Here is a 127,785-nt window from a genome sequence, read left to right on the forward strand (position 1 = left end):
AGCTGGATGGGACGTGGAACAGCTGGGACATGAACTGGCGCCCATATGTGATCCCAGCACTTGCAGGCAAAGGATTAACCTGAGGAACCACTGTACAGGTCCGAGTGCCTGGTTTGAGTCCCAGCTACTCCATTTACACTCCAGCTTCTATTAATGTGTATCCTAGGAGACAGCAAATGATGGTTCAAGTCACTGGGCTCCTGTCATCTGCGTGGGCTCGGGTTGAGTTTTAGAGCACTGGCTTCAGCTGCTCCAGCTGTTGTAGACATCTGGGGAAAGAGCCAAATTCAGGTGTCTCTCTCTTTCTCTGACTTTAACATAAAGTCAAAATAAATACATAATTTAAAATGTTTATTTGAAATGCAGTGTGACAGGGAAAGAGGGAGAAAAAGAGAGAGGTTAGGAAAGGCAAAGAGCCCTCCTGTCTGCTGGTTCACTCCCCCAGATGACTTTACCAGCCGGGTCTAGGCCAGGTCAAAGCCAGGGGGCAGGAACACCATCCTCGGCTCCCACGTGGGTGGCAGGGGCCCCAGCCCTCGGTCATCCTCTGCTGCTTTTCCAGGCACATTGGCAGGAAACTGGATTTAAGTGGAACACACAGGACTTGAACCAGCACCCTGATCTAGGATACCAGTGTGGCACATGGTGGCTTAACCCACTGTATATCAGTGCTGCCACTACCAAGGGAAACTTTCAACGACCACCTGCTTGGGTGTGAGCAAGAGATGGGGTCCCAGGCAGTCACTGGACTCCCATAGACTCCTCAAATTGCCATGGCCAGTGTGGCATTTTTTTTTTTCAGCGCTCTGCCTCTTCCTGCAGCTCCTCATTAAGCTGAAGACGCGGACGGCCACGGAGTACTTCCTGGAAGCGTGTTCTCGGGAGGAGAGGGATGCCTGGGCCTTTGAGATAACAGGGGCTATTCACGCAGGGCAGCCGGGGAAGGTCCAGCAGCTCCATATCCTGAAGAACTCCTTCAAGCTGCCCCCTCACATCAGCCTGCAGTGAGTGCCCCGCCCGTTGCCCTGCCTTGCTGAACCCCCCCGTGTGTGGGTAGAGGGAGGAAGCCCAGGCTCTGCCACGGGCTCTGATTGCTACCCCAGATCCTCAGCAGTCCCTGTCTTGTTGAATTATTTCCATTGTTTTTTCTCTACCTGAAAGTGGCCAGGGATCCTCACCCTATGCATCTGTGTAACTTCTTAGCTTCTTTTTTATTTTTATTTTTAAAAGATGTATCTTTTAAAGATGCATTGGCTTACAGGCTAATCCTCCATTTGTAGTGCCTGTAACCCATATGGACACTGGTTTGAGTCCCGGCTATTCCATCATACATCCAGCTCTCTGCTCACGGCCTGGGAAAGCAGTGAAGGATGGGCCTCGGCACCCACATGGGAGACCTGGAAGTTGCTCCTGGCTCCCAGCTTCAGACCTACCGAACTTGGGCACTGTGACCATTTGAGGAGTGATCCAGCAGACAGATGATTTCTCTCTGTTTCTCTTTGTAACTTTGACTTTCAAAGAAAATAAATCTTAAAAAAAAAAATTTGTTTGAAAGGTAGAGTTACAAAGAGAGATCATCCATTTACTGGCTCAATTCCTGAAATGGCCGCAATGGCTGGGGCTGGGCCAGGCCAAAACCAGAAACCAAGAGCTCCACCCAAGCGGGGCCAAGCACTTGAACCATCTGCTGCTCTCAAACCAGCACCCATATGGATGTCAGTGTTGCAGGAGGTGGCTTTGCTCACCGTACCAGAGCACCAGTTTTTCCTGTTGATTTCTCTCCTTGTTCGTGAATAAGGCAGACACCCCATTTTCGGCCAGGGTGGTCAGAACTGCAACACAGCCCCCCCAGGACTCTCCATCAATCAAGTCAGTGGTTGCTTCTGGCTGGCTGGGGCTCCTCATTCATTCAGCAAGTGGGTACTGAGTGCCTGCTGCATGCCATGCACTATTCTGGGTGCTCGGCAGATGCAAATACAAATAGGCAAAGTCTTAGCCCAGGGGCTTTGCAACTGAGTACATGAACAAGAAATGATAGTGGCTTCTATCAGTGGCAGTAATTGTCTCCCAGGGCAGAAGGAAAGCTGGGCCGTGGTGGAGGTGATCTGGCAAGGAACGGCCGTGGGAAGGCAGTGCCCATCAGGGAAGGCAGTGCCCGTCAGGGAAGGCAGTGCCCATCAGGGAAGGCAGTGCCCATCAGGGAAGGCCTTCAGTCTGCAGGAGACAGTTCCCGACCTTGTGGGCAGCAGCACTGTGACACCTCTCAGCGATGTGGTGTCAGTGAGGTTCTGGCCTACCCCGACTCCAGCCCTGGCACCAAGTCTGTGACTGTGCACCTGCCATGTACAGGGCCTGCTGAGCTGTGTGGGGGGTTGGAAGGAGCAGTGGAGGACTGAGATGGTGACTTTGAGGAGCAGCTGTGAGAATGACCCGCCATTGCCCACTCTTGTTTCTCAGATGAAAGTCACAAGTCTTCTCCTTTTTTTTTTTTAGATTTATTTTTATTTGGAAGATTGAATTAATAGAGTGAGAAGGAGAGACAAAGGAAAGATCTTCCATTTGCTGGTTCGCTCCCCAAATGGCCACAGTGGCCAGAGCTGAGCCGATCCAAAGTCAGGAGCCAGGAGCTTCCTTTGGGTCTCCCAGCTGCGTGCAGGGCCCCAAGCATTTGAGCCTTTGTTGCTTTCGCAGGCCATTATCAGGTAGTTGGATTGGAAGTGGGGCAGCCAGGACTCAAACCAGCATCCCTATAGGATGCCGGCACTATAAGCTGAAGCTTAGCCTAATGTGCTATGGTAACGGCCCCGAATCTTTACCCCTATTCCCAAAGTAATATATGTTTGATTCAGAAATTACAGGGCATTTAGAGAACCAAGAAGAAGAAAAATAATATTAAAAAATCCACCTTTTCAAAATCTGCTAACGGGGTGCTTCTTTCGTTGGATGTCACACTATACCCTCAGTAGTGGCCCTGCCCTGTGCCCACCAGTGTTGAGGAGGGGGCGGGCCCTGCCCTGTGCCCTCCAGTGGTGAGGAGGGCCCTCCCCTGTGCCCCCGGTGTTGAGAAGGGGCCCTCCCCTGTGCCCCCTGGTGTTGAGGAGGGGCCCTCCCCTGTGCCCCCCCCCGGTGTTGAGGAGGGGTCCTCCCCTGTGCCCCCCGGTGTTGAGGAGGGCCTCTCGCCTTTGCCTTCCTTTCGTGTAGTCGCATCGTGGACAAGATGCATGACAGCAGCAGCGGGATCCGCTCAAGCCCCAACACAGAGCAAGGAAGCACCTACAAAAAGACCTTCCTAGGTGAGCCTGCCTCTCCCAGGGCCTGGGCTGGCCAGTGGCCACCTGGTACCTGCTCAGGCACATGCTTGACCAGCTCCTCCGGAGGCCAGGGTAGCCTGCTGGGCAGTGGGCTGGCCTGGGATGACCACAGCTGGGTGGCAACAGGTGTGACCTTGCGTCTGGTCTTGGAGAGCTCGGGCAGCCTGCTCGGGAGGCGCGAGCTCTGGGGCCGGAAGAGGCTGCTCGGTAGTCCCTGGTCAGACAGGTGCTCTGCTTGCTTTGCCACAGGCTCCTCCCTGGTTGACTGGCTCATCTCCAACAGCTTCGCCGCCAACCGTCTGGAGGCCGTGACCCTGGCCTCCATGCTCATGGAAGAGAACTTCCTGCGGCCAGTAGGTGCCCGGAGCATGGGAGCCACTCGCTCTGGGGATCTGACGGACCAGTTTCTGGATGACTCCACGGCCCTGTACACTTTCGTGAGTTAGGGAGCGGGTCCCTCTTGACCCCAGCACCGGGGGAGTTGGGGAGGCAGGGGAGAGGGTGCTGAGGGTTCCACAGTTTTAGGGAGAGGCTCAGGGTTCTGGGGAACAGCTTCACCCAAAGACCCTTTCTGTCTGGAGGAATTCCCTCCCTTCTCCCCCTGAGGCTTTTGTAAAAGCACTTGCTGGCTTCTTCCCACCAGGCTGAGAGCTACAAGAAGAAGCTAAGCTCCAAAGAAGAACTCAGTCTCAGCTCTGTGGAGCTGAGTGGAGAAGTGGTAAAACAGGGCTATCTGGCCAAGCAGGTGAGGCTGACTTTGAGCAGGGAGGCCAAGGACCCCCCCCAGGGTGAGGGACAGTGGGTGACAGCCATAATGCTCTGTCCACCAACCGAATGGCCTGTGTCAACTGCGGGCAGCGATTCCAAAAGCAGGGCACACGTTCCTGTGCTCACACACACACCAAAAGCTATCAAAACACAGAAACAATTTCTAAACCACTGCCCATTTGCACGTGTCTCTCCCAGAGGAGATCAATGGCTGGCTTGGTGTTTTGTGGGTCACCAAGGGGGCGGAGTCTTTGGATTATCCTCTGCTGCTTTTCCACGTGCATTCACACGGGGAGCTGGCTCAGAAGCAGAGCAGCCGGGACTCAAATGAGACACTGGCATCACCGGCAGAAGCTTAGCCCACTGTGCCACATGCTTGCACCTTTAGGGTTTTACTGTGTAATTCGTAACTTCTTGATCTTGGAGAGGTTACCGCACACGTATGCACATGTATGTATACACATGCTGCTGTAGGTTGGTTCTTGGACCGTGCTGCTCCTTGCAGTGTTGGTGGGTTCTGCCTTGCCTGGGAGCTGCTCTGTTGTCTGTCTTCCTTTATGAGTAATGTCGGGCGTTCTCCTTCCCTCAGTGTCAACTCCCCTGGGCTCTGACAATGTGGCGGTTTTCCCCCCTTCCCTCCCCCCCAAAAAAGGACTACTAATATTGATGTAGCTTAAAGTTTTTTCAGACTAAAAGCTGTGCAAATGGACACATCATAATTGTTATTGTTTTGGTTGAAGTGTCCTGACACGGGCAAGGATGTGAAAGCCAAGTACAGGACACATGCCTGCCCTGCTCGGGCTTCCCGGAGATTGTACTTGCCCCGGAGCAGGCTGCCTGGGTGGGGTCTGGCGTTAAATGCGTGGAGATGGGAAGGAGGGACACGGCGTCGCTGCAATGAGCTTCCATCCTGCAGGGGCACAAGAGAAAGAACTGGAAGGTGCGTCGCTTCGTGCTGAGGAAAGAGCCAGCTTTCCTGCATTACTACGACCCGTCCAAGGTGCGTGCTGCCTGTCCCCTGGTCCCCCTTTGTGATGCTCCCAGCACAGCAGGCAGCCGCCTGACCTGGCCTCCTGTCACTCTTGGTCTTGGGCCCACAGTTCCCTGAGAGGTGTGGGTGGTCCCTTCCCTTTAGGTTCCTTCCTCCCTGTGGGAGGGGCCTGCCATGATTTGCGGAGGAAAGACCAGCCCTGGCTCACAACCAGTTCACAACCCCACACTTGCTCCCTCTGGGGCTGAGCCAGCACTGAAGCCAGGTCCTAGGAACACAACCTAGGACTACCACATGGGGGCAGGAATCCAGACACAGGAATCCTGTGACTGCTGCCTCCAGGGGTCTGTGCTAGCAGCAGCCAGAACCAGGAATTCAACCCCAAGATCTGGCCGTGATGACTTCATGGCTAACTCCTCACCATGCAGGTGCTGGGATCTCATACAAGTGCCAGTTTGTGTCCTGGCTGCTCCACTTCCCATCCAGCTTCCTGCTTGTAGCCGGGAAAAGCACTGGAGGACGGCCTAAAGCGTTGGGACCCTGCACCCACATGAGAGATCCAGAAGAAACTCCTGGCTCTTGGCTTCTGATTGGCTCAACTCTGACTGTTGTGGCTACTGAAGCTTCTTTTCCCTTGTAATATTCAAGCTATAATCCACTAATCATCTTGCTTGTAAAAGACATCATCAAATGCTCACTATCCTGGAAATAAGATAATAAGTTTAAAGTACTGGCTGAGTTCATTTCCATGAAAATAAGAGGAAAGAATTGGCCTTAGGGTGAGCCGTTCAACCTGGGCTTGGTAAATGCATGATTCGGTTTTTGAATGAGGGAGGAGTGAGCAGTCCCTTTGTCCTCAGGCCTCGGGCAGGAGCCCCTGCTGTGAGCTAAGAGCAGGTGAAAGAGGAGGAGGGCTGGCCAAGAGGTTGACCACCATGGCCTCCAAAAAGCACTGTGGGTCCTGTAGGACGGAGTTCAAACTCCCCTGTAGCTGAAGGAAGGGAAACAAGGGATGCAGTGGACACTCCCAGTTGGGTTTCGCTCAGTGTCCAGCCAGCTCCCTTTCCTCGTGCCCTGGATGAAGTCACTGCCTTGTGCGTGTAGTTACCACCCTGCAGGTGTTCTGGGACCAACTTGCTCCCTGGCCCTCATACTTCCTCCTGCCTTGGCTGCTTGCTCTCTCTGCTCCATCCTGAGGCTGCCCTTGAACTCTCCTGGCCAGGGCGGGGCTCTTCCTCTTTGGAACTGTCTCTCCTTTGGCATTTCATAGCACAAACCTTTCTGGTGGTGGTACTGAACTGCTCTGTCTTTTGCTGTCATCTTAGGACGTTGATTATTGATGAATTGAAGGGCTCCTGGGGCCCAAGTTACCTGGTGTCTTACAATTGCTGAGTCACCCAGACATACCACAAAGCACAGTTCTGTTTTACACAATGTTTCACGCCAAGTGCAAATAAAGACTTGCCTAAGCATCTCTTTTGATTGGTAAGATACACACAGGGTTTAAAGAGCCCAGTGCCTGCTTACTTCTTTTCTTTCACTTTCTCTGAAAGGCAGAGAGAAGCAGATGAATCTTCCCTCTGCCAGTTGACTCACCGAGTGCCTGCAACACCCATGCCTGGGCTGACCTGAAGCCAAGAGCCAGGAGCTTAATCCGGGCCTCCCACATGTGCGGCAGGGATTCCTACTTGAGCCATCAGCTGCCGTCTCCCAGGATGGGCATTGGCAGGAAGGTAGAATGGAAAGTGTGTCCTGCGAGCATGAACCCAGACATTGCTTCAATATGGGATGCAGGTGGCCAGCAGGTGTCTTCCCTGCTCTGCCAAATGCCTGCCCATGGACTGATGCGTTTTTAACTCAGCCAGGCTGGTGGTAACAGCAGCCTTGGTGGGCACTGTTACTACTGGCTGTGAAGCAGTGGTGTGGACCCCCTTACGGTGCCATGCAACGTCTAAGTTCAGCTTCATCTTCTGTTACAAGTGACTTGCACTGACTTCTTCAGCTGGCCTGACCAAGGATAGAGTGAGAAGGGTGCACAGTCTTCCCCTTTTGGTATATTTGCCAAGTTCCTAATTAGGTCTCCTTTCCTCTGCAGGAAGAGAACAGGCCAGTGGGCGGGTTTTCCCTGCGTGGTTCACTTGTATCTGCTCTGGAGGACAACGGTGTTCCCACTGGTAAGGTGCAACTTTGGCGGCCCCAGCCTGGGGATTTGAAGGTCCAACCTCACCCCAGTAATTCCCCACTTAGGGAAGACTGGGCTTCAGAAACTGAGTAGGGCCTTGTCAGACCGTGGTGCGATTGTTTTTTGAAGCTGATTTCAGAGTAAGACAAAGGAGGATTGGGGTGTTCTTGATGTATTGAGAATACAACTAAGACTCCTTTGTCTTCAATATTCTTTTCTCTCAGTTTGTGTGCTGATGGTCCAAACTTCCACCTAAAAAGAACAGCCAAGTCGCACACAGTTCTGCAGGGTTAACATCATACTTTAATACATTTGATGCTTTCACAGTCGCCGGCTATGTTAGCTTTCATCACCATCATGGAAGGCCCAAGGGAGACACCTTTATGAAGAGCTCTGGGTAACTCAAAGTTGCGGAGATTCAGAGTCCACCCCAGAGGGCACAGGCTCAGTAAGGCTGTCACCTGGCTGCAGGACCCCAGGGTGGCTGCTGTGGCAGGAGCTTGTGTGGGAGCAAGTGGCCTACATCCTGCAAACCATAACACCACCTATGGCAGGAAGACAGTGTTGGTCCCATCTTACAGATATGGAAGTTGAGGTTCAAGGAAGTCACACAATTTGAAGTTATGCCTCAAAATCTGTGCTTGCTTTTCACATAAACACACGCATACTTTGATGGAAATGAACCTGTAGGTTACGGTTAGCACTGGGGCCAGCCATCGAGAGGGCAGGCAAGCCTGAATGTGACAGAGGAGAACATATATCTGGTAGATGTCCCTAAGCATACTGTTTGTATTTAAGAAATAGTTCGTTGTATTAGTTCTGTTCCTTAGCTCAAGCTGAAAGTGGACAAGGATATCAACCACTTTTCTTCCTTTTTTTTTTTCTCCCTCTGCCTAGGGGTTAAAGGGAACGTCCAGGGCAACCTCTTCAAAGTGATTACTAAGGATGACACCCACTATTACATCCAGGCCAGCAGCAAGGCTGAGCGGGCAGAATGGATTGAAGCTATCAAAAAGCTAACATGACAGCCAGTCGTGGAACAGACCTAGGACTCCTCCCACGCGATCTGGACAAACTTCCTGGAGAATGGGCGTGCGCCGGCACTTGGACATGTATACATTTCGAACTGCTTAGGAGAGAGTGTTGAAGAGCACCTTGGATCACACACGGTAGTGCTTCTACCTTCTTCCCTATCTTCAGAAGCCAAGCCACGTGGAAAGGCGAGGCCAGCCTGCAGGTGTGAGACGCTGGGCTTCGGCCCACCTCCCATCGGCCATGCCTCGGGTTCCTCTGTTGGGCACTGAACATTGGCCATGCTGTGCCTTAGGTAATAGTCTCATGCGGCTTTCTCTGATATAGTGTCAACGACATAACTATTTAGAATCAATAAAAAACTGACACTTTTGGTTACTAGAATTCCTGTACAAAGTTTTACAGTTCTCAGAGGTTTCCCACCTTCATGATTCTGTTGTTCAAGTTGGTTATGAAAACATTTCAAGTGATCTTTTAACAGTAAAAAAAAGAAAAAATTCCAAGGCAGAGGCAGAAAGAGTTGACATTTGCTGATTCGCTTCCCGTATACCCACCGACATGGGAATGCAGTCCATGTGGCAGGAAGTCAAGTGAGTCCTCACACACTGACCTCCAGGAGCCAGGGTCGGGGACCGAGCCAGGCCAGAACCCCGAGCGCTGTGATATCGGGTACAGGCATCCCTGGTACCATCTTTCTTTTTTTCTTCAAAGATTTATTTATTCTTATTGGAAAGTCAGATACACAGAGAGGAGGACAGAGAGGAAGATCTTTCCCAAGTGGTGGCAATGGCCGGAACTGAGCTGATCCAAAGCCAGGAGCCAGGAGCTTCTTCTGGGTCTCCCACGTGGGTACAAGGTCCCAAAGCTTCGAGCCGTCCTTGACTGCTTTCCCAGACCACAAGCAGGGAGCTGGATGGGAAGTGGAGCCACTGGGACATGCACCAACACCCATATGGGATCACTGTGTGTGCAAGGTGAGGATTTAGCCACTAGGCTACAGTGCTGGGCCTCCTAGTGGCATCTTAAACACATCAGTAAACACCTTCTTCTTCTTCTTAATTGGAAAGTCAAATATACAGAGAGGAAGATCTTTCGTCTGTTGATTCACTGCCCAGGAAGCCGCAATGGCTAGAGCTGAGCCAATCTGAAGCCAGGAGTCAGGAGATTGAGGTTCGGCTGTTGCACTCACTTGAGGAATCATCGGATGGAAGATCTTCCTCGCTGTTTCTCCTCTTCTCTGTACATCTAACTTTACAATAAAAATAAAATAACTCTTTTTAAAAATATATTATGCATGGTGAGGCCAGCACTGAAGCACACAGTAGGCTAAGCTTCTGCCTGTGGTGCTGGCATCCCATTTAGGCACTGGTTAGTGTCCCAGGTGTTCCACTTTGTAACCAGCTCCCTGCTTACGGCCTAGAAAGCAAAAGATTGCCCCAGTCTTTGGGCTCCTGCACCCAAATGGGAGACCTGCCTGGAGGAGGCTCCTGGCTTCTGATTGGCTTAGGTTGGCCCGTGGTGGCCATTTCGGGTATGAACCAGTTTTTTGTCTGTAAGTCTGCCTTTCAGATAAAAACAATTTTTCTTTCTCCACAGGGAAGGTGTGCATACAGTTACACTAAGGTGTAATTTGTTGGTTTTAAAATCAACACACTTTGGTCCCAAGAAATTTGCCCAATTGGGCTGTTGTTCTGAAGCAGTGAAAAGCCTGTATATCATAACAATATTTTTAAAGAAACACCCTTATTACTTTCAAGTTTATACAATAATTGGTCACAAATTCTTGCCAGTACAAGTGCTTGGACTTCCTTTAATGAATAAATAAAATGTGCAATTTACATCTAAAGGGGAGTAGACAGTCCCAAAACGCTCGTCAGAAAATTTACCGTTTTATTTCCTCTTATCTGAAATGGGGACTAAGGAATTCCAAGTTACTGGCTTCTTCCTTAGACAGGAGACTGCATTTGAACGCACTGGTCCCCCTTTTGCAGACCACCCAGCAGGTCATCATAGATTTGGTGTGATTGGTTTCCTGCCCCCAAATTCCTAAGCTCTGCCTCATGCCATGGGACATGCCGGGGTCTCCCTGGGTTGGCAAGTGGATGGCCATCAGTTTGAGGTAAACCAGAAAACAAGGGCTGCACGTTACCTGTCCTTGATGCGAGCCAACCAGAACATGAACGGTTGAAGTAATCCTGCCTTGCCAATACAATGCTTATGAGCAGGTCTAGGTCTTTGTAGGTCCCAGAAGCGTCCAACCTGTTATACACGCCAAAATTGGTTTATCTTCATAAAATATTGATATGAAAATGGTTTAAATGATCACATTTCCCCCCCGTCACTATTTTCAATTATGTCTTGTATTAACGGGACCCAAAGTATCGCTGACGTTCAGTTATAAGCAGACATTTGACTCCATTCCCAGCCGGAGCAGGGACACGAAACGGTTGTTAATGAAAAGGCACTGATGGGAAACCCGTTTAACGTAAGCTTTCATTCTGTTATTCAGTCAGGTGTGTATTTCGCTCCTGCTTTTTGGTAAGTAAGGTGTCTGTATAATACTAGTTCGTTCTCTTCCTCATGACCTAAGTGAAATACTAATCTTTACTCTGGTTAGGGTCCTCAACTTAATGAAACTGCTGTGAAACTTGGCAACAGGCCTAAGTAAAAATCACTCACCAGGAAGGCACAGCGTTTTCAGCCATGCAAGTTATTGAAACTCAACAATTCTGTTCCCACCAAAAACAGCGCCTGTTACACTGAGACATTCTTGATGCTACCAGCCTTATAGACGGACACTTCAAGTACATTCAGACTCTTCTGACACTGCACCCTTACCTCCTATAAGGTGTTCATTTGCAGTTAAACTACTGGATTGGAAAGGCTTGAACAGGATGCCGCTCAAAGGGCTGATCTTCATCCATTTTACTTTTCAGCCCCTTTAATACGAATTCTGATATACCTATATGGCTTAAATTTTAAGATGCCCCTAGGGATAATTTAAATGACTGGTACCTTAAGAATCATAAGATTGGGGGCCTGGTGCGGTGGCCTAGCGGTTAAAATCCTCGCCGGGATCCCATATGGGTGCTGGTTCTAATCCCGGCAGCCCCACTTCTCATCCAGCTGCCTGCTTGTGGCCTGGGAAAGCAGTCAAGGACAGCCCAACGCCTTGGGATTCTGCACCTGCATGGGAGACCTGGAAGAAGTTCCTGGCTCCTGGCTTTGGATCCATTCAGCTCTGGCTGTTGCGGTCACTTGTGGAGTAAATCATTGGGATGGAAGATCTTCCTCTGTCTTTCCGACTTTGCAATAAAAATAAAACTTAAAAGTCGTAAGACTGGGCCTGGCACAGTAGCCTACTGGCTAAAATTCTCACCTTGCATCTGCTGGGACCCCATATGGTCACCGCTTCGTGTCCTGGCAGCCCCACTTCCCATCCAGCTCCCTACTTGTGGTCTGAGAAAGCAGTCGGGAATGGCCCAAAGCCTTGGGACCCTGCACCCACATGGGAGACCAGGAAGAAGCTTCTGGCTTTTGATTGGCTTAGCTCAGGTTGTTGTGGTCACTTGGGGAGTGAACCAGATGGAAGATCTTTCTGTGTAAATCTGCCTAATAAAAATAAATGCATCTTTAAAAAAGAATCTTAAGATTAAATATTAAATATATGAAATTAAATATATGAAAGCAAGTTGACCAAATTCAAGATTTTTTTGTGCCTATTGTGGGTGTTAACTTCAAAACTGTTTATCTATAAAACTTACTTTGCACATGTGCCTTTAAGCATAGGTGTAGGAAACTCTGTTTTTGCCAAGGGCAGAAAAGTCTATCATCATTTTCCAGTAATACAAATTATCACCTTAAGAAAAAATAAGCTTGGAGCTGGTGTTACAAGCTAATCTACCTATATGGGTGCTGGTCTGTGCCCTGGCTGCTCCATCTCCCTGCTTGTGTCCTGGGAAAGCAGTGGAGAATGATCCAATGCCTTGGGCTCCTGCACCCATGTGGGGTACTCCTGGCTTCTAACCACCTCAACTCTGGCCATTGTGGCTATTTGGGGACTGATCCAGCAGATGGAAGATTCAAAGATTCATCTCTCCTTCTCTGTAAAAATAGGCCTTTCCAATAAAAACAAGTGCTTTTTGCTTAAAAAAATTTTTTTATTTTTATTGAAAAGGTAGACTTATATAGGAGAAAGACATTATGTCCGCTGGTTCACTCCCAAGTGGCCACAATGGACGGAGCTAAGCAAATCCAAAGCTAGAGCTTCCGGGTCTCCCACGTGGGTGTGGAGTCCCAAGGCTTTGGGCCGTCCTCGACTGCTTTCCCAGGCCACAGGCAGGGAGCTGATGGGACATGAACCGGCACTCACATGGAATCTTGGCTCATGCAAGGTGACGATTTAGCCATGAAGCCATTGTGCTGGGACCACAAACAAATGTTATTTTAAAAATAAGCTTGTTATAGATTGAATTTCAAGTCCTGTCTGTGGTTGCCTAAGCAGGACCAGACCAAACTGATCTCATGTGCCTTACATGGCCCAAGCCTCGACCTTCCATCCCCAATTAACCTAGCCAGTTTTTAAAAACAGTAGCAATAGAAAAAGTTGTCCTGTGTTCAAAAACATCACTGGCCTGTTAAGAAAATAAAGACTTCAGGTAGCATCCAGTGGTTGTTTTAATGGGGAGGTGGTCCACCAACATTTGTGATACCCAAAATATCTAAATAAAAGCATTTTGTTTTTACAAAGGCAGAACATATTTTATACCCTGAGTCACACACTCAAGGTAAAGAGCCTGGTATGCTAAGGACCTAATATGATGTTCTCTAATACAACAGGTTGTCATCAGGTTCAAATAGGTAAAAGGGCACACACCCAGTATTACTTCTTTAATCACCTTGTAGGTTGCTTCCTCCTAAAAGTCAACTTTCACTGCAGTTAAAGGTTATTTTCTACAAACTCTGCTTTTGAAAGGCTCTGCCATTATAGATCCATTGCTCACCTGCCCTTCTATGCCCATGTTTAGACGAAAATGAAGGTAACAGAATTAGGGTTCTAGTATTCAGAATGCTCTGCAATGGCGGCACGAAGGAAGAAGTCTCTAGTTAAATATCCCAGAAATTTATTTCATGTTTGCTCGAATACATTTTATATAGAAAGACTGGAATTGTTACTGTTTGTTCTCAATTCCCCCAATAATTACATGGAGGCACCGAGGGACAAAGGGTGCTGATTTGGAGACATCAGAAGTGGAAAGTATAAGCCCAATTTTAGGACAGTTCTCAGCTGAAAGGTTTGTCTCTAGTGAAATTAGGCCACTCCCTTAAAAACGCTAAATTTGTTGGAGGCACTGTGTGAGAACAGCAGGCATGTAGGAGGGCATTTCATGTTCTGGCCTGTTGAAAAATTTAAATACTTGGAAATAAAAAATTCAGCTGTGAAGTTTTCAATACTGGAAAACTTTCAAGTCTTGGGTTCCAGCCAGGAAGGGCTCGTGTGTTCCCGCGCTGGCCGTCTCCACAGAGCTAGTCTTCAGCCTTGGCTTCCATCTCCTCGGCATCATCATCTCCATCTACTTCCGCGTTTTCTCTCTCCAACCTCTCCAGCTGCCTTGCAAGTTCAGTTTCATCGGTATCTGTCACCACCTTGGGCTGCAGAAACAGAGGCAGAAGTCCAAAGTGAAGTAGAGTATAAAAACGCAATTTCAATAACACCACTGCCTGGTGTTACATCTATTCACACAAAAAACCTTTGGCCTCTAACTGAGTTGTAGAAACATCAGATGCCAGTAAATAAATCACCACTCCTCTATGGGATCTCTCACTCGTGCGTGCTCACACACACAAACTAGGCTTCATTCTTGAAGAGGGAAACAAAAAGGACTACACGTTTCTGACCAAATCTTTTCTAAAAGATTGATATATCTTTGTGTGAAAAACAGATTTACAGAAAGAGAGGAGAAACAGAGACAGTCTTCACCCACTGGGTCACTCCCCAACTGGCTGGACTGTGGCCAGTCTGAAGCTAGGAACCAGGAGCTTCCACGTGCGTGCCAAGGGCCCAAGCACTTGGGCCACTTCTGCTGCTTTCCCAGGTCATTAGGGGAAAGCTGGATTGGAAATGAGCTGGCAGGACTTGAACCGGCGCCCATACGTGATGCTAGCGCCACAGGCACAGAATTAGCCTACACAGCACCAGCCTAAAGCAAAAACAAACAAACAAACAAACAAAAAAAGCGGGGGTGGGGGAGGAACAAATCCAGCATGGTAGCCTAGTGGTTAAAAGTCCTCGCCTTGAATGTGCCAGGATCCCATATGAGCAGCGGTTCTAATCCTGGTGGCCCCGCCTCCCGTCCAGCTCCCTGCCTGTGGCCTGGGACAGCAGTCGAGGACGGCCCAAAGCCTTGGGACCCTGCACCCGTGTGGGAGACCCAGAGGTTCACCTCAGCTCTGGCTGTTGCAGCTGCTTGGGGAGTAAATCAATGGATGGAAGATGTTCCTCTCTGTCTCTGCTTCTCTCTGTACGTATGACTTTCCAACAATAAAATAAAAATCCTTAAAAAAAAAAAAGCTTATTTATGAGGCTGGTGTTTGTAGTCTAGTAGGTAAAACCTGTGCCTTCTGTGATGCGGACGTATTGCCTGGGTGCCAGTTTATGCCCCAGTTGCTCCATTCTGACCCAGATCCCTGCAAATGGCCTGGGAAAAATCAGTGCAAGATGGCTAAAGTGTATGGGCTCCCGGCAAGCAGGTGGGAGACCGAGCTGAAGCTCCTGGCTCGGCTTGGCCCAGCCCTGGGAGCTGCACCATCAGACTGAATCTCTCTTGCTCACTCCTGTCTCTCTAACTCTTTCAAAAGAATAAAGAGAATCCCTCACATTAGTAGGAGCTGAATTCGAAGCAAGTAGCTGGAACTTAAACGGGCATTGCAATACAGCAGGGATGCAGGGTATTTGGTCTGTGTGGGGTAAAGTTGGGAAATCATTTGGTCCGGCTCTACCACAGCAACTGCAGGTGGGACTGAGCGAATGGTATTTTAGAAAGCAAATCATGAAGATGATTTAAATTCTACAAAGACTTTGGAACAAAATAAAAATGGAGTTACTGATCTCACCTCCATCTGAACATTAAACACCCCCCTCTTCTCCTCAATCTTCTCCTTGATCACAGCCATGGCTTGGTTCAGCACAGATAGACCTTCTGTTCTCTCCAGGGTTGTTGTAGTCATCACATATCGAGGAGGGGCTATTAGATTAATCTAAAGGAGAAATAAAATTCAATTATGAGTGTAGCTACAAGCACAACAATTAGGATGTTTAAAAATTGTTTTATTAATCTGTGGCATTAACAAATCACGCCCAAATTCCCAATCCTATACCATACAATTTGAGACCATTTGTAAATGTAGCAAAAGTTAACTGATAATGCTATCCCAGTTCAGTAGCATAACAGTCCACTACTGCAGTGAATATGAAGAACTGGGACTTCGGCATGTGATTAGTGGGTGACTAACTAGTTATTATAAGCACGACGGATACTTTGTTTCCAAGCTAAACCAACAGAAGGGACTGTTCTAAAGATTCAGAATAATAGCCATCCAGTTTATTTTTAGAGTCAGAACAAACTTCACAGAGGCTGTATGTGCGTAGCTGACAGGCACGCTAACCTTCGCAAGGTCTCATGAGCATCTGGAGTGCTGCATGTCTTTACTGGAGTTGGCTTGGCGTCTTTGGTGCTTTCGCAAGAGGAATGACACCAGTAATATGAAGAGCTGAGAAAGATTTCCCCAGAAACAGCATCAAGAATCACTAGCTGGGCCCGGTGCCGTGGCCTAGCGGCTAAAGTCCTCGCCTTGAATGCCCTGGGACCCCATATGGGCGTCGGTTCTAATCCCGGCAGCTCCACTTCCCATCCAGCTCCCTGCTTGTGGCCTGGGAAAGCAGTCGAGGACGGCCCAATGCATTGGGATCCTGCACCCACGTTGGAGACCCGGAAGAGGTTCCTGTTTCCCGGCTTCGGATCGGCGTGCACCAGCCCACTGCGGCTCACTTGGGGAGTGAATCATCGGACGGAAGATCTTCCTCTCTGTCTCTCCTCCTCTCTGTATATCTGACTTTGTAATAAAATAAATAAATCTTTAACAAAAAAAAAAAAAAAAAGAATCACTAGCTAATTTCAAGGAGAACCACTGTCATTATGGAATGTGACTACAGGAAGAAAACAAAAAAAGAATATGACTGGTTTAAGAAGGTATTTTATCAGGGAGGGAGAAAACTGAGGACTCACTTTGATGGGCATGGTTTCCGTAGAACAATTCAAACCTGCTCGCAGGGCTTCTTTTACAGCATCAATGCCTTCGTAACCATAACAGGCCACTTCAATGTCTAAAAATCACAAAACTCCAGATAGTTAACTAAAAACAAAAGCCCAAGGAAGGAATGCAAATATTGAGAAAATCTTTTACCAACTTTTAAGTTAGAAATCAATCTATTAACTTTTATAGTTAAAAAATAACTAGAGGTATGGGATGGGCTGCCGCATCCGCTAGAGTTTGCATATGAGATGGGGTTGGGGACAGAGCTGACCAGCCAACTGCAACCATCAGTGTGTGCAATGAGTTGAACCAGACCCCGCACTGGCTGGCACACATGGGAGTCAGGTCTGAGGTCACCTCTGGCAAGGTTTCTTTGGGGAACCCCCTCCCCTGCCCCCAACTGGACCACTGAAATCAAACCATGGCGAAAAAAAAAAAAAAAAAAAAAAAAAAAAAATCCCAGGATCTGTGGTCTGACCGTGGAGTGCATTTGTCAGAACTGGGTCTCCTTGGCTGCTGAGGCCTGTGCAGTGGATGGCATGCCCAAATGTACATGGGGGATACAACAACCAGTTCCCTGAGGTCTGTAGAGGACATCTGGTACCATGGAGAGCAGAACAAATTGGACAGCTCTCTTGGTCAAGCTCTGCCAGCAAGTATCTGGGTGAACTGAGACTCTAAGGCAGACTACATTAGCCAATGGACCTTGGAAGGATTTCCTCATTCTTGAGCAATGAAATCAACAGCATCTCACAACTATCAAAACTACTTAAACAACAACAAAAGCTACTTAAACAGTATCCTCAGAACATGCTCCACATCAGGGACCCTGGGATGACAGTGGGTGGCACCCCCGATTCCTCAACCCGCCCCATCCTAATCAGTGGTCCACATGGGCGTGCGTCCTTCTCAACTACGTAAAAAATCACGCGTGCGTCCTTCTCAACTACGTAAAAAATCACCAAAAAGATGTATCTATTATTTTAAAAAATCTAGATACACAGTGTATCTTATCCACATATAAGTGTATCTTATCCACGTGAAGCCACCCAATAACAAAATCACACATGACAGATAAACTTAATAACACTTCAAATTCTGGCTATGCTTGGGCCAAAATTCCTGACTCTCGCCTCTGAAGTTCCTCATTTGTAAAATGGAGAACAGGAGAAGTGTCATGAAGGCTGAGAGAAACAATCGCCACAACTTGTCCAGAAACTGCACAGCCTGTAATTCAGCAATTCTACATTCAGGAATTGACCTTGAAAACACTAGTATAAATGGGCAAGCATGCCTAAGAAGGGTACTGATCTGAAATATGTTTGTCACTGGGACTAGTTTGTTAAAGTTCACAGATTTTCCCAGCTAAGAAAGGAATGAGAAAGATGCCTGTGTTCCTTCTCATGGAAAGTTGCCCACCACACTTTAAGCGGGAAGAGGTAGTTGAAGGAAACGCTGCATAGTATGACCCATCTTTGTAAAGATAAACAACTATTTAACATTTTTTCTGTTACACATAAGTATTTAAAAAAATCATTTACCTGCTCGAATTTTCACAGCTTGTGGAGTCAAGCGCCTATTAATATTATTAATGAGTACTTCCCGCTCATCTTCGTTCAAATCTAAACTATCCAAGATAGATGGGTCTCTAAAGATTAAACAAAAGGTCCAGGTTATGACACCAATAACTGTAAGATCAAACACTATAGCATGACGAATGCACACATTAGCAACGTATGGGCTTTGCTGTCAGAAATGTCAGCTTGGTATTTTAATAACTGTGCCACAGGGCATTTCCAAACTTGTCTCAAAATGCTAAAACAGGAAATGTCACAAAGACTGTGGTTTTAGATAAGGCAAGTAAAATACTTAGCAAGGCATGACAATCAAAATAATCATTAAGAAAATTTCAGTGATCTGGCTAACCCAAGAAATTTATGGTCATCTAACACATCTGATATCAAACTCTGATTAAGGGTTCCCACCCAATCGGCCTGGCAGTGTAAGCTTGGAAAGGGAAGTCAGCCCAGGGTGAGGCTGATCACGGAACGTGAACATTCAGGGAGAAGTGACAGGTAACGATGCCAAGACAGCAAGCAAGGAAAGATGGAGCAGTTAGAGGAGATAAAGATAATTTTTTGGCTTTTTAATTGCAGAGAAGTGAATGTTGGGGGAGAGAATACAGGGAAACCTGTCCACTGCCCACACCAGCTGGAGTTAAGCCAGGCTGAAGCCAGGAGCTGGAAACTCAAGCCTCATTTTCCGTGCAGGGCAGGGGTCCGACCCCACCTGAGCTACGACTGTTACCTTCCAGGGAGAGCATGAGCAGCAAGGCAGAATCGGCACATGGCTGGGACCCGCGCACTGCTTATGGGATGTGGCTGTCCAAGCAGGGCTTCAACTGCTGAGTGAAATACCCTCTCCACTACAGAGCATTTCATAAAAATTTTACTTACTAATATTTTTAAAAAGATTTATTTATTTTTATTGGGAAGTCAGAAATACAGAGAGGAGGATCTTCCGTCTGCTGAATTACTCCCCACGCAACCGCAATGGCCACAGCTGAACTGATCCGAAGCCAGGAGCCAGGAGCTTCCTGCAGGTCACCCATACAGGTGCAAGGGTCCCACGGCTTTGGGAAGGGAAGCGGGGCCACCGAGATTAGAACTGGCACCCATATGGGATCCTGGCACATGCAAGGCGAACATTTTAGTCACTAGGATACCACACTGAATCCCTATTTATTTATTTTTAACCGGAAAGAGATATAAAGAGAAGAGAAAAGCCAGATCCTCTGTCTCCTGGTTCACTTCCTAAGTGGCTGCAATGGCCGGAGCCAATCTAGTCTGAAACCAGCAGCCAGGAGCCTCTTCCAGGTCTCCCGCGCGGGTGCAGAGTCCCAAGGCTTTGGGCCGTCCTCAACTGCTTTGCTAGGTCACAAACAGCAGAATGATTACTGGAGCAGCTGGGAAATGAACTGACGCCCATACGGGATCCCGGAGGAGGCAAGGCAAGGATTTAGCCACTAAGTTATTGCGCTGGGTCTTACAGATTATTTTTATACTTAACAATCAATAAAGGAAAAGCTAAAACCTATGAGAGAGAAAGAGAGAGAGAAAAAGGAAGAGAGAGAGAGAGAGAGAGAGAGAGAGAGAGAGAATGAATGCAAAACGATCCCTGAGCAGTTGCTGGGTACAAGTGGTGGGATAGTGGATTTCTGTGTGACAGGAACTTGGGAAGAAATGACAAGTGGGGTGGAGATAAAGTCAGTTTAAAGACGGGGAGTTCCGGTGCAATGGCTTGCATTTTCTCTATGAAGTTAAAATAGGCAGTGAGGGGCCTGGCGCAGTAGCCTAGTGGTTAAATCTTGACCTTGCATGTTCAGGGATCCCATATGGGTGCTGATTTTTGTCCTGGTTGCTCCACTTTCCAACTCCCTGCTTCTGGCCTGCGAGGGCAGTTGAGGACAGCCCAAAGCCTTGGGTCCTGGCACCCAGGAGGGAAGATGGGAAGGAGCTCTAGGCTCCTAGCTTTGGCTCAGCTTGGCTCAGCTCTGGCCACTTGGGGAGTGAACCAGCACATAGAAGACCTTTCTGTCTTTCTCTCCTTCTCTCTGTAAATCTGTTTTTCTAATAACAATACATACATCTTAAAAAAAAAAGGCAGTGAGATCATCAGTGAGGGAAGTGGGAGAGCGTGAAGCCCCAGGACAGACACTGAAACGGCAGAAGAACCGAGCATGACAGAGCGAACGCGCTGCAGCTGCCGAGGGCCTGGCCGGACTGCAGCAACGCGGCGGCACCAACCTGCACGGCTGATTCTTCCTAGCAGTGCCCAGCAGTTTACGAGAGCAGACAAGGGAGGGACACTGATCTAAGACTAGATGTAACAGAAGGAAAAACAAGGCAGAGGTGCATCAAGTTGGCAAGATAGTTTTATATGACAGGTCACGGGGTGCCAGCGCTGGCTAGAGAGCAGAAGGCAGGACAGAGGAAAATCAAACCAAACCAAAGACTCAGTATGTGGTGCTAGAAGGAAAGGCAGCTGTGATAACAGAACATGAAATAAGTACGTGCGTAAGCTGTAATAACAAGACCCTAAGTGAGGAGCCACAAACACTGGCTGGTGGCATGGGCCGAAGGCCAAAGCAGCGAGCACCCCAGCAGATGGGTGCGATCTCTCAACGTAGGAGACAAAGGAAGGTGTTCTTACGACACTGCGTGTTTAAAGGCATCGTAGGCACCATATCCAGGTCTCTTGTACTTATCGTCGAAGACCCACGCAGTTCTCTGGAACAGGCTTTCCAGCTGCTCATCCTTGGTGTATTCTAACACCTCAGCCACGTGCCGAAGAATGCTATACACCTAGAAACACAATGAAGAGTTCAACAATTCCAACACGGGAAATCTATAAAAACCGGGTTATTTTTACATCTTAGTAGACAGCATAACTTGATTACAGTAACTCTAATAAGAAAAGAACTCCACAGAATTTGTTCACGCTACCATAATAATGAACCCAAGTTGATACACTTAAAGAGTACATAATTTAGAGTCACAAGATCTGGATCAAGTCCTGATAATGGAACAAATTAACATCTCTGAATTTGGAAAGGGAGATACCAGCACTCTCCTTAGTATAGGGATCACTTAGGTCAAACATGCTTGAATGCAAACTCGGAGACTAGAAACTCCCAGTAACATTCTCTTTCATTGTTATCCATTGGCCAAAGCCTTTTGCTAACTTCCTAAAGATAAAGCAGGGTTTATAGGAGACAGAATATTTTAGGTTAAATCAAATTAGGAAAGGTACTAACATTGGCATTTTCATTTATCATTTCCAATCCTGACAAGACCTATTTAACAGCCCTTTAACAACATCCCAAGGCAACAACCACAAAATACGCAGGCTGGTACAGCTGTGCAGGACACCCAGGAGTCTGCACTTCCAATAAGCAGTCAGGTGATGTCATGCCATCGACTCAGACATCACATTCTGAGTAGTAAGGATCTATTAAAAGGAAATATTAGGACCCGGCGCGATAGCGTAATGGTTAAGGTCCTCGCCTTGCATGCACTGGGATCCCATATCGGCGCCAGTTCAAATCCTGGCAGCTCCACTTCCCATCCAGCTTCCTGCCTGTGACCTGGGAAAACAGTCAGGGACAGCCCAAACACTTGGGACCCTGCACCCGCGTGGGAGACCTGGAAAGAAGTTCCTGACTCCTGGTTTCGGATCGGCACAGCACCGACCATTGCGGACGCTTGGGGAGTGAATCATCAGACAGAAGATCTTCCTCTCTGTCTCTCCTCCTCTCTGTACATCTGCCTTTTCAATAAAATGAATAAAATTAAAAAAAAAAAAAGGAAATTTTATAGGCAGTGTTTTCAAATGTGCAAACCACATTGCAATAACAGTAACAAACAAATCTGAAAAACAACGAAGATGTGGCTAATGATCTGCTGGCTTTTAAGCCTTCATCCTCTCCAGCTGGAATTAAGCAAGATTTTAAAAGCCTTCTCCTCACCAAATACCATTTTGTTAACATTTTATCCTTGAGGACAGAACATGACTGGAAGAACAAAAGATCTGAGACAAAGGCAAAAATAAAAACAAAGGACACAGTGCCAAAAGAACTGAGGACCTAAGGAGTAAGGGGCAATTTACACAGGATCTCAGAAATAGCACAGCAGAAATATGAATGAAAGGGCTGGTACTGCTTCTCCACTGCTTACTGTGGCTGCGCAGGAAACTACAGCAAAAATGTTAAGAAAAGCAAAAAGAATTCTAACAAACTGGCAACAAGGAAACTCCTGCTGCGAGGCTGCTGCCTTGCTTTGCTGCATCCAACAACATCTTGGAAGCTTGCTCGTTCTGAACAGACAACAGCTGGCTGCTCTCAGCCCGACCTCTCCAGGGCTGACGGCGGGCAAGGCGCGATGACATCCCAATCAAGAATAAACTAACCCAGCTGGAATCACTCGTACTTAACTCATCTAAAACGGCTTCAAAACACTAACTTCCAGTACTGATTCAGGAACATTAAAATTTTAAGCAATATTTAACATTTTGAAATAAAGCACCGTATAGCTGCACTGTTGTGGACTTTAAATGTTTCCATTATATGTCTAGGTAACACACAACTGAAAAGACTGCAGTCTACAAGCAGACACGCACTTCTATTTTTTCCATTTTTCTGGCAGGAACAATAACAAGTAATTATTAAACACAAAGAGTGAACTGATTTGATTCCAAAATCAACTTACAGTTTTAGATTTTGTGAATTTGTCTTCACATTTAATTGCCTCCTCTGGAGAAACTCTTCTTTTAGATAAATCAATATATCCTAGATGAGAAATTTTGAACATAAACTTGTGTTAGTGTACCCACAATAAATAAAAGGTTTGACTGGCCCCCTTAGAATTATTCCCAACCTAAAATCAGCCTCACAAAATGTAAGTACTCTACAAGGAAATATATTTTTATTATCAGGCAAAGACTGTGTGTGTGTGTGTGTGTTTTATTACAAAGTCGGATAAAAGAGAGGAGAGACAGAAGAAAATCTTCTGTCCAACGAGTCACACCTCAAGTGACCACAACGGCTGGAGCTGAACCAATCTAAAGCCAGGAGCCAGGAGCTCTTGTGGGTCTCCCACATGGGTGCAGGGTCCCAAGGCTTTGGGCTGTCTCTGACTGTTTTCCCAGACCACAAGCAGGGAGCTGGATGGGAAGTGGAGCTGCCAGGACTAGTGGCCATAAGGGATGCTGGCATTTTAGAGAGAGAATCAGCCAACTGCGCCATCACACCGTTCCATTTTGCCCAGGCTGACAGCTCTTTCTGTCCAACAGGACCTGATCCTCTAGTACCAAACATATCACATTCTTTACTCGATGCTGTATAAATCTGCACTAACAGATGATGTCACGTTTCATTTAACCAGTCCTCAGTTTGGTGATGTCTCGATTTTTTAATTTAACACTGCTAAATTCTGCTCTGGGAATATTTTTTACATGTATTCCCTATAGCTATATGTGTATGCCTTTCCATTTTTTTTCCTGATTATACCTGAAAAGACAGGATTACCTTTTCCCCCCCTCTACAATATAACACAAGAAAGACACCATGTTAGGCTCTTTTAGGGCAGTGCTGTGAAGGTTCATAAATTCAAGGAACAGTGTGAGTTTTCGAGTAGTCTAATAATTTTGGTAGCTATAAACAAGTCACATTGAAATATTTATTACCACTAATGTGCAACCTCCAGAAGAACATAAGGCATCCTCTGAGATTGCAATCAGAAAAAAAAAAAATTAAAATGTCAGGGTGTATAAAATGATTACCTGCACAATTGAGGAAGTATCAGTAAATTCTGAAGGCTGAAAAGATTTCAGAAAGACAAGGGCTGCCAAGGTCACGGCCATGCAGTCTTTCAAGCATGATGGTAATTACTTACCTGAAACTAGCACCAAATAAATTACATCGAGACGGCTGAAACCCAAACTGACTTCATGGTAGTGCAGGCTGTGTTTAGAAAAGAATGTGCCCATAAAGGTGGTGATTTACCTGGGGTCCCCACAAAAGGCGCTGTGTGAGCGAACACGGGGCACCTGGTGATCCTCACCGGATCCTCGGCACCAGAGGGAATTGAAAAACTGCATTCCAGGTCTGTGTACACGCAAACTGCTTTCTTCAAAGCTTACAAAATATTCCTAAAACCCTTTACCCAGTCTGCATGATCAACTAAGTACTAATTCAGCTTTAAATAAGCAAAGGTAACCAATACACGCAGGCCCACCAACACAGATGAATGAACCTTTAACTGGGTTTCCTTACTGTCTGTCCTGCAGCTGGTTAACATGAGTGAATTACCCAGACCCCTGTAAAAGCTAGAAATACAAGTCAAGTCATCCGACCCACGGAACTGGCTCTTGGGTTGTACTAACTAAACTATTACTAACTCAGATGTGATGTCTTAACTGGAATCCCTCTTTAAAAACTTCGAAAATTGAAGAATTTAAGTAGAAAGATGTAACTTTTGGAATGTGTATTTTGCACTTTTTTCTTCACTTACCTTTCTCTTTGTCCACTCTAATGACAACCACGCATTCATTCCTGCCGATTCGGATGAGTTTGTTGATGGAGCGGATCCGCCTTCTGGATAATTCACTAAGGAGAATCATGCCTTCAATGTTGTTGTACTCCAGCAAGCTCACATAAGCCCCCATCTCAGCAATGGATCTGACGTTCACCATCACCACATCTTCCACCTCTGGAAACTTGTGCTGATAAAACCTACAACTCAGACCTGGCATTCTGCAATTTAAACAAAGGAATCAAATCAATGTCCAGCTAAGGTCAAAATAAAGAAACACCTGCGAATTTACCACACTTTGCAATTTAATAATACAAAGATAGTCTTGTCATTTCAAAAATTTTAAATGGTACCAGAAAGAATGGATGTTCAGGAATAAAGTTTTAATTTTTGTTTTGCTCTATGTTTTTAAAGGGTTGGGCAATTCCTTGACACTAGTTTCAGACGAATCATAAAAGATAATGACCATCTATTAAGGTACTCTGAGGCTGAAGGATTAAAGGAATACCTCAAGAGTGAAACAGTTTTAATACTACCACTTTAAGGAGGACCAATGGTGGGAAGCATCACCACCCTTCTACGTCGAGCCACAAACCAAAGCTAGTCTTGTCCCAAGTCAGCTGAGACTGCATATGCTACCCACCATACAAAACAAGGCATCTTCTAAATTTCTTTCAATTTTAATGATACACTTTAAGCCTAGTGGAATATACGCTCCTCTCATACTCCTCCTCCTGTGTTCTTCTCTTGTTGAGCAGGCACACCTAGTCTGGACAACAGCTTTAGGAATTCACATTATGATAAAGTCCAAGTTGTTCTTAACCTCCGGACAATAAATATATTCTCCCCCTTCCATCCACCTATATATTTTTAGCACCAACCCTACCATGACCCACATGCCTGAAATAACACCATGTGAAGAAGTGTATTTTCAAAAGGAGCTAATCAGATTAATAATGCTTAATTTTTTCCTTTAAAAAAGGTTTATTAATGGACTGGTGAAATAGCCTAGTGGTCAAATCCTCATCTTGCATGCACCAGGATCCCATACGGGTACTGGTTCGTGTCCCGGCTGCTCCACTTCCCTTCCAGCTCCCTGCTTGTGGCCTGGGAGAGCAGCAGAGGATGGCCCAAAGGCTTGGGACCCTGCACCCACGCGGGAGACCTGGAAGAAGCTCCTGATTGCAGATGGGCTCAGTTTGGCCGCTGTGGACACTTGGAGAATGACCCAGCGGATGGAAGATCTTTCTGACTCTCCGTAAATCTTTCTAATAAAAATTTAAAAACTTTTTTTTTTAAAGGGCTTATTTATCTCAAAAGCAGAATGACAGAGCCAGCGAACATGGCAGCATGCACTTGCATATGCTGGTTTGCTCCCCAAATGGCTGTAATATTTGGGCCTGGGCCAGGTCAAAGCTGGCAGATAGGGACTTCAGGGTTTGTACCATCATCTGCTACATCCGGGCACTTTAGCAGGCAGGCTGACTGAAGTGGAGCAGCCAGGGCTAGAACCAGCGCTCGGATATGGATGCTGAGCCCCGTGCATCTCGTGACCCAGGAGGCAGATCCTTCACACGCAGCTCCCTCAGCAATGCTGATCCGGCCATGCTCAGCGGGAGCACACAGGCGTACACAGCCTCCCATCACCCAGAGTCCCCTGATGGGGTCACTGCCCATCTCCTCCTACTGCAGTACAGGCTAAGAAACTTCTTCCACATACTGGTAAGAAGCAGTGAAGAGTCAGGATTTGAACCCAGGAAGTCTGTAGTCTGTTTTCGGAGTGTATTCCTACCAATCACACTGTATTTTTCTTTTCATATTATTGGTAAATATATAGAAACACCTTATGTAAACCACAAGAGCTACCAATATACTCAGTCCTGGAGCATGTCAGAGATCAAAGAAAATCACTGTTAACGAGCCGCCCTATTTAACAGTGAGTGGCACACCAATGGCAGGGCAGTGCTTTCCTGTAGCCCGAAAGGAAGGATTCAGCACAAACAGCGAAGGCCAGTCAATGGGCAGGATTACCCAGCCACAGACAGCTGAGCTGTCCACCTCACCTGCCCGCAGGGCTCTGGGGAGGAGGCAACTGGGGACCACTCCATTCAACAGCTGTATGCAAAGCACTCGATCTCAGAGTGAGGAAGTTCCCACTGGACATCGAGGTAAGGGAGGACGCTTTTCCCGGCTGAAAGCCAGCTCCCCTAGGAATGGCAAAGACTGAACTCTGAGCCATCAGCTGCTGCCTAGCAGGGTACACAGCGGCAGGGACAGGCCTGAGAATGGAGGCAAGCCTCAGCCCTAGGCTCTCTGACTTGGGACATGGGCATCCCAAGTGGCTTCCTCCAACGACTAAAGAACAAACATAGCAGTGCAAAGAAACTTCTGGGGGGAGATTTGAATATTACTTTAGGGGGTACCAATGGTTTTGCAACATACAGGTAAATAATGGAACAGCACCGCCAATGAAGTAGTCTATAAGCACAGAGAGAAGGTGGGATCACAAGGTAGCTATGCTTTGCTCGACAGAGCTTGAATACACTGTGCTACAAAAAGGAAGGTTCCCCTTCCAAGTGTGTTTTTGTAGTCACAGAAATCATAGTAGGTAGTTTATTTGGCCCTTTCAGCACCCTGCCTTATTTGGTCACCCAAAACGACTGTCCAGTCAATCAAATATTTTGGTGAAATCTGGGTCCCAGTCCTTGCACTTCTGCTTCTGAGGGAGGTGTGCTTGGAAGACACCCCCTTGGAAGTCTGGCTTCTCCTCTGCGCTATGGACTTCACAGATCTGTTTCAAGCACAAATGCATAACACAGATCCCAGCAGGAGCTGAACCCAAGCCTTTTTTTCCTTCCCTCTATCCCATAGACTCAATGACAGATCACAATACTGTCATGTATTCTGATGCAAAGAAAAAAAAAAAGCCACCTTTCAAAATACATGTGCCAAATTTCAAACTAATTTCAAATAGCCCACACTGAACGTTTATCATGGAATTTTTAAAAACTTTTATTTAACACGCAGAAGATGGATTATCATCTGTCCACTGCCAAGGGTCTCCCAGGTGGGAAGCAGTGACCCCACGACTTGAGCCATGCCCTGCAGCCTTCCAGGGTGGCCTTCAGCAGGAAGCCTGAATGCAGGCACTCCGAAACAGGGTGACTCCACAGTGGCACCCTAAATCATGATGCCAAATGCTGACAGGCGTTTTTTCTTGAACCAGCGCCCAGTTGAGGTTCCCCAGCGGTCACAGGGAGTCCACACTCGCTCCTGGTGGGAAGCGTGCCACCTAATGGGAACAGCTTCTGGGACTCCAACAAGCGACTTGCGGAAATGCTCTCAGCGTGCTGGCTCTGGGGCCAGCAGTGCCAAACACTTTTAATTTGTAGCAGGTTTAGGAAGCACTGCCGACTCCATCGGCCTCACTGTCTCTATCAGCCAGTCATACTCTCCTGACAGTACCTGCCCCGTGGCAGCAAATGAACAGAATCAAAGCATGCTGATGAAAAACTCAGTTTTCTTTTTCCCCTTAACTAAAACAACTCACAGGGGGTGGGGAATCGGGAACCAAAGTCTCCCTGCTACATTACTTCCCCTGGGTCACTTGCTGGATACAAACTTCAAGTTTCACGGAAGGGGAAAAAAAAAAAAAAACACTGAGAGAATTTGTATTTAACCTTCAAGAGTTCCCTTAACTGTTTGTGATGCTTAACTTGTAAAACCACAACCCTTAGACCCACCACGACCCACACGACCACAGCCATAGGCTCCTCGAGAAAACGACTTAAAGTCTCAGTTTAAAGTAGGCGTCATTCCCCAGAGAGGTCCCCTACTCGGGCGAAAAGATCGATTCTGGCCGCGCTTTGGAAAATGAATGATCTACGAACCCAGCTGTTTTTTTTTAAAAAAAACACCTATCCCTATGGTTCCTTAAAGAAGAGATTTCATTTCCGCCGACAATCAGAAGAGAAACTTTTGGCAGTAAGTGTTCTCAGGGCTAAAGGCGTAGGGTGAGGTGGGGGGGGGGGTGATGAAGCGGGCCGGAAAGCACGCGCTCGGCGGCCGGGAGCGGGGGTGCCCCGAGGCCGCCCCGGCCCGAGGGAGCCCCGAGGCCGCCCCGCTGCAGGCGCCGTCCGGCGGCCGTGCGAGCCCCGCGGCCCCGCTCCCTTCCCGCATGGAGGACACGGGGACCCGAACCCGGCGCGGCCAGTGTCCACGCTTCCCGCCCAGGCACGGGAAGACGGAACCGGGCGCCTTCGTCCCGCGGCCTACAACCCCCTCAGCGAAGATCTCGGGGAAACCGCGTTCGCGATGAGCGACCTGGAGGAAGCGTGTGAATCCCACCCTAGGGTCCCGCGTCGCGCTTTCCAAGCCGAGAGGTCACACTCGACACAGCCGCCCCAGCCGCCGGACCTTCAGCGTGCGCTTCGCTCCGCTCTACCGCGCATGCGCAGCCCCACCTCGCAGCGCGCAGGCGCCGATACACCCGCGGCCCTCTTCACCACCGACCATAGAGTGGGGGGGTCCTCCGAAAGCCACGATTCATAGGAGATCCTGAAGAATACATTTTATCCAGACACTTCTGCTTTTAAGAAATCACTTTCAAGACTCGGGGGGGAAAGGTGGGCTCCTCATTCCCTGTCCTTGAAGTGGGAATTCCTTCTCCAAGTTTGAGTCAACCAGGAGATGGCGCTGTGACCCGCCGTCGCCGGAGAGCTGGGCGGAAGTGCAGAGGCGGGATCGCCCGGAACGGAGCGGCAGTTCCGCGATGCGCATGCGCACACCTCCACATCCGGGCATCGCCGTCAAGCAGCACCCCCTCCCTACCAAGCCTCCGCCCCAGACGACGGGAAGCGGAAGTGAGTCCTGGGTAGCCTCGTGTCTCTTAGCAACGCCCAGGATCACCTGACGGAACCAGCTGACTCCGGTGCGGGAAGGCTCAGTGGGCGGCCGGGACTGGATCCGTGGTGGCCGCCACGATCGCCCGGCGGACGACCGGAGCCCGACAGTCCTCATCAGCATGTCGGGCAAAGACCGAATTGAGATCTTCCCCTCGCGGATGTAAGTCAGAGATCGGACAAGCGGGGCTTCCTTCTCGAAGGTTCGGGAAAGGCGGCCCGCAGCGCGGTTCGGGGTCCTTGGGCCGACCGTGAGCTCTCCTCCAGGCTCTCGGGAGAGGAGTGGGCGCCGGCCTACCCTCGACGCTTTGCGTGTGTGATTCGGGCAAGAAGACGTGGCCGGGCCGCTGTCCGGACCCGTTCATCGCCCTGTTTAGGTTTAGGCAGACTCTTACGGCGCTGAGCCCTGGGTGTACGCGGGGGTCTTCAGACAAGTTCAGGGGGAAATGCATGGCATAAAAAAAGTTGGGCAGGGTTTTTTTTTTTTTGGTACCAAAACCTCTTTTAATTTAATTTTCCGTGAGCGTTTTCCGAATGACGACACCGTCGTCCCCTCTTGCCCTCAGGGGCACTCCAGTTTAGAGGAGAAAGGAAAAGGCGTGGAGATATGCTACCTAATGCACTTGGAGAAGGGAGGTGCAGAATTGTCTCGGGATACCCAGTGGGGCGTTGCCCTAGCACGGAGGTCGGACCCTGTCTTCGTTCTTTGGGATGGCCACCCAGTGGCACCTGCCCATGTGTGTGAGACACCTCATCCCAGTGGAAAGGGGGTTTCTGCCCGACCAGATGAGGGGGGGACCCAAGCATGCGTGCAGAGAAGGTCCCCAAAGCGGCTTGGAATGAACCCGTGTTGGGGAGGCGGCTCATTTCTGGGGGGCTGCCTTTCTTAGCGCTGGAGGTGTTTGGCAGGTGTATCTCCTCAAATGCGCCCAGTAGCTGAGGAGAGCAAAGAGGGCTTTCATTTGTGCCCTGTGCTTCCTTTCTCTCTCTCTGGCATGTCACCTCGACCTGCATTATTTCCTCCGAGAATGTGAGAACGCTCCGAGTAAAACAGTTGTTATATTCAAACTACACACTCCCCCAATTACTGTCTTGTGCCAGGATAACTACAGCCCTTGTTAAGAGTTACCTTTGCCTGGTGCCGTTGAGACAGGCAGAAGGCAAGCTGGCGTGGAGGACGGCAGAGGGCAGAGCCTGAGACAAGGAGTACTCTTGGGGGAGTGAGAACTAGAGAAGTAAACTCCGCCGTGGCCCCAAGCAATGCGAAGCCGTGTCCTTGAACTGTCCCTGGCTGTCTGCTGAAAGGCCTGCCCGAAAGAGTCCAGAGCTGCCAGGAGGGGCCGGTGTGGTGACACAGCACAGTAAAGCTGCTGCCGGAGACGTCACGTCCCGGCTGCTCCACTTTCGCCCTAGCTCCCTGTTATTGCGCCTTGGAATACGGCAGAAGATGACTTACATGGTTGGGTCCCTAGCACCCACTAGGAAACCCAGAAGGTTCCGGGCTCCTGACTGCTGTGGCCATTTGTGGCCTTCCCTCTCTTTCAAATAAATAAAAATAAATCTGTAAACAATAAAAGCCTGTCAGGGGGGTGCACTGTTCATTTAGTCTACATCTGGCTGATAGATCCTTGATTTCCCATTCTCAGATCTGCAGCAAAGGGCTTAGTGAGCCAGCTGTGACTGGGTGAGGACCTGAGAGCCCTTGCTTGACACGGAAGCATCAGGTTTATATGTTGGATTATTTGAAAGGAAGAGTGAGAGATGTGCACCTGTTCACTCCGCAGATGACAGTGGTGGTGGGTGAAGTGGGGACTCGGTACACTCTGGGAAGACCAACTCCTGACTCCCGGAAGTGCCGGCTAACACACATACCTGGCCCAATTGTATTTATTATCTGGCTGTTTATGTCCCACAGTCATCAGAAGGGTAGCATTCATTTCTTGTTCTTACTACTTGGAAAGTAAGAAGGATAAGTGGACTTTTTCGGGCTTAGACAAGATAACTGGTTTTGGTTTTGAGAGTACTCGGCTTTACAGGAGGGGAAAATCAGGTGCAGGAGGTCGGCGTTTCCCGTGGCCCAGCAGCAGTTTCTGTGTCATGTAGTCAGATGTTGTTGATTCAGCTGGAAAAAGTCGTCGTCCTGGCTGAAGCACACACTCTGTGGTTTTGAGCAGCTCTGATTCGTGTACGAGAACAGGATTTTAAAATCCTGAACTGTGGAAGATGTCTGTCTCTCCCCTTCTCTCTTTTGCTCTAATTCTGCCTTGCAAATACATACATGTTTTAAAAAGGAAGATCCTAAAGTAGAAGTAGGTATTTAGCTTAGAGATTAACATCCAGATTCAAACTCTGGGTTCCATATCCGGCTCCGACTGCAGCTCTCTGTGGGCGCCGGCTCTGGCAGTGGCTGGGTCCTTGCCACTCAGTGAGAACCTGGATTGAGTTTCTGGCTTCCAGCTTTAACCTGAGTCAGTTATGGGTGTCCAAAGCATTTTGTCTCTTTTTCTGCCTCTCAAAAACAAAAGCAAAAAAGCAAACCAGAAAGCTCCAACTTTGCTGACAGGGCTAAAGAGATTCCTAGACTAGAAAATAAACCAGTGATTTCTGTTTTGCAAACAGTTCCAGATTGTATCATCATCTGCCATGTTCTCTTCACCCAACTAAATACCAGAGAGAACAAAACAGACAGTGGAAGCAGAAGAGGCGTGAAGGAGGGGTTCGGTGGTGGTGCAGTGGGTTCTGGTTCCAGCTGCTCCAGCCCAGCCCAGCTCCCTGTTTAAATACCTGGGACAGCCATGAAAGGAGACCCGAGTGCTTGGGCTCCTCCATCCTGGGGAAGCCTGAATGGAGTCCAGGCTCTTGGTGTTTTTGGCCTGGTCCAGCCCAGCTGATGTGGGCATTTGGAGAGCAAGATTGTGTCTGTAACTCAGCCTTTGGAAAAAATATTGCTTTTAGTCTAAATGTGTGAATGATTTGCAATTAACAGAGGTTAAATACATATTTTATTGCATATTAACCCTAAATGCTTTGGAAAGACATTTAGAGTATCAGGAATTGAAATTTTCCGATTTCATTGAGGGACCGCTCATGACTTAGGAAATTTAAATCAACATGATACGTTCAGTTTTATCAACCAGTTCATCGTATACTATAAGCTTCCTGTAATCTGCAGTATAGGATTTAATTTAAATATGGCTCAACCCTTTGAGCCCCAGATCTGGTATTTAGTGTCCACAGTGACCACGGTCAATGTACACATTGGGGTAGATGGCGCCTGCTCAGGCTGGAAACGGAACCAGCTTCGCTTGATTATATCTCTGCAAAGGCTGATGAGTATAAATTCTTGCCAGCCAGTATTCCGAATCAGTGCTGTTCTTCTGCTGCTGTTGTCCTTGGGGAGGTGGCACACGGTTGGGGTACAATGGACCTAGCTATGTTAAAGTTTGTTTTGATCCTGGGGCAGGTCATTGGAGTTAGAAGTCTACTTCCAGGGTTGGCATTGTGGTACAACATGGTTAGTCAGCTGTGGTTCCGTCATCCCATGTCCGTTTGAGTCCCAGCTGCTCCCCTTCTAATCCAGCTCTCTCCTAATGGATCTGAGAAGACAGCGGAAGATGACGCAAGTGTTTGGGCCTGTGCCTGCCATATGGGAGACCCTCCTGGCTTTGGCCTGGTCCATCCAGCCCATTTGGGGAGTGAACCAGTAGGTGGAAAATTTTTCACTGTGTGTCTCTCTTTCTCTGTGCAACTTTTAAATCAGATTTTGAAATAAAACAAAAAGAAATCTTCCTGTCCTGTCTTCACTGATGGTGAGAATGTTACTCTACTTTTTTGGGCCTCAGGCTTAAGATCTTTTCTAGTTATAGGATTGTTTCAGTAATATTAGTCATATAATAATAGACTTCAGTATGCATAATAAGCAATTGGCCAGTGTCTGTGAGGGTGGGTGCTGGGTTCATGAGCCCTTAGGGAATGGGGTCTGGCAGAGCTTGGGTCATCTGGCCAGGGTCCTTGGGCCCACCTGTGTGAGGGGGTGCTGGGTCTGTGAGCCTTGGGGGTGGGGAGTCTGGCAGGGCACGGATTGCCTGGCCTAGTCCATGGGCCACCTGTGAGGTCTGGTCTTCCTCAGTGTAAAGGACAGAGTGGTGGACGGCAGGCTATGGTGTACATAGTGGATATCGTAGCCCTTTGGGGCCTCTGGAAGACATCTGGTATCATAGCATAGAATGGAGAACAGAACATATTGGACCACTGCCCCAGCCAAAGGATGACAGGAAATATCTGGGCAACTGGAGACTCGTAAGGTAGACTGTGTCAGCCAGGGGACACTGGAGGGTTTCCGATTGTTGAGATTGACAGCATTTCAGAACCCTTGGGGTGTCTGCCACATCAGGACCCATCCCTGGATACTCGGGTGGTTGGTAGTCTGGGTATGGCTTCTCCCCTACTCAGAAACGGAAAGAAGAAATAGAAAGTTGGGAAACAGTGATCACTCCCACGTTTCCCTTGCCCTGGATCCTTTCCACCCTGATCAACTAAGTAAACATCATCTAAAATAATAGTAATAATAATTGGCCAAAAGATCCATTATTACATGCTGTGTTGTACTAGTTATAACACAAGTTATAAGATACAAAATACTTAACTCATTCTGTGGGTCCAGGTTGTACAATCTCTTGTGAGTTTTATTACTTAAAGCTTTTTCATATTGTTTTATGTGGCACAAAGCAACAAGAATAAATATGTCAAGTTTTTTTTTTTTTTTTTTTTTTTTAACTTAGCTTATTGGGGCTTCTGATGGGGAGAAAATCAAAATGAAGTGAGGAGACTCGAATGATAAGTTTAGCTTGTCACTTCTCAGTAGTTTTATATATGTTATGTGTTATCTAGAGTTGTCTACAGTTAATAAAATTATTGAAATTTTATGATATCAAACACTTTAATGCTATGCTTTATTTAAATTTATTTTTAAATAATGATTACATGGTTGGTTGATGTGGGAAGGATCAAGGTTTAGGGAAAATTGGGTGAATTCATTGCTTCCAAATCTGCTATTTCTTCTTGGTGTTCCTGGGAGAAGGGGAGAGACAAAGGGGGAAACCTCTCATGACTTTCCACACGTCCCAGTACCCAGGGATGAGGAACCGCCACCTCATATCAACTCAGAGGCTATGTTTTAATCGAAATGGAATAAATGGTTATATTATACATTGCAGTAGGGGCAAGTGATTAAGAAATGCTTGGGGGCCCGGCAGGGTAGCCTAGTGGCTAAGGTCCTTGCCTTGTATGCGCTGGGATCCCATATGGGCGCCAGTTCATGTCCCAGCTGTTCCATTTCCTGTCCAGCTCCCTGCTTGTGACCTGGGAAAGCAATAGAGGACAGCCCAAAGACTTGGGACCCTGCACCAGTGTGGGAGATCTGGAAGAAGCTCCTGGTTTCTGGCTGAGGATCAGCTCAGTTCTGTCCATTGCAGCCACTTAGGAAGTGAACCAGTGGACGGAAGAGCTTCCTCTCTGTCTCTCCTCCTCTCTGTAAATCTGACTTTCCAATAAAAATAAATCTTTTTTTTTTTTTAAGATTTGTTTTATTTTTATTGCAAAGAGGAGGAGGAGAGACAGAGAGGAAGATCTGTCCGTTGATTGACTCCCCAAGTGATCGCAATGGCTGGAGCTGCATCAATCTGAAGCCAGGAGCCTCTCCAGGTCTCCCATGTGCATAGGTGCAGGCTCCCAAAGCTTTGGGCCGTCCTTGACTGCTCTCGCAGGCCACAAGCAGGGAGCTGGATGGGAAGCAGGCCTGCTGGAATTGGAATTGGCATCTATATGGGATTCCAGCACTCTCAAAGTGAGGACTTTAGCCGCTAGGCTACCGTGCTAGGCACAATAATTTTTTTTTTATGTTAATGCTTGGGTCGCCTGTAACCCTGTATTAGATTGCCTGGGGTTGAGACCCTGCTTGCTTCTGATCCTGCTTCCTGCTGAAGTGTGTTCTGGGAAACAGCAGGTGATGGCTTTAGTACTTAGTATTTGAGTACCGGCTGCCGCAGTTGAACTTCAGGTTCCTGGTTTCAGCCTGGCCCAGCCTAGCTGTTGTGGGTATTGAGGGAGTAAACCAGCAGGTGGAAGCTAATTCTCTTGTCTTTTCTTCTCTTTCAGCCAGGAGGCTGGGACTCCATCTGGGTCTCCTATCACATGGGAGCATCGTCTGCTTTCCTAGGCTGTTAGCAGAGAGCTGGACAGGAAATGGAGCAACTAGGGCTTGAACCTCTGTCCATACGGGGTGCTGGTGTCATGGGCAGTGGCTTAATCCACTACACCACAAATTGATTTATTTTTATCTTCATATACCTAAACCATTACTTAGCATTATTTTCAATTAGAAAGCAAATAAGCACTTGAACTATACTGACCTTTATGGAATAAGTCTCCTGATTATGTTTATTATGATTTATTACTCAGTGCAGATAATTTAATGCAGGATTGTTTCTGGTGTGAGTTAATAAAGAACAGCCATAGTAGAAAGCTTCTGTCACTGCTGTGTTCTCACTCAGCACATAGAAGACTAAATTAAGATATTTTTGTGTCTCTTAAGCACAGTGAGTGTGTGCGAATGAATGTCTGTGTGTTCACATAGGGCACAGACCATCATGAAGGCGCGACTGAAAGGAGCACAGACAGGCCGAAACCTGCTGAAGAAGAAGTCTGACGCGCTGACTCTGCGGTTCCGCCAAATCCTGAAGAAGATAATAGAGGTAGCATGAACATTGCTCGCAGCGGGATGTATCTTTGGTTTGGTATTTTAGACTTATTTTATTTATTTGAAAGGCAGACTACCAGGGGCGTGGAAGGACAGAAAAGAGGCGCTCTTCCATCCACTGGTTCACCCCTGAAATGGCTGCAAGCAGCAGGTCTGGGTTAGGCTGAAACCAGGAGCCTGGGCCATGAGCTGGGGCTCCCAGGTGGGTGGCAGGAGCCCGTGCGCGGGGCTGTCATCCGCTGCTTTCCGGGGTGCTGCAGCGCGGAGCTGGATTGGAAAGCAGAACAGCTGGGGCTTGAACTGGCGTTCTGATACAGGATGCAGTATTGTAGGTAGAGACTTACCTACTGTGCCACGAGGCCAGACACCGCATTTATTTTAGAAATATCAAATAAGGAAAATCCAGCATGGCTCTTGGTATTTTCTTTTTCCTGAAAAAATTATTCATCTAAAGAAATGATTTGAAATGTGAAGGGACAGCCAGCAACAGTTAGTCCATCTGCTGCTTCGTTCTCCCGATGCCTGCTGCAGGCGGCTAGGCCGGGCTGAGGCCACAGACTGCACCAGCCTGGACAGAGGCCGTGGACCATGCTAACCTCCCCGGTGTGTGTCTCAGTAAGCTGGGACTAGCACCCAGGTACTCCAGGGTGAAAGGTGGGGTCCTGCTGATGGCTCAACTGCTTCTCATTTTCCTTTACGTGATTTTAGTTAATCACCAGGATTCTTTATAAAAGTTAAAATACTTTGAAGTGTAACTCATTTTAGAGCTGAGCCGATCTGAAACCAGGATCCTCATCTGGGTCTGCATGCGGGTGCAGGGTCCCAAGGCTTTGGGCCGTCCTTGACCACTTTCCCAGGCCACAAGCAGGGAGCTGGATGGGAAGCAGGGCCGCTGGGATTAGAACTGGTGCGCATTTAGGATCCCAGTGCGTGCAATGTGAGGACCTTAGCTGCTGGGCTACCGCACCGGGTCCTTTTTCGTAGATTTTTAAAGAACTTTTAAAGGTGTGTGTGAGGGACAGACTTAACAGAGAGAGACATAGACAGAGATCTTCCTTTTGCTGTTCTGTTCTGCCTCCCACATGGGTGGCGGGCATCGTCTCTGTCTTCCAAGATGTGTGTGCCGGGAGTGCATCTGAAGCAGAGCTGCCAAGATGCCCAGGTCAGAAGCCGCAGCTGGACCTGCTGGGCCGCAATGCCAGCTCCTTACTGATTGATTTTCTTGTTGAATGTTGGCCCTTTTTTTTTTTTTTTGGTAAAAATTCTATATAAAAGAGGATTCAAAATCTTTATGTAGTCTGGCTTATGTGTAAAATGCTAAATAGATATTCTGTATAGCTTATCTTCTGACATTTTTCAGGAAAGCTGTCTTAATTTTGACTTGCTCAAACCTGTTAGTCATGGGACAACCTGAAGAGATTATGGTTTTTTTTTTTAAGGTGTTATCTGTAATATTATGTCTGGATTAAAAAAAACAATTTAAAGAAATTAATTTGATGAAATCAGAAATAAGTAAGCCCTTCAATAAATTCAATTTTCTATATCTTAATGTATTTATTCTAACGGTGTAATAAAACTCATGCTTTTGTAGCATTGCTAGTGATCATAACCAAATTATTCATAAATTGAAGTTTTTATTTGTTTATTGTTAAATACTTACATATACATCTAGCATAAAATAGTTGTGTCATTAAAGAAACCTTATTTGATGTGATCTTTCCCTATAATAGTCTTGGTTGAAACTATTGGTTCATGCTTTTTCAGACGAAAATGTTGATGGGTGAAGTGATGAGAGAAGCTGCCTTTTCACTAGCCGAGGCCAAATTCACAGCAGGAGACTTCAGGTAAGAAGAATAAATTCTGTTTTGAAAAAAAAAAGTGCCTTCAGGGTCCTAATTTTCACTTAAAAAATAATTTTAATTTAGTTTCATTTATTTGAAAGGTAAAGTCAGAGGGATGGAGACACAGATCTTCTCTCTATCCACATGGCGCAGTAGCCAGGGCCAAGCCCAGGAACTTCCTCCTGGCCTCCTGCAGGTGCTCCTCCTCCGAGCACCTTGGCCATCTCCTGCTTTCCCAGGTGTGTCAGCGGGGAGCTGCAGAGGTGGGGAGCAGCTGGGACTTGACCCAGCACCAATATGCGATGCTATGGTAGTAGCTTAGTAACCTGTTCTGTCTCAGCACCAGCCCCCATACTTTTCATTTAAAGAAACTTTTTAAGTTAAAATTATGGAAGTATAAAATAAATACATACTCAGAGGCTTCAGAAAGTTTATAGGAAGTGCATGCTCCTTTTTTTAAAACAAATTTTTATGTTTGATGAGAAAGGCAGAGAGAGAGCTGCAGATTCCTGCAGTAGATGGCACTTGGGCCAGGCTGAATCTGCGAGCCAGGAGTAGTCTCATGTAGGTGACAGGTATGTGAATGCCTGAGGAGCTTGCTCACTGCCTCCAGCGTGCACATTAGCAGGAAGTTGGAATACAGACACAGGCAGGACTAGAACCCAGACCGTCCCGTGTGGATGTGGGTATTCTGTGTGGCCTCTTCATTGCTGTGCCACATGCCCATTCCACGTACTTCTGCTTCCCAGCTGCCTGAGCAGGGAGCTGGATCAGAAGCAGGTAGCTGGAGTGTGAGCCTGTGCTTCAGTATTGGCATGCAGGCTACTAAGTGGCAGTTAAACCTGCTGTGTCACAGTGCCTGCCTCTGTAGGATAAATTTCTGAGAATGGAATAGATTATTTAAAAGGCACGGGTTTATGGGTTGCCGTATCAATATGCATTGTATGGCACATAGCATGTTAAATGGTTTGTATGGAGCAGGCTTTAGGTGTCGCACATCAGAGTGTATGGGATCATTTCCAGTTCTGAGCCCTGAAAGTAGCTGAGGATGCTGGTTGGAGCAGCAGCAGCACCTGTCACAGTGCCTTGGGTTCAAGTCCTGGCTCCACTCCCTGTTCCAGCTTCCTCCTGATGTCCTTCTGTGAAGCAGCTGAGGTGTGTCAAATACCTGGATTCCTGCCCCCAGTTATGTTCCCTGCTGCTGGTTGTGGTCCTAGCTAGTGTGAGCATTTGCGGAGTGAACCGACAGATGGGAGCGCTTGTCTCCCTTTCTCTCAAATAAACATGCTGTGCCAACTTAGCTGTTATATGAGTGTGCAGAACATTTTGTGAGGCAGTTAAGGCAAACACACTATTCTTAGTTGAAGTTAATTGCCTTCCTGGAGTTACATGGCTAGTTAGGGACAGAAGTAGAAAATTTTTTTTAAGCCTTTGGTTTTCCCAAAGACGTGATGCCCCCATTCTTAGGTTGTTTTCTAGGAGTTCTCCTGGGTGGTGGCCTTGCAGTCCAAGGACCACATGGCCAGCTGAAGTTAGTAGACTTTTGATTTTTGCCAATGCTGATAGGATAGCTACTTGCACTGACTTCAGTAGGAGGAGGAAATCAGTAATAGTGTGCAAGTGGTGGTATGTGATTGTGCGTAAGGGTAACGATCTTATAGGGACAGGTAGGGAGTCAGTCATAACAAGTTTATCTGAGCAAATTGAGTAGCAAACCTAGAGGGAACATTTTTCTGCAAAAATGTTGGCAGAATTAGAATCCATGGTCACATCCATACACCAGTTCTCTGGAAGTACAACAGTCTGCCTACTTTAAAGTCGCCCATTTCTTAAAGGCCTTTGACAGTCGATCTTTGCTCTCTGGGGCCCCCTTCTGGCACCAGTGCATTTCCTGCTGTGATAAAAAGATGGTCAAGACATACTGAGATTGTGACTTCTCAATGTTGAAACTATCCCGTGTGTCCCTGTGGAATTATTTCTAAAACTACATCTAAATAAAGGCTTTCTTTTTCTGCAGCACCACAGTTATCCAAAATGTAAATAAAGCCCAGGTGAAGATTCGGGCAAAGAAAGATAATGTAGCAGGTAACTTTTCAACTCTTTAGAACCCTTGAAGGAGAAAAAGTGACATTTAAAATGATCGTCTTTAGACAGCAAGATCCTGATGTGCCTGTGACTTGACATGTTGAAGTCGTTAATAATCAGGTCCTCATTACCCAGGGTAGTTTGACTTTGGGATTGAAATGAATGCTTAGGAAGGTAGGTTCCCAGATCGTTCTCTGAAACCAGTTGTAATTCTTGACTTTTGAGTGTTTGGTGAAAACAAACAGCACTTTACGGCCATGTTGGTTACCGCACGCATGTTTGCTCTTCGCAGGTGTCACTCTGCCGGTGTTTGAGCACTACCATGAAGGAACTGACAGTGAGTGTGAAAGTTCTGCTGTTCGTTAGTCGGCTTCCCAGGGTCTCTCTTTTGCTCTTTCACTGAACGTTACTCTGGACAGTGGTGCTAGACAAACCCAGGAGTTCAGGAGTTCTGGTGTCAGAGTGTATCGGAAAGGTCTGAGGGTAGAAAATCATAAAACATCACATCTGTCTTACATTTTACTTTGACTTAGAAATGTCAACATATTGCCATTGGCCATTTTAAAAATAAAAGGGCTTTCCTCTTTTTATGAGCCCCTGACTAGTCTTCCACGTTATCTTTCTGCATAAATACATTCATAATGTATTATTTATAACATAACAGTTTTAGTTTCTGTGAAGTGGAATAAAATCCCAGATACTATGACACTGTGAATGCTGACATTTTCTAGATATTTGTATTTTGCATCCAGTTATTTTTTTAAATTGGCTTACCCATTCCATTCCTAATGACAGCATTTTCTGGGTTGTACACATATTTATTATCTGCTGGGTAAAGCAACTTTTTTTTATAGAAAACAGTATTCTGGCACTCATTTCACTGGTTCATGTAATTCCTAATTAAATTATATAGAATATTGAGTATTGCTCATATAAAGAGTAGAGCACACTAAAGAACTGCCCCTTAATAGTGCCATCGTACGTTGTCCATGCAAAAGGGGCAAAGAGCGTTGACAGATTCAGCCAGCCGCTGAAGTGAAGGTTGTTTAAAAGTTTGTCCTTTAGTTAGAATTACAATAGTGTGTGTTGTGTGGAAACATGATCCTGCAGTGTTAGGGGAGGGTGGTGGGCACCTAACGGGATTAGTGAATTTGCCTTAATATGTTTGTTGCCATTCTGATTCTTTGGGGGAACTTTGTGGGGAATACTGACTCTAATTACGAATGTTGTGTGACTGGTTCTTCCAGGTTATGAACTCACTGGTTTAGCCAGAGGTGGGGAACAGTTGGCCAAATTAAAGAGGAATTATGCCAAAGCAGTGGAATTACTGGTCGAACTAGCCTCTTTGCAGGTGAGTCCCAGGCACGGCCAGAGATGCCCTGCGGTTTGATTTCTGAGGATTAAGTGAAGAGATTGAGGTCTTGCATCAGATCCCACTGCACTGTGGACTTTGAACTGTCTCCACGATCCATGGAAAAAAATTACTTTTTTATTTCTGAAATGTTGACTTCTGCACCATTGTCCCTTTTTTATTTTTAATAAAATGTACATAGTGCCGTCAGTTTGTACTCTGCGTCATTCTCTGCTAGAACAGCAGAAGTTGATACTAGATTGGAAAGCAAATGCCGCATGGTTTGTGCAGGAGAGCCCGTGTTCCCCTGGTGACTAGTTAACATGTAAGGTATGAATGCATGATTCTGCTCCTGTCATTTTTGTGTTTATTTAGTCTGAAGTAAATAAATTATAATAATACAGGAATAAGTATTAGCTCAGCAGAAATATCAAGTTTGCTTTTCAGACGTGGAAAAGAAGTTTTTTTAGAAGGTTTTTTTTATTTGAAGTATTTTTATATTTCTTATTTTATTATTTTAATTTTATTTGAAAGGTAGTTCCAGGGATATCTTCCATCTGCTAGTTCACTCCCCAGATGGCCACAGTGGCCGGAGTTGGGCTAGTCTGAAGTCAGGAGCCAAGAATTTCTTGCTGGTCTCCCATGTGGGTGCAGGAGCCAAAGGACTTGAGCCATCCTCTCTGCTTTCCCAGGCTCTTGCAGGGAGTTCAGGTGGAAGTGGAACAGCTAGCTTTCCGCAGGTGGAGTGTTAGCTTGCTATGCCATGGCACCAGGAGCCAGGAGCAGCTTCTTGGTCTCATGTGGGTGCAGGGTCCCAAGGCTTTGGGCCATCCTCGACTGCTTTCCCAGGCCACGAGCAGGGAGCTGGATGGGAAGCGGAGCAGCCGGGACACGAATTGGCATCCGTTTGGGATCTCAACCATTGTAAGGCGAGGAGTTAGCCAATAGGTTATCATACAAGGCCCCCATTTTTTTTTTCTTAAAAACAAATATTTAATGGACTTACTTGAAAGGCAGAGAAAGAGACCCTGATTTTCTCCCCAAGTGTCTGGGAGCTGGGTGCTCAGTGCAGGTGTCCCCCATGGGTGGCGGTAACCCAGGTGTTGGAGCCATCACCACTGTCTCCCTTGCTGCATAGCCAGGGCTTGAACCCAGGCACTCTGAGCTGGGATCTTCATCTCCGTGCCTCATACCCAGCCTTGACTGTTTTGTGCTGTTGCAGTAAGGGTGGAGCCAGCTGAGGAGAATGTGATCAGAAAGACTTTGGGCTTGCATTGCTAATGTGTGCTCTTTCTTTAGACTTCCTTTGTCACTCTGGATGAAGCGATTAAGATAACCAACAGGCGTGTCAATGCCATTGAGCATGGTGAGTGTGAGCTGCCAGGCACTTGGTTCCTTCACCTGCCCATCCCTTGCACTTGCTAGGTTGGCACAGTGTGATGAAGGTCAACAGGAGAACCAGGCAGTGCCCCCTGCACAGTGCGCAGAGGTGTGTCAGTAGTGCAGAAATGTATCATATGATGTATGTATGTGATATGTCATGTGGGAAAGTTGGAAAGTGATGAGTTGAAAGTTTCAGAATGTTTTATTTCTGCTTATTCATGCAGTTGGTAATAAGAACATTAGTGTTTTCTTTAGTTCTTTATAACAGTCCAGAGCTTTCTAACATTTTATTTGAAAGGCAGAGTTGGAGAGGGACAGATTTTTCCATCCACTGGTTATATTCCCCAAGTAGCTGTAGCAGCTGGGGCTCGGACAGGCTGAGCCAAGAGCCAGGAGCCAGGAACAACTTCTGGGTCTCCCACATGAGTGAAGGGGCCCAAGGTCTTGTGTTGCAGGGAGCTGGGTTGAAAGTGGAGTAGCCAGGTCTCAAACTGGTGTCCGTATGGCATGCGGCTTCACAGGAGGTGGCTTACCTTGTTTGCCACAACACCAGCCCTGATAAATCTTCCTTAATCAATATTTAACTTAACATTGTTTTCCTTTAGGCCTTTTGCTTTGATTTTTAGAAACAAAGTTTTCCATTTAATTTATTTATTACCTCTTACTTCATTATGTTAAAAATTACTTTATTTCCACAATTATTTTTACTTAAGAAAACATTCAGCTTTAAAGTAAGAAGCAAAATGAAGGACAAATTATTTTGATTAGGTTTCTATTTAGTGTTAAAAGTTCTCATTTCTTAGAACCACAAATCCTATTTCTCTCCCACCTGATAGTGTCCATGCCTATAAATGGAACTGCAAGCAAAACAAATGCTTTCAAGAACTTTACATTATACAAGCAAATTAGGCAGATTCCATAGAGCCCAGTGGCTGACATAAAACTATTTAATAATTTTCTCTGCTGTACTTAAGCAAATATTTTCATTTTCATTTTATTTAAAAGGCAGAGAAATAGTTTTGCTCTGCTACAGGCTGCATTACAGGTGTCCATGTGGGTGACAGGGATCGGGTCCTGAGGCAGCGTATGCTGCTGTCCAGGCACTGGCGCCCCCGCTCCCGGGGTGTGAGCGTCCCACACACCCATTCCTGCCCTGTTTTTAGACAGTGCATAGCTATTATTACATTGAAAATAACATTTGCAGTTCATTGTCATATGTTCATCTCTCGTTCGAGTTGGTCTCTGTTGTGTTCCAATCATTAACTGTGCATAGAAAAGCCACCATTAGGGCACATACAAAAGTATCCCGATTATTACTTTTGGCTGGTTAGGTGATGCCTGCTTTTAATTTTTCTTTGTGGTTTTTCCCTCTAAGATCTGTGCATTAAATGTACATTGATTTTACAGTATTACACAGGTAAGCACTGGTAATTTGAAAACAGGGAGTTTGAAGTTCTCACATCGTCTATTTTTTTTTGGACTCTAGTCATCATTCCTCGGATTGAACGTACCCTTGCGTATATCATCACGGAGCTGGACGAGAGAGAACGAGAAGAGTTCTACAGGTTTGTTGAAATTGGAAAGTTACTGGTTTTGTTGGTTCACATTCAAAAAGCTTCACTTGCTATGATTAGCAATTGTCATATGTTCTTCAGCTTTTATTTCATTCTGGTAAATTAGAAGCAAGAAACACAGGAGTCTCCCTTATCCTGGTTTCATTTTCTGTGGTTTCAGTTACCAGCAGTCAACCTGGGCCTGAAAATATTAAACGGAAAATTTGAGGAATAAATTCATTTTCAGTTGTGGGCCATCTGCATAAGTAGCATGGTGAATCTCATGCGATCGCACTGTCCTGACTGCCGTAAGCGTGTGAACCATGCCTTTGTCCAGTATATCCACGCTGCATGCTACCTGCCCTTTATAACTGCGGGCCTGAGTATCAGATCATCCGTGGTAGCGTCGAAGTGTGTGTGCTCAATTAACCCGTACTTTAATAAATAAGGGTCCTGATGTACAGTAGCTATGTTGGCATTTCAGATATGCTAGAGGGAAGCTGGAAGGTGCTTTCTGTCTGTAGTGACTTTTGATCTGAAGTTGGTTGAATCTGCAGATGTGAAATCCTATATATGTATATTGATGTACACAAAGGGATAAGGTTTGGAACCATTCTGTTTCAAGATTCCCCCTGGATCTTGGATCATAGTCCTCATGCGTGGGGAGTGAAGGAGAACTGTATTGTGCAGGCTGTGGAGACAAATTTAGGGTTGTTTGTTTGTTTTTAATTCTATCTTTATTTGAAAGGCAGAGTTACAGAGAAGTCAGACAGACAGATTTTCATCCAATGGTTCAGCCCCCAAATGGTTGCAGTGCCCACAGCTGAGCTGATCCGAAGCCAAGAGCCAGGAGCCTCCTCGGGGTCTCCTACATATGTGTGGGGCTAAGGACTTCAGCCATCGTCTGTTGCTTTCCCAGGTCCCATATGCAGAGAGCAGGATAGGAAGTGGAACAGTGGGACACTAACGGGTGCCCCTATGGGATGCTGGCACTACAGGTGGAAGATTAATATACTTCGCCACCATGCCAGCCTCCAAATTCATGTCTTGTGTTGGACATGTTTAGAAATGATTTATTATTTAAAACAAAGCTATTATTTAAAATTGGTGTATTTGGGAGAAAATATTTGGCCATTTGGCAGATATGCATGGCATGTTGAGTATGTTCAGGAGGACATATAATATACTTGAGGACATAACCAGATGCTGTAACTTATTCTGTTAGAGAATTAAGACAGTGCTTAAGAGAGAAATGGTAAATTTCTGTGAATTGCTATTAGGAGTTGGAGCTTGTAGGCATAGGTATTAAATGAGGGGCAGGCCTGGATTGATACACCTGGCGTACAGGGGTGGATGATATGTGCTAACAAAGAAGCCAGTGTTCGCCTTTGAGTGCCATTCCAGTACGGCTTATGACCTTGAGCGTCAAGATGGCTTGATTTTGTCCTCCTTTGATCTTCAGAGTTGTGATGGTGGAAATTTTGGCACATGTCTGAATACTCCAAATCAGTTATTAGCTTAGTGTATAAAATGGATTATCAATAAATTACTGAAACTGAGTGTAGTGGACATACCAGACTTTGTTCTGGTTCTGCTTATTGTCCTCGTTAAAAATCAGTTGCAGTTAACTCTTCTCAGGACAGAAACAGCACTCAGAAGGTTGCCCCCTTTAATCCTGCAGGTTAAAGAAAATACAGGAGAAGAAGAAAATCCTCAAGGAAAAATCCGAGAAAGACTTGGAACAACGGCGAGCAGCCGGAGAGGTGATGGAGCCTGCCAATCTGCTGGCTGAGGAGAAGGACGAGGATCTTCTGTTTGAGTAATCTTTCCTGCCTTGGTTCTTTGAGGAACCTAACAGTGACTGTGTGAATTTGTGGTGCGTAGGCTGTTTTCTTTCTGGCCCAAGAATTCCACTGATTGTAAAATCTCCCCGGATGTTCATTTAGGTGATTTGCGAACTCTCCAGTGCATCCGTGTACAAGTGGCTGAGACTCGTACAGCCTGTTAGTAACTTAAGAATTTACTCTGCTGCAGCGTCACTTGTCCCATTTACCTGTTACATGTGATTTGCTTGCCAGGCATTGTAGGAAGCACCCTTAATAAGCATTAGTGTTCTCAGGCCAGCTACTGTACAGCTTCCTTCACTTCTGCTCGCTGGTGAACCTTGGCACTGTTGCTGGAGATCGGAGCTCGCAGCCACGCTCTGTCGCCATGGCGCGTCTCTCCTCAAGCTCTGTGACAACCTTCACTTACTTTTCCTTGCATGGCAGGTGTTCATTTTGTCTATCAGCGGAGTGGTTCTGCCAGTTTAAATGTGACAAAGGTATGGAATAAAGTGATTTAAAAATAAATCATTCTTTTCCAAATTATTTACAGCTGCAAAGTAAATCACATTGGTGTGCTGAGATTAGTGCACAGTATTGCTTATCCTGTATGTGAGACTTTGGGTAATTACAGGCTTGTCTTGGAGGATTGATAGGAAATTCTGTTGCTGTTTACAAAATGAAATATCACATCCTGTTGTAAATTTAGTTGTAACTGTAAATCCAGCAACTAAGTTCACAAATATTTAAAAACCAAATAAACAGAGTTGTATAATACCTAATCCTCCCCCACACCTGGTGAGGTGTAAATTGTGTCCTATTTTGTGGAAACTTTTGAGGAGACTGATGCTTGAATGGTCAAATAGCACAGCTAAAATGTGAATCAAGTTTTATATATTGCTTTTCCAGGAATCAAAATTAGTTTGAAGGGAAGTGGGGTAGGAAACCATATTATTTAGCTTTTTTTTTTTTTTTTCCACTGAAATTGCATGTTCACTTTAAAGTATGGGCCACAGGACCCTAGATTAAAAGAGAAAAAATGCTGATTTATGTATTTGAAAGGCAAAGTTAGAGAGGGGAGAGGCAGAGAGAATATTCTACTACTCATATGGCCTTAAAGACCAAGGGTAGGTCAGGGCAAAGCTAGGTGTTTCACCTGGGTCATCGCTTGGGCCATCTGAGTACATTAACAGGGATCTGGATTGGAAACACTGCAGCCAGGACCAGAACTAGCTCCCATACAGGATGCCATTGTGGCAGGGAGCAGCTTAACTCATTGGGCCCAGCCCGTATTGTTTTTTAAAACTCTGATACTACCTTTGGTCAAACTAGCTATTTGTTTGTTTGTTTTTTTCCCTAAGATTTATTTTTATTGGAAAGACAGATCAGATTTATGGAGATAGATCTTCTACTGTTTCCTCCCAAAATGGCACAATGGCTAGAGCCAAGCTGATCAGAAGCCAGGAGCCAAGAACTTAGAAGAGTCTCCCATGCAAGTGCAGAGTCCCAAGGTATTAGACTGTCCTCTACTGCTTTCCCAGGCCAAAAGTGGGGAGCTAAATGGGAAATAAAGCAGCCAGGACACGAACTGGCGCCCATATGTGATGGATCCTGGAGCTTGCAAGGTGAGAATTTAGCTGTTGAACCATCACGGTAGGCCCCAAACTACCTATTAGAAAGTGCAGTGATCTTGTGGTTTAACATTTGTTAAAATAGAGAAAAAACAGTGGACAGGTACTTTGCTGCGTTAGAGTAATCCACAGTGGGAGGGGAAAGAGCAGCAACATGTTCATTTATGAATAGAAAGCTGCATGGGGGGGGGTAGCTGATGCATACGGCAAGTCAGATATATAGATAGGAAGCCTTCTGTCCGATGGTTTATTCCAAGTGACCACAACAGCCAGAGATTAGCCGATCTGGCCTCCTATGTAGATGCAAGGTCCCAAGGCTTTGGGTTGTCCTCAACTGCTTTCCCAGGCCACAAGCAGGGAATTGGATGAGAACCAGCGCCCATATGGGATCCCGGCACATTCAAGGCGAGAACTTTAGCCACCAGGCCACCGTCCTGGGCTCCAGCTCTCCTCTAATGTGCCTGAAAAACCAGCAGAAGATGGCCCAAATATTTCAGCCCTTGATCCCATGTGGGACAACTGGATGAAGTTCCTGGCTTTATTGTGGCCCTTTAAAGGGAACTGAACCAGTGGATGGAAGAAAGGTCTCTAATTCTGCATTTCACAAGTAAATCTTCAAAAAACAAAACAGGAACTACTTATATCTGCTAAGAGACATTAAAAACAAAGATTTTTTTCTACTCAGTGCAGTGATCTTGCTTCTGCCAAAATGTGACGAGGAGTGGTCTTCCTGTGTGTGTATACATCGAGTGCGAGAAGACAAACTGCAAAAGTACTCAGTGGGTTTAAAACTTAAAATATATTTTCACTTTTTATTTGTACAATACAGCATGTAGTATGACATATCAACAAGAGTGCAGATACAGGACAAGATAGTACGCCAGGAAATAACAATGGATGCCAGAAAGGTTACCTGTATTAAGGCTAAATCCCTGGTTTGTATTTCCCACATTCACAAAATTACATTCAAATCATTCCTATCACTACTTATTCCTTAGAACATGAAAAAAGGGGAAAAAAAAATCCAGACATTAGATTTTCATAGAAAGCAAATCTGGATTAGTGTAAATGTTAATTCTCCTTCCATTTCTCCTGACTTATAAAAGTAGAAATGAAGCTATTTCCTTAGTTGGATATTCCAAGCACATTTCTTTAGCTATTGGTATTTCTGTAAGTAGTCTCCAATCAAAACCATGGAGGGACAGGAAATGGGACGGTCAGAGCTGCTGCACAACTATCATACAACAAGGTGTTTTCCCTATTTTGTGAGGAAGGCAGCTGTTGTCACTTTAGGTACTGTGTTGAGTATCAGCATAGATATGTCTTCTCTGCAAGGGAAGGATAGAAATACAGGATTTTAGTGACCCTGAAAATGTTACCATTATATTCCGAAAAGCACAGCATGGCAAGGGCCTTGGTGTAAAACCCGTTTACTAAAGCCATGTGTCAGTCTTGACAGCATTTGGCCTTAGTAAATCCCCTCTGGCTTCTGGGGCATGACAGCCACTCCCTGCTAACACCTGAGTCCTCACTCGATAACATGGACTGTCAATGCTGGAAACCTGGAAGACTGAAGATTCCATGCTGAGTATATTCCTTGGTTTTCAAAAACACTGGTGTGACCTTTGCATTGTTCTGGGAGTGTTTTTCAGGTTTGAACAGACCATATATATGGTGGTATTTGCTTCAACCTACATTACTTTCTTCTTAAGGAACATCTTGAAAATATTTCAAATAAGACTTATTTCCTTAGCCAACTTAGGAAGCTATGCAGAGGTGAACAATAAAGGGCAACACAAAAACTGCTTACATTTGTTCAAATAGCATGGAAGAGAAAAAAATACAGAAACATCACACTGCAACAAAGTACTCATTAAAAACAACAGCATATGTTACAATAAGCGACAAGTCCGTATACTCCAGTGTTTAGCTCTGGGAACAGGAAATGCTGTAGCTAAAATTCTAAAAGTAAAATCCAAGACATTCACATTTGAGGTTTATCACACATCACACTATCCTTAGAGGCCTGAAAAGACTCAAAGTTAACTTTCCATGCCAGTTTTCATGCAGAGATACAGAGAGTACAAAAGTCCCATTAGGTGAAGCATTGCTTTTATGATGTAGCAGTTGCTCCATCCTGGTCATCACAGGCACACCACCTTGGGTTAAAAACCCACTTCTATGTGTTGGAGACCTGTCCCCCGTCCCCCGCAATATTTTCCTAAAATATTCAAGTGACTTTCAGGTCGACCTTTCCTTCTGATCTCAAAGTCAGCTGTCACAGTCTTAAAGATCTTTAAAGATACATATAACATTTTATTCCAATGCTGAACATGTGTTATCAATGACCATTTATCTATTAAATATTAGTATACAGTACAGCAGCTATATTCATCAACATAATTCCAGTTTGTTACTTAGTATAGCCATAGACTCACATGATACTCATGTATAAAAAACACAAAAACTGTCGAATGTGCTGTCTTCCCATGTATATAAAAACTTTACCATCATGAAGAAGAAACTTAACAGTCAACACAGTTCATGTGAATGTATTGCCATTCATAAAAATGCAATAGTCTATTGTACTATGCAAATCAAAGAACAGAAGTGAGGCTATAAAATCACCATAATAATTTAAGGAAAAAAATCAAATTAGAAAAGATCAGCATAATTGATATGCTTTTAACTACATTACAGTCTATTATAATCTATTGCTTATGCAGTCTAATCCACTAAGCTTGAGCTATAAAATGCTGGTGCTTCTAACGGAATGCTTTTTTGTTTTTTGTCAGTTAAAAGACAATGCAAATGAATTCAAGGCTAACAAATTAGCTCCAAACCAAAGGCACCGTTTTGTTTCTTCTTCAGGAAAGTACTTCTGATGACAAAACTAGTCTCCTAAGCCAATACTGTCTTTGCCCAGTGCATACAAGCACAGTCCCTTCAAAATATCCCCATGAAGTTGTTTAAATGTTAAATAACTCCAATATTTGTAAGTGTGAGACATGTTTCTGTACACAAACACAAGTTTTTCATAGAAATATGGTCAAGCAGAAAATATTTTGTTAGATGGAAACAAAAACTTTTAATAGAATAAAAGAACTGTTCTGTTGAAAGCATCCTCTTAGAATCACAAAATGAGGCAAGAACCTTCAAAGCCATTTATGGAGACAAAAGAAGGCTGTGTACAAACTGCCAAGGGGACTTTCTTTTGACTAGTTTAAACGATTAACACCAGGTCTATAGCTTATACTGCCTCCTCCCACCTCATCTTCAGTCCTGCTGAAGTCTCAGCCTGTCTTCCTACTGACAGTTTGCCAGATCAAATCCAGTTTTGTCACAGAGTAATGTTCCTTCACCTCAGCCAAGTGGATGGCACCCACTGAGGTTCAGTATCAAGTTTGTTGATTAACCTAAGCAGTTCCTGATAGGCTTTGTCCAGGTCCGAATTGACGATCGCTGTGTCAAAGTAGTGGCCATTGTTCTGCTCCATCTCTCTTGTCTTCTCAATGATTTCTCTCAGCTCTTCAGGCTGCAAAGAGAGAATAAAATGTGTGAGGTAATTCCTGACCTTCCCAAAATACAGGATGAGTCAGAGCCAAAAAACAAAGCTGATCTTACATCAAGTCACTTTGCTTCTGTCTTCCAAACCAGCCTCACTAACTCCTCTCTGATTCCACGAGAACCATACTTGGTCTCCTTTGAACAGCACAAGCAAGACTTACATTATGAAGTTTCTTAGATATACTACTGTTCAGGTTTTCATCTATTTCTATCTTACTTTGAGAATGTAGACTGAATTCCCTACAAACATTTGTTTCCCAACACTTTAGGGCATAATAAGTTAATAATTTCTTTCCAAGAAGAACACCTCTGTAACCTGGAATGAAACTTGTGCTTGGTGCGAGGACTCACAGCATCATATGTCCTTGGATCTTGTATAAAACTGCCCTTCTGTCTCCAGCAGAGTTAGAGAAAGACTAAAGGAATAAAGAGGATTAAAGAATCCTTCTGTGAAGACATTGTTAGTTAGCCCAAAGTTTAATAAGCTGAAATATAGTGTTGGGGAAAATACTCAATGTAATACATTAAATTGCTGTTCTGTTTCAAAATGCAAAGGATGGCTTTTAAATGGAGAAAAAAAAAAGTATCCTAACAGAATTTAGGAAACCCATACAGGGTCCTTTAAAACACAATAAAGGAAAGGGCTGATTCACAGACAATCTGGTGGCAAGGCTATATGCAGACCTTATCAGAAATCCTATTTATGAGGCACAGGAGTTAAGAAGGTGAAACAGCTCCAAAATCATAGCTATTAAGGAAGATAACTCATTTAACTCATGACCAAATGTCTCAGCCATAAGTCACATGCTAGATGGACCCACAGTACAAAACAATTTGGATCTTTCAATAGAACTTCTCTCAAAGAAAGAATATCAAGAGCGGACAATCCTGGCTTGTCCTGAGGCAGTTCCTTGTGTGGCTCTCTAATTTTCATTCTGGAATGTTGTGTATCTGAATGTGGCACACAGAATCTTTTGTTCCCTTTCTGGGGCACTATTATAACTGAACACACTGTGACATTTTTGCTATAAAATTCATGTCTACTCAAAGCTCAAGAAACATTCTAAGCTAAGAACATTCTAGGACCCCACAGGAAAGTTTGTGGTGCTAGAGTTAAAATGTAAATGCCAAGCCCTATTCCACCTAGTTTAATCAAATTCAAGGCATTTTTTCATCATCAGCAAAAGAATCACATCATTTATTTAGTGCTTTAGTCTACATCTAAGATGAAGTAAAATGTGTTCCTTCAAAATATTTTGTAAGAAAAAGCAGGTAAAACTTACAGGCAGAACTATCACTTCCACTTCCAACTGTTCAATTAGCCACTCACTATACCCTATACTAATGTAACAGATTCAGAGCACAATTAGCTATCCACTGAACATTATCTACTTATTTAGCACAATTTCATAGTTACTTGTGTTTCAAACAGCAGTTGTTTTTAAAGGTTTTATTTATGTGTAAGAATGACAGGGAGAAAATCTTTTACCTGCTAATTTGTTCCCCAAATTGCTGCAATGGCGGGGACAGAATCTAGAAGCCATGAACACCATCTGGGTGCCCATCTTTGGCTGTGTTCTCAGGTGCATTACTGAAAGCTGTCTGAGCCAGTGGTTCAACAGGAATGTTGGTGTTACGAGTTATAACTCACTGTGCCACTGGACCTAGTTTTATGACAGTGAAAACAGACTGACTTGATCCAGCAATTCTATTTCTGGTCATGTATTTAAGAGTAAGGAAAGCATAGGTCCACCAAAACAACACATGAATGTTTGGAGCAGGTTTACTCATACTAACTTCAAACTGGGGAAAAAAATCCAAATGGTTTTCAACTGCAGAATCCATGAACAAATGGTGGTATATTTACATCATGACATATTTCTCAGCATCTCAAAAGCATGCTGATCAAAAGCTAGACACAAGCTAAAGCGTTCTATGTGGCTCCATTATATGAACTTCTGTTCATAGACAAAAATCAGTGACAGGAAGCAGACTGGCAGTTCCCTGGGGGGTTTCAGAGGTTTTAACTTCAAAGGTGTGTAAGAAGACTTGATTAGAGTGGTAGAAATGTTTTAAATCCTCATTGTTATGTTGGTTACATATGTCAGAACTCACTAAATTACAGAATCTGTGAGTTAAACAACTTAAAGTACATTCTAATAAAAATAAATTACAGATTTCTACTAGAAAATCAAGCATTTTGTACATCATTAAAATATTCTGATGGTGGTCAAAGTTCGTATTTTTTAAAAAAACAAAACCAACATTTTTCTAGAGTTTGTTTAATTTAGGATGCCCAATTCAAAATGATAAAATAGCTAAAATTCCTTGAGAACACTGCCAGACTAACCAAAAGAAAACTGCTTAACATGTTCTGGCCAATGTTTATGACCCTTGGTGTAACAACAGATCCTTGCTGGAAGACAACAGCCTCAAACAAGTAGGTGTGTATGTTATAAAAAACAAAATTAGACCGAAAAGCAGAATGGAGTCCTACTTGGTCTCTAGCACACATCGTTTTCTTGGCTCAATTGTGGTGTTTCCGGTCTACCTAAGCAGTTACTGGACAGTAACTTCTACAGTACCAATCGTATTTCCCTTATAGTTTGATCCTCCTTTTAATCATTTAAACTCTGACCCTTACTTATGAATTTGCAAACACACTGCAAAACAGGGGGAAAAAAAGGGTGGGTGGGGCCGGTGCAGTGGCCTAGTGGTTAAGGTCCTTGCCTTGAACACGCCGGGATCCCACATGGCCACCAGTTCTAATCCTGGCAGATCCACTTCCCATCTAGCTCCCTGCTTGTGGTCTGTGAAAGCAGTCGAGGACCGCCACACTGCACCCGTGTGGGAGACCTGGAAGGGCTCCTGGTTTCGGATTGGTGCAGCCCCCGCTGTTGTGGCCACTTGGGGAGTGAGTTATCAGATGGAGGATCTTCCTCTGTCTCTCCTCCTCTCTGTATCTGACTTTGCAGTAAAAATAAAAATAAATCTTTTTTAAAAAGGAGGTGAATATTTATTTACTGGAAAAGTTGAATGACTGAGAGACAGAGGGAAGGACAGAAAAGAGATCTTCTCCCTGCTGGTTCACTCCCCAAATGGCAGGCCAAATCTGGGAGTTTGGAACTTTGCCCATATGGATGATAAGGGCCCAATTAATTGGGTCATCTTCTACTACTTTCCCAGATACAATAGTAGGGAGTGGATAGGAGTCAAACAATTGGGGCCCAGTGTGATGGCACACTGGCTAAATCCTCCCCTTGCACATGCCAGGATCCCATATGTGTACTGGTTCATGTCCCAGCTGTTCCATTTCCCATCCAGCTCCCTGCGTGTGGCCTGGGAAAGCAGTCAAGGATGGCCCAAAGCCTTGGGACCCCGCATCTGCATGGGAGACCCAGAAGAAGCTACTGGCTTCAGATTGGTTCTGTGAGTAAACTAGCGGATGGAACACCTTTCTCTCTGTTTCTTCTTCTGTCAATCTGTCTTTACAATTAAAAAAATAAATAACCCTTAAAAAAAGGATTTAGAGGCCTAAAAAAATAAAGACTTAGAGGCCTAGAAATGACACAAGCTTAAACATATTACACTAAAAAAGACAGACCTTGGGTCCCTACCACGCATCTGGGATACTGAGATGGAGATTCTGATTTCTGGTTTCTACTTGGTCCCACCTTGGCTATTGCAGGCTCTCAGGCAATAAACCAGTAGATGGGAGATTTCTCTCTCTTTCCACCTCTTTGCTTTTTGAATGAAATAAATATTAAAAATATTTAAGAAGAGATGTGAAAGTAATTTAAACAGTTAATGCAAAAATTTGAATTCTAAAAAAATTACGTATGCATCCAAACATTTTTCCTTCCAGCAGTTACAAACTTATAAAAAGAATCCTTCTCTTTAGGAAATATGGAGCAAGGGAGCAGGTGTTTGGTGGAGCAGTTAAAGATACTACTGCTTGCGACACCTACACTCTATACTGAAATTCCTGTTTAGAGCCGTGGTTCAGTTTTCAATTCAGCTTCCTGGATATGTGACTCTGGGAAGGCACCCAGTGGCGGATGCTGGAATCAGCCAGGCCCCACCCTAGAGCACTATGGGCTCACAGCACATGGGGCATTTCTTTACTTCTAACAAAAAAGTTGAAATAAGTGAGCAAAACCCAGCTATTCTGATAGAGTAAGTTGCTTGACTAAGTTGTCCTTTTATGCATATCAGAAAAAGGACCCTCAGATTAATATTATCATTTAATTAAAGTTTCACACAATTTGGACTACTTCCACATCCAACACAGATCTAAGACAGTTTTGAAACCATTTTCATTTATCAGACTGTGAAAGAATAAAATAAGAAAGAGAACACGAAAGTTTCAATGTGAGCAAAAGAGATGCAAGCAACACTCGAATGTGGCACCATGCCAACATGAACTGACTAAAAGGGAAAAACTCTTCTTCATAAGCACTGGTGAAGGATCCTGGTGTGGTCCAAATAATCCCTCTGGAAACGTCACAGACCCACATGAAGATTAAAGAAGGATCCTGCTTCAAAGATGGCCACACGCTAGCAGGTGACAACAGGGAATGTGTGCGGAAGAGACACTCCTGCTTTGGAGAGCTGCGACAGTTTAGCCAGTGGCAGGCAGGCAGAGCATTCTGGGGTAAGTGCCCCCGCACAAACAGTGATCAGGTGAAAGCCTAAGGTGATGGAAGGGCTAGGAACTGTGAGATTCAACAGGGTGAAGTGCTGCTTTTTGTGCAGCAGCAGAAGAGCCTGTACCATTACCTTTGGGTTCCTGCCCTCTTTGGCCAATAATGCTCGAAGTCTTTCTTGTGAAGGAGGTGCAATGAAGATAATATATGGTTTTAAATCTGAATTTCGGAGGGTCTTCAACGACTGCAAAGAAAAAATATTTGGATTTTAAAAACAACTTGCATCATTTAAATGCTGGGCCCGGCGTGATAGCCTAGCGGCTAAAGTCCTTGCCCTGCATGCACCAGGATCCCATATGGGTACTGGTTCTAATCCCGGCAGCTCCACTTCCCGTCCAGCTCCCTGCTTGTGGCCTGGGAAAGCAGTCGAGGACCGCCCAAAGCCTTGGGACCCTGCACTCATGTGGGAGGCTCCTGGCTTTGGATTGCCACAGCTCTGACAGTTCTGGCTGCTTGGGGAGTGAACCATCGGAGAGAAGATTTTCCCCTCTGTCTCTCCTCCTCTATGCATATCTGACTTTCCAATAAAAACAACCTTAAAACAAACAAACAAACAAACAAACACTCTGCCAATGAGTGTTCCCACTTCAAAATAAGCACGCTCATTCTTTTCTTTTTTTTTTTTTTAAAAGATTTAGTTGTTTTTATTGTAAAGTCAGATATATTTGTTTTCATTGGAAAGTCAGAGATGGAGAGAAAGATCTTCCGTCTGATGACTCACTCCCCAAGTGGCAGGGAACTGAGCCAACCTGAAGCCAGGAGTCAGGAGCTTCTTCCAGGTCGCCATGTGGGTGCAGGGTCCCAGAGCTTTGGGCCATTCCCGACTGCTTTCCCAGGCCACAGGCAAGGAGCTGGATGGAAAGCAGGGCTGCTGGGATATAAACGGTGCCCATATGGAATCCTGGCGTGTGCAAGGTGAAGACTAGCCACTAGGCTACTGCACTGGACCCACAAGTCCATTATTTTAACATACAACCATTCACTGCAAGATGATTATTGTGTAGCTGCACATAAACATGCAAAGAAAATTCTGAAGCAGAACACATGAGAACAAGCAGACTCTCCCAATTAGGAGATGGTGGTTTTTACTTTGGATTTATTACTCCATCACAGCATCATCCAACTGAAGCACGCCTACCAAAATGGAGACTAGGAAAATGGCCTTTTTGTTTACAATGTTAAGATGATTTAAACAGTATGCATAACTACTCTGAGTTCTTTGGTAAAATCTGTCAGCACAAATAATATAGACAATTCTGAAAGAATTTAGTATAATCATTTATGTTTCTCTTAAATCATTACAATTGAAATGAGAGATCATCAGAAGGTCATGGAAATGTGTATTATGGGAAGTATGCACAGGTTTAAAAAATGCACCAAAGTAATTATCTTTCAATTCCATTTCATGATATTTTTGAAGTCTTTTCACAGTACAACCTAAGCGTTTTCATTCACTTAAAACAAAAAAAAAACCTTACTTCTCTTTTAGGATAGCCATTTTAGAGTTAATTCTCCATTATGTACATCTCTATTCTTTTAAATTGCTATTCATTTATTCAGAAGGCAGACAGAGAGGTATTCCCATTTGCTGGCTCACTTCCCCGAAACCCTGCGACAGCCAAGACTTGGCCAGGCCACAGTCAGGAGCCTGGAACCCAAGCTGCCTAGCAGTGAGGCAAATACTGGAGGTGTATTAGCAGGAAGCTGACATCAGGGTGGAGACGAGATGGCATCTTCGTAGTGGCATCTGTCTCTGCCAAACACCTGCCTCGTGGATCTCTCTGATGACAACTGATGTGTCACCAGAGCTGACAGCAGCAGCAGATTCTATCTACGACAGTGAAGTTCCATGTAACAGCTATTTCCTTTCACAGGAAACATAATCTGAAAACTCCACAATTTCTAAAATTATTTGATCTTTTTAAATACAAGCACTGGCTAATGATTTTAGATTTTGCTTAGTCTGTTTCATCATTTATTAGCAGTGAGCATTCATTGTGATATTCTGAGTATTCACAATGGCGTATGAAGCTGTAGGAATGATTTTTGCATTTTCTAAATTCCTGAATCAGTGGCAGAAAAGAGAAATTTTTTTATAGGCTCTAAAATACTTGAAGTATTACCAGTAGTGACCAGTACAACAGTTACTGTCTATATTTTTTTCTTTTATAGATTTATTTGAAAGGTAGAGTAGATGGAGGGAGGGACAACGAGCTCTCCCATCAGCTGGACCAATCTCCAAAGGAGCAGGACAGCCAGCACTGGGCCAGGCGGAAGCCGGAGGGGCAGGGGTCCAAATATTAGGGTCACCTTGTGCTGCCTTCTTGGCATATTAGCAGAAGGTTGGTTTGGAAGCAGAGTGGCCGTGACAAGAACCTGCGTTCCAGCACTGGATGCTGGTGTTACTGCAGCCGGACCTGCTGTATGAACAACACTAATACTTCCTGTATTTTTAGTTTCAGAAAATATATGCATTACCGTACATGAGAATATACTATGTTCCCCGTGAGGAAACTGAGGTTTAGCACCGTCTGATTTCAAACAGCACATCAGTCAGAAAGCAGTTAAGAACGTAATTATGCTTTACTGTTACTAGACAGAAATTATTCCCACTAATTATTTTGCCCTCTAAATTTCATATCCTAGACCCGGATTTTAGCTTTACCTGTGTACGAAGACTTAAAAGACATATTTTCCCAGAGTTGATTACTTGCCGTACAGAATCTATGCTGGTTCCATACAAATTTTTCTCAAATTCACCATGCTCAATGAACTTTCCAGCTGCTATGTCTGCCTCAAATGCTTGCCGTGAAACAAAGTGATAATCTCTACCAGCTACTTCATGGTCTCGCCTACTCCGAGTTGTATCTAAGCAAACAAAATCAGACAAAGATAATGGGCATGAATCAGAGTGAGGATAGGGGATTATTTTGCTAGCTAGAATTATTCTGTAGTTCAGATTATGAAATACTGGACAAAGGAAATGTTAAAGAGTTCATGTGTTTACACTGCTTTTATTTCCAGATTGAGAAAAAAAATGTGTTTGTATAAGTTAACAGTTATATTTAATTACACCAATACATTTTTAAAAATTCAGCTGAGAAGCAAAGACAGAGAGAGCTACCATCAGCTGTTTCACTTCCTGAAGGCCCAAGAGCCAAGAACTTAATCCTGGATTCCCACACAGCTGGCAGGGACCTGCTGTGTATTATTGGGTAAAGCCAGGACTGGAACTTAGGCTATTTGAAGAGACGTATATTATTTGAAAGGCAGAGTTCCGGAGACACAAAGGGCGAGACAGAGGTCTTTCATCTGCTGGTTCATTCCCAAAATGGCTGCACTGACCAGGGCTGAGTTGGGGAGGAGCCAGAAGCCAGGGAACAGGAGCTTCTTTGAGGTCTCCTTCAGCAGTGCAGGGACCTAAGCATTTGGGCTACCCTCCACTGCTTTTCCAGGCACATCAGCAGGGAGCTACATTAGAAATGGAGCACCCAGGACTTGAACTAGCACTCATGGGATGCTGGTGTGCAGGCAGTAGCTTAAACTGCTATAACACCAACCCCCAAAATCCAGGCACTTCGCTAAGCTACAGAAGTGTCCGATTGGCCCCTTAACTATTATGACAAACACCGTCCCTTAATTATTTTACCATATTGTATTTTGTTTCTAGCTTAAAATACTTACATTTAAAACACTCCCATTTTTTCCTAGTCTATTTTCATAAAATTAGCTTTTAAAACTACATTTACACATTTAAAATAAAACCTCTGTTTGCAGATTACGTCTCAGTTTCTATCTTCCCCATCAGTTTGAAAAACCAGGAGCTGATTCTCTACTGAACAGGGAGTTATAAGGGGTGCAAACTGAAATTCATTTTGAAAATAAGCATTAGCACACTGTGAGAAAAACCTAATTTCAACAGCAACTATTTATAAAACTGTCAAATATCTGATTAAATAAACTTCTCTGACAACCTTATTTTCATGAAACAGTTCCCAAACTTACGAGGAACTGCAGATGCAAAGCGGTCCTTTTCTTTGTTCATGAGCCTCTGACGCAATTCATTCTGGCCACAGTTGTGCGGGCCAATTAAAATGATAGGTCTTTTCCTATTTGCTGGTTGGTGATAAAGTGACATTTCCTCATAAGTTAAGATTTCCTCATTGTCATAATCTTTGGAAAAGAAAAAGTGAGTTACTGATTTATATAATAAAGACACGAAAACCGATCTTGCCTCCCTCACTCCCTCCCCCACTGCAAAGTATGATTTTGTGTCAGTAACAATGCTTCCCTTTTTGGATTATGATGGTAATAAATGGTAGTACTGTATTATGAGAATTTTCCCATGTCATTACAGCGTTCCCAGAACACTAGGAAAACGAATCTGACAATATACTACTAATCTTCTGAGAATTATTTTTACAACTTACCATGTTTCATACTATATTTTTTTTTTAAAGATTTTTTTATTGTTATTGGAAAGCCAGATATACAGAGAGGAGGAGAGACAGAGAGGAAGATCTTCCGTCCGATGATTCACTCCCCAAGTGAGCCGCAAAGGCCGGTGCTATGCCGATCCGAAGCCGGGAACCAAGAACAACTTCTGGATCTCCCATGCGGGTGTAGGGTCCCAAAGCTTTGGACCATCCTCGACTGCTTTCCCAGGCCACAAGCAGGGAGCTGGATGGGAAGTGGATCTGCCGGGATTAGAACCGGCGCCCATATGGGATCCCGGCGCGTTCAACGCGAGGACTTCAGCGGCTAGGCCACACCGCCGGGCCCAAGAAGATTGTTTTAAAGGTCAGAGAGTATGCACACGCTGAGTACAACAGCTGATGCAGGTATTTCTACACTGGCTACAACCAGCAGGATCGGAAATGTTGAGAAACTTTTCTGTAGCTGTTCAAGTTACAAACAGGTGAGATGATGCTATTCATTCTTTATGTTTACTTTACCTTGGAACACCATCCTAGAGTCATGACTCAAGATGAAGTTATGAAGGGTGAGGTAAGATTTCTAGAGCCCATTATCCAGATGAAATCAGACTTGTTAAGTGGTCAGAAAAAGGCCGTCAACTAGCAGCCTGCCATGCCCTCAGTCACATTACTTCACCTGCCTGGGAAGGGTCCCTGACACACTGGACTGAGAGCACAGCACCATCTCAGGCCTGTCAGCGCCCAGCACAGAGCCTGGCCCACCACAGGCTCCGTGGAGAGCGCTGACAAATCTAAAGCCTACAGACATGTAAGCTAAGTCTGCAAATCAAAATGTTACCACAGTCTGATTATAAATATTGGAAAAGACTCATGTATTTTTCAGGAAAATGCGTGCTGAGAAAGGAATTTCATATGCTGCTTATTAAAGTGGCTCAAATCTAAGATTTAGTTTTTTGTGGAATATTTTAACCATCTGTAACATTTTATCTTCATTAAGTGTATAAAAAACTGGGAGTGGAGGAAACTACTTGACTAGCGTAGGTACCCAATGTAAGGCAACAGCCATCTGTTGGGTTCAGCAGATTTGTCACTGGGAATACAAGCCCAGGAGGATCAAGGACTCCCATTGTTTTAATTTTAGTAATCAACCAAAGTAAGAGCGTTCCCTGCTCAGCCAGGATTGCGTTGGCTTTGCGATGTGCATTATGTTCATGCTGAATGCATTTGTTTAACAATTTGTTAGAAGCATGCTAATTTTACAAGTTTAAATGCAACTTTATACTACACACATATGCACTAAACAAGTGCTTTAACTAACTTATAGCATTTTTCCTGAAATTCAGCACCCTGCATTACTCCTAAGACTCCAGAAGAAAATCTCTACAATTTTCCCAAGCACATATGACATTAATGGACAAATGGGACTAAATATAAAACTTTACGACAATATTAGTTTAATATCCTTCAAGCATTAGATTTATATTCCTTCAGATATAATACCGCCTATACCTAAAAGTAGAACTTACCATCATTTTTATTGGCATTATATAAGACCTTTTTCCTTTTCTTTTTATTTTTCTTTGCACACCATAGCTTTCCTGTTGAGCAATTAAAAATAATAATTATGTTTCATTGAACAAAGCTACTCAAATTGTTTAATTTTTTTTTTACAGATGCATTTTTTTCATTTTATTTGACACACACACACACACACCCTCCTTCCATGGGTTGGTTCACGCCCTAAATGTCAACAGTTATGGCCAGAGCAGGCAAGGGTTTCATCCTAGTATCCTGCCGAGGTGGCAGGGTGCCAAGTCCTGAGCCATCTCGGCTGCTTCTCAGTGTGCACACTAGCAGGGAGCTGGATCACAAGCAGGCTGAGCCTCAAAGCAAGGCCCTCCAATGTAGGAGACAGGTGTTTCAAGTGCAGAACCAATGCTTGTCCGATGTAATTTAAACGTACTGACTCTTATTACACTGCTCATAGAACTATTTTTCAGCATAACTTTGCATTAACTGCATATTTCAAAACATCTTTAACATCCGAATCTTTAAAATGATTGGCTTATTTGAAAGCCTGAGTGACAGAGAGATCAACTGATTGATCCATCCTCCATCTGCTGGTTCAATGCCCCTTGGCTGAAGCCAGAAGCCTGGAACTCCTCTGGGTCTCCCACATGGCTGGCAGGGCCTAAACACTTGGGCCATCCTTTATTGTTCTCCCACGTGCCTTAAATAAAAAGCTGATCTGAAGTAAAGTTGCATTCCAAGCAGTGGCTTATCGTGGTGCACCATGCCAGCTCCATGGTCTTTTCTCTACAGTTCTAAGAAAATCAGTTTTGTTTCTCACATCATTTTTTCTACAGGTTTATCTTTCTTAACAGTTCTGACATGCAAATTTAAACCTGACTGCAGATGAAGATTCTAGAATCCTCTTATTAAAGGCAAACATGTGTCTAACCTGATTTTTCTGGCTCTTTATCTTCTTCTATGGTTTGCTTCATGGCTTCCCTTTGTTGTTGAAAGCTTTTTCCTTCAAAGTAGGAAAAAAAAGAAGGGCAAAATATTTAAGATAAAAAAAGTATTTTTTCAGTCAAGGAGAAAACACTAGAAGTTAATTCTTCATTTACATTTCCTTCCAAATTCTTCTATCACCATATGAAAGAAACGCTAGCTATGATGTATCCTCCAACTGTTTACAAACTAAGTTTCAACTTTTTTCCACCAATCCTATTATATGCATTTTTGGAATATACATTATATATCAGAAAAGATAAATAAAAACCAATTGTACAAAAATTTAATAGCCAACTTTTTAGAAGCTCTGAGAGTTGGATTTTACAATGGTTGTCTTTAAAATTACCTCAAATCAGGCACATCAATTCCAGGCACTGACTTTCCAAAGCAGTGAGTGAAATGTTTTATATTTCTAAGACACCATTCAACACACTCCCTCATACCTATTATTATTAAATGTAGTCTCTTTTATATGTTCATGATTTTTACTTCTACCTTTTAGTTACCAATGATAAAAAATGAGGGGAAAATACATTTTTCCTCATAGGATTTAGAATTTAATTTTAAAGTTTCTGACCTTCATCTTCTTCTCATACTTCTTTACCTTAAAATGTAATTTTTTTTCCTGAATGACAAAAATTTCTTTTTCAGAAAATTTCATTTTATTCTCAAGTCTTTAAGGTTCAAGATAGAATTTTATTAAATTTAAAAAATCCCTATGTATGCTGCTATAATCTACAGAATTTAGTACCTTTCATAAGAGCACAAGCAAAAACACTGAGTTTAAAACATAAGAATCATTAAAAGAAACCTGGCTATCTCCTGTGGTCTACACTGCATTCCCAGTATGACTAGAGGGAATTTTTAATTCAACATTTTAACTAAATATTTCATAGTCCTTAAGACAATAATAACTCACACAGCAAAATGTTTAAAAGCATTAGTTCTGTACAACTGTGGCATTTTTTTCATGGTATGAACTTTGTAGGCCATTTTGTAACACAGGAGACATTACTAGGAAACAGACATAATGATCTCTGAAAAATCTAATTCTGATAAAAAAACCATTGTCAAAGTAACATGAGTCCATTTAGTGGTTCTTTAAAAACAGGAATGTTATCACTGAACTCCATACACATTTTAAAAAGTCAACTAATCAACACTGGCTCTATAGTTATGAACTAAGGCTGGTATGCAAGAAGGTACCAAATTGACATTTGGTACAAGCATTATACAGAAGCAATGACAACTGTCCAATATTGCAAGACTCCAGAGCAACGTCCTATAGGACAAGCTGCTATGAAGACTCACAGGTTACAGTGTCCACTGTAGCCCATTTAGCTTTCCTTAAAGTAACTGACTAAAGACAAAAATTTGTTTCCAGCTTTGAGATTTAAATTTTTATTGGTTTTCATTTTATCTGAGATGCTGGTTCACTCCCCTACTGCTTGTCACTGCTGAGGATGGGCTAGGCTGAAGGCAGGAGCACTGATTTGAATCTGAGTCTCCCACCCGGGTGGCAGTGCCCCAGATCTTTAAGCTGTCACTGCTGAGGATGGGCTAGGCTGAAGGCAGGAGCACTGATTGGAATCTGAGTCTCCCACCCGGGTGGCAGTGCCCCAGGTCTTTAAGCTGTCACCTGCTGTTTTCTAGTTTGCACAAAAGGACAAAACTGGATCAAATGCAGAGTGGGGCCTCAAATGCAGACACTAATTAATAGGACCTTGGTGTCCCAAGCAGCGCCTCCATCACTGCACAAACGACTGTCCCAACTTTAGGGTTTTACAGTCAAAGATACAGGGACTTCTGTGATTTTACGTACATAAACAATAAACATAAATTTTATGTTGAAATTTTTTGCCACCAGAAAAATCCCCTTGAGTTCTAGGTACGATACATACAGTGGTAACACTTTTCTTTTGATCACAATTTCATTTCAGGTACAACATAAAAATACATGAGAAGCAGCAATATGAAAGTGTGTGAAACAACATGTCTATGTGAAAAAGTGCATTTGTGAAGCATGAGAAAATAATTTTTCCTTTGAAGGCTTGCCTCTCAGTACTTTTTAATACTTCTTACAACATGATCTTTTACCTGGAACAAGTCCAGCTAAAGGCTGGTTCTCTTCATCCCCCTCTCTGTAGGCTTGCCACCAGTTTGGGTCTTCTTGACTGATCACATGAAGGATATCCCCTTTTTGAAAAGACAGACCTAATTCTCGACATGGAACATAAGGGTCATCTGAGGGGTCATAGTCAAAATGAGCTTTCACATGGATCTAAAAAATAAATTAATTAAAAAAATTAGTAAAATGGCAATACAAACTACTGAGCAGATATACACTTAAGTGTTAGGAATTTTTCATTCATGCAAAGAAATGATGAATTCAAAGAAGTATGTTTAGGTAAGCAACAGTATTCTGGGACAGTATTTGCCCAGGCTCATTTGTTGTCTTCTCTTTGATGACTGTGAAGAGAAATCATTTGATTTTTAGCAGCTAATAAGCTGGAGTGCACAAAGGTGCTCTAAGGGCTTGAGAGCAGCAGGAGAAACGCACAGAAACTGCCTGTCATATGAAAGCAATGACTCTGCACTAAGGCACACAGCGTCTCCACCACTACTCCCAAGAGACTCGGAACCTTGCTGTGTCTCTTCATCGAAGCAGGTGTCCACTTCCTGGGCTGTGACAGTCTCCTGACCTCACTGTCAGTGCCTCAGTCTAAGTGTTTCTTTTAGAAGAATATGTTTCAGTCACGCTAAATTGTTAATGTTACCTAAATGAGTTTAATAATCAATTCCTTTTTTGGTACTGTGTAGGCTTTGAATATTATTAATAGCTCAAATTAGTTTTGCTAATATGTTTTCATATATCAAAATAAATCAAGGAATTGTGCTATGCTATTTTGCATTAAAGGCAGATAAGAACTCACATAAATAGAAAACTAAATTATTTCCCAAGCCATTTCCTCCAATATGACTACATAAAATACAACCGGTACCCTTTCTCCTAAGGTTTAAAGGGATGACTCTTTCGTAACTCTGCCATGTCTAATTTCTACGTTACCTGGGTTTGTGGTATTTCCAGTATCTGTAAGATACTTACATTAGTCTAATGAAATCTAACAAATATATGCAATAGCATTTCCAACCCACACAGGTTTAAACTGCAAAGTCAGGCTAAAGGAAACAGGCAATGGAATAATAACCTAAAAATTTGGAATTCTGAGGCCATTTCTATTCAAATGGTTTTTAGTTTTCCTTAAGACATTCATATACGTCATAATTTAGGCTGTGTATCCAAGACAGTAACAGAGTAACACACACACACACACACACACACACAGGCAAATGTTTACAGAAGAATTTCTTTTTCTTTTTAAAAAGATCTATTTATTTTATTAGAAAAGCAGATTTAGAGAGAGAAGGAGAGACAAAGAGAAAGACTGCCCGTCAGCTGGTTCACTCCTCAGTGGCCACAGTGGCCAGAGCTGAGCCATTCCTAAGCCAGGAGTCAGAAGCCAGAACCTGGTGATTCTTGATTGGGATACTGACTCTCTAAATGAGTTTGGTTTGTAAGTGTTTCTTGTACTGCATGCAGTTACCTGTATTTTCTATTCTTAGAAATACACCAGTGGAAAGTTACGCTCCCTCAAAAGCAGACCGCTGTTTTTCTACTTCCTTAGCTGTTTTACATTTTTTAATAGAATCACTTAATTTTACCTCAGCTTGACTGTTTACTGACACCTGGTTTTTATTTCCTATATATAGCACTTTTGGATTTTTTTTAATTGGAAAAGCAGATTTACATAGAAGAGGAGAAACAAAAAGATCTTCCATCCACTGATTGACTCCCCAGTGGCTGCAACATCTGGAGCTGTGCTGACCCAAAGCCAGGAACCAGGAACCTCTTCCGGGTCTCCCACACAGGGGCAGGATCCCAAGGCCTTGGGCCGTCCTCGACTGCTTTCCCAGGCCACAAGCAGGGAGCTGGATGGGAAGTGGAGCAGCCGGGATTAGAACCGGTGCCCATAAGGGATCCTGGCGTGCTCAAGGCGAGGACTTTAGCCACCAGGCCACAGCGCCGGGCCCTATAATCTTTCATATTAACAAATATTACCCCATCAGGACACAAAATATTATATACATATAAAATCATCAGCTGGAGGGTTCTTGAACTACTCTTAGTTTCTGGCTACTACATGAATAATGCTCCTATGAGTAGCACTCCAAGTCCTTGTGGAAATAGACAAAGTAACTTCAAAAAGTTCATGGAAAGGTGAAAAATGTGAAAAAAGTACACCTAATGTGAAAAAAGTGCACAGAGTCCAAAACTTTTGCCACAAAGAAATACCTTTAAATCAATTTTTCCAAATAAATGTTTAGCAAGCAGAAGTGTCCTTTGTAAAAACACATTTCTCCCTACACAAAGTATGTTTATACTGAATAGGCCCACTTATAAATTTCGGTGTTAGAAATCACTCAAATCTTTTCTAGTTTCTTTTTTAAAAAGGTTCAGTTCTTTACATTTGAAATTTTGTTATTTTATGTTTACTTAAATACAAACTGACGGACTTAGTTTTATATCAGTGTAAGAAATATTCAGAATTCCATTTTAGATACAGGGAAGTAAACATAAGCCATGGAAAAATAAGTAAGGAACAAAAGGGAATTTCAAAGAAAAAAAAAAAATACTTACCACAGTTTCCTTGGCAGGAGGAGGTTTGATGTGCTGACTGGGAATCAGAACAAACGTCAAAGTACCATGCATATCAGACTGTAAGAGAAAGATCAGGTTATTTTAAAATCTGCATTTATTAAAAAAATTCCATCATCTTATGGTCAAATATTCTACAAACTAGACTATACACGACCCCTCTGTAGAGTTAAAACATCAGTAAAGATGAACCACTTTTTTTTTTTTTAAATCAAGAAACACACCTAACTCTTCATGGACTATTATATCAGAATCACCCCCAGAATGTGGCATTCTGTGATTCTAGGCCTTGGGGAGAAGCCATTTAGCCTATAAATCTTGGGGTTTTGTTTTTATTCAGTGTACATTTAGGAAGATTCCACAATGGAGGGTTGAGCTGTTTTAACAATTACAAGTTATCTACAGTAAATAAAATACAGAAATTTAAAAATCGTGACCTAGATCAGCAAAGCAACACACATTTCCTCAGTCCCAGAAGCCTTGTACCGGTCACTTTCTATTGTCTAACCAGAAACAGTCTGCCAGCTTTTCAGTCTATTCCCAGTATACCACTAACTGCTTTGTGCAGAAATCTCTGAATCATCATAACTTCTGATATCGAAAAAGCAAAGATAAATTCAACCTAAATTAAGCAGCCAACGAAAGAGGGCTAAAGTGATGATCAGTGGCGGTTTGGTCTACTGATGCGATGAATGGGCAGTTGGTGAAAAACAAAGAAAAGCAAGAAAAAGAGCTGGTGGAAGTTCTAGAATTTACAACTTAACAACCAACTCTAAGTAATTACGAATACATGCTTGATTAGCAAAACTATAGACATACAGGGGGAATCAGGAGTGATCCTGACAACCTCTTAACAGGAGGTCATATGCACAGAGCAGGGGGGAACCACAAAGTAGAACAGGAGGAGGCTTGTATCCTAACCCTGGAGACTCCCAGATCCTCACCTAGGACTATTAGTACTGGCACCAAGGGCTATATCCCAACTGCTAAGGAGACCACTGGGAATTGGACTGCCCTTGTAGGCCAAGTACTCTGAGGTCATCAACTCCCCTTCGGCTCTCCCACATGGGATGGAAGATGCCCAGATCCTTCCTGACAGGATCCAAGGTCATCAGAACAACAGCCAGGAGCCCTGAGCAGTCCTCAGAAACAGAACAGTAAACTTCCTTTGGGACGAGGGAGGGGAGCTTTCTCTGGTCCTTAGTTAGCTCCAACTTTGCATCCCTACCCTCTCTTGCAATGATCATCAGGGTCACTCCGAAGCCCCCCTCCCACCCAAAATTATTAGATTAGATAGACAGAAAACAACAAGGAAAGCTTAGAACAAGACAGGAAACCGTCAGCAGGGACTCACATATACCTTACAGGTATGACACAAAGATTAGTTACTCCTCATTAAGGTATTAAACATTTCTCTGCACACCCTCCTAAAACTGTTCTGCGCCTCAATTGTTGACGTATGCCTTGTTAGAGTTATAAGCCAGTTTGGACTATCCTAAAATTCGTCAAGTTCAGTAAAAATTATGCCTCAATACTATAAATTGCTAAATATAAAAATGAAAACAGACACAAGACAGCTGAATAGTACGCTATAGACATTTAAGGTGTATAGCAGCTGGTTGTGTATAAACTAAAATTGAAATGTCAATGAAGTAGTCACAGGATGTGGTTAAGAACTTGGATTTTCTAACATATTGGTCATCAATACCATTTCAATTAACTCCATAATGTTGTAAATTGTTGTTGATGTTATGTAGTGGTTTTTCATTGGACGGGATTATATTCTGCCAGCTCTACCTTCAGTCCAGAGAAGGTCTACCCAAGAAACTGCTGAATTTATCTGGACAATAAGATGCTGGATTCTATGCATGGTACATGCTTGCAATGAAGGATTCATGACTGGCTTTGAACTGTGATACTGCAACAAGGTGAAGGAATCCACAATTCCAGTGTAACTATGATGAAGACATTAAAAAAGTTCCATAACAGGATATTCTACAAATCAGTCTAGTGCATCCACCAGACAAGGTCATAAAAAATAACTAAGATAACGGGGACTGAGAAAAATTGATGACTGAACATAAAGTTATTTTTTATGTGGATTTTCTTTTAAAGATTTTTTACTCGAAAGAGAGAGAGAGATCTTCCACCTGCTGGTTCATACCCTAAAGGGCCAATACAATGGCCGGAGTGATCTGATTCAAAGTTGGGAGCTAGAAGTTTCTTCTGGGTGTCCAACGTGGGTGCAGGAGCCCAAGGACTCAGGTCATCCTTTCCCAAACCACAAGCATGGAGTTGGATTGAAAGTGGAGCAGCTGGGACTAGAAATGGCACACATATGGGATGCTGGCACAGTAGGCTAAGGACTAGCTTGCTAAGCCACTGTGTAGGCCCACTCTTAACAGTTATTTAAAAATGTTTCAAAAATAATTTATTATTCCAAAGCATAGTAACAACTTTAAGAGCGCTACCAATTTTAATTCTATCTGTGTCAACTTACCAATATGTCAAAAACTTCATTGACATCTTTCCCACGAATTTCAATGCCATTAATCTCCAGAACTTCATCTCCTTCATGTAACAGACCACTCTTCTCTGCAGCACCACCTTTAACTATCCGGCTAATGATCACAGACTCCATTTCGTTGCGAACTGTAGCACCCTAAACAACAAAAAACAAAAAAACAACATCCAATTTTATAATAAATATGCAGTTTTGAGTATTCCCTCAGTCTTGAATTCTAACTTTTCTATTCAACATTGCTATTCCTCAATAATCTTGAGGAAAAAATTACACAGAATTGTAATTGCAATCAGATTTGAAAGCTAAGTATTTTCTAACATTTTCTGCTTCAGAAACATTCCACTCATTAGAATTGTAAACTGAAGCAAACTTTTGAAGCATATAACAGCAAAAGAATGCGCTTGCTTAAAAACAAGACCTATAATTAAATTTGTTCTCCATATGCCAGATCCAATTTAAACAACCATACTGCATTTTGGTGTGACTAGTGAAAATGACTTATAACTCAAAAAAAAAATTCAAAAAAATTTCAATATGATGTAGTGGTGAATACCAATCTGTTTATTCAAATGCTAACTTTACAACTGCATCCAATTTACATTAAAATAGATTAAACATTAATATACAAATTTGGAGCACAAATAAAAATTGCTTGTTCAGATCCTGTAAATACAAGATAGATTAGGCAGATTTTATTTGTTTGTTTGTTTGTTTGTTTGAACTTGAAAGGCAGAAGAATTACATGGAGACAGAGGGAAGAAGAGAAGGAAGGATGTTGGGAGAAGAAAGAGAGGACGAGAAGTCTTCCATGAGCTGATTCATTCCCCAAATGGCTGCAGCAGTCAGAAATGTGCCAGGCCGAAGCCAGGAGCCTTGGGTTTCTTCCGGTTCTCCCATCCTCTGCTGCTTTCTCAGGCCATAAGCAGGGAGCTGAGCGGGAAGTGGAGCAACCAGGACACGAACCGCATGGCACAGCAGGTGGAGCTTAGCTTACTACACCATGGCACTAGCCCCCAGAAAAGTTTTTAATATGTTTTCCTAAATGTTCATTTAAAATTTTTTTATTATTATAAAGATTTATTTTATTTTTATTGGAAAGTCAGATATACAGAGAGGAGGAAAGACAGAGGAAGATCTTCCGTCCATTGGTTCACTCCCCAAGTGACCACATCGGCCGGTGATGCGCCGATCCGAAGCCAGGATCCAGGAACTTCTTCCAGTTCTCCCACGCGGTGCAGTGTCCCAAAGCATTGGGCCGTCCTCAACTGCTTTCCCAGTCCACAAGCAGGGAGCTGGATGGGAAGCGGAGCTGCCTGGATTAGAACTGGCGGCCACATGGGATCCTGGTGCGTTCGAGGCGAGGACTTTAGCCGCTAGGCCATACTTGCAGGCCCTCATTTAAAAATTTTATCATGATGTTCCCCATGTGCATTTTCAAGGATGGGGACAAGGCCAAACTGGCTAAATTCGGTCTGTAAGACACATTTCTTATCCCATATGCCATATTACGGAAAGTATAATAAAAGCCACCAAGAGGGTCCGGCGGCGTGGCCTAGCAGCTAAAGTCCTCGTCTTGAACACCCCGGGATCCCAAACGGGCGCCAGTTCTAGTCCCGGCAGCTCCACTTCCCATCCAGCTCCCTGCTTGTGGCCTGGGAAAGCAGTCGAGGACGGCCCAAAGATTTGGAACCCTGCACCCACGCATGGGAGACCTGGAAGAAGTTCCTGGTTCCCGGCTTCGGACCGGCGCGCACCAGCCATTGCGCTCACTTTGGGAGTGAATCATTGGACGGAAGATCTTCCTCTCTGTCTCTCCTCCTCTCTGTATATCTGACTTTGTAATAAAATAAATAAATCTTTAAAAAAAAAAAGCCACCAAGATGCAAGATATTTCTTTGATAGTAATGAAATTAAAGGAAACAGACTAAGAGATTGAAAAAAGTTTCACATGTAAAAATATTAAAAAATTAAAGTATATTTTAAATTATATATATGTAATTGTGTCAAATGAATGAAAAGATGAGATTTTCTAATTATTATTTTTTAAAAACTGAGAGAATGAAGTAAATTATTTATTCCTTTTCCCCTTATATGCAAATGCACTCTCATGTTGATAATACTATGCATAAGGAAAGATGATCAACAAACTGTTCTCTACTGATAAGGGGCATGGGCAAGAACACAAAATTCCAATAAATTAAAAGAGAAACACCACCAAGGACATGATGAGGTCTTCAACAACCTGCTATACTTAAGATGCGTGTGTAGAAATCACCTCAGACATGTGCGGCACTTACCAAGGGAATATCACGAGCCTTTTCTATCCGCACTATCTTGACAGTCTCTCCTCCATACTGGCCGATGCTTTCATAAACTCTGTCCTCTGCAATGGGCTCCAGCTGCATCTCCTGCTCAGCAACCTTATCGTGGGCCAACAAAAGCGCCTGTTTCAAAGAAATCCGCAGCATCTGAAGTAACAATATGATTCTTTTCTATAAAGTCATCTAAATCCGGTCATACGCATGGCATTCTAAACATTCAATCTGTGAAACTGCTATAATTACTTACATATCTAGATCTTTTTTCAAACTTACCAAGAACACATGCAGTCTGGTGTCTTAAATGTTTACTCTATTTCATTAAAACAAAATTAAAAAGCCTAAATACTAGATAATTAAAATGTATGAATAGTAACAAAAGAGGTAAAATTTTGTCCATATTTATTGAAAGTATTTATTTATTTGAAAGAGTTACAAGGCGGAAGGTGGCAGAGACAGAGACAGATCTTGCATCCACTGAGTCACTTCATAAACGGATGCAAAAGCCAGCTCAGAGCCAGGCTGAGGCCACGAGACAGGAGCTTTTTCTGTATCCCAACTGAGTGCCCTAGGACTTGGGCCATCTTCTGCTGCTTTTCCCAGCACATAGTAGACAGCTGGCTTCGAAGCAGAGTAGCTGGGACTTGAACCAGTGCACATTTGGGATGTCAGCACTGCAGGTGGTAGCTTAATGAGCTATGCCACAATGCCAGCCCCTTTGTATTCTTAAAAATATTTATCCATTTATTTAAAAGGCAGTTTACAGAGATGGAGAGATAGACACTTCCGATTTTTTAAAGAGCATTTGAAAAGATATTTTTGCTTTTAAAAATAAAAATATACAACGAGCCATTTTCAGAGATGAAGTTGTAAACACAGAAATAAGCTACAGACTTTGTGGCACTAAGACCGAGCTTCTTCTGAGCACAACTGTACCCTATATCATTGTCCCAGCTACCTTGAATACGTAATCCAGCATCCTGCTAACATGCCTACGGGCATTGGATTAACGCTGCTCAGGCAGGAGACTCGGCTGGAACATCTGACTTCTGGTTTCAGCCTGGATCAGTCCTGCTGGTTGTAAGCATTTCGGGAGCAAATCAGCACATGAAATCCCTTTCTCCTTGGCACTCTTTCAAATAAAGAAGTAAATCTTTGAGACAAAAAAATGACAAAAAACCCTAAATAATGTCTGAGGTCTGTACCAGGTTAGGAGAATTGTATAACAAAAATCTGGGAAACCACCTGTACGTCCACCTCCTACCTGAACATGTGGAGCATTCAACAAAGCCGTTAATTCTTGTCCTTCCTTCTGTTGAACTGGTTTCAAAACAGTTTGTACCTAAGAAAGAAAAAACACACCTCAATATTTTTGGTCCAGAATTAAACTGCTTGTTTTTCTCAGCATACATCACAATGGCTGTCATTATGCTAACTGTCCCAGGGTCTTCCCTTAGAGTTGGCAGGGGTCCAAGTACTCTGTTCCTCTTCCACTGCTTTCCCTGGCACACCAGCAGGGAGCTGGAACAAAAGCAGAATGGCCGGGACTCTATTTGGCACATACACGAATGCCAGCTTTACCTGCTACACCACAATGGCGGCCCCCATTATTTCTTCTATTATTTCTTGTCATGCATATATTAAAATGGCATATTGTGTACACACATGTAAATTTTACCTATATTTTAGCAAGCAACTTGTTCAATCAAATGCATTTTTTTGTTTTGTTCTTCATAACTAATTCAACTCATTCAGAACAAAGTCACATTCTCCCAGTACTACAATTTTGCATTTGATTGCTTTTTATTGTTTTGTTACACTGGTGAGTTCCTGCAGAAAAATTATAAAACCAGTGGTGAGAACCTAGAGATTATTTACCTTATTGCAGACCCAAATGGAAACATGTTGGGTGTTTCACAATTACGTAACATTTTTGGTACTCACTAACAAGTCAGCAAAATGCATCTGAATTGACAGAATTCAGATTTTCTTCACAGAAATTCAATATTTACAGAATATTGATTTTCTTCACATCAAGTCAGTTGTAACTATGTATAACCATATATGCCTGTCTCCTTTCATCTATTCACGTATGTTATTTCAAAATACTTACCGAAAATGGATTCATCAGAAGAAAAATTCAAGCTTATTAATGTGGTTCCCTTGGCCTTCAGGATTTAGACTGTATGTTTTAAGGTCATATCCTATCTGTCCCCATTATTTAAGAAATATGCCAGGCTTTCTCAGTCACTACTGCCTTGTGTCTTTTGGCAAAGGAATAACCAATAACCATTTTCTCTTCAGTTTCCTGATGAATTTTGAATCCTTTTGCAAGATTCAGCAAATTGTTTCCTCTGTTTCTTTCTTCTTCCCATCAATCCTTTCATTCTTCTCATCCACACGCAATTTTAGGGACATTTCACAACACAGTTGGCATCTTTCCCTCATGACCGTTATTGCTCTTCTCATTAGACTGTAATTATTATTGACTCATTCACTGGTTTTCTCTAGTGATAGCCTAGTTTAACTTTTGCAGGTGGATAGGCATTTGGGTTATTTCCAATTTGTGTGACTACCTATATGTCATTAGGTTCAAACCTATGTAAGAACAATGTGGATAATATTTTTTCATTTCTCTTCAGTATACACTTAGGAGTAGAGCTGGTACTTTAGACTCTATAACAATTAACTTTAAAACGTAAACCCAAACATTTTCCCAAAGCTATAGTGTTAATTTATACTCTATCAGCAAGGTATCAGTTTTAGCTGTTTCACGAGTTCACCAATACTTAGCACTACCAGTGTTTTAATTTTAATTATTTTCAGGATAGCACTATCTTTTTTTTTCCTGTTGGCTAATGCTTATTGGCCACCTGGATTTTCCCCATTTTTAAATCTGAAACGTGTTTCTTCTTTGTCAATTTTTTAAACTCAGCAGTTAACTGAACAGTCTTCTTGTTAATTTTCAAGAATACTTATATATTCTGGATACAAGGTTTTGTCTCACACATAAACACACACAAACACACAATATCTCAAAAGTTAAATAACCATTTCTGCGCTGGCTTGCTTTTCTACTTTCATAAAGGTGTTTCTGAATATACAAAAGTTCAATTAATGAAGTCTATGTCCCTAATTTTTTCTTAAATAAAAGGACTACAACGAGGCTGGCACTGTGATGCAGCGGGTCATCACTGCTTGCATGCTGGCATCAGCTATTCAGACAGCCGCTTCAAGTCCGACTTTCTGCTTACAGCTCAGGAAAAGTAGCAGGAGATGGCCCGAGGGTCTGTGCCTACGTAGCCGTGTGGGAACACAGGGATGAAGTTCCTGGCTGCTGGCTTCACCTGGCCCAGTGCTGTCCTCTACTGCTATGTGGGGAGTGAACCACTGCATGAAAGATTCTCTTTCTCTCTTTCAAAAATAAATAAAAATAAAGGTTTTCAGTAACTACTCAAATTTATTTTAATTATGAAATTTACTCACATGAATCAGCTCTCTGAAATAAACATATGCTTTTAGAATAGAATACATACAGGCAAAGTTTTCTAATCACAGTAAGTTGTTAACCCCAGTCATTAACACAAATTACAATACTCTAGTAATCACAATACTCTAATAATACTGATTTATTAGCACTAATGTTACCTTGTAATGTCAACATGATGTTCAGAATACGTACCTCCTGTGCAAGATCTTGTGCATTGGCGAGAAGAGGAAACGGAGGGCTGGCCTTGTTCATGTGTACGGTGACAGCGTTGTGGATCTTAAATGCATTCTGGAAATCTTTATTTTGTAAGAGTTGTAAAAGCAGAGAAATATCTTCCTGGCTCTGAGAATCTACCAAAGTGTGCTGGATATGTTTAAGTGAAGAAAACAAGTCTTCCACTTCTAGTAGGAGAGGAAAAAGTATCTAAAATTAATTGGTTTTGCTTTAACTAAAGATGCGTTTTAAGATGAAACTTCATCAAACTGTAATGATTTACATTTTTGGAAAAAAATCTTACATATCTTTCAGTGTCAATCAGTGTCACTTTCTGTAATTTTTCAGTAAAACTCCCTAAAATCTGTACAGAATAACTACATCCTTGAGAACTTAAAAAAAATCAACTATAAATAGGAGAAAAACAGCAATAAGCATTTTAAAATCCCCAATAACTCTACCACGTAAAAGCAAAATTTCCCCCTTAATATCTTAGGGTATTTCCTTTTTCCATAACCATACGTTGTCAATTATTTCCCCCAATTAGTAAATAGTCTTTTAAAACATAATGGCTCAGTAATTTTCTATGATCAAGTTAAATCCTATTTATAGTAACTATTACACTAAATTTTAATATTTAAGTTGCTTCCGAGTTTTTGCTTCTGTAAATAATAACATTTCAGTGCACAGAAATCACTGCTACATATAAACTTGTCTGAGATTCTTATATTCTCTTAAAATAACTCCTGGAAACAGAACTTTTAAACGTGATCCTGACATGAAGATGCCAAAGCAGTCTTTACTACCTGACATCCCATTAGCAATATTTTCTCCAACATTCTCAATTTTTTAAATCTTCAACTTACTTAAGAGGGAAGTTTAAGTTTAGTCTACAATGGACTTCTTTTGTGGTTTAGATCACCTGCAATGATTACTCTCATTTCCTAAAAGTTCTAAGCATTTGTACGCACCTTGATAGTGTACCCGCACAGCACATGCATCACGTTATGATCAACAACACGGAATCTCTTGTTCCAATAGGAAGAGAAAGCTGGGGGGCAGGGGAAGGTGTAAACCATTCAAGAGTCAGGAATTCCCTTTGGCTGTCCTGTATGGGGTGGCAGCAAGCCCAATGCCTGGATCATCATGTATTGCCTCCTTGCATCATCATGCATTAGCAGGAGTCTGGCTCAACAGCATGAGTAACTAGGACTAGAGTCAGGCACTCAGGGAAACAGGCGCTCAAAGCAGTGACTTAATCCATGACACCATAATGTCCTAATCTTTAATCATCTCTTTCCAAAACATACAGTTCTGTCATTGCATGGCCTAGAAAGTGGCACACAGTTGACCAGTAAATCTTCCCAGAGGGAATAAATGCACATTATCACCTCCCATTAGCACAACTACATGAAGCATATGTTCTTTTCTCAGCTTCTAACTACAGTGTTCTCCCCAGCTCCTCCAGCTTCACTCTTCCTACCTACACTCCCAACAGAATAGATATTAGAGAAAGATACGTTGGATCAGGTCCGGCACTGACCTATTTACCTTCCAGTCATTCATTCTGTCATATGAACAGAAGACAATACAGGCTTACTCAAAACTTATAATTCAATGTAATTCTCTAACATGACAATCTATAGGATGATTTGAGGGAAAGAGAACAAGTGAGCAAGCAACAGGGAGCTGTGTATCATCTTGGAAATGGGGTTGAAAACAGCTCTCCAGGTCTACATTTGCTGTTATATTTGTGGCCATTTAAAAAAAATCAAATAAGACTTTTAAAATTTTATTTGAGAGGCAGACAGTGAGTTCGCATGCACTCATCCTCAAATGGCCACAACTGTGAGCAGGACAAGCTCCAGGCTGGTAGCATCTATCAGCACTGCCTCTCAGGGTACGCAGCAGCAGGAAGCTGGAGTATGCAATGCGGAATGCAGTGTCACTCTACTGGGAACTTAACCTCCTGGCCAAATGCTGGCCCATTTGTGGACTCTTATTGTAGGACATTTCAGCATGGAAGTTCTTTACAGTTGACATGGAACTGCCTTTTCCTATATGATCTTTTTCATCATTTGTGCTTTTTGCAGGCCATTAATATGTACCAACATTTCTTCAAGCTTCATTTACACTTAAAATAATTTCTCGGGGCTTATTTTGGCAAAGTTTGAGGGGTTATTTTAACTTTTAAAATTTTGATAGTATTGCGCCCAGTATGGTAGCCTAGCACCCAAATCCTTGCCTTGCATGTGCCGGGATCCCATATGGGTGCCGGTTCATGTCCTGGCTGCCCCACTTCCCTTTCAGCTCCCTGAGGGAGTGAATAAGTTAGTCAGAAGATCTTTCTCCCTGTAGATTTGACTTTTTAAATTTTTTTTTTATTTTTGAGATTTATCATACAATACTATATGGTCTGGAATTCCCCTTCCCCCACTTTCTGCCTGACTGATTTTCCCATTATGTCACACTCTTCATAAGGAGTTACAATTCTATTAGTCTGCTATTTAAGTGTGCCCAGACAATAGTGGTACAATGTCAAACAGTCCCTCATCCCATTGCCTAGATATATCCAACACTTTCACTGGGAGTTTCTCTTTTGTTTGGACGCAGCGATGCATGTTGCATTGTGTCTTCACCTTAAAATTTCTATTCCCTGAAAATATAGTCAGGTAATATCTACATAGTATAATTTATGTTATTAAGTCTGAGGGAATCGTGTCAGTTTCCAATATATCTACTTGAGGAATAAAAATTTGGACACGCATTCAGTAGCTTTATTTAATATATAAGAAGTATTTCTTTTCTTTTAAATGTTTTTTAAAAATTTATTTGAAAGGTAGAGTTACAGAGAACAAGAGCAATCGACCCATTGGCTCACTCCCAAGATGGCTGCAATGGTCTGGCTGGACCAAGCTGCGACCGCAAAGATGGCGGAAGCCCAAGGACTTAGGACCACCTTTTCCACTTTCACCAAGCCATTAGCAGGGAGCTGGATGGGAACTGCGGCAGCTGGGACTTGAACTTGCACCTAGTGTCACAGCAGCTTAAATCACTATGCCACAAAGGCAGCTCCTCTTTTTAAATTTAAGACCATAATATTCAGATAACTGAACTCTGGTTTTTCAGTAGACAGTATTAAAATAAATTCATTTAAAAATAAGCAAAAACTCACAAAAGATTCTAAATAGGAATTATTCACTGATAAAAGGGTTAGCAATTAAAAACAAATACTACAGAACTAGAGAAGCTGAGAGACAGCAGACCAAACTCTTATCCCTAAAAGTGGCAAGATGGTGGAAAACTGCCTTAAGGTGACTACCCTTAAATCAACTACCAATGGTTATGACTTTTCCCCAGATGAAACCGAAAGGCACTTAATCAGAAGGAGTCCCAGATTTGTAGTCGGAATACCTGGATCCTAGTGATGATGGTGTGATCACCTATTAGTTGTATTTTAATGCCACTAGATAATCCATCTCAAGTCTCAGCCTTTCTAGAAAAATCAAAGGGTTTGACTAGAATAGTATTTCTTGAATTTTTGTTAGCTATTCATTAAACATACACTTAGTTTCTAATCTTAAAAAAATACATTCTAAATAAAATAGTATACTCATAACGTACATTTTAATGTTTTCTATTTTATTCTAGATTCTAAGAAATCAGCGGTTGATCAGATGGCTATAATTGAAAAGAACAAGTGGTGTCAAGTATGTACAGAAACTGGGACTTGGGCCCAGCACGATAGTGTAGCAGTTAAGCTCCTCACCTTGGACGCACTGGGATCCCAAACGGGCGCCGGTTCTAATCCCGGCAGCTTCACTTCCCATCCAGCTCCCTGCTTGTGGCCTAGAAAAGCAGTCGAGGACAGCCCAGAGAATTGGGACCCTGCACCCATGTGGGAGACCCAGAAGAGGTTCCTGGCTCCTGGCTCCTGTCCCTGGATCGGCATAGCACCGGCCTATGTGGTCACTTGGGGAGTGAATCATTGGATGGAAGATCTTCCTCTCTGTCTGCCCTCCTCTCTGTACATCTGCCTTTTCAATAAAATAAATAAATCTTTATAATAAAAAAAACCCAGAAACTTGGACTCTTACCTATTATTGATGTTAATGTCAAAAGACATAAATAATCATTGTGGGAAAGAATATGACAGTTCTTCAATAAGTTATGTGTAAAGTTATCAGACTATCCAGCAATTGTACTGAGCACACATCCAAAAAATATTGAAAAACAGGTGCTCAAACAAAAACTTGCACATAAATTTTTTAACAGTACTACTCACAATAGCTAAAACAACTTAACAATCCAAATACTTCACCTACAGATGAGTGGATAAGCAAAATAGCACAAAATGTGTTAGATCCACACCGTGGAATATTATCCAGTCATAAAACACAGCATAAGGTGCTGACTCATGCTGCAACATGGATGAAGCTTAGAAACAGTCTGACGGAAAAGAGGCAGATCACAAAAGGGCATTTATTATATGATCCCATTCATATTCCAGAATAATCAAATCCAAAATACAGGAAAGTATAAATTGATGTTTTTCAGGCACTGAGAACAGGAGTCAGTGCCTGCTAACAGGTATCGTTAGCAGCCAGGCTGATGACAATACTTCATAATCACATAGCGGTAATGGTTGCACAACTATGTAAATGTGTAAAAAATGAATGACCTGTACACTTTAAACCTATTCATTTAAAGTAGAATTAAAAAACTACTGGTTAAGATCTAAAAGTTAACTTTATGTATTCAAAAGTAGGTGAGTGATCTCCCTGGTAGTTTCTGGTTCTTGTAAAAAATAAATTTTACTCAAGTCTATAGTGTGTTATTCACTTACATTATCACCCCCCCACCAATCTGGACCTCAAGGAAACTGTGGCTCAGAACAACTGAGCTGCTCAAGTCAGCAGGAATTAAGTGACAATAAAAAGTACTTAAGCACAGGCCCAACACTGGACACAGTAGTTCAGATGCCACTACGGATGCCTGTGTCCAGTAGCAGAGTGCCTGGTTCAAATCTCATTTCTATTTCCCACCCAGCCTCTTTCTAACGCACACCCATATGGAAGACCCAGATGGAGTTCCCAGCTCCGGCCAGAAGCTTGGCTATTGCAGACATTTTGCAAGTGAATTAGCAGAAAACACATTTCTCTCTCTGCCACTCTACCTTCCAAATACATATTTTTAGAAAAGCACTAGTTCTGATCCAAGGGTTCTTGCTCTTTCAATACAACTATGATACGCACTTCTGAATGTGCTATCAATAAAATAATGAAGTTACTCTTTGCAAGAAGGAAGAAGTTAAAATCTACTACTGATAAGTAGGAAGAAAATTTGATGCATTTTCTGAAAAACTTAACCAAAATTTACACAAAAAGGTATTCTTTTTTTTTTTTTTTTAAGATTTATTATTGGAAAGCCGGATATACAGAGAGGAGGAGAGACAGAGAGGAAAATCTTCCGTCCGATGATTCACTCCCCAAGTGAGCCGCAATGGGCCAGTGCTATGCCGATCCAATGCCGGGAACCAGGAACCTCTTCCAGGTCTCCCACGCAGGTGCAGGGCCCCAAATCTTTGGGCCATCCTCGACTGCTTTCCCAGGCCACAAGCAGGGAGCTGGATGGGAAGTGGAACTGCCGGGATTAGAACCGGCGCCCGTTTGGGATCCCGGGGCTTTCAAGGCGAGGACTTTAGCTGCTAGGCCATGCCGCCGGGCCCACAAAGAGGTATTCTAAAATGAATCTTCTATATTCTAAAAGACTTATTGAAAGGTAGAGAGCAAGGGAAAGAGAGAGAGAGACCTTTCTTCTACTGATTCACTCCCCAAATGGCTGTGAAGCCAGGGAGACTAGACCTCCTTTAGCATCTTCTACATGGGACCAAGAACTTGGGCCATCTCCAGCAGCCTTCCCAGGCATGTCAGCAGGGAACTGGATTACAAGTGGAGCAGCAGGCCTTGAACCAGCTCTTGTACGACATGCTGGCATCATAGGTAGTAGCTTACCCCACATGTCATGACATCTACCCTTACAATGAATTTTTTAAATTTTTACTTTTTGATTAGGACTAATTTTAGTAATTTGACTAAGAAAACTCTCCAATGGTCTCTACACGTTCAACATTAAAACTTAGTATTGGGGAGGGGTGGGGAGAATCCAACTACCTATGAAACTGCGTCACATAATACAATGTAATTAATTAATTAAAAATAATAAATACAAAAAGAAAAAAAAACTTAGTATTAACAGGTTGAATAAACTTCAGTAAAAAATAAATCTCCAAAAGAATGGTCAATAAAGTTTATTTGGAACTATCTACAGCAGTTAAGCAAAAAATAGATAGCAAAAATAATTAACATACTAGAATTAGGATAAATTAAAATTCAAAATTTGCTGGCACAGAATTTTGTTTATTAACTTTAAATGAGCTCTATTTCTAGTATTTTAAAAGCTATATCCAGACTTTGCAAATATATTTATTTATTTTCATTTATCTAAAAACCAGGGAGAGAGAGAGAGATGTTTTGCCTGCAAGTTCATTCCCCCACATGACTCAAAACAACAAGGGCTGGACTAGTACAGAGCCAGGAACACGAACTCCATCCACATCTCATACACGGGTGGCAGGGAGCCAACTACTTGAGCTGCTGTACCGCAGGGTATGTATTATAGGAAGATGGAATAAGAAGTGGAGTTATGGGGATTCAGGTGCCCAAACCGTCATCACAGCCCCTGTACCTTTACCTGAATGACAATCTTAATGTTTATAACAATTAGACAAAATTCCAGTATATGCTATAGTCAATCAAATCAGCTATTGATAGAACTGTGGAAAAGCCATTTTACTTTCAAATACACAGATATTAATCAAAACTCAATCGTTATTAGTACGAAACGTTTCATTTCCTAATTTCATTCTTCCTAGCTGTCTTTATTTTCTTTAACAGAATCAGGTTTAGATTGGAAAACTCCTAATGACAGGTTACAAGCCTACTTACTAAACACAAAACAAGTCACCATGGGTGAGTGTGTTTGCTTTCCTGATGTCTCATCAAGGTTGTAACATCCCCAAATACCTTCACATGTGAAGGCACTTGAAAAAGTTCATTAACAAAATTAGGGTCCAGTGCAATGGCTCAGAGGCTGAAAAACCCTTGCCTTACAAGCGCTGGGATCCCATATGGGCACTGGTTTATGTCCTGGATGCTTCATTTCCCATCCAGCTCCCTGCTTTGTGGCCTGGGAAAGCAGTAGAGGATGGCCCAAAGCCTTGGGACTGTACTCTCATGGGAGACCTAGAAGAAGATCCTGGCTTCTGGCTCCTGGCTTTGGAGCACTTGGGGAGTGAACCAGCAGAGAGGTCTTTCTGTATCTTCTCTCTGCAAATCTGCCTTTCCAATAAAAACAAATCTTAAAAAAGAATTTAAAAAAAAACCCACACAATATTAAGAAACAAAATTAAGAGTATGAGTTTTTTGGTATAAAAAAAGAAGTTCATGCATAGATTTTTTTTCTCAAATAGGCATCTTCCATGTCATGAAAAAAATCTGCATCAAAACAAGCTCATACTTTTTGTTCCATTTCCCTGTTATCGGCTAAAAAAGATAAACGTCTTTTTTTCCTAGCTGACCCTCTCTAAACATTCTAGTATATCTACTTATCCATATCCCTGACCCAAAATTACTTGTCTACAAACACAAAAACAGTGATATCTATCGGAACTAGCCTACGCTAAACCTCATCTCACTCTAACCTGCATTTTGTTCCTCTCTCAGTATTTCACAAGGTAAGTTTGCTTTGAATATAAAAGAGAACAAAGATAGTGCAATTCATTTGTAGGAAAGTAAGTTCTCAAAACTAATACTAATTTTAAAGAAGCCTCCCTAGCATATCAAAATTCTTACATTTTATATTAGTTGCTCAAACTAAGTTCTACATCACTATTTTCTAACTTTCAATCCGATTCAAACTGCTTTTAAACAAGAAAACTGTTTATATCCTGAACACTATTCGACAATTCTATTTTTCTACTTTTATTAATAAACACTGCCAAATTCACAAATATTTTCATTTCAGAAAACCCCTGAAAATTAAAATACCTAAACTACAGTTTCAATTCTTAGGAGTACTTAGTCTACTCACAGGTAAATGATGCATCACTTGAAAACCGAAGGCTTCCTCTCCAATCAGCAGCCCCACTTCCCCTCCTTTCAAACAAGGCTGCTGTTTCTGGCTATGACAAAGGCCAAGGAGTTGCTGCCTATGTGCACACTAATCAAAAACTGGCAAAGAGACACGCACCATTTCAAGGGAGTATTTTGTTACAGTTTGATGTGTTAGCACATTATGAACATGAAAAAAAAGTTTGGTCTAAAGCTGTTGTACTTTATTTTAAATGAAAACTTCAGATTGAATATATCCAAACACTGTGGTTATGACTGACAGAAAACAGCTTATACTAGCTTTTCGTGTTAACTTGGAGTAGACATTTGTGTTAAGTCTCTTACCCATTAAATTTACCATTTTTCAACATTTTCTCCTGTCCAAGAAATGAATTATAAATAGCTGGCACTACATCACAGATCATGCTAAAGTAAAATATATAAAACAGTCTTAAGTTACAAGGATCATATGAAGGTATTCTTGAAAATCATACTGGGCCACAAACTGGAAATAAATATAGCTGACCTTTAATTTAAACTTGTTTAAAAGTCAGCAATGGAACAAACAGGTTCTACTTTTTGTGTTCAAGCAGAAACAAAACATACTTTTTCCCCCTAAGTGAATCTGGCTTATGCTACAGAATCTCATGGAAAAAATGGAGTTAAAAATTTGAACTATTTTTACCAACTTAGGGGGAAAAACGTATTTTTATGCAAATTTTTAAATCCATGAATAATTTTTTTCATAATATGCATTTTCATGAACTTCTGGAAGATCTGCTGCATACATCTTAAACATTTTTCTGCTCCCAAATAAATTTATTTTTTGAATTCCTCTTTTCCCAAATTTTTTGTAGTAGTATCATATTTAATGTGATAACCACATCTGTAAAGCTTGTAACAGTTATGTTCGTTTTAAAGGAACTTACCCAGAAAAGCAGAAAATTCAGCCCAGGCTGGGTTGAATATATCATAATCAACTTTTTGCAACAAAGTTTATAGAATGTTTTAATAAACTAGTGGCAGAAAATGAAAATTTAGCAGACAATCACTGAATATGCACCCACGATTTCTTTTTTTTTTTTTTTATATATCTTAGGAGGTTTATTCCAACAGGGCAGGAACGGGTAGAGGTGGTGAAAGTCCGGAGGAGAAAAAGGGAAGGGGAGAGAGAGAGAGAGAAGAGCGGGGTAAGAGAGGGAGGGATAAGAGCCGGGAAAGAGAGAGAGCCGCACCTGGGGGAGCCTTTTGTCGGCCAGGTATAGTGGGTGGGGATTGGGGAGGGATTGAGGGCAGGCCCCCAGGGGATTGGTGCCTGCAGGTGAATGCCTGGGGATGATTGGCAAGTGGGCGGGGTTGGGGAAGAGGCACCCACGATTTCTTAAAAGAGAGGAACATGCACATTTGAAACGTGAATCCCAAATAAATACGTAAATTTTACATTTTTACAAAAAAATGGAATTACTGACACAGGCAAAAGAAAAACAGATGATGTGATGTAGTAGAAACTGTTCCACCTTGACCTCTTGTGCCCTAACCATCTATGTAAAGATTGTCAAAAATAAAGGAAGAAACAACCAAGAGAGAGAGAGAGAGAGAGAGAGAGAGAGAGAGAGAGAGAGAAACTGTTCCAACTTAGAAGACTTAAGTAGTTATGGACAAATTAGAAAAAAACTGGGTACCCACAGTACCCAACCTTGTGAGCATGGGTCTTAGCCTTGACTCAAACCTGTCCCCTTTGTCTGGCAATGGCAACTCCAAATTCAAACTCTGTTCTACTACCACTTCTTAGGTTGCCATCTTAAGCAAGTGGTTTAACTGAACTGACATTTCTTTATCAGCACAATTAAGATTATAGAATCTAAGAACAAGTTCATAATAAGTTTGATATAGAATGGTGCTTGTTAAAGCACTTAGGGCTTACTGAACAACAAAATGATGACAGTAAGAACAAAAATTCCCTCCCTTCCACAGAAGGGAAACAGCTAAAACATCCAAAAACCATTATATCACTAAGAAATAAAATACCTCATTTGAGCTGGACTGGGAACACAAATTAACATATGAGGCAGCATTTCACATAATGAACATTATCAACTCCTAACATTAGATCAGAGACCACTCATGTGCAGAAGAGATGGACAGTAAATTCAATGATAAAATACTCTAGGTTTAGAAGAATGTGCATTCAGTATCAATATCTCCTATAGATTTATGCCCAATAACATTCTAAACACTCCAAAAAGTGCTGTAATAAGAAACTGTTTAATTCATTTAACCCAGAGTTCCCAAAATTAAGTCAAATAGCCCTTTTTGTTTAATTATTAACATATTATAAGACTAGTTTTTTCCCCCCATCTGACAATTTGGGAATAGCCCAGAGTATTCCAAGTTGTACTTTCTATGATGCCACATGAATAGCACCCGTCAATCTTACTGGTAATATTAAGCAAATCAAATAGATATTCAGCTAGTAATTTTATCACACTTATGTTAAACTAACGCAGTTCAGAATTTCAAAATCTGAAAACTGCTTTCCAGTGTTTTGATACAAAAGGTACATTCCAGGATTTGAAATGTTAGGCCACATGCAGATCTTTTTATATCTAAAAATTATGTTGCAGTGACTAAACATTTATGCCACATGCGTTAGTTCTATGTGGCTAATGGTAAACAGCTACAATTACAGGCCCTTTCCAAGAAAACAAGCAATCTTTAACTGGAATTTAAATCGCCATTACTTACATTCTGCTAAACCCATCTTCCTTTCCAAAGACATTTATTTATATTAAGGCACAGATGAACTAAATTAGAACATTTTCCATGGTTCTATTTTTACTTACCTAATATTTTCACAGCATAATGAGGACTTTCTAAGATAATTCCTTCCTCTGTATCAAATATAGGGTTATCTATTCCAGTCTTTGGAGGAATCTGAGCTAGTTTCTTAAGTCTCATGGAAGAATTAAGGTCAAGTTCTTGTTTTTTCCCTTCTTCCTCTCGCCTACGTCTCATGTCTTCCTGTTGCTGCCGAATACGCTCCAGCTGTGCACTTCGCCGGACCGGCATCATTCTGGTGCCCAAATCCCCAGGGCAGTCCACAGCCATCTCTCGGTGCTTCTGGTGTTCCTCTGGTGATGCAAGACCAACATTTTTTACTTCGCTGTCTGATTCCTCCGTGACATGCCCATTCATATGGGATGTTGTCATGGTTATCTTACAAACCTGCACCAATTTCTATAAATCAATTTTTCCTATAAAGGCAATTTCCTTGATTCGGTGGTATAAAATCCATGTTACTTCCGAAAAACAAAAATTCTCACATCACATAAACATGTTATAAGAAAGTATCCATGAAGAAAACCTAAGGGGAAAACTGGAAGAGAAGGGAGGAAAGTGTAAGAATTATAAAAGCAAATTTTTACAAAGCTAATATTCTAATCTCCACACAATATAGTAAATATTAGTAAGTACATAACATTATATTTCTATGTATATTAACTATCTTTGAGTTTACAAACAATGCTCTGGAAATCAAAGTGCTGCCAAAAAACTCTACTCCCAAGGAATCTAAAGCAAACTATTAAATTTTACAGCTGAGAAAAATTATGTACTGGAACATTTGGCAAAGCTAGTAAAGTTTTGGCAACTAGTTTGGCACAGAAAGTTGATCACAAGAAGGTGTTCTAATCATTTTTACAGTTTCAATACAGTATTTTATGCATAATTAATATACAGGGGATTGAAATAACTTCCTAGTTATCATAAAGAAATAGAACCAACTGGTTTGGCAAACAGCAAGGCCATGTTGAGCACAACTGAAATACAGGCAGTATTTCAAGGAATACATAATTCAGTTTCAAGAAGTTTGAGATCATGATGATACCTAAAGAACAAGGAACGGTAATTACCATTAAGGCATCTACATGGTAAGTGAGATAAGATCTACTTGTTCATCTTTCTAATCAGTGAGATTCAAAGGAGGAATTGCACTTGTTTATGACAATTTATTTAGAGAAAACAGTAGTCACGTGTTACAGTATAAAGCTTAGAATTCATATTTTAACAAAAATGATATACTGCAAGGAGCTCTACCTCCTCTGGCTTTTTGACTTAAGATCAGTTTCTCGTCCTGAACTCAGATTTACTTAAAAAATTTATTTGTAGAACTGTTCTGAATTCTAAATGAGTTAAGGCATGCAAATTATGAAAACACATGCATACATTATTAGTGTTAATTTGATTCTCCTATTAAATAACCCTTCAACGTATCTTATGAAAAATGTTATGCTGGATTACACTGGCATCAAGATATTTCTCAGGCATAAATAGGCAGATTGTTTACACGCATGTAAACCCACACATTAAATCTAATTAGTCTTCTTCAGCTCAAGATTTTAAAAATATTTACAGTAATAAAGCTAGTACCTCCTTGAGTTGAGCACTACTTCAATAAACAGGCTGGTTAGAGCACAATGCCAAATCAGCAAAATCAGGGTTTTTCCAGACAACACTTCAAATGCCAACCAAGCCTCTCAGGTCACAGTGAAAAAGGACAGGCACACTGCGTAAGAGAACTCCCTGCAGGCCGAGAGGAACACCACCAGGCCACCTATCAGGAGGATGGATGTAAGCTCCTTAAAGCACAGTTTTCTAAGAGTTTTGGGAGATTATTATGTATTCCATCCAAATTTTAGCTGTTTACCTTACTGAACTATATCTAAGTTCTATTTACCATTAGATTACCTTCTTTTGCACTAAAATGAAATCTATTAGATTTGCTACTCAGTTCTTAACTTTGATGTTAATTATTACACAAATGTGAATTCACATTATTTAAAAACAATTTTTATTATAAGCAAAAGCTTCTGTAGAGATTACTGTGGTCCTATGCTTAATTTAAATAATCCAGGAACATCTATTTCCAAAAATTTAGAACTGCTTTCTCAATTTAAAATAACTATTGCATATTAAAAATAAAAGCTAATAATACACCATGCCTCTTAAAACCACAGTAGTAAAAAATACAAGCTAGTCTACAAAACTTATGATCTAAGGCTATTTAGTGTTTTTCACTGCAGTAAACTATGAGGGAAAACTAAAGATCACGCACGAGAGCCTGAACCAGGGAACCTAGGTCACTAGGTCAGAATTTTCATGCCTCAAACTGCCACCCTGACGGACTATCTGGATCTAGTGTTTTAACTTCCAGAAAAATTTAGGCAATCTGATAATCACCCAGAGTGTAATTCTACTAGGATAAACAACAAAGAATTTGTTAAGAATCATTACCTAATTTTTTAACTCCCTGTGCTTAGCACAATACATGACATATAGAGATTGCTAATAAATATTCAACTAAGAATGGCATAAATTCACAGAAAATAAAGGCACAGACAATAGGCCCTAAGCAGTCTATGGTAAGGAATATTTGAAAAACACTCAGATCATAAGGACATATTTATTTGGGCCACATTTCAACAGGCAACTAAAAATCCGTCAGAAAGAGGAATATGATACAGGCAGATGAATTCACGTTATCAACAGGAAGGATAAGAATGGAAAAGGTGGGGCCTGGCGCGACAGCATAGCACCTAAAGTTCTCGCCTTGAACGCAACAGGATCCCATATGGGCACCGGTTCTAATCCTGGCTGCCCTGCTTCCCATCCAGCTCCCTGATTGTGACCTTGGAATGCAGTCAAGAATGGCCCAAAGCTTTGGGACCCTGCACCCGCGTCGGAGACCTGGAGGAAGCTCCTGGCTCCTGGCTTTGGATTGGCTCAGCTCCAGCCATTGTGGCTGCATGGAGATTGAAGCACTGGATGGAGGAACTTCCTCTGTCTCTGCTTCTGTCTGTACATCTGCCTTTCCAGTAAAAATAAATAAATCTTTAAGAAAAAAAAGAGAATGGAAAAGGTATAAAACAGACTAGAATGCAATCAATTCAATCAAGCTGGAAAGGACAAGTGGGAGCAGGTTGCATATGAAAAATAAAGCTGAAATGAAGCAGGAGGCCAGACCGGGTAGAGCTTTGAGCCACAGATCGCTACCCTGAAAGGAGTAACAATCATTACAGAACTTTTAACAGGGAAGGGCGAGATCAAAATGCTTTTTTTTTTTTTTAAAGATTTACTTACTTGAAAGTTATATAAAGAAGGACTGTGTGTGAGAGAAAGAGAAGGAGGGAGGGAGGAAAAAACAAGAGATAGAGAGAAGACAGGGAGGAAGGAGACAGAGAGATTTTCAATTTCCCAGCTCATTTCTCAAATGGAAGTAACTCTGGTCTCCCAACATGGGTGCAAAGGCCCAAGGACCTGAGCCATCTTTTGTTGCTTTCTCAGGCATACCAGCAGGGAGCTGGCTTGGAAGTGGAGCAGCCAGGTCTCAAACCAGTGCCTGTATAAGAGGCCAGATTTGTAGAAGGCAGCTTAACCTGCCATGACACTCACAGGCCCTAATAGGCACTCTCCTAGAAAATATCATTCTGAAGTGTTGAAGCATAGTGAGCTAACTGTAGGGTGGAGCAGTCAGTCTGAAAGCATCTATAAGAAATGAGTCCTGCATCCTGAGACAGTGAGAATGAAGAAAAGCTACACTGAAGAATCACTTAAGCTACAGAACTAGCATAATTTAGTGTCTGTGTAGCAGGGCAAACAGAGGGAGAAAGGCATTGTTGGCTATGGGAAACAAGATTCTGCGTTGAAGCTAAACAAGCCTCAACAAGAACAAATGATTATGATTAAGGGAACCGAAATAACTGAAGAAGTACAGGCACACAGAAAACTCAGTAACAAGAAACAGTACCATTTTAAGTCAGAGATGAGAAGCATGAGAAGTTTGTAGGAAGACAACTGTGTATACAATTAGTATCTTAATTTGCAGGCAGAGGGAAATGGATATGTATTAACCATGTTCAGTCTACACTAGCACCCACAACTTTAGGATATTTTTCAATTCACCTTCTTTCATTCTCCAAGTACTGTCCTTTAACCAGCAGCTGGGATGTCTCATTTTAAGCAATCAGCATTCCTCTGACATTCTAAGAGGCCAGACTAGTTGTTTCTATAGCAACAGCTTTGTCAGCTCGCACAGGACTCAGGCCAAGAATAGTGAAAAGAACTTACATTGTGCAAACTGGAAAAACTTTGTCTACTGTCCTTAGTTTCTCTTCTCTGGTTCTTCACAAAACTCAGGCTAACTTTCTTAATCTGTAAAATAGAAAAATGAAACTATTACTCAAGTGAAAAAGTCTAGAGTGTTTCTGAGAGGAGAAAGAAAGCTTAATTCAATATAGTACACAAGCATGTTTACAGTAGATAGGATTTCTTTGCATGAAGTAATAAAAATGCGCCACCACCACCCTATTTTCCAAAGAACACAAATTCCAACCAATGTTATATATCAGTGCTGTTGGAAATGTTTAAGTATGCAGCCACACTGGAAAGTCTGGAAGTTCCTCAAAATGCTAAACAATTACCCTATATCCTAGCAATTCTACTCGTAAGAATATTAACAAGAGAAAGGAAAGCACACTTACACATAAAAACCATATGCAAAAATACAACAGCGCTAGCCAAAAAGAAAAAAACTGAAACTGATAAAACAGTTCTTTTCTATAAGAAACGGTACTGTGTAATAGAAAGAAGTGAAATGTAGAAACATCTTACAATATAGTTGAGCATGGGAAACAAAGTTAAAGCAGCCGGTCACAGGGTGGGCCATTGGTCTGCAGCTGAGACTTTAGGAACGGGATGCCTAAGCACGGAATCAGCTTGATGTGGAGGTCTGGCTCCTGACTCCAGCTTCCTGCTAAAGCAGGACCTGGGAGGAAGCAGTGATGATTTAAGCACTGTGAAACACTTGTATCTCCAGCTTTCACCTCTGACCCTAACCAACTCAGTTTTTTACTCACAGTATTCACAAAGTAAGCAAGCAGATGGCTCCTCTCTTTATGTATCTATATCTCAAAATAAATAATTATTTTTTCAAATAATCTAAAGTCTTCTTCTTGACATGCTGGGATCCCATGTGGGCGCCAGTTCTAATCCCGGCAGCTCCACTTCCCATCCAGCTCCCTGCTTGTGGCCTGGGAAAGCAGCAGAAGACGGGCCAAATCTTTGGGACCCTGCACCCGCGTCGGAGACCTGGAGGAAATTCCTGGCTCCTGGCTTTGGACTGGTGCAGCACCGGCCGTTGTGGTCACTTGGGGAGTGAATCATTGGACAGAAGATCTTCCTCTCTGTCTTTCCTCCTCTCTGTATATCTGACTTTGCAATTAAAAAAAAAATCCTTTTTAAAATGGAATATTATTTAGCAATGAAAAAAGATGTACTAATGATATATACAATATAGATGACTTCAAAAACAAAACTCCAGGACCCAGCTAGGGTCCTTGCCTTGCAAGCAGCAGGATTCCATATAAGCACCTGTTCATAACCTGGCTGTTCCACTTCCTTTCCAATTCCCTACTTGTGGCCTGGGAAAGCAGCTGAGGATGGCCTAAGGCTTTGGGACCCTGAATCTGCATGGGAGACCCAGACAAAGCTTCTGGCTCCTGGCTTTGGATTGGCTCAGTTCCAGCCATTGCAGCCACTTAAGGAGTGAACCAGTGGATGAGGATCTTCCTCTCTCTCTCCTCTCTGTAAATATAACTTTCCAGGGCCCAGCGCAGTGGCCTAGCAGCTAAAGTTCTCGCCTTGAACGCCCGGGATCCCATATGGGCACCGGTTCTAATCCCGGCAGCACCACCACGCTTGTGGCCTGGGAGGGGAGTCAAGGACGGCCCAATGCATTGGGACACTGCACCCGCGTGGGAGACCTGGAGGAGGTTCCAGGTTCCCGGCTTCAGATCGGCACAGCACCGGCCATTGCGGCTCACTTGGGGAGTGAATCATCGGACGGAAGATCTTCCTCTCTGTCTCTCCTCCTCTCTGTATATCTGACTTTATAATAAAATAAATAAATCTTCAAAAATACATATATATATAACTTTCCAATAAAATAAATAAATCTTTTTTAAAAATCCATAGCAACACATATTACATTTATATGAAATATCTAGAAAAGGCAAAATGAAGATTAATGGAAAGCAGTCTTATGGTTTTCAGGGGTTGAAGGTGGAAATTAATGGTTTGGCATTGTGGTGGTATAACATAGTGCATAAAGCCGCTAGCATTATGCACGAGCATCCTATATGGGCACCAGTTTGAATCCCAGCTGTTCTACTTCTGTTCCGGTTCCCTGCTAATCTGCCCGGACAGCAGCAGATGGCGGCCCCTGCATCTACATAGGAGACCCAGATAAAGCTTCAGAATACTGGATGTGGCCTGGACCAGCCCCAGACATTTGTGCCATTTGGGGAGTGTAACAGCAGATGAAAGATCTTTAGCTCTGCAACTTTTTCAAATAAATGCTAATACATTGTTTAGAAGGGAGTGAGTAGAGACTTCAAAAGGGCATGAGAGGGCTTGGCGGCGTGGCCTAGTGGCTAAGGTCCTCGCCTTGATCCCATGTGGCCGCTGGTTCTAATCCCGGCAGCTCCACTTCCTCTCTATCTCTCCTCCTCTCAGTATATCTGACTTTGTAATGAAAATAAAATAAATCTTAAAGAAAAAAAAAAGGGCATGAGAAATTTTTTCATGTGCAACAATCTTCAAAATACTGGACTGCAACATGTGACTGATTATATAAATTTACTAAAATGCACACTGAATCCATACAAATATGTCATTTAATGGAATATAATTATATTTCAATGAAGCTTTTCAAAACTTCATTAAATAAAACATTTAGAATTAGTGAACTGTAATGTGTTATGTTTATTTAGTTATTTTAAAAGAAAACCTCAAATTATACAGTTAAGATGGCATCTTGTCACATGCAAATTATACCTCAAAAGGAAGCAATTAAAAGACAGGGGCCACATCCAGCTCCCCACCTCCGAGCCTTCGCAGAAGAAGATGGTGCCAAGTCCTTAGAGCACTGCCGGCCAGCTGCAGGCTCCAGGGTTCACCTCGCATCCCATGCAACCATCTGTGCAGTGAACTAGCAGGGGCAAAATACGATCTCTCTTCTGTTTTTCATTTCCCCTTTAGGAATTGTATTTATTTATTTATTCAGATTCATTTCATTTTTTTTTTATTGCAAAGTCAGATATACAGAGAGGAGGAAAGACAGAGAGGAAGATCTTCTGTCCAATGATTCACTCCCCAAGTGACCACAACGGCCGGTGCTGCACCAGTCCAAAGCCAGGAGCCAGGAATTTCCTCCAGGTCTCCGACGCGGGTGCAGGGTCCCAAAGATTTGGCCCGTCTTCTGCTGCTTTCCCAGGCCACAAGCAGGGAGCTGGATGGGAAGTGGAGCTGCCGGGATTAGAACTGGCACCCACGAGATCCTGGTGCGTTCAAGGTGAGGACTTCAGATGCTACACTATCACGCCGTGCCCTAGGAATTGTATTTAAGAAAGACTTCTGAATACTCTCAAAGCAAGTCATGCTTAACTTTTAGTTTCTAACAGTGAACAGCCCACACATTGACAGAAGGAATTCAGCAATGTGTAAAACTAAGTAAACGCAAGTCCAATGGAAATACATTTGGGCTAGTCAGGAAGGTATTACCTTCTAAGTAAACAAGGCAAAATTAAAAATAAATAGGCCATTTGACTGTAAAGTAAGTTAAAAATATGTTACAAAAATTTACAAAGAGATGAAAAGGGAGGAGGGAAGAAAGGAAAGGAAGGTATCATCGTTGTATTCTTAATTTCTGCATAGCAAAGGAAACAGTAGTGTTGGTGAGACAGCCAAAGGACTGGTCAAAAACACCTGCACAACATACATCTGAAAAGGAGTGACTATCTAAGTGCTCAAATAACTCAACAGCAAGGAAATTAAAGAAAAAGATAAAAAAAAAAAAAACCCAGACATTTCCCCTCCCCCCCAAAAAGATACACAAATGGCTAAGAGGTATATAGAAAAATGATCAGCATCATTCAGTCATTAGGCAGGTATTTTAACTTTGACAAATTTGAAATAATGTCACCATTTCAAACATGTCAGGACGACAAGTGTTAAGGATACAGAGAAAAGGGATGCCCTTGTATACTGCTGACAGAAATGTGAATTAGTGCAGGAAACTGTACAGAAGTTTCCTAAAACACAAAGAGTAGAATTACCATATTATGATCCAGCAATCCCACTTTGTGTTTACCAGAAAGAGTTGAAATCAGTTTGTTAAAGAGATGCCTGCTGTTCACACCATTTGGGTAGTAAACCAGTCATGCTGTTTATAGCAGCACTACTCAGAGCAGCCAAACTGTAGAAACAAACTAAGTTGTCTAGAGGTGGTTGGGGTCAGCACGGTGGCACAGCTATTTACGTCACTGCCTGTGACACCAGGGTTCCATATAAGTGCCAGTGAAGTTCCAACTGTTCCACTTCCCTTTCAGCTCCAAAACAACAGAAATGGACCACACACTTCACACGGGAAACCCAGATGGAGTTCCAGGTTCCTGGCTTTAGTCTGACCAAGCCTCAGCTGTCGCTGCTCTTTGGGGAGTGAACATGTGGAACGGAAGCTTGATCGATTAATCAATCTCTGGATCTCTGCATTTGAAATAAATCAATCTTAAAAAAGGATGACGAGGGCTCGGCAGTGTGGCCTAGTGGCTAAGGTCCTCGCCTTGATCCCATATGGCTGCTGGTTCTAATCCCGGCAGCTCCACTTCCTCTCTATCTCTCCTCCTCTCAGTATATCTGACTTTGTAATAAAAATAAAACAAATCTTAAAAAAAAAAAAGGATGAAGAAATGTACACACACACACAGACAGAATAGTATTTAACCTTAAAAATGCAAATGCTGTCTTTTGTAACAGTACGAATGAACCTGAAGGACATTATGTTAAGTGAAGTAGGCCGGGCAGAGGAAGACAAATACTACGTGTTCTCGCTTAGATCAACCTAACACACCACAGAGGAGAGAAGAGCGATTACACAAGATAGGCAGTGAGAACAACAGAGAGAGGATGGTCAAACGGCACAAAATCTCAGCCAGGAGAAATATTTTAGCTCTACTGAACAGTGTTGATTATAATATGGTACATCAAAAAATTGCTGAGAATAAATTTCAACTGTTCTCACCACAAAAATGCTAAGCATCTGAAGTGACGGATATGTTAACAACCTTGACTAATTAATCCACACTGAGTTCTTAAGTCCCAACATCATTTTATACCCTATAAAGTACACATAATTACAGACTTCACAATTAAGAGATTCATCTTCAATTATCACCCTAGTTCATCTGAAACATTTTTGGATGCTACTGGTTCTTGAACAAGGTTGATACTGTTATTCATTATCCCCACTTGGGAAATTTAGCAATGTCTGGACATAGTTTCATTGCCACTACTTGGGAAAATCAGATGTATTGTTGGCATCTACTTAGTGTCAGAGATGCTGCTAAAAATTCACAGGACAGGTCCCTGCGGCGTGGCCTAGCGGCTAAAGTCCTCGCCTTGAACGCCCCGGGATCCCATATGGGCGCCAGTTCTAATCCCAGCAGCTCCACTTCCCATCCAGCTCCCTGCTTGTGGCCTGGGAAAGCAGTTGAGGATGGCCCAATGCATTGGGACACTGCACCCGCGTGGGAGACCTGGAAGAGGTTCCTGGTTCCCCGCATCGGACTGGCGCAGCACCGGCCATTGCGGCTCACTTGGGGAGTGAATCATTGGACGGAAGATCTTCCTCTCTGTCTCTCCTCCTCTCTGTATATCTGACTTTGTAATAAAAATAATAAATCTTTAAAAAAAAAATTCACAGGACAGTGCCTAAACAAAGAACTACCTACTGCAAAAGATCAATAATGCGAAGGTTGAGACATGAGTTAAAGTAAGGAATGAGGATTTACATTGTCTAATATTATACAAAACTGCAACATTCACTGTTTAATAGTATTACATATGTTTCTTACATGTTCAAGATAAAACTTAAATTAGCTGGGGTCAGTCACAGCACAGTAAACCAGCGCTGGCAGCGCTGGCACTAGTGTGAGACCTGACTGTTCCATTTCTGATCCAGATCCTGCTAACAAGCCTGGGTAAGCAGTGAAAGATGGCCCAAGTGCTTTGGACCCTGCACCCCCAAGGGAGACCCAGAAGAAACTCCTGGTTCCTAGTTTCAGCCTGGCCCAGCCATGGATTTTGTGGCCACTTGGGGAGTGACTCAGCAGACGGAAAATTTCTCTCTTCCTGACTCTGTCTCTCTAACATTACTTTCCAAATACATAAAAATAAATCTTAAATAAAAATCTTTTAGGGGGACAATGCAATGATGCAACAGGCTGATCCTCTACCTGCAAGAGCCAGAATTCTATATGGATGCCAGCTTGTGTCCTGGTTGCTCCACTTCTGATCCAGATCCTGCTAATGAGCCTGGGAAAGCAGTGGAGGATGGCCCAAGACCCTGGACCCTGCACCCATGTGGGAAGCCCGGAAGAAGCTCCTGGTTCCTGGCTTCAGACTGGCTTAGCCTGGCTATTGTGACCCTTTGAGGAGTGAACCAATCAGAGATCTTTCTCTGTTCCTCCTTCTCTCTGTAAATCTGCTTTATTAATAAAAATCTTTTTTTTTTAAAGATCTTTAGATTGGTAAGCTTCCGTGCTAACAACCCAACAGGCTGTTGCAGCCACTTGGGGAGTGAACCATCAGATGGAAGATCTTCCTCTCTGTCTCTCCTACTCTGTACATCTGCCTTTCCAATAAAAACAAATCTTTAAAAAAATATATCTTGCAACATAAAGAACCATATAATGAGCAGACAAGATAGCACTGTAATTCTTTTTGTAGCCAGCTACTTTGGTTCCCTACATAGCTTAAGGATTTATTTATTACTTTAAAGTCACAGTTAAAGAAGAGATACTTCATCTGCTAGTTCACACTTCAGATGACTGCAATGGCCAGGGCTGGGCAAGGCTGAAGACAGGAGCCAAGAGCTTCAACCAAAACCAAATCTCCCTGTTGGGTCACAGGGATTCACAACTGCGGGCCATATTTCAACGCTTTTCCAAGGTTATTAGCTGGAGTTAAAGTAGAGGAGTTGGATTCAACTGGCATTCCTATGGCATCCCAGTCACCCCATAATGCTGGCCCCTTCCATAAATTTTAGACAACATTTCCTGAACTGAGAAGTACTTTGTTTTTAATTCAATGGTAAATTCTCTACTTACTGTTATCAAAAACAAAGCTGAGAGTCTTAGGAGATATTCAAGATCACGGGCCCATGGTAGGAATTGGTTATATGCCAAAGAGTATCAAAGATATCAAATGGCTGGTTACTTGAACCACCCCATTATCACCTTCAAGTCCTTAGTAATAAAAGATTAAATGTATATCCAAAAGGTTAACAAAGTTTTTGAATAAGGCACTAGGATAAAAGGTAATTCGTAAGATTTCTTAACATGTGGTTTAACGTTACAGGCAATATGGCTTTTCTGTGACTAACAATCAAGAATGTATACAGTCTACTTGGAGAATAAGAATGGTTTAGATAAGGAGCAGCCAGTGTAAGAGATAGAAGATAAACAGGAGGATAGTCTGAATGCTAAACTAAATTGTTTGAATTCCCTACTGCCAGCAATGGGAGAGTATGTTTCTGAGTCAGAAGAGAAAAATGGCTCTGCAAAAAGCTAAATCTATTCTACCTCATAACCAGGCTGCACTGGGAGGGGGAGGGGGAATGGAAATAAAGGAGTCAGTGAAAACAATGCTTTAATACTTTGCACATGAGATGATAAAAGGAAGTAGCAGAAGGAATGAAAAGGGATAATGTCAAACCGTTATTACAAAAGGATGATGGGACAGGATTTGGACATAGGAGCAAAATATAATCCTAAAATATAGAGTGGCACAATTAAAGCTGGAACAATTCTGCACTCTCAAAACAGAAAAATTAAAAAAACAAGTTTTATCACCTGAGTGGATGGAAGAGACCTATTATAAATTCCTTCTTACAAATATTGCATTTAATGGGAGTTTTGGCAGGACACGAGGAAGAAGGACAAAAATACATGTTGACGGTTCTACAGGTGATTTCAAACACATTACCTAGCTTAGTTTCACAATTTCCCTGGAAGGCAGAAAGTCAAATGTCTCCATTTGCCAGATATGTAAACACTGACAGCTAAGCCACATAGCTAGAAGTAACAGGACAAGAGCTAACACCAGATGGATGAACGCTCTGTAAATCCTTTACATCTCTGTTAGAGCAACATACGTTAACTATCTGCCATCTTCAAAAATCACATGACATCAGATCAGAGAAAATCCATTTTTACCCCTGAACTGATTTTTTCATAAAATAAAGTTGGTATGGTAACATTATTGCTCTTTGTTTAAAGACTACAAGTTTATTTCAGCACCTGATTGTGGTAATAACACATTTATTGCTCAAAGTTCCCAAACACTCAGCAAACCAGGTGTCATGGGTAGAAGTATGAATGAATTTTGCTACGACCAATGATAAGTGAAACTAAGCTACCAAAAATCCAGTATCCTAGTGATGTATAAAAAATGACATATTCGGGGCCCGGTGCAATAGTGGTTAAGGTCCTCGCCTTGCACACGCCGGGATCCCATATGGTCACCGGTTCCAATCCTGGCGGCCCCACTTCCCATCCAGCTCCCTGCTTGTGGCCTGGGAAAGCAGTCGAGGATGGTCTAAAGCTTTAGGACCCTACACCTGTATGGGAGACCCAGAAGAGCTCCCGGCTCCTGGCTTCATATTGGCTCATCCCCAGCCGTTGCGCTCACTTGGGGAGTGAACCATCAGACAGAAGATCTTCCTCTCTGCCTCTCCTCCTCTCTGCACATCTGCCTTTCCAATGAAAATAAATAAATATTTTAAAAAAATGACATTTTCTATTCTGTCGTGTCAATTTCAATATGCACTATCAAAGTGTGCTACATGCCCTAATAAGACAAGCTTTTTAATAAGAAATGTTGATTTATAGCTTGAAAAGATATGCTAAAAGTACAGTAAGAGTAGACCAGGTTAGAGTCAAATTTAAGTATCCTGAAAATCATTAATGAATATCCCTAAATATATATAACTAGTTTCCATGAATTCCAAAATATCTTACATATACCCATGTCAGTGTCTTTCTTCTAATGCCTCTGCTTTTTTTTTTTTTTCTTAAGAAACATTTCTTTCTTTTTACTGGAAAGGCAAATTTACAGAAAGGAGAGACACAAAGACCGCTAGTTCACTCCACAAGTGGCTGCAACAGCCGGAGCTGAATCGATTTGAAACCAGGAGCCTCTTCTGGGTTTCCCACCTGGGTGCAGGGTCCCAAGGCTTTGGGCCGTCCTCCACTGCTTTCCCAGGCCACAGGCAGGGAGCTGGATGGGCAGTTTAGAAGCCAGCACATGACCCAGTGCTGGGATATGGGATCCTGGCATGAGCAAGGCTAGGATTTAGCTACTGAGCCATCAGGCCGGGATCCTAATGCCACTGCTTTAAATCAGACACATTATCTCTTGCATGTGTTTTTCTTAAGATCATGTTTTTTTTTTTTCCCTTTGTACTTGAAAGGCAGATTTGCAGAGAGGAGGGGACAGAGAGGGACAGAGAGGGACAGAGAGAGAGAGAGAGAGAGAGAGAGAGAGAGAGAAAGTCTTCCATGCAACAGTTCACTCCCCAAGCGGCCATGATGGTTGGATCAGTTCTGATCTGAAGCCAGTAGCCAAGAACCTCCTCTGGGTCTCCTACATGAGTGCAGGGACCCAAGAACTTGAGCTCTTCTCCGCTGCTTTCCCGACCATAAACAGGGAGCTGGATTGGAAGTGGAGGAGACAGAATGAATTTTGGGATATGGGGCCCGGCACTATAGTGCAGTGGTAAAGTCCTTGCCTTGCATGTGCCAGGATCCCATGTGGGCACCGGTTCTAATCCCGGCAGCCCTGCTTCCCATCCCGCCCCCTGCTTGTGGCCTGGGAAAGCAGCTGAGGACGGCCCAAGCACTTGGGACCCTGCACCTGCGTAGGAGACCCAGAAGAGGTTCCCTGCTTCTGGCTTTGGATTGGCTCAGTTCCAGCCGTTGCGCTCACTTCGGGAGTGAACCATCGGACAGAAGATCTTCCTCTTTGTCTCTCCTCCTCTCTGTATATCCGCCTTTCCAATAAAAATAAACAAATTTTTCAAACAAAAATTTGGGGATATGGATGCCTCAGACAAAAGCTTAGTCTATTATGCCATGGTGCAGGCCCTTCTATGAGCATCTTAATTTCTCTCCCCCACATCAATCTTCCCAGTTGCTGACCCTACATAGTAAAATTACAGAGTACTGCCAGATAAACTTTCCTAAAGTATCCTATTACTGCAGAAACCCTTTTTTAGACTACCGTTCGCTGCAGGTTTATTATATACCATTTTGAGCTAAGTGCTTGACATGTATTATCTCATTAAACCTTCACAACAGTCCATTTGCTCAATATTGTACTTGACCTTTACAAAATTTATAGTTTGTCCAACCTACATGAGAGAACCAGAAGGAGCTCTGGCTCCCAGCTTTGGAATGACCCAACTTGGCTCTTGTAGCCATTTGGGGAGTGAAACAGTGGATGGAAGATTTCTTCCTCTCTCTGTAACTGCAACTTTCCAAATAAAGTCATTAAAAAAACAAAAATGCCCAGTACAGGGGCAAGCATCTGGTCTCGTGGTTAAGATGCTCATGGCTCGTACAGAAGTGCCCGAGTTTCAGCACATCCTCCCTTCTCCTCACAACAGTCTGCAAATGCACTCTGGGAGGGAGCTAAGATGGTTCAAGTCATTGGGTCCTTATCACTCACGTAGGAGACCTGGACTGAATTCCAGGCTCCGGGTTTTGGTCCTGGCCAGGAAGCTACAAGTATTTGAGTAAAGCACTGGATGGGACCTTGTGCTGGTGCTCTGTTTATCCTAAAAAAAAAAAAAAGGAAACAAAACTCTAAATGGCACTGCTAAGAGGCTCCAGGGAACTTAAAATAACATTACGGCTTGCTTAGCCTGATAATACATTTCACTTCCATTGATTTTGTACTAGAAAACTTATCTCACTTTGCTTCTTGCTCCTTCATCTTTTAGCTGGTATTTCCCACAGGAACGGGCTTCAAACACTTCAAAAAATTAAGCTTATTTTGATGCAAAAAAAGGTGAAATCCATTCACTTTTTATCATAGCATACATTTTTTTTTCTTATATCATTTGAAGACACCTCGCACAACCCCTGAAATTCTCAGCCTGCAGATTATACTTTCTCATATCAAAAAAAAAAAAATTGCTTTTGTTCTGTATTTTTAACTGTTCAATTTTTTTATCAGGTGTCAAGAAATGTTATTTAATCCTGCCTGCTCCCTTCTATAACCCATCCTTCTAGAGAACTAATCTAATGTTCTGCTGTATCATCTATACTCCACCTGAAATGAAGGATATTTATTCATTTTATCAAGTCAAGTGAATTTCAAGCTTCCTAAAGCAAAATGTAAATCTAGCTTGTATTCAATGAGCTCATACTACATACAACTGGGCTGTTTCTCCTTCTCCTTCATTTCAGTCACCCCTCATCAAGAGAAAGGGACAGTTCAGTTAAAGCTACTGAGAGACAGAGTAAGTATATATTCATATCTAAAATTTCATTACATCATACTGTTATAATTATAGCTATTATTGATCTCTTATTATGCCTAATTTATAATTTATGGCTTACCATGTAATATGTACAGGAAAAAACAAGAGGAAGGTACTTGAAAAAGTTTGTGAAAATATAATTTTCTGTATTGTTGTCATTAATCTATCCTATCCAGCAGTATTATTAAATTTTCAGGTATGAGTACTTCATCTTCACAACTAGAATTCAAATATTCTGTAGCAACTTCAGTTTGCAGGTAGTTGCTCTTTAAGCCCCTGCACAGGTCTACAACATTAATGTAAGGAACTCAATACCTGCTGCATTACATTTGACTGAATATTTAAATATCCCAGCTGTAGGCAACTGCCTAGATTGCCTTGTACCTAGGCAAGTGTTCACACTTCTGAGGAGAAAAGCAGCCGATAACTGACAGGCATTCTGGGATTGCTTAATGCCAAGTTTGTGTTAACCATACAAGTGTGCCAGCATAGTTGCCCATTCTATTTCTTTTTTTAAGATAATGTGAAGATATAATGCAGTATGCATCTCAATTTTCAAATCAAAGATGGCCTCCCAATTAAATATATTTTGACAATAGGATGTTGGAATATCTGTCATTGTCCATACCTACACTGTCAGGATACACTTAAAACAGCAGAATGGCAGACTTGTGACTGTTTATGAAGGACTATGCTATTGTAATAATATAGGGGAAAACAGTGAGTGAGGAGGGGGCTTGAAGAAGAGGGGAAGGGAAATCCCAGAACTCAAGGAACTGTATCATAAAATAAATAAATGATTAAAAAAGAAGATAATGTGGGGAAAGTGGAGACCACCAGGTCAAGACATACCACCCCAGCTCCCAAGCTGGGGGGAGAGGGTACACTGCAGATTGCCCGGGGAGGATGATCTGGGAAGCAGCTGCGGGCAAGTTTGGCAGGAGAGGAATGACTTCTGTGGTATTCCACAGACCAGGCCACTGTAATCACAGGCATGTGAGGAAGCTGACGGTTGGTTTAGAGGGGGAGAGGGTAAAGTATGGGTCAGACCAAGGTGGTTGCCCACACTGGAGTCCTGGTTTGGGCTAAGTAGCATCACTTGCTGTACCCAACTACAAGTGCTGGAACAAATCTTCTCACCAGAACGTGAGAGAATTGGGTCTGGGGGCAGATTCTGTAGGGGACTTGTGGGCCCACCTCTGTGGGACTGCAGAACCTGTTGGTTTGCACAAGAGCTGAAGGCGGTGATGGGCTGAGCAGGGATGGAAAACAGAACTCACCTGACACCCACGGGAGCTAGGGTTGGGAGGAAGGTGGACAAAGCCAGGCTTTAGCACCTGCCAGCACATGCAAAGTCCAGGACTGAGGGAGGATCATGCCAAGCAGGGTTGTGGCATCTGACAACAAATGTGATATTGTGTGCTGGGAATGGGCCTGGCTGGCGAACTCTAATGCTAGATTACAGCTCCTGCTGGGGAGCACAAAAGCCATGTCTGGGGGAGGGACAGACCAGGCAAGGCTGCAGTGGTCAGCATTTGTATAGGCTGGGTCTGGAAACAAGCAGGGCTGGGCCTAAGCCCAGCTGAGGATACTGAGGATGTGAGAGACCAGACTGGGCAAGACTGCAGCATCCCTTAGCATGCCCGTGGGCTATCTGAAAATGAGTCAGAATGAGCTGGGCTCCAGCACCTGCTGGTAACCACAAGAACCAGAATGGCTGTGGCACCTGCTGGTTCGCATGAGAGCCAGGTCTGGAGATGGGCTAGGTATGGCTAGGCTGTAGCACTCACTGGAATATGTGTGAGCTGAGTCTGAGGGCAGGTCGGGCTTTACTAGTCCACGGCATACACTGGCGCAAGCAAGAGCCAGGATGGGGTGCAGGTCAGGTTGGGTTCGTCCACAACAAGAGCCAGTTCACATGAAGGCTGGGGGGTGGGCAGGCTGAGCCAGGTTGTAGCAGCTGCTAGCAAATGCCTAAACTGGGGTTGGGCCATCTCAGACTGGGCTACAGCACCCACTGGCATGTGATTGATCCAGTGCTGCAGGCAGGCCTGGTAGTGGAATTTTGGGAACTCCCCTGCTGGGCCCCTGCATCACTGGTGAGTCGGAGAGCTGAGATTGGGAGTGGAGTGGTCCAGGCAGGGCTGTAGCACCTGTCAGCTGGCATGTGGGCTGGGGGTGGGTCAGACTGAGTTAGGCTGCTGCACTCGCTGGCATGAGACAGAGCCAGATGGGTGTAGGTCAGCCGGGCAAAGTGGCAGCACCTGCTGCTAGTGCCATCACTGTGTATGAGTCATGTCAGGCTGGATCGCCCTACCCCAGCAGGGTAAGATCCAGACTGGGAACAGGTTTGGTAGGGAAACTGGGCACTCCCCTGCTATGCTGCAGCTGCCACTGGTGTGCAAGAGAGTCAGGGCTGGAGGCAGACCACGCTGGTCAAGGTGGCAGCACCCGTCAACATGTGTGGGCCAGGTCTGGGGGTGGAGTGGGCTGAGCTAAACTTCACCACCAGCACATGTACATGAGCCAGCTGCGAAGTGAACAGACTGGAGTAGGCTATAACACATGCCGGCACACACAAAAACAGGGGCAGGTGGGGGTTACTGGGGGTCGCCCTAACTAGGGCTGAGACACCAGCTGGTATATATGAAGACTGGGACTGTGGTGGGCTAGGCTGGGCAGGGCTAAGCCGTAGCACCCATCAGTTCATGTAAGAGATGCAGCTGGGGACAGAACTGATGAGGGTGAGGCATCCACCAGAATGTGCATTGGCTGGTGCAGGTGACCAACTGAACCTGACCCTGTACTGGCTGGTACCACAAGAGTCAAGACTGAGGTCAACCCAGACAAGGTTTCCTGGGGGACTCCCCAATTAGATGGCTAGACTTAAACCCCAAATACAGGGATGTATCGGAACTGGGCCTCCTCAGTTGCTTACATCTGTGCAGTGTCCAGGTATAAACATGCCCAGATGCACACAGGGGACTGACTGCCAGCTCATGTAGGCCAGCAGACATCAAATGCCTCGTCGTAAGATGGAAAGCAGAATAGGTCAGACAATTCTCCTGGCCAAACTTTGCAACATATTCCTGGGTCTATGGATGCACTAAGGTGGATTTGGTCAACCAATACACCTTGGAAAGATTTTCTCAACCCTGGAGCAACGAAACTAATATGTCAGAATTATCAAAACTGCAAGTAACATCCTGCAAACACTCTTGCCCACAATGGGGTCTCTAAGGCATCATCAAATGTTTATCCCCCATCCCTGGGTGCTGACAAAGTTTGACAGCAAGGAACAACCCCTGCTCCTTCATCCCGTGAGAACATAGGAGGAAAAACAATGGCAGATGGCCCAAGTACTTGGGCCCCTGCCACTCATGTGGGAGACCCGGGCAGAGTTCTTGGCTTCTGGCTTCAGCTTGGCCCAGCCCTGGTTAGTGTGGCCATTTGGGGAATGGACCATGTGGTCTCCCACACGGGTGCAGGGGCCCAAGGACCTGGGCCAGCCTCCAATGCTCTCCCAGGTCACAAGAACAGAACTGAATGGGAAATGGAGAAGTCTGGACTGGAACTGAATCCATATCAACATGGGATGCTCGTGTCTGTAGGCAGAGGGTTAGCCTTTAGAGCCAAGGCACCAACGCCAAATTCAGACTTTTATATTTTAGGTTTTGTTAGCAGGATTTTAGGTTTTCCCCCAAGCCACAGACTGGGGGAAAAAAACCTTACTGCAAACAACTAGCACTCAGAATTTCCTAAGAGTCTCAAAACTCAATAGCAATAAAAACAAATGTAAGTAGAAAACAGAGAAAGGACAAATGTTGTTTCACTATAAAGGATTTACAGATGGAATATAAGCATACAAAAAAAGTTCAACATTACCAGATATCAGGGGAATGCAAATTAAAACTACAGTGAGACTTATACAAGCAGCTGAAAAAAAAATATTTAAGTGACAATAGCAATGTTGCTGAGATGCAAAAATTAGCCACCCCCTCATATATAACTAGTAGAATGTAAAATGGTATCATGGCTCTGAAAATAGTTTGGTTGAGAAAAAATCATTGAATCCAACACACACACTCCTAAGCATCTATCTCATGGAAATGAAACTCTATCTAGAAAGCAGGAGCAGTTTATATAGTCAAAAAGTATAATCAATCAAAATATTCTTCAGTAAGTGAATGATTACATACACTGATAAATTCATACCAGGTACTTTACTACTCAGCAATAAAAGGTACAAGTTATTGCTACATTTACTGAATTGGATCTCCAGGGCATTAGGCTGAATGAAAACCAGCCAGTCTCAAGAATCACAAACCTTATATTACATGACATTCCATTTACAGTACTCCGTATTATAATCCATTTATATAGTATTCTTACAGTGACAAAATTATAGTAATGGAGAACAAATTAGTGGTTGTCAGAGGTTATGAATAGTGGGAGGGAGGTTGGGAAAAATGATTACAAAGGGATAGCACAAAGGACATTTTTGTGCTGATACAACAGATCTGTTACCTTGATTATCATGGTGGCTACACAAACACACTCCTAAAAAGACAGCACCAATGTATACATACACATTGTTTAACATCGATTTCCTAGTTTTAACATTGTTCTAAACAGAAAAACAAGCAATGGGAAAAAAGTTGAGATGAGGCCAATGTTAAGGTGCAGTCAGTAAAGCTACCACCTACAACAAAGGCATCCCATATGCACGCTGGTTCAAGTCCCAGTTGCTCCATTTTCAATCCAGCTCCCCAGTAATGTCCCTGGGAAAATAGTGGAGACACTGGCTCCAGTGCTTGGAACCCTGCAATAAAGCAGGAGACCTGGAAGAAGCTCCTGGATCTTCATCTGCAGCCTGCCCACCCCTGGCTGCTATGGCTATTTGAGGACTGAACCAGTGAATGGAAGACCTTGCTCTTTCTCCATCTCTCCCTCTCTCTGTGTAATTCTGTCTTGCAAATAAAATAATTCTGAAAAAAAATTTTTGAGAGGTGGGGCCGAAGACACCAGCTTGCCTTACACATGCCAGGATCCCATACTGCCACTTCCCATCCAGCTCCCTGCCTGTGGCCTGAGAAAGCGGTAGAGGAAGACGCAAAGTCTTGGGACCCTGCACTCACGTAGGAGATCCAGAAGAAGCTCTTGGCTCCTGGCTTCAGACTGGCTCATTTCCAGCCACTGTGGCCGCCTGAGGAGTAAACTAGTGGACAGATCTTTCTGTCTCTCCTCTCTGTAAATCTGCCTTTCCAATAAAAATAAATAAATCTTTAAAAAATTCTTTTTCAGAGAGGATGAGAGGCAGAGAGGAAGATCTTCTGTCCATTGATTTACTCCCCAAGTGACTGCAACAGCCAGAGCTGAGCCGATTCCAAGCCAGGAACCAGGAGCCTCTTCTGGGTCTCCCATATGGGTGCAGGGTCCCTGACCACAAGTAGGGAGCTGGGCGGGGAGCAGGGCTGCTGGGATTAGAACCAGTGTCTATATGGGATCCTGGTATGTGCAAGGTGAGGACTTTAGGTACTAGGCTATTGTGCTGGACCCAAATTAAAACATATTGTTTAAGGACTCAATATGCTTATTCCTTTCTTTCAAAGATTTATTTATTTATTTATTTATTTGAAAGTTTGAATTGGGAGTGGATTTTCCATTTGCTGCTTCATTCCCCAGATGGACACAAAGGTCAAAGAGGGGCCAGGATGAAGCCGGAAACCAGAAGCTTTATCCAGGTCTCCCACCAGGGTGGCAAGGAACCAAGTATTTGGACCCTCTTCCACTGCTTGTCCCAAGGCCTTTAACAGGGAGCTCATTCAGATGTGGAGCAGATTTTTTTAAGATGCTGATAGACATTTTTATTTGATGTGTCTGTTTCTATCTACTTGGAAAGCAGATTGGGAGACACAGAAAGAGAGAGGGGGGGAGAGACAGAGTCTTCCACCTGTTGGTTCATTTTCCCAAGTGCCCCAACCCAACAGCCAGGGCTGGGCTGGACCAAAGACAAGAGTCTTCTACTCCATCCAGGTCTCCCACTTGGGTCCTAGGGCCAAGGCATCTGAACCATCACTGCTGCCTCCCAGGATGCAGTAGCAGGAACCTGAGTTAGAAGTGGAACAATCAAGACTTGAGGTGGCACTTGCACAGGGATGAAAGGGTCCCAGGTGGTGGCATAACCCATTGCACCACATGCGCATCCCAGCCCGCAGTTAACCCACCAAACCACCGCAACAGCCAGACTCCACCTAGGTCTCAGTAGGAGTGGGGCAGGCATCCAAACACTTGAGCCATTATCCCTAGTGTCTCCAGGACGTACAAGCAGCCAGCACTTCAGTACAGATGGGGATGTCCATTGCACCACAACACCAAAACCGTAAACGGCACTTCTGAAGAAGAACTTTTGTTTTTCAAAGGCAGAGAGAGGCAGGAAGACACATAGAGATAAATATTGATGTATCCTAAGTGCTATCTAACTCCCAGACTAAATGCCCTCCACCCTGTGATCATCTTAAACTATAAACTGTAAAAAAAAAAAAAAGTCTGAAAGGCCGATACTGTGACTCAACATACAAATCCTTCACCGGCAAGCACCAGCATCCCATAATGGTGCCAGTTGGTGTCCTGGCTGCTCCATTTCCCACTCAGCTCCCTGCTGTGGCCTGGGAAAGCAACAGAGGATGGCCCAAGTTTTTGGGCCTCTGCACCCATGTGCGAAATCTGAAAAAAGCTCCTGGCTCTTGACTTTGAATTGGCTCAGCTCCAGGTGTTGAGGCCATCTGAGAAAGGAACCAGGGATGGAAGATCTTTTCATCTCTCTTTGTTGTAAACTGCCTTTCAAATAAAAGTAAATAAAACTGTTTTTTAAAAAATTACACATCTAGGGCCCGGCGGCGTGGCCTAGTGGCTAAAGTCCTCACCTTGCATGTGCCAGGATCCCATATGGTCACCAATTCTAATCCCGGCAGCTCCACTTCCCATCCAGCTCCCTGCTTGTGGCCTGGGAAAGCAGTCAAGGATGGCCCAATGCTTTGGGTCCCTGCACCCATGTGGGAGACCTGGAAGAGGTTCCTGGCTCCTGGCTTCGGATCGGCACAGCACCGGCTGCCGTTGCGGCTCACTTCAGGAGCGAATCATCGGAAAGAAGATCTTCCTCTCTGTCTCTCCTCCTCTCTGTATATATGACTTTGTAATGAAAATAAATCTTTAAAAAAAAATTACACATCTATTGATTTGTAACAAAGCACCATGAATCCTGAAAACAAAGAGAGGGGAAGTAGTACTTACTATCTACCACGTGGCACACATTCTGCTAGGGGCTTTCCATCACATCATCATCATCATGATTATTATCTTTGCCTTAAAGCAGAGGCAAAACTAAGCCAAAAGGGCAAATCAAGGCTGCCCTGTTCTTGTAGAGTCTTACAGCACATCAACACTATTCCCGTAAGATTATAATGGAACTGAAAAATCCCTATCACCTAGGTATCTAATAGCATACCACTCACACATGTGTGGGGATGCTGGTACCAACAAACCCACAGGGTATAAACACCTAGAAACGTACAATTATCTACAGTACTTAAGAGTTGTTAATAAAGAGCTATGCTACTGGTTTATGTATTTACTATTCTATATTACACACTTTCTTATATTAGAAGGTACCCCTGCTTAAAAAAGTTACTGTAAAACAATACTGCATGTTACCCTGGCAGCAGTCTCATGTATCTCCTGTTTACAAGAACCTCATAAAGTGGTTGACCTACATTCTCTGGGTTTGTGTAGGTATACTCCAAGATGTTACAGTAGCACATCAATGAAGTCACCTAGTGACACTTTCTATCTTATCCCTCACTAACTACACATGACTGAAGTTTCACTAGTTTGGCTACCTTTGCCCATCTTTTGTTGTTGTTGTTTATTTTATTTATTTAAAAAGCAGAGTGACAGAGAGGGAGACACAGATCTGCCATCTGATTTACTGCCCAAATGCCCATACTAGTCCACTTTGAAGAACACTGAAACCAGCAGCCAGAAGCTTCATTCAGATTTTCTGCTTCCTTCCAGGCCCTATCACAGCTACAGGCTGCTTAATGCACTATGCCATAATGTCAGGCACAGAGCTAATATATTTACTTATTTTTACTTGAAAGGCAGATTTACAGTGAGAAAAGGAGAGACAGAGATCTTCCATCCACTCCCCAAACGGCTTTAATGGCCAGAACTGGGTCCATCCAAAGCCAGGAGCCAGGAGCCAGGAGCTTCTTCTGGGTCTCCCACAGGAGTACAGAGACCCAAGGACACAGGCCATCTTTTGCTGCTTTCCCAGGTTGCAAGCTGGGAGCTGGATCAGAAGTGGAGCAATTGGGACATAAACCACTGCCCATATGGGATGTTGGCATTGCAGTTGGCACTACTACAAAACATCACATGGGCCCGGCGGCGTGGCCTAGCGGCTAAAGTCCTCGCCTTGAAAGCCCCGGGATCCCATATGGGCGCCGGTTCTAATCCCGGAAGCTCCACTTCCCATCCAGCTCCCTGCTTGTGGCCTGGGAAAGCAGTCGAGGACGGCCCAGAGCACTGGGACCCTGCACCCGCGTGGGAGACCCGGAAGAGGTTCCTGGTTCCCGGCATCGGATCGGCAAGCACCGGCCGTTGCGGCTCACTTGGGGAGTGAATAATCGGACGGACGATCTTCCTCTCTGTCTCTCCTCCTCTCTGTATATCTAACTGTAATAAAATAAATATTTAAAAAAAAAAAAAAACATCACCTACCCTGAAGCTCATCTATTTTCAAGGTAAAAGACTAAATACTTTAAGATGGTAAACAAAAGATACTCCCTTTTCACTGCTCCTATTCAACTTCTCACCTGAGTCCCAGCCAGTCAAGAAAAATAAGCGGTATAGAAACTAGAACGAAGGCTCCCTATTATTTCACTATTTATTTCACTATTTCACTATTTAGAATATTCTGTGCTCAGTGAGGTAGGCTAGTGGCTAAAGTCCTCGCCTTGCCTCTGCAGGGATTCTATATGGGTGCCAGTTCCATATCCCAGCTGCCCTACTTCCCATCCAGCTCCCTGCTCGTGGCCTGGGAAAGCAGTCGAGGACAGCCCAATGCTTAGGAATCCTGCACTCACTTAGGAGACCTGGAGGAGGTTCCTGGCTCCTGGCTCCGGATCGGCACAGCACCGGCCACTGCGGCTCACTTGGGGAGTGAATCATCGGACGGAAGATCTTCCTCTCTATATCTCCTCCTCTCTGTATATCTGACTTTGTAATAAAAATAAATAAATCTTTATAATAAAAAATAAAACAGTTGGCCTCTGCTCTGTAACCAAACATTCGCAGGTTCCGGGCATTAGAACATCATTAAGGACCACTGTTCTGCCTATTACAGACAGGCTATTTTTCTCTTGATTAAGCATATACTTTTATCCATATGATTAAATAATCTCGCTTTCAGATACTTTCCAAAGAGAAATGAAGGGATAGTCACACAAAAACCTATTTGGGAAAATTTGTAACAGCTTTACTCAGTCAGAAAAATGAAATCTGTGACCACAAATGTCCTTTTACCTGAGGAAACCCCCACACAACACTACGTTTACCAAAAAAAAAAAAAAAAGTTAAAAAAATAAAGGCAGTACTGATATGTTCAACGTGGATGCACTTCAAATAAATTGTGCAAAAAGAAAACAACCAGATACAAAAGCCTAAATACTGTATGATTCCATTCAAACGATATTCAACAAAAGGCAAAAGACAACAGATTATTGGATGCTGGTGTTACAAGTGAGGAAGTCGACTACAAATCAACAGCACAAAGAATTTTCACAAGATAAAATTTCTGTATCTTGATTATGGTATCTACGCACCTACAAATTAATTGTTACAGCAGCTCTGCAATGAAGAGTTTCATTTCAAATAAACTAAAATGAAGATAAAATCACCTTTAAAGATTAACTCCACTAAATCGGCACACACACAAAAACGATTTATTTGAAAGACAGATGGACCCACTGAGGCAGAGAGCAGGCACTCAGCTAGCTACCACCCATGGTTCACTCCCCCAAATCCCCCAGCAAGCCCAGGGGGACCAGCAGAAGCTGGGACCAGGAAGTTCAATGCACATCTCTCACCGCGCGGCACCAAACCAGTCACCTGAGCCATCCCCGACGGTTCCCAGTGTCTACACTGACAGGATGCTGGGATCAGAAGCAGAGCAGCCACTGAGCAACATGGATGTTATCGCCCCAAGAGGTGTGCTAACCACCACACCAAATGCTCACGCAGGCGTAAACCTTACAAATCTGACACAGGCAATTTTGAACAAGGATAAGAAATCACTCCTACTAACAAACTGCTGACAAGAATATAAAGTATTACAATTTCACAAGACAGTTTAGCCATAGCTAGTAAAGCTTTTAAAAATGCCTATCAACGTATTACCAGCAATTCTAATGGGCATACAACCCGGGGAAATCACACATGTTCAAGGAGATAAGCATGAGGACATGAATATATTCACAAGGATATTCATTCATTACTCAAATTCATTCCTTCAGCAGGGCAATGAATTGGAATTAATACTTATTTTAAAAGAAAAAAGAACATATTTCAAAGAAAGCAACCTGCCAGTTATTTAATCATTGAGAGAAAGCAGCCTAACCGTTTATTTCTCCAGGGTTAGGGAGAACACCGAACCTCTACTGTGCAGATGGGCATCTCAGCACTTGTTCCAACTCTGCCACCAACCGGCAATCAGACAAGGAACTACACACTTGGTGTCCTCACATGCTTTTTCCTTGAAAATGGTTGGACTATATAACCTATACGACTACTTCCAATCCAATCAGTCGGTGAATACATCCGTATTTAACAAAAACTCAGATTTTAATGTACACGTCAAGACACTACTTTACCAAGACACCTTGAAATAAGGAAATGGCAGAGAAATTGGACAGCTTAACATTCTGATACATCAAATTGATCGAGCATGTTGTGTGTCTGTGACGAGATTTTTAAAAAAAAAATCAGATCATAATTCACGATTTAGGATCATAAATATCTAAATCTGCTGTACTGACCTGTGTCATCCTCAGATTCTGAGACAAGTTAGCACCATTGAGTCCTCCACTTCTTGTCCAGTTCAAGTCTGTCTAGTTGAAGTTACTCAACTAATGCTAAGGTTCACTCACATTTTTTAAACAAAGTTTTGATTTAGAAAGCACTTAGATTTTAACAACTTCAGCTGACTACAATGGTTTAGCAGGCTTCTGAAACTTGTAATATGTTATGCCCATACAGAGCGCCCATAAAGGCTCAGTGGCTAATAATTCAGTGAAGTTTATTTAATAATTTTCATGGCTACCAATACTTCCACTTAAAAGACACCAATAATCAACATGCCATTTATGTCTACTGCAAAACTAAATAGGTTATTAGCTTCTAGTATAATTTAAAAGCATAATTTGGATATCATCGTTGAAACGCAGTAATTGCTTTAAAAAACAGAAATTTTGATCTTTCATCTTAACAATCCAAACTTCAAAATTCTTGTTCTTAAGAGTTTTGTAAAGCTGAATTCTGACGCTCCTACTATTAGGGAGACAAAACACTATACCTCCGAACCCTCGGATTTTAATTTCAGCGTAAAGTGCCAAGAAAAATCTTTGGACCAAACCTAAATTCCGCACAAGTATAGGTCAATCAACTCAACAACAGGTGAGTTACTATCATTAAGGCAGTTACATAATTTGCTACAAAGATCGTTTAAAGAGCCTTTCATTGAAAACAGCTTACATTTTACAAGCTTCAAAGTTCAACTTGCAATTAGAGAGTAAATTGCGAGAAAGCGGTAACGAAATGCTGCTTTTCTTTAAAAGTGGTCACAAGGAAGCAGGAACTGTTGGCTGTTGAAAGGAGCAACAGAATCCAAGCAGCTGAGTCAGACGGAGAAACTCCAATAAGGCATTCCACCTCCCTTAGGAAAGGATTCCCCCTCACTGATTTCCCTGCCTCGGCCAGAAGGGGAGTCCCCGGATTCGAAAGTCCGTCGCCAGGAGAGGAGGACACCCGACTCCCCTTGCCGCGCCCCCCAGCAACTCGGAGCCTGCGCCAAGGCGGGTCTCCCGGCCACGGCGCAGGGAGCCGGCACCACGCACACAGGAAAGCTCTTCTCCGAGGGACAAAGGTTGCGCCCCGACCCGCCGCCACACCGCAGCTCCGCGGCTGCCGGGGTCCCGCCCGGGCCTGGGCGCCCCGCGTGGGGGAGGGGCGACGCTGTGTTGTGGGGGGAGGGGGGCAAACCTGTTGATTAAGATCTCCACCAACCCCGCCGCCGCAGCTCCGCTGCTTACCTCCGCAACCCACACGGCCGCTCCGGAACGCGGCAGCAACCACAGCCCTCCCGGAGCCCGTAGAACGCCGGAGAAAGAATCCAGAAACTCCCGGGTCCCCACCTCAGAACCCGGAGGCCCCGCCCCCTGCCCACCGCCAGCCTCCTCCGTCGCCGCCGTCGCCGCCCGCGACTCCTCCTCGAGACCGCGCGAGACCGGCCCCCGCGGCTGCCGCGAGACCGCGCACGCGCCCCCGGCGCTCTCTCCGCGCAGCGGGCGCGCCTGTCCCAGTCCCGCCCGCGACGCGCTACGTCCAATGCCGAGCCAGCGCGCAGGGCACGGCCCGCTCATTGGTCCGCCCTGCCGCCCTCTGCCCCGCCCCGCGCCCCGGGCCTCCGGTCGCGCGCTCCAGAGAGCCTTCCCCCGCCGCAGGAAAGGTGAGCCGCGGCGCTGGCGGCCGCCGAGGAGCCGCTTCAGGGCTTCTTCTCGTGACTTAGGTCGTCTGGGGTCTCGAATTTTCCCTGAGGCGGAGTTGAAAACGGACTAAAGCAATGCAGTGTTTGGTTCTTTTTTTTTTTTTTTTTTGTTAACCTCAAAGTCACAGCTTCTGAGGAGAATAAATCCCTTTCCCCTTGAGGCGATTCCTCATTCCCTGTTTAGGTGCTCACAGAGTCTGTTTGGCAAATAACCGGAACACGAACACACCTGGCTGTATAGAGGGTCCCGCAGAAGTGTCCCCTTGTTGGGCGCAAGACTAAAAACCTGACAGCCGGCACCAAACTCTGAAAGTGAGACGTGAACGATACCGAGGGACCACAGCTGTGTGGTCAAAGGCTGGCTCGGATGCATTTCGTGCTTCCTAGGCCTGGGTGGGGCAAGGCTGGCACTCTGGACACGTGTCTGTGCTACCGTCTGAATGGAACAGGCTTCGGAAGGAGCTGTAGGACCCGTGACGGAATGCGAAGCAAGATTGACGTGCACTGGGCACTAATACCTCACCGCGTCAGACTTCTAACAAGCCGCCAGAGCTGTTTTGACAGTGCGGACTTTGCCCTCCCAGGCATCCTATCCCGTCTTCGGGCAGTTCTAATGTTTGTTAATGTTTTCAGAATTTTCCTGAGGAGTTCAGCCTAGGGTTGTTAGTGTTTCTAGTAAACCAAAGTGCCCGAACTAAACAATACGGTTCTTGGTGTTTCTAGCCCGGAATAAGCAAGCCCTGTAGGGAAGATCTTTTTGGATCTCCACATTCTGCAGATTTTTAAAAAATCATCCTCAAATCCGATAAGCAGCCTATCCAAGCCTTTATGCAAGTTGTTTTGAAGTGTTTAATCATACATGCAAAGACACAACTGCATGTCACTGCAAGAGGCCCTAATCTTGCCATCAAATATTTCTCAGTAGACTTTGAGTACAAATGGATCTTCAGTTTCAGATCTACAGAACTGAACTGTCTTCTTGTCCTACATTTCTCCTCGAAGATGCCATGAGAATGCATGAAATACCCAACTAGAATGCAGAAAAACAGACTCCAGGATTCCAGGACACTGTTAGCCATACCCTCCGATGAGAAAAGGTTAGTGTGTGTAGCTTGTTTGCTTTCCAAACACCCGCTCCAGTTCCTCAAGGAATTTTTCTCCCTCTAGTTCAACCTTGGCGCTATGGGCATTGAGCTGGATAATTCTGATGGGCTGGGTTTGGGGTCGGTGGTGGGCAGCTGTCTTGTCCCGGGGAATGTTGTGTAGCATCCTCAGCTTCTTCAGAAGGTAATGGCACTCCCCACCCCCACTCCAAAGGTCCCCTGGGGAGCAAAATCACCTTCTTTAAAAACCATGATCTGGCTGTTTAAACAAATGGGCTCTTTAGAAAGATGCTATCTCTTTATACATACCTTGTAAAAGCTTGGAACCAGGCAGTTTTCCAGAACACTCCCACCACAATGAACCCTTTAGTTTCCCAGCCTTGCTTTTTCAGCTGCTTAGATTCATATGTTGCAACACCTTCCATCCCAGCAAAAGACTCCTCACCAGCAACTACTGATCTCAAAATATGTGGCCATTTATTAATCAAGCGCTACATGAATGTGAAGGGTTTTTTAAATTATTTTTTTATCATTATTTTACCAAATCAGAAATTGTTGTCTACTGATTGGAACCATTCCCACAATCCCCAAATTACGAATTACTGGCCTCAGATGCAAAAAGGAAAGGGAAAGTGGAAGAGTAGAAATTGTGAGTGAAATTGTAGGCAAGGTGGTTAGATTTTTTTTTTAAGGATTTATTTTATTTTTATTACAAAGTCAGATATACTGAGAGGAGGAGAGCTGCCGGGATTAGAACCAGCGGCCATATGGGATCAATGGCGAGGACCTTAGCCACCAGGCCACACTGGTAAGCCCAAGGTGGTTAGATTTGATCTTAGCTTTGCTATTAGCTAGTTCTGGGATTTCGATGCATGACAGGCTTCCTAGGGTTAAATTTTTTTTTTCAATTGTTATATACAAAGACTTAATTGCTATTTTTACTTTTCTGGTTCTGAGATTCTGATAATCTCTGCATAGGGATTCTGACATGGATATCAAAAAGGGCTTCAGTAATATAATATTCATCTCAAAAATCAAATTAAGTAGGTAATGCTGTGGTTAAAATGCCCTGTCGAAAGGCTTGTTCATCCTTGTCATAAAGTGCTTCATCTGCTGAGTTCCCCTGGCAAATTGGTAACTAAGTATTATGGGTAAGTGGTGAAAGCCAAATCAAGTTATAGTTGAGATAACCGTAGTAAATACCTTCCCTCCTTCTTCATCTTGACATCTTAATTCATCATCTGTCAGTATTCCTTACTGCGTGTCATCTAATAAAATGCCATGCTATGTTATTTCACTGAAACTTTTGGTGAAACATGTTAACACCTAGACTCAGCCAAGATTCTATCATTATATATGTAAAATCCTTGACTTAGACTTTTATAATTCCTCTTTGCACAAGAAAAAGTTGGTTTTCATAACTGGATTCTGCCTAATCACTTTGTGCTTATATGAAGTAGATGATTAGAGATAATATAAATGAAAAACATGATACTCAGTGATTCACATAAAAGAGGCTGGTGTTGTGGGTGGTGAAGGAATTTACTGGAGCAGAGTACAGCCAGATTTATTGGACACATGGCAAGGAAGTAGTGGACAAACAGGATAGGACAGAGCTGACTGCTGAAACAAGGTGAACTGAAGGGTCTGCCTGAAGCAACACATCCTTCTTAGGGTGACTGTTGTCCTATGCTTGCATGAGAGCAGTGGTTGTAATATGGGTTACCACCCAAGAAGCCTACTTGTAACTGCAGTATTCCCTTACTTAGGGTGAGTTTCCTGTGGTCTGACAGGCTTTCCCAGGTAAAGTGATTTACATCTCTGGCTGGTGCTGGGGCGCCTGTATGGTCTTTAGCTTAGAGATGTCACTAAATACCCTAGGGCCATCCTCCCAAAAAAAGAAGTTATAAAACAACAAATTAATAGGTATAGTAATTAGTAAAAAATAAAAAAGAGCAGAAAACAATTTGACAAACCATGAGCCTTTCTTATTCAATTGGGCTTTATTATTATTTTGATGTTTTATAGTAGTATTTAACTTTTTTTTTTTTAAGTAGTCAATCTTTTTTTTTTTTATTACAAAGTCAGATATACAGAGAGGAGGAGAGACAGAGAGGAAGATCTTCCGTCCACTGGTTCGCTCCCCAAGTGAGCACAGCAGCCGGTTCTGTGCCAGTTCGAAGCCAGGAACCAGAAACCTCTTACGGGTCTCCCACACGGATGCAGGGTCCCAAAGCTTTGGGCCGTCCTCAACTGCTTTCCTAGGCCACAAGCAGGGAGCTGGATGGGAAGTGGAGCTGCCGGGATTAGAACCGGCGCCCATATGGGATCCCGGTATGTGCAAGGCGAGGACTTCAGGAGCTAGGCCACACTGCCAGGCCCATTAGTAGTAGTATTTAACTTTTAACAAATCTGAAATATTATGTCTCTAAGCTAAGATTTCTGTGCTCATTAATTGTCTGGTAGAGGGTTTCATTGTCTTCATTTGGCATCAGTATCATTCAGTATAGATCAGTATTATTTTTAAACTACTGGTTACTTGTTAGTAAAAATGCCCCAAAGGGGCCAACATTGTTACATACTCGGCTAAGTCTCTCCCTGCAGTGCTGACATTCCATACAGGTACCTGTTCAAGTTCTGGATGTTCCACTTTTTTTCCAGCTTCATGCCAATGTGCCTGGGAAAGTAGTGAAAGATGATCCAAGTTCTCAGGCCCTGCACCCATGTGGGAGACCTGGAAGAAGCTCCACACTTCTGGCTTCAGATTGGCCCATTTCAGGGAGTGAATGAGCAAATGGAAGATCTCTCCTTCTGTCTGCCCTTCTCTCTCTGTAAATCTGCCTTTCAAATAAAAATAAATACATCTGTAATCAAAAATAGTTAAGTATAAAAATATCTTTACATATGTATATAGTATATATATTTACATATATACACATACTGACTGAGCACATCCTATGTGCTGAACTTTGTGTTATGGGCATTGAAATGAGTAACAGTTTCCATCTTAGAGGAGTTTACAGTAAGGTAGGGAAAGGTACAAGATAAGAAAAGTAAGATAAACACAAGTAAATGAAAATAAGATGCCCTCTGTGGACCAAAGCAAGCCATGGTCTTATACCCAGAAGAATTTTCTATCAATTGGGGATGAGAGTTAGTTCAAAGAATAAACTGCCTTGAAAGTGTTACAATTGGGAAAAACTAAGATCTTACAGTGTTTTTTTTAATAAGATAGACCGGAGAGGTGGGGAGTTGTTGGTCAAAGTATACATTTTAGTCAGGAGGAATGAGTTCAAGATCTATTGTATAACATGGTGACCATAGTTAATGTATGATATGGTTGAAAATCACTGGGTGATTATTTTAAGTATTCTCACCACAAAAACATTTTAAGTATGTGAGATAATGGTAATGAGTTCTGTTTTGCCAATCCATGACAAATATTTCAAAACATCAAGTTGTACACCATAGATAAATACAGCTTTTGTCAATATAAACCTCATTTTCAAATTTTAAAATAGACATACACCTTTTTTCAAACTAAATGACTCAGTGAGGTACACAAAGAAGCGTGGGCTTGCTGTGGGAATGATAGTGTCAACAATAACCCCGGGGAAGGACATACAGTATTTCAGGTGTCAGCCACCTATCACACTTTTATTAGCACCCTTCTGGGTGGTATTGTGCCAGGCTGTGATGTTTAGACAAAGGAAATATGGCCCATGAGAGAGATTTTATGTTTGAGAGAAAAGGTAGGTTAACTATGGAATTTAAAATTTTTCTTTTTAAAAAATATTTTATTTCAGAGGATGGAAGAGAGAGATCTTTCATCTACTGGTTCATTCACTAAGTAACTAACAGGCAGGACTGGGCCAGGCCAAAGCCGGGAGTCTAGACTCATTAAGATGCCCACATGAGTTGCAGGGCCCCATGTACCTGAGGGCACCAATGGCTGCTTTTTCTGAATGCATTAGTGGAGAGCAGGATTGGAAATGAAGCTCGCAGGACTCAAACTGGCTCTCTGATCTAGGATGTAGGCATTCTAAGTGGCAGTTAACTCACTGCACAACAATGCCAATCTCTTGAAATATTCTCTAAAGAAAGAATGATCACGTCCAAATGTCAAAGAAGATGAAATATATGTTCTCCTTGAAAAGGCTACAGAATTGCTTATATCCAGGGGCAACAGTAACACATCATGTAGGGATGCTCACGTCCCATTTTAAACTACCTGTGTTCAACTTCCATTTCTGCTTCAGGGTCCACCTTCCTACTAATGTGCTTCCTGGAAGGCAATGGATGGCTTAAGTACTTAGCTTGCTGTCACCCACATGACACACCTGGATGGAATTTCTGGGTCCTGGCTCTAGCCTGGCCCAGCCTTCAGTGTTGATAGCGCTGGGGAGTGAACCAGCAGATAAAAATCTCACTATGTGTATCTGTCTTTCAAATAAATAAAATACATTGCATCAGTCTGAATGATATCTGTATTGAACTCCAAGGGGTTGAACTCTAATGTCTCTTCTGTTTTCTGCAATTCATTTGAGCATTAATCCCATCACTGCTCCAAAATAGCTTTAATCCAAGTCCCAATTTGAGCCACTTTGTTAAATTTCAGTCCTCATTTTGCATGACTTGTGAGCAGTATCTGATGGCCCTGATCATTTTCTCAATTTTTTCTCTAGATTCTTGATCATTCTTCCTTTTTTTTCTGTTTGAAATTTCCTTATCAATCTCCTTCACTGTTTCTTCTTTATCACTTGTTTTATTTTTTATAAATTGGGGAAGGTCAAGGCTTAGGGGAAGGTGGGTGGGACAAATGTTTCTATTTTTTTTCCTTTTATATCTGAGGAGGAGAGGGAAGAGGAGGAAACCACTCCCAGCAAACAAACCACATCAGTACCCAGGGTTGGTGTTGGCCACTTGATGTCATCCTAGGATCCCTGATGTGGAGAAGAATGTTCTGAGGGTATTGCTTGAATGGATTCAATAGTTCTAAGACACTGTTGGTTTTGCTGATCCAAGGTTGAGGAAATCTTTCCAAGGTCTATTGGCTAACATAGTCCAGATAGAGTCTCCACTCTCCCAAATACTTGCTGTCAAAGCTTGGCCAGTAGAGCTGTTCAGTCTGTTCTGCCCTCCATCCTCTGACATGTTACCTGATGTCCTCTGTAGGCCCCAGTGAGCTAGTTGTCATGTCCCCCATGTACATCTGTGCATGCTGTCCACTGCTCAGGCATCAGCAACTGAGGATCAGTTCTGACACAAGTTTGGACCATAAATTCTGTAATTTTCCCTGTGGTCAGAATTTTGAACCCAGCAGTCCAGTTGGGGGAGAGGTCTCCCAAGAAACCTCACCAGAGGTGACCCCAGACCTGACTCCTGTGTGTGCCAACCAGTATGGCTCAGTCTGTCACCCGCATCAGCTTACACAGAGTACTGGTGCTTGCAGTTGCCCAGTCAATTCTGTCCCCAGCCCTGTATCATATGCAAACAGATGCTGTGGCCCAACCTAACCCTACCTACCACATACTTAGCAGAAACTACAGCCCAGTTAGGATACTCTCAGTAACCCTCACTAGGCCTGCCCTCAGTCCCAGTTCCTGTGCATGCTGTATGTGCAGCAGACTGGTCAGTCCCTGTATCCCATTAGGCTCTTGTACACACCAGTGGGTGTTGCAGCCTAGCTCAACTCAACTGACTCCACTATCCAACCCATATGTATGCCAGCAGATGGCTGCTGCCTTATGTAGCCAGGCACACCCCAGCCCTGGTTCTCATGCTCATCAGCAAGAGTTGCAGCCCATCAGAGGAATACCACAGTTTCCCTACTAGACCCAGTCCCACCTAGCACCAGATCTTGCACTTTACAAGAGGTATTGCAGTCTAGTCTGACAGGACTTGCCCCTAGTCCCAGTGCTTGCCAACTGATGTGACAAAGATTGACCAGCCTGCACTTCTGGCTGTTGTAAGCACAAGCAGATGCAGTGTCCTAGCCCAGCCTGGCTCTCCCTGAAACCCAGCTCACATGCAGGCCAACGGATGTTGTAATCCTGCCCGGCCTTGACTACCCCCAGTCCCAACTCTCAAACTCACCAGTGGAAGCAGTGGCCCAGCAGGGGAGTTCCTGTAGCTTCCTGCCAGGGTCTCCGCTGGCCTGTGTTCTGGCATGTGCTGGTGGTTGCTATGGCCCAGTCTGGCATGGCCTGCCTCACCTCAGCATTTGCCAGCAGGTGCTACAGCCTGGCTCTGCCCCCAGCCAAGGCTGCCCCCAGTTGCAGCTCATGCTGGTGGGTGCTATTGTCTAACCCAGGCTGTACAACCTCCAGTCTTGGCTCTAATGTGAATTGGCAGGTGTTGCAGCCCAACCTGGACTGTCCTGCACCCCATCCTTACTCTCACACCTGCCAGGGGGTGCTGTGGACTGGCATAGCCTGGCCCATTAATGGGTGCCAGTGTGTGTTATGACTTGGCCAATCTGTTTCCCTGCCTCCCTGCCCTGAGCCAGCCCATCCTCTTACCAAGTGGAGCAGCCTTCCCTGGTCTGGTGAGCACAAGCCCCAATTCTTGTGCTTACCAATAGGAGTTAAGCCTAGTAGGGGAATTCCCCAAGTACCCTGACAAGGCCCACTCCTAGATCTGGATCCCTGCATGTCAGTGGATACTAGGCCCCTGCCAAGCATAGTCCAACCCTTCCGCCCAGCCCAAGTCTTGGACTTTGTGCTGGTGGATGCTGTATTCACACCTAATTCTTGGGTTCACCTGTGGGTGCTGCAGCCTAGGCCAATCCAGCCTACTTGCAACACCAGTTCCTATGATTATTGGAGAGTTCCATGGTCATGCCTTGCTCAGCCTGTCACCACCCCCAGCTCTTGCACAAACCAGTGGATATTATAGTCCCACAGGGACCCACAAAATTTCCCACAGAATCTGCCCTTAGTCCTGGCACAGCCCTGGGCCTGCTTCTTTCTCACTTTTTAAAAAAAATTTTTATTTTTCATCATACAGTTGCATAGGCTCAGGGATTTCCCCTTCCACCCTCTTCATTCCCCACCCCTGCTGTTTTTCCCTATTATTACACTAGTATAGTCCTTCAGTAACAGTCACAAGTCGATCATTCTGTTATTATCTTTCTTTCTGCCTCTATTTTCCTTTCGCAACAGTTGGCTAAAATAGAGAACAACTCACTTTTTGTTCCATACTCTGTGACTCAGCATGATTTTGATCCCTGACCTCAAGTTACTACTCCTTTTATTTCATGTCAAACACACCAGCCTCTTTGATATGCTTCACATCTTCCTGCAGCTTCCACCTCAAAGCCTTCACATTTGCTATTTCGAATGCCTAAAATATCCAATTTCCATGTGGTTACTATTTCCCTTCCTATAGGTTCCATTTCAGGTGCCATCAGTGAGGCCTGTTGCAACCTAGATAATAAGCAACTTCTCCTATCCCTGGCTTTTAGTATTCCTTATCCTCTTATTCAACTTTTGCAGTGAACCTATTCATCATATGAATAAATATTTGTTGAACAAGTGAATGAATGAGATAGACATGAGTAGGTGAAATAGAGCTGATGAAAATGTCAAAGAAAGTTTTCTAGGGAGGAGATATAAGTGAAAAGAAATTGGGGGACAGTGCTCTCTTAGGCAACTGACAAAGTTTATTTCTGGTTTATACACATTCAGCAGAGCAACATTTCAAACTTAGTTCAGCTCAGACATCAGTTACAATTAGGTTTGATATACAACTCGTGTCATATGTACATAAGCAGGGAGTTCCAGGAGAGCTAATAAGGCACCAGGATGAAAGCACCATTGGTGTGAGATACTGGTAAGGAACACTACTCTGATGTAGGATACTTGGCTAACTAGAACACAGATGTTCACCATGTATCAGGGAAGCACGAAAGCACATCCAAGGACTCACTGGGGGCAAGAGTGCACTCTGGGTGAGAGGCCCTCTGCCTCCTCTTTCCTGGAGCCTCTTCTCAACAGGATACCACAGGCCTCTGCTATCCCAACTACCCTGTTGGATGTATTCTGACAGAAACTTGATGTTTGTCAAATGGTTGGCTTGCAACTATCCCATTTTAGCAATAATTTCTATATGAGGGTCATTTTTTTTCTGTTTCCATGTGGAGAAATAAATGCAAAGAGGAAACTATTTGTCTTATGCTTCTTGAGTCATCCCAGAGCTTCTAGTAATTTGTCATCTTATTGACACAGCTGAGAATTAAAGTCACTTCAAACAACAAAAGAGATATGATTAATTGCACTTAGCTTTTAGTCATGAACTTACACAGTCTTTCAAGCTTAGATATCTTATGTCTGACACATGTACTATAAAGGTTTATGTGTGTGCTTTAATGGATGTGCCAGTTCAGAGCATACGTACCTCTGTTATGAGACATACTAGAGGAAATGAGCCTAAGGAAGGAAACTTTGAATTGAAATTTTAGATTAATTCTAATTAGAAACTTAAAAACTGTCAGAGGTAACATACATGAGCCTTTGTAACATAGATTTCTCGTGGAAAAACCCTGACCTTCCCCTGTGATAGACTGTATCAGAACTAGAATAGTATTGATCCTTAACCAGATTTTTACAAGATGTATTGATAGATTGGGAGATCTGGAACTTCCAAGTGGACCATTTAAAGTCTTTGAATAAGAAAAAATAGTTTTCCTTTTTCCATAGTGATTTTTAGATTTTTTTCCAAACCATATTTGATAATAAAGATGTTTTGAGTCCAATAAATACAAATAATGTGTAGCTGGTGCCAGAAGCTGACTAGTGAGTTACCTAATCCAAAGCTTTTATGTTGGGGCAGGTGTGATGACATATCAGATTAAGCCACCACCTGCAATGCCGGCATCTGATATGGGCCAGTTTGAGTTCTGGCTGCTGCACTTCTAAGCCAGCTCCCTGCTGATGCTCCTGGGGCTACAGCTGGAAATGGCTCAAGTCTTTGGGCCTCCACACCCACTTGGGAGACCTAGATAAATTTCCTCGCTCCTGGCTTTGGCCTGGCCCAGCCATGGCCTTTGAGGCTATTTGGGGTATAATCAGTGACTGAAAGAATTCTCTTTCGCTCCCTCCTTTTCTCTAATTCTGCCTTTCAAGTAAATATATTTTCTAACTTTTAAAAAAGCTTTAAGGCTTAATGGCCTTTGATGAACACTTCAAACAAATGTAGGAAGGCAGAACAGCAAAGAAGAGTGTCCCAAGGCCTGTAATGTCAGGCCAGGATACTGAAGAGCTGAGAATGATTTGGTAACAGGAATAAAAATGTACTGATTTTTTTTTCTCTTTGAGGTTCAGAATAAATATAGGAAAATAATATACCTAGGACCTTGGCATAAATTATGTAAATTTAATTTCATCAGGAAAATGGAGCAATTACAAAGGGTGTCTAAAACTTCCATTAAAATTATTTCATAAAAAAAACATTGCAAAGCTTTCATATAGATTATACACTGGAAGACAAGCTCTTCTAATAGTGGAATTAGAGAATAAATGAGATTTTTGTGATTTAAAATTACACGTAAATGCATCTCCATTTCTGTGGGTCAGGAAACCAGTAGTAGTTTAACTGGGTGGCTCTGTTGTAAGGGCTTGTCTGAGATTACATCAGAATGTCAGCTGGGACTGTAGTCATCTGAGGCATAACTGGTATGGAAGAACCTGCTTCTAAGAAAGTTCACTCATGACTGTTAGAAACTCTCTGTTTCTTGTCCTTTGGCCGGTAGGGTATGACAACTTCTGAGAGAGAGAGAGAGAGAGAGAGAGAGAGAATGAATGAATGTATAGAACCTTTTGATGGTCTAGTTTCCAAAGCCACCTACCACCACTGCCATTTTGTTAATTAGGAGCAAGTTACTAAGTCCAGTCTGCACCCAGGGAAAGGGGATTAGGTTCTACTTCTTGAAGAGAGAAGTATCATGTGTCTGTGAACATGTGCTTAAATCTACCAGGTAATTAATACTTGGTAATTACCATGGACACCAATAAGTTGTCATGTTAACCCATTTAGGTTGAGAAATAGCTTATCTTTGACCTTGAAGCTTTATTCCCCTCTGAACAAATGGCACTAGGGTTATTTATGTAAAATCACTAACGTTCAATGTTCACACACGTTATCACACACTGTGTCCACATTCAATCTGATAGTAGGTGTGTTAGTTGTTTCTTTCCGAAACCCTCCCAACCCCATCCAAAATACTTGTTCTGGCTTGCGCAGTCCTGATCCATTCATTTCTTATGAGGAGTATAGGAAATATCACACTTTCACAATGCATAGCTAAATCTTGTTATTGTGGTGCTTGATCTGAAGGTGTTGAAAGTTTAAATTAGTAGCCCAAAATTCTATGCAGCTTTTCATCTTATAGTTTAGATCCTAGCAACATTTAACATATTCCTATGGCATGTTTCCCTTTCAGAAGTTATGTTGCTTTTGCCTTTGTAAAGTAGGCTTGTAAGTTCAATGAACTGTGGAGATCCTCTGCCATTTAAACTCTGAAACTGCTTG

The 127,785-nt window shown here is 43.2% G+C and overlaps 4 protein-coding genes across 7 annotated transcripts in view; 2 read left to right on the forward strand and 2 right to left on the reverse strand.

The window, feature by feature from the left end:
- Window positions 1-8,668, forward strand: part of PLEK2 (pleckstrin 2) — a 20,277-nt gene extending 11,609 nt beyond the window's left edge. Inside the window, exons 3-9 of the mRNA XM_004584462.4 lie at window positions 823-1,004; window positions 3,202-3,293; window positions 3,561-3,748; window positions 3,955-4,056; window positions 4,996-5,079; window positions 7,166-7,244; window positions 8,150-8,668. Of these exons, the coding sequence (XP_004584519.2) occupies window positions 823-1,004; window positions 3,202-3,293; window positions 3,561-3,748; window positions 3,955-4,056; window positions 4,996-5,079; window positions 7,166-7,244; window positions 8,150-8,277 (855 nt within the window). The 3' untranslated portion in view covers window positions 8,278-8,668. The remainder of the gene's footprint in view (window positions 1-822; window positions 1,005-3,201; window positions 3,294-3,560; window positions 3,749-3,954; window positions 4,057-4,995; window positions 5,080-7,165; window positions 7,245-8,149) is intronic.
- A 4,722-nt stretch (window positions 8,669-13,390) lies between these two features.
- EIF2S1 (eukaryotic translation initiation factor 2 subunit alpha) lies at window positions 13,391-29,134 on the reverse strand. 2 transcript variants are annotated; one of them, XM_004584463.3, is made up of 8 exons: window positions 29,011-29,134; window positions 24,667-24,908; window positions 22,864-22,943; window positions 20,810-20,961; window positions 18,139-18,245; window positions 16,570-16,667; window positions 15,398-15,541; window positions 13,391-13,936 (listed from the first exon to the last, which is right to left on the reverse strand). In XM_004584463.3, the coding sequence occupies exons 2-8, from the start codon at window positions 24,905-24,907 to the stop codon at window positions 13,811-13,813; spliced, it is 948 nt and encodes a 315-aa protein (XP_004584520.1). In that variant the 5' UTR covers window position 24,908; window positions 29,011-29,134; the 3' UTR covers window positions 13,391-13,810. The 2 variants fall into 2 exon arrangements, with proteins under 2 accessions (XP_004584520.1, XP_036352168.1); XM_036496275.2 differs by lacking the exon at window positions 29,011-29,134 and having other exon boundaries at window positions 24,667-24,911.
- Window positions 29,135-29,273: 139 nt separating this feature from the next.
- On the forward strand, window positions 29,274-46,421 carry ATP6V1D (ATPase H+ transporting V1 subunit D). Of its 2 annotated transcripts, XM_004584464.3 has the most exons (9): window positions 29,274-29,751; window positions 36,223-36,340; window positions 38,110-38,189; window positions 40,204-40,271; window positions 40,564-40,608; window positions 41,519-41,622; window positions 42,922-42,988; window positions 44,492-44,570; window positions 46,240-46,421. In XM_004584464.3, the coding sequence occupies exons 1-9, from the start codon at window positions 29,711-29,713 to the stop codon at window positions 46,379-46,381; spliced, it is 744 nt and encodes a 247-aa protein (XP_004584521.1). In that variant the 5' UTR covers window positions 29,274-29,710; the 3' UTR covers window positions 46,382-46,421. The 2 variants fall into 2 exon arrangements, with proteins under 2 accessions (XP_004584521.1, XP_058511403.1); XM_058655420.1 differs by lacking the exon at window positions 40,564-40,608.
- Window positions 46,422-49,688: 3,267 nt separating this feature from the next.
- On the reverse strand, window positions 49,689-115,715 carry PALS1 (protein associated with LIN7 1, MAGUK p55 family member). 2 transcript variants are annotated; one of them, XM_058655415.1, is made up of 14 exons: window positions 115,698-115,715; window positions 87,515-88,035; window positions 76,480-76,688; window positions 74,062-74,139; window positions 72,777-72,923; window positions 70,456-70,617; window positions 67,938-68,015; window positions 65,336-65,519; window positions 63,183-63,254; window positions 62,248-62,319; window positions 60,291-60,458; window positions 58,951-59,153; window positions 56,359-56,469; window positions 49,689-51,547 (listed from the first exon to the last, which is right to left on the reverse strand). In XM_058655415.1, the coding sequence occupies exons 2-14, from the start codon at window positions 87,879-87,881 to the stop codon at window positions 51,371-51,373; spliced, it is 2,028 nt and encodes a 675-aa protein (XP_058511398.1). In that variant the 5' UTR covers window positions 87,882-88,035; window positions 115,698-115,715; the 3' UTR covers window positions 49,689-51,370. The 2 variants fall into 2 exon arrangements, with proteins under 2 accessions (XP_058511398.1, XP_058511397.1); XM_058655414.1 differs by lacking the exon at window positions 115,698-115,715 and adding an exon at window positions 91,797-91,880.
- Window positions 115,716-127,785: the final 12,070 nt, after the last annotated feature.

Source organism: Ochotona princeps, chromosome 26, assembly GCF_030435755.1.
Source record: "Ochotona princeps isolate mOchPri1 chromosome 26, mOchPri1.hap1, whole genome shotgun sequence".
NCBI classification, from domain to species: domain Eukaryota; kingdom Metazoa; phylum Chordata; class Mammalia; order Lagomorpha; family Ochotonidae; genus Ochotona; species Ochotona princeps.

Bases quoted from the DNA above. Each gene is read 5' to 3' on its own strand.
- EIF2S1 (XM_004584463.3), bottom strand. From the start codon at position 24,907: ATGCCAGGTCTGAGTTGTAGGTTTTATCAGCACAAGTTTCCAGAGGTG. The intron at 22,944-24,666 runs GTAAGTGAAGAA...TTTCTCATCTAG, and splicing joins TAGAGTGGACAAAGAGAAAG to GATATATTGATTTATCTAAA. The intron at 13,937-15,397 runs GTGAGATCAGTA...CTGTTTCTGCAG, and splicing joins TGTTTAATGTTCAGATGGAG to CCCAAGGTGGTGACAGATAC.
- ATP6V1D (XM_004584464.3), top strand. From the start codon at position 29,711: ATGTCGGGCAAAGACCGAATTGAGATCTTCCCCTCGCGGAT. The intron at 29,752-36,222 runs GTAAGTCAGAGA...GTGTTCACATAG, and splicing joins GAGATCTTCCCCTCGCGGAT to GGCACAGACCATCATGAAGG. The intron at 38,190-40,203 runs GTAAGAAGAATA...CTTTTTCTGCAG, and splicing joins TTCACAGCAGGAGACTTCAG to CACCACAGTTATCCAAAATG.
- PALS1 (XM_058655415.1), bottom strand. From the start codon at position 87,881: ATGACAACATCCCATATGAATGGGCATGTCACGGAGGAATCAGACAGC. The intron at 65,520-67,937 runs GTAAGTATTTTT...TTTATTTTTTAG, and splicing joins CTCCTGCCAAGGAAACTGTG to ATCCATGTGAAAGCTCATTT. The intron at 59,154-60,290 runs GTAAGTTTGGGA...TTGTTTGCTTAG, and splicing joins CTTTGCATCTGCAGTTCCTC to ATACAACTCGGAGTAGGCGA.